This window comes from Cetorhinus maximus, unplaced genomic scaffold (assembly GCF_964194155.1).
Source record: "Cetorhinus maximus unplaced genomic scaffold, sCetMax3.hap1.1 HAP1_SCAFFOLD_254, whole genome shotgun sequence".
In the NCBI taxonomy this organism is placed as follows: Eukaryota; Metazoa; Chordata; class Chondrichthyes; order Lamniformes; family Cetorhinidae; genus Cetorhinus; species Cetorhinus maximus.
In genome coordinates, this window is record NW_027596215.1 from 201,035 (window position 1) to 345,213 (window position 144,179).

The window sequence follows — 144,179 nt, forward strand, 5'->3', positions numbered from 1 at the left end:
AGGAATTATTGATATTAATGGTTCATGAACAGCAAATATCCTGCAGGGAATTATCCCAATTTGACGAGCTAAAGGGGCAAATGTCATCTTTAAAGGGTCTCAGTCCTTGGCCACAGTCTGGGACATTTTGGTCAGCTTCTGATTGCAGTGAAATGTGAAAAGTCCCGCAGTGACATAATGTTCCAGAGATACAGATACAGTAACAATCCTAATATTGAACAATAATGGCTGACGCTGTATCCATTTTACCCCTAATGTCTCTGATATAACTACATGATATTAGGCAGACTGACAGGCTGTTATCAGATGAACACTAAGTACTTGAACATCCCGAACATCGGCCAACCCCGACCCTGCCTCAGCTCATCCGCTGCTGAAACCCTCATCCATGTCTTTGTTCACTCTCTGCTTGACTATTCCAGTGTTCACCTGGCTGGCCTCCCATCTTCCACCCCACACACACCAGTGCTCATCCAAAATTCTGCGGCCTGGAACTTCACCTGAAAACATGGGAAAAGTCCGCTACCCCGGAAGACGATGGAAACAAAATCCGCGCCAGGGCGGGAACCCGACTGAAGATTGTTAATGATCAGTTTGATGGTCACCCGTTTTTGCAGTTTGTTCAGTTGCTGGCAAATTAACATTTGTGTTCCTGAGCAAATCAAGATGGCAAATTCTCCCAACAGATCAGCACAGAGACCGCTGTTGTGGTTACTGTAGCAGTTTTCACAGTGACATACTTTGCTTTAAAATTCTGGCCATGACACTGACAATTGAAGATTGGAAATGGAGCTAAATTGCGAATGAGAAGTCAGGCGGCCACTTCAGTGCCAACTTATGACGGGTGTTTCAGCGCGAAATGACGGAGTGCCAGTTCAATTTAAAGTTTGGTGCTGCCATAACAATGACAGTGTTGGAGAGGAATTAATGTGTAAAGACTTTGCTGAAAGTTTGATATTCTAATATATGAAGAACATGATCAGTAGATATGCTGTTTCCAGACACCATTTAGCCAGATAAATTTGAAAAGGCCGCAGTTTCTTCTGGCGAGAATCATGATTGTCAATAGGTTCGCCGTAAGAAAGAGGGAAACGAGATTGGTGATAGCGAGAGCCAGATACATATCACAGTAAGTAGAGGGAATGTTCAGATGTGTTTCGACTGAGTGTTATGCGCCTTGATTCTTTCCTGTCATACATGCAGACACTTTTTCAAAGCATGAAAACAATATACGCTCAATATCCTTCCTGTACACTTCTTTGAGACAGTATCAAGGCTGCAGGGGGGCGGGGGTCACTCGGATTCTGTATCTGAAATGGTACCGAAGAACGACCCAAGGACCATCGACACTCAGTCCTTGCTGACTGACCGCGCACCAGCTGGACCATTGGAACTATCGTCTTTGTAAATTGAAAGCTTCAGGTTACCAGCGATCTGGAAGGGAATGAGTTTTCCCCAGAGATGCCTCATTGTTCCGATGTTCACAAAGCTGATCAGCAACATCAACGCTCCCCTTCTGGATGTTCAAAATACTCCGCCGAAAGCAAACCTCAAGCTGAAAACCTTCTCGCCCTCAACAGGCTGATATATTATCCAACCTCTCTTTTTCTATTTATTACATGAGATATGGATATGCCTCCACGACCAGTATAAGTTGCTCATCCGAAATTGCCTTGGGAAGGATTGCTAACTTTACAAAGTGAAAACACTTCAAACATTGAAGTAAACTTAGTTTTGAGATGTTGCCCTGTCCTCAGGATGATGCAAGTGAAGCTTGGAATTGGAACTGAATTGCGAATGAGAAGTAAAACGAGCACAGTTTTTACGAATTATGAGCGGTTCTTTAGCGAGAAATGACCGAGTGCCTGTTGGATTTTAAATTTGGTAGTAAAAGCCGGGGAAGTTGCAAGTGCAGGAAACTAAAAGATATTTCCATCTGGCTCTCAATCAGGGCTTTAGGCGATTGGAGCAAGTTGCGGAACCAGTAAATGGGAGAACAAATAACAGGCCGACTGCCCTCGGTGATTTACAAACCTATCCCAGTAACAGTCATACAGCAAAGCTACTAAACCGTGGGGAGAGCTCACAGTAATTTTGGGTTGGGTTTGCCCTCTGCTGGGTGTCTTCGTCACTAGAATGTCTGAGAGAGATTGGAATTACGACAAGTTAGACGGGAAAACATTGGCTTCTCAGGGACCTAGTTTATCCGTCGGTTACAAGTCGCTCAGCAATGAAGTAGACTTTGCGCGGTTCAGTATTTTACTTCGTTCCGGGCATGTTTGAGCATAATTAACAACACATTAGGAGTATATTGTGCTGCTTTTTTAAAAGATATCTCGAAGCAGCAAATGTTTTTTTGGCCTCGCCAGCAGCTGACTGACTGTTGAGAAATTTGATAATGGATAGACTTTGCTGACAGATGCAATATTTGCGTGAAATTGTTGTGAAGCGAGTTATTGTTGTCGTGTAGAGAGCTGTTGATAGCTTCAATGCAATCACTTTATGGTAGGCTAGTATGATTGGTTGCACTGACACTTGCAAATTGTCTCTAAGTAATTTGCCTGCAGCATTGCAGCGAACGGCAGGCATGGGCACAGTTAACAGCGATGTCACTGCTCGTCTGCAAGTGTTTCTCTGTACAGGAGAAAATATTTGTTGCCATGATGCTGACCGGTTTATTGCACAGAAGTGTGAAAAAGGACAGATTTGTCAGGACAAGAGGCAGAAATTTTCCAAAGGCAAGAAGTGTGGAAGAGAAAAAGGCTCAACCTGCGATGCGACAGGAGAACACGGTCCTATTCGAAATCCCATTCCGATGTGACAGTATAGGAATTACAACTGAACCTCGAACCATGGAACAGCAGAAGGACTGCAACTGAACTGGAATAGGGACAGAATTACCACACATCTCCCATGTCCCATTGTTCAATGGGGATCGAACCCGTGAGCTTTAACGCTATTAGCATCATCCTCTAACCATTGGAGCTAACCGATAAAAAACAGAGAGTGCTGGAAAAACTGAGCAGGTCTGACAACATCTGTGGAGGGAAAGACAGAGTTAACATTTCGAGTCCGTATTACTCTGAAGAGATTTTTCCAGCATTTTTTGTTTCTGTTTCAGATTTCCAGCATCCGCAGCATTTTGCCTTTATCTCGGAGCTAACTGGTCGCCAAGCAGCACGTTTCCTAGTTTGATCAAATGCTTTTCAAATCCAGTCTAGCAGTGAGTGGAGAATTCAGCATTCTTCCTTACCTGACTGATCCCGCACAGGCTGGAACTCTCGTATTTGCCCAGTCAAAGCTTCAGGTTGCCAGGGAGCTGTATGGATATATTTGCCCCAGAGATGCTGAGCAGACCGTCGTTTGCAAGTGTTCCGTTGTGCAGTAGCAAAGCTTTGTTGTCTTGTCGCCAACAAATTTGTAGCACAGAATTGTTAAAAGGACGGATTTGTCAGAACTAGAGGCAGAAATGTTCCAGAAGGAAGAAGCATGGATGGAAAAAAACCACAGCCTGCAACGCTGCAGAAGAACTTTTCGAAACGTTCTTTCCATGTGACAGCGGAGGAATAACAACTGAACCGGGTCCGGGCTTTAATTCCTTCTAACTCGAATAAAATACGTTGGCCCGTACGGGGATCGAACCCGCGACCTTGGCGTTATTAGCACCACGCTCTAACCACCTGAGCTAACCGGCCACCTGGTGAACTCTCCCTAGTATCTGGTTTTCAAACTCAACGGGCAGTGAGTGGAGGATTCCGCAATCTTCCTCGCTGATTGATCGCGCACAGGCTGGAAATCCCGGATTTGCCCAGTTGAAAGTTCAGGTTAACAGCGAGCTGTGAGTGTATGTTTCTCCCAGAGCTGCTGAATGATCCGATCTTCACAAAGCTGTTCAGCTACAGATACCTTATCCTTCTTGTCAATGATGAAAATAATCTGCTCAAAGCAAGCCTTAAACTGCAAAATCTTCCATCAATAGGCTGGTATCTATGCAATCTCTATTCTATTTATTTCATGGGGTGTGGGCATGTCGCGCATGACCAGTGCAAGTTGCTCATTCACAATTGTCTTCGGAACGATGCTAAATTATATAAAATATATAAGCACTTCAAACACTGAAGTAAAAATAGTGTGGAAATGTTGCAGTATCTCTAGGATGTAGGAATTGAAGCGTGTGGATTTCATGGCGAATTGGAAGGAAGTTGCTCACAATCGGGCAAACTCACGGCGGGGGCTTCAACGAGAAATTACCGAGTGCCTGTTGAAATTTACATTTGATGCTATCATTCGCGGGAGTTGCAATGTCAGGGAACAGAAATATATTTCCGCCTGGCTCTCAATCGATGACTTGAGGCGATCAGAGCAAGTTGGGAAAGCGGTAAGTAACAGGCCAACTGCCGCTGTGATTGATGTATTTATCTGATTAACAGTCATACAGCAGCGCCGCTTCACAATCCGCAGAACAACAGTGTGGGGGGAGCTCAATCTTGTTTTGCCTCGGGTTTACCCTCTTCTGGCTGTCTTCATAAGGAATCGTTCGGGATTGGTTGGAATTAGACGGGGGCGGCATTGATTTCTGAGCCCAGGAGGTTATGTGTCACTAATCAACGGCGTGTAGTTATAATGCAAAGGTTTCAAATCCGTTGCACTGTTTTGCTGCAAAGATCATTGGTATTTGTTTATCGGGCTGCATGGCAGAGCCAATGGAGAACTTACATTTAAAACAGCGCCCGAGCACCGACGTGAATCCTGAAAACATCAGCGTTAAGGGTGTTGGAGAGATGGATTTGTACCAACCAGATTTCTCTCCTGAAAAAAAAGCCACATGTATATTTAGCCGCGCTTTTCATGGCACATATTAACTAAATGGAAATATATAGGGGGAATCTTCATGAAGTTTTTAGGCAACGAGAAAACTGGCTGTGTTTGATAGTGTGGAGGTTTGATAGCAGGGAGTTATCAATTGACTGGTTAGATGGTCAGAAAAATGCCAAATGGAATTCAAACCAGGGGAGAGCGATGTAATGCAGCTGGGGAACTCAAACAGGTCGCAGGGAATACACAATTAATGAAGAGAGTATTGGGAGGTTTAGAGGAAGTGATGGACATTGGAGCGAATCTCCACAGATTCCCGAATGTTACATGAAAGGCCGATGAGGTGTTTAAGATGTCAAGTAGAATCATTTCGTTTATTAGACGAGGTTTAAATATACTTGCAGGGAGGTTATGGTGGAGCTGTATGAATCATTAGTTAGGCCACAATTTGAGAACTGTGTGCAGTCCTGCTCACCTCATGGAAATTACCAAATTACAAATCGATGGTGGAGTTCCGGCATGTTGAACGTGGATAGCCGGTGGTATCTGCTGCTAAAAATGGGAGCCAACGTTAGATAAAACTCGCCATCCCAGATTCAGCAGTGACCCTCATCAATATTCCATAACCCGAGCTCTGACCGGAGGGATATATAAACTTTGAACGCATCCACACAATTTAATTTTGAAGCCCGCTCAACTGAACAACACAGCAGAATCTTCTATGTATCTATTGCATTTCACAAACTCCCCACCCCTCTCCTTGCCAATGTGCTTGAAAGGAGCGTTATATATCAACATTTAAAACGAAGTTTCACAAGGAGGTATTTAGGAAAATGACGAACTATCTGGCCAAATGGGTAGATTTGAACGAGTGTTTGAAAGAAGAGAGAGGTAAAGGGGGTCAGAGCTTAAGGGAGGGAATTCCAGATGTCACGAACGCACAATAATTCTCGTAACATTATTGTGATTTATTGTAAAGGTAGGTAATAGTGGGATTTGATTAGTTTCTCTGAGTGTGTGTGCGATGTAATTGAATTGGAAACAGCTGGTCTGGAGTCTTTGACTCATCAACTGAATCTAGGTTTGAAATGCTAAATGGGAAAACATGGCTGAAGTCTTAGAATGTGAGGTGAGCAGAATTTGCAGTTTTAGGTATATCACAGTAGTTTTAATTTCAAAGAGATGGTTGGATGATACACCTAGCCGGAGAAGGCAAGCAATCAGCATGTTTATTTTCCCAAATGTTCCTGATAATATTAGCACTATGATTAGCAATATGATTCATATTATGAGAAAGGTAAGTTTCAAAGACATATGGGAACAATGAGGTTTACATTAAAAAAGACAAACATTTATAAAGGTGAATGATGGCAGGGAAGGCATTCTAAGGTCGACGGGAAGTGCAAAAAGCCTTCAGCATTTGTGCATTAAGCCTGCTGTCTACACAGACCGAAGCTTGGAATAGCCACTTTGAATACTTCTGCCCAGGGTATTGTGTCGACTTGCTGGGGTCTGTTTAAATATATTTGTTTTTACTGTTTCCTTAACGGGAGTGTAAGTGGAAGCGAGGTTAATTAGGGGTTTTAGGAGTTAATATAGTAGTAATTTATAGACTTGTGCTGTGCTTGAAATCCTCTTACATGTATTACATGTTCGGCACACAACATCAGACAATTACCTGTAACCATTCGGTCATCACCTTCACGTCTTCAGCCATTTTCTAATCTCCCGGTCAACGCAGAAATTAAAGACGTGATTCATCAAATCCTGCAGCTCAGAAGGAGGCCTGTCGGCCCATCTACTCTGTGCCCGTTCTTGAAAAGAACTGTCAATTTTGTTCCACAATCAAGCTTCCCACGTCACTCTGTAAATTAGTTCCCTTTAAATTCAGATTGAATCTGATTCCACCAACCTTTCAGACAGTAAAACAATGCAGCGTGATTGCTGGGAATATTAAAAAATAATCCTGGGAATACTCAACCCGTCAGGGAGCACCTGTGGATGCAACAGAGTGAACTGTTCAGGTCGATGACTTTTCATCAGAAGTGAAGAAAGATAAAAATATATTAAATGTGAATCCTGTGGAGAGGAAGAAGGGGCGGGATGTACAAAGTGAATGTCTGTGAGGGTGGAGGGAAGGAGGGAAAAGGTTTCTTGATGTAAAATCCATAGAGAGTTGTAATGGGCATGGAAATGAAACAAAGGATATGTCCAAGTGGGGCTGTGAATGGCTGCATTGCAACCGTCCGAAAGTAACATGAAGGAATAAAGATAGAAACGCGACAAAACTAAATCAGTAAAACCCAGCAAGACTTCAACTGGTGGCAGACGTTATGAAGTTTACATCAACGTAACAAAGCCCGAAAAAAGCATTTGGGTTTACGTGCCAATATTAAGAAGCCCGAATGGACCAATATTACCTTTGGAGGTGTTTACTTAAGGAAGCACTTTGATTTATTCCGGGTTTAGCAGAGCAAGGGAAGATGTTGACTGATCTATGTTACCGCACGTTATGCAGGAAAGAGTGAGGAGGGGTGCATGGTGAATCTTTTTAATCAATGCTCTCGGGCTTGCAGATAGATTTAGACACCTACACTTAGTGCTTCACACTATTTAAACGTTACTCCGAATGAGCTGTCTTGATTTCAAGGGGATGGTATTACACTTTCCCACATCAAACACCATTAAAAATCATTTACCCACTCGTGAAATCCATCCCTGTGACTTTAGAGCTTCCCCCTTCAATTTCTGCAACTTAATAGCTTCCTGAAATGAATACACTCTTCAAACCTTTGAAGGTCTAATGCACAGACCAGGATAACAACAATCATCACATCTCACGCCACTGGTTAGGAGCGAATAGTTGATGCAAGTTGGAAGGTTTGTGAAATGAAGCCAAAGTGACGCTGCCGGTCTGTCTGTGAGGGAAACGCGTTGTAGGGGTGAAATACAAAGAAGGGAATGGAAAAAAATAGACGATGTAATAACTCTAGTTAGACAGTGAAGGCTGTTGTGGGAAACATGCTCAATGGAGGCCGGATAGCCGAGTCGGTACAGCATCAGACATTTAATCTGAAGGTCCATGGCTCCAGTCCTTATCCAATTGCATCCTTTTGGAACAAAGGGTACAGTCCCATTGAAATGTTGGGAAAAAAGAGCAAAGTATGCTGAATTATTCAAGAGAACAGAAGAGAGGTATAAGTTTCTTCGATTTGCAACAAAAAAAAACTTTCTTCTCGAAATTGTGGCGTTCTCGATGATTTTTAGGAATTATTTGCAGATTTCCAGCTACTCTAAGTGTGAAAGGTTCTTCCAGGCTTTTCCCTTGGCTGGCCGAGACATTATCCCTGTGAATCAGTGTCAACAATATGTTCTGATTCAACCCCATTCTTAACGCCGGTGGAAGCAGCTTCTCCCCATTTAATCTCACACTAGATTCTAACAAGTTAGAAACCTCGATCAAACCACCCTTCACTCTTCTTTTCTCAAGAGATTAGAAACAGGTAGAAGCCCTGCAAACGAAAGAAAGTTGCAGGAAACGTCGAGGGATTGACACTAGGTGATCGTCTCTTTCAGAGAAGCAGCACAGAACGGACAGGCACCTTCTGTGCTTTACCCATCCTATAATTATACAAATCTAGAATTATCAAAACTGAACTTCTAAAGTGACCTACTAAACTCCGCAATCAGCACTGCTTCCACTCCAGGGTCAATGTAATCCTGCTGCTTCCTCTGAGTAGCGTCTGGAGGAACAGGTGTATTATGTATTTCACAACTTCTCAATAATTCACGAACTTTTTGCCTGATCTCCTGCTTCAATTGCACCATCCTGAGAATCCTCAATTCGCACCTTCATGCAGCACCATCACAGATAAAGAATTCCTAATGCGTTTGCGGCCCCAGAATCATGTTCACAGCAAAATATTGGGATGCAATTCACAATATTGCATTACAAAACTCGCTTGTAGCTTTTATGCCACTCCGTCTGTTACATAGATCTGCGTAGCTGTAGATTTAAGACAGTTGTCTAACTATCTATTGGAATGAGTGGCACCTCGGATATGACAGCCTGGAAGTCCAGATCTTAAAATGATTGTTTGTGCATGTGCACTGGCGATTAGTGAGCCCTGTACCTGTAGAACGAAATCCTTTTGCTTCTCTACGGTCCCCTGTTTCTCACCACCTAGAAAATACGCCCATTGCTCACTGGATAAGCTCTTTGTGTACTCTCCACATGGTTAATGTCTGTCTCTACATCGACTGTTCAGCTGGAGGCACTAAAATCATTTGCTTCTATGTGCTTTACAAGCGTCGTACAACAGGGTAATAATTTATTGCGAATTACTTTAAACCACGTCCGAATGAAACAAAACACCGATATTGCAAAATGTACGTCATAGCTCAGATATTTGTCGGCGACACATAATTCACTAACTGAGAAACCAACGCTTTCGCCGTATAACGTTTTTGAATTAAATTTAACTCGGTTTCACTTCTTATGAAGGACACTCAGCGCAGCGCAAATACTAGCGGAAAGCAGTGAGAACTCTCCACAGTGTTGTCTTCTCTTCTGTCAAGCGGTGCTGCCACAAGCTGGCACTGAGATCAACGCATAAATGACAACTGCAGTTGGATTATTTTTCTTTCTGGTTAGTTGTTACCATATTTGCTATAAACACAACAAATCTCTGAATGAAAGCCAGGTAGAAAGATCTTCCAGTTCCCTCTCCTTGCAACTCCGCCGAATGCTGGGAGTGAATTGAAAATTCACCGCACAGTGACCCACTTGATTTTGCGCTGAATCGCCGGTCAGTAATTTAAATAATTTCCCGACATGCGCTGCCAACTTCAAGACATTTCTCCAGCCTCCTCGGCTCCTGCATCTCATTTAGCATTGACTAGTGTACCTTATATCGCCATTCCTCGCTCTCCCTGAAAAAATGTAAAACTTCACTCTTCTCCGCGTTAAATTTCACTTCATGCCATCTGTTCCATCAGCCTGCCGCTGTCCTCTGGAAGTTTATCATTATCCTCCCCTGAATTTTACAACACTTCTGAGTTTTGTGTCATCCACAAGTTTTGAAATGGTGCCCTACACGTCGACGCCTCGGTCCTATGTTGAAGAAAAACAGCATTGATGACTCTGCTGATGGCTGGAGAATCCCATTATATAGCAATTCACCACGGCTCTTTGTTTCCTATCATTCAGCTGACTTGGTGCCCATGCTCCACTGACAGTCTTCATCCCAAAACAATCAAGTTAACTGAACGCTAACTGCTTTTAACACATCCAGACATGTTTTCCTGAATGAATCCGCACTTATCCATGTGGTAATACATTTTGTCTCTGGATATCGTTTCCAAAAGCTCTTCCACCACTTGAGGTTAAACTGGTGCGTGTGTGGTTTACAAATAATTAGCTACATTTTGTGAACAATGGTATACCATTTGCAATTCTACAATCCTCTGGCATCGTCCGTTAAAACTAAGCAGGATTGGAAATTTGTGGCCCGCTGCCCTCCGCAATTTCCAAACTTACGTTCCTCAACACCCTGCCCCTGAACCAATCCTGGTGAATTATCAACATTTAATTAAAACCAGGTTTATAATGCCTCCTCTATCTACAATTGTCGTCCACCCAATTTCACAACCATCTCGTGTTTCACTCTGCCTTTGCCAGTGTTTTTCTTTCTTGGAAAACACAATATAAGTCCTCTGGCTCCAGGCGCGAAATTGCGTTTTAGTCCCTATTCGGCCCGTTCCTGTTTTCGCAACCTTTAATATTTATATCCATAGGGCAAAAAAAAAAGCTGCCAGTTTATTCTCCCAGTCTCCCTTTTCTACCTGTATTTATTCTTCACTTCCCAATGAATTTTCTATTATTTTCCATGGTTCTCACTTGCGGTGTAGTGTCCTCAGGTTCGTGTCCTCGGCCGAACCATCATCAGCTGCTTCATCAATGATCTTCCGTCCAAGATATGGTCAGAAGTGGAGATGTTCGCTGATTATTGCAAACTGTTCAGCACCATTCACAACTCCTCGGATACTGAAGCAGTCCATGGCCAAATGCAACAAGACCTGGACAATATCCAGGCTTGGGCTGACAAGTGGCAAGTAACATTTACAGTACACAAGTGAAAGGCAATGATAATCTCCATCAAGAGATAATCTAACCATCGCCCCTTGACGTCCGACTGCACTTCACTGAATCCCCACAATCAACATTCTGGGGGTTAACATTGACCAGAAACTGAACTGGACTAGCTATATAAATTCTGTGGCTACAACAGCAGGTCAGAGGCTATGGATCCCGCGACGAGTAACTCACTCCCTGACTCCTGAGAGCCTGTCTGTAATCTACAAGGCACAAGTCAGGAGTGTGATGGGATACTCCCCACTTGCCTGGATGAATGCATGTCCCAAAACACTCAAGTAATTTGATACGGTCCAGTTCCACGCAGCCCGCTTGAGTGGCACCCCACGCACAATCATTCACTCCCTCCACCACTGACGGACGGTAGAAGCAGTGTCTACCATCTACAGGATGCACTGCGGGGATTCACCAAGGCTCCTTAGGCAGCACCTTCCAAACCCACGACCACTACCATCTAGAAGGACAAGGGCAACAGATAAATGGGAACACCACCACTTGGAAGTTCCCGTCCAAGTCACTCACCATCCTGACTTGGAAATATATCGCCGTTCCTTGACTGTCACATGGTCAAACCCTGGAACCCCCTCCCTAACAGAACTGTGGGTCTACCTACACCACAGGAAGTGCGGCGGTTCAAGAAGGCAGCTCACCATCAACTTCGCAAGGACAATTAGGATGGGCAATATAGGCTGACCCAGCCAGCAAGCCCTCATCAGGTGAAGGAATAAAATAAAACAATCTGACAGCCTTTACTTCTTTCATTTTGCTCGATACATATTTCCTCATCGAAAACCTTTGCTTTTGTCTGGCCATTCTTTCCTAATCGTGGCAAGGAACCACGACTGCACCCAAACAATCTCTTTAAAGGCTGTCACTGTGGCTTTCCTGAAAATATTTCGTTTCAATTCCCTTGGGCCAGAATAGGAAGAAAGTGTGTTAGCATCAGTGTGCGTTTGTGTTTGCGTGTGTGCGCGTGTGTGCGCGTGTACGTGTGTGTTTGTGTGTGCGCGTGTGCGTGTACGTGTGTGTGCACGTGTACGTGTGTGCGCGTGTGTGTGTACGTGTGTGCGCGTGTGCGCGCGTGTACGTGTGTGTGCGTGTGCGTGTGTGTGCGTGTGTGCGCGTGTACGTGTGTGCGCGTGTGTACGCGTGTACGTGTGTGTGCGTGTACGTGTGTGCGCGTGTACGTGTGTGTGCGTGTACGTGTGTGAGAGAGAGAGAGGGAGACGGGTTGAAGGGGGGCGGGGATTTGGTGGGTTGAGAGGGAGAGATGTATAGAGAGCTAGAGGGAGAAAAATGGAAAACGAGAGATAGAGGGATATCGAGGGAGAGAGAGCTGGAGAAGAGACAGAGAGGTTGATGCAGAGATGTTTGCTTTTCATTTTATCCATTCGCCCCGTGACACTGGAAGTGGCTGGGCCTTGTGGAGTGGGAAGCGAATAACCCAGAGAATATTGGTTGATGCCTGTGACTCATTCAGTTCAACATCAAACTGTGCTCCTTCATAAAATGAAAACAGATAAAATTCTGGGGTCACGTCAGTAAAAATCACTTTGGCAGATGAATAAACATAGAGCTGGTGGAGCAAGAATAAGATGATGGCCGGAGATGAAGTGTCGCCGTATCTTTGTGAAAAGTTAGAAACTTAAATCGTGCCCCCACCTTCCACACCAGAGCTGTAATAAGGATAGTGTGTGAGGTTATTGTCATCTCTGCCCGGTGCTGAATAATTTACATTTACAGCGTTATCACGGGACGATATCACATCGATCCAGAACTCAGGCGAGTCTGAAGCACCCCTGTCGACACCTTATGCTACTGTGACTCTGTGATCTGCCAGTAAATTCTTAATCAAGAGCGATCTGATGCTAAGTATGTTACCAGCAGTTGAGGTAGTGGAAGCTGGAATAGTCTTTGTTAAAGCTGCTGCAGTTATATAGTTGGCAGATGGATCTTGGATGGAGCTACTGGTCAGCACTGAGATGGTGGAGCTCAGGTCGCAGCTCCTGACTCTGGTGTTTCCCGTGGTTCTCTAAGCTGGAGTGTTCTGAGATTCAAATCTTACTGGAAATAAAGTTTTCAAAGCAGGCCGGTCACCTGAGTACAGGACTAGCTTAATCAATCCCTCCTCACACACAATCATCTCCTCCCATGAACGAGTCCAATGAAGATACATTGTCCTTTCTGTGAGGGAAAGCTGCCCTTCCTTTGGTAAGGAGACCGAAACCCTGGCAGGTTGGATCTCTATGTTATTCTGCCAGTCAGGGATCAGAAGGAAGTTCAGGACCGAGAATGCACTGTTCTGCCTACAGTAAGAGGTACTGCACCAAGAACCTGCTCCAGTTAAACAGAAGTGACAAGGTTTGGACCAGGCACCTTGAAAGAGCGGGCATCATAGATGACGAGGTGATGATCAAGCAAGATCATACCTGTTATATACTCCAGAAGGTACAATCCGCCGGAACATGATTCTCCTCCTCATCTATTGAGAAGAACCTCCTATCATACTTTTAAGTTAATCAGGTAGACACAGTCAAGTGGGTGTACCTACATCACATCCATTGCAGCGGTTCAGTAAAGCAGCTCAGCACCACCTTATCAAGGGAAATTGGTGATGGGTAATAAACACCGGCCTAGCCAGCCGCCTGCCAAATCCCATGAATGATTAAAAAAATGCGCCAGAAAGAAAGGATATTCTGATTTTTCAACTCCAAACCAATAAAGCTGGCCCAAAACAACTGGGCCTACACCCCTCCAGATGTGACCAGAACGAGATCTGGTAGAATTGTCAGGCCTCCAGACTGTCTGAATTTATAAAGTCATAGGCTTGAAGAAGGAGAAAGGGTAGCTGTAAAAAATATTGTATGCAATTATGTTGGATTAAGACTGGAGGGAACGGTACTGCGAGTACGTTCGGCATAGCAAAAGTTAATGTGAGACTGGAGAACAGCACTGCCCACAGCGTGATAGAAAGAGTGACATGACAGTATACCTAAGATAGACAGGTTAGCGCATGGGACAGGCATGATCAGGAGACTTGAATAGATGTCAGCATGGAGATAGCTCTTAGTCTGGCCTATAGTTTGTACACAACCACACAAAAACACACACACTCGCACGTAAGCACACATACGCGCGCGCGCACACACACACACACACACATACACATACAGTTATGTGTTGCCAACAAACGGTTATTGTTCAACATTACAAGCCTCTGAACACCTACTGAAAATAACTCTTACAACACAAAGTATCCAAGTTTACTGACGATGAAAAGTGACGGGAAAGTGTGTGTTGGAGATAACGCAGAAACTTTGCAGAGGGAAATGGATGGGCTGAGTGTGTGGGAAAGAACAGGGCAGGTGGAATACAATATGCCGAAATGTAAACAGTTTCAGCTTGGTAACAGAAACTAGGAGAATTAAGTTCTACTAAGATTATGCGGGACATTGCACAGCTCCTGCCTGTTGCACTGAGGCAAGTTGGATCTCAATGTTCAAAGCGTCTATGGGACGTATTTTCTATATCTCAGAAGAGGGTTTAATGGTGGGCCGCCTCTTTCCCCCTCACCATTTGATTGTGGAAAATTTGGGGAGCAGTTAAGTTGCTGAAATCCGTAATGGATGGTGAATTGAGTGAAGCCTTCACTAGCGAATTGCGGGCCGTTATCGGACACCACCAGGTCCAGGATGCCAATGGGTTCTCCAGGTTGTTGGACTTGTTGTTGAACTTTCCTCGCACTAAAATTGTATTCCTTCTTAAATCAAAATAGGAATCGAAAGATTTCAGAACAGCTTCAAATTTACCCGGAAATTCATTTATTCCTTGGCTCACAATGACGTCATCGGTTATCGGACCTTCTGTTTACAAAAGTGTTTTCAGTTCTTCAACCTGTGTCTCTTTATCTAACCCTAAAGCTATGGTATATCTTTTAAAAATGCCCGCCAACGCCACCAATTCTGTGCCTGAATTGCCCCTTGGATCAGCAAAGATCGACCTGTTAGCTCTGATTTATTATCCAAGGCTGTTTTTCTTTCAGCAGAGGGGAGTTCAGATTTAATTGCTGTTGCACTTTTAAAGATAGATCTGCAGAAACCGTTTAGTTCACTTCACCCCGCGCTTTTTGGGGTTTGGCGGGCTCCAGCGGCGATGTCGGACCCGACCTCAAAGTGATCTATTTTCTTAGCAGCATGTCTTTGAATCGAACGTTTTCGTCTTCTGGCGAATTTCCCAGAGTAGAGTCTTCAATTCATCAAAGGGGATTTCCGGCTTTTACTGAGGCGTCAAATGTTTTTATTTCAACGGTTCTAGGCCGCCGACTCTGGACTCGGGCTGGGGGCGGTGACTGAAGAAATGGACTGTTCTGCCTGATTAATTCCCTCAATACTTTTAAAGACCCGTTCAGCCTCTGTACCTATTTTTAAATATTATTTAGCTAACTCACCCTTGCGATCTGGCTCGGTTATTTGACTCTGTATTGGATGGAGATTCACAATGCCCGGGGCGGGCTCTGCTGGAGTCCTTCAGCTACACAGTGGATTTCTCTTCTGCCCTTGAGCCTCCAGTTCTGCAATGGGGTTTCTTCGTAGGCAATCTTCATCTGTTCTCTTCAGTTTTGGTGAATTCGTCAGGTCAAGATGTGGTTCCTTTAGTTTTTCAGATTTTGGGGTCTTTCCCCAGCTTGTCTTGAGTTCTGGGTTCGGTCATTAGTTGCTACCAAGTTGTAAGAGTTCTGTCCATTGGTCTTACGAAGAAAGTTCAACTGTTGAACAGTCACTGTTTATTGGTAACACACAGCTGTATACATAACCACCAGTATAGCCCAGGCTAAGAGCTATCTCCATGCAGTTTTCTACACGAGCGTCTCTAGTTCACGTCTTTCCGATGTCCGAACCTGTCTATCCCAGGTTTACTGTTATGTGACTCTTTACATCACACTGTGGCGGTGCTGTTTTCCAGTCTCACATGAACTCTTGCTGTGGGAAACAACTTTATCCTACACTTCGAACTCAGTTCCGTCATCTCAGCCATTAATATCGAATGTACATAGCTGAGACCGAAGTATTCATCCATCCAGCACCCCACTAATTACAACCTGCCAAGGTGAAAATGTCACTTTTCTTCCTACTCTCTGTTGTCTGTCCATTAGCCAATTCATTTTCCATGCTAGTATTGACGCCAAATCACATAATTACTAAGTTTGTATAAGAACCTTTAAGGATTCTTTAATGGATGCTTTCTGAAAATCCAAATTTAGTGCATTCACTTGTGTTCCCTTCATCCCCCTCATAATTACATCCTCAGAAACGCTGATAAGATCGCCGTACTCAATTTCCCCTTCACAATATTGTGTGGAGTTTATTGAATAACATTATGATTTTCCAAGTGTTCTATTAGCACATCCCGAAAAGAAAGGAAAATATCATTTTGCCTGGCAGTGATGTGAAGCTAATAGTTCCCCATTTTCTTTCTTGTCCTCTTCCAAAATATCGGGGTTTGTTACTTTCCAATCCTTGGGAAGTGTTCTGGATTCTAAGTAATTCTGAAAGATCGAATCCAATACATCTGCTGTCTTTGCAGCTACCTCTTCTGTCAAACTCCATGTTGCAAGTGGAAAGGTCTAGGAGATTGCTTGAAAATTACCTCCATGAATGTCTCCAGAAATCTTTCTTTCCTGGTACAGATTTACACAAGTTCAATATATTCACTTGATATTTGGTTTCAGGTTTATTCTGAATCGTTTTTGAGCCAACTCCCGATTCCCCATTATAATTCCACCTTTCTCTGAGTCCAAAGGGTCAATGTTTACTCTCACAATTATTTTTCATTTCATCTGCATAATTTATAGAAATGTTTACAAACTTTTTTTAAAGTTAGCAGTTGGTGTAATATCATATTCTCTTTACTGTATCCTTGTAAATTGCAGATCCTCTTTGGCTGAAATCTAAAAGCTTTCGATTTCCGCGGTTTATTACTATGGTATCTTTAAGCACTCTTGTTCGTAACGGTTGCGCTGTTCTTCTTTTGTCTTGGGGCTGATACAACTTAAATGGATGTATACGTGTTTAAAATAGTACAGTAAGTATTTTAATGAGAACCATTGTTTGTCAAAAATCATATCTTTAAATGTGGTGACCTAATTTATATTTGACAGCTCGAATTCAAAAGCTATTTGTTTGCTATTTTGAGACTCATCATCCGAGATTCAGCGTAAACCAAATCATTTACAAAAACAAAATCTAATCTTCTGCCTTATTATTTTCAGTCTCCCTTAGAAATCGTTTTCTATAAGATTATTAATTAAACCGTCCTCATTGCACACTACTAGATCTAAAAGGGATCTAAACTAGATCCAGAACCTTTTTTGGGTCGTTGAAATGCTGATCCACAAAATTATCATGTAGATATTGAGGCACATCTCCCCTGGGATTTCATTCTGATGATGAATTTCAATGGCAGGCGTTTTGTGGACTGACCTGTCCAACTTTGCCGTTGCCGTTCTGAAGTCACTGAAGCGGAAGCGCTGTTTATTTGTTAAGTGACTGGAACTAACGCCAGATGTTATGCAAGCTGCTTTTCTCAGATGGGCACAGATTGTACTATAAAGGGGATCACTAAAACATCTCAGATACATTCCAATGGGAACTGCAAAACAGGGCAGGAGGCGAAGATTCTTCTAAAGAATGGAACGGCCAATAATCCTACAGATCAAGGATATTTACTATCCCATGCTGGTAGCCATTGGTACTCCTGGTAAGTCAGTATTTCCTGCTGTCTGATAGCTGTTGAATATCTCACTCATCAACCGTCTCTGATTATGTTAATGATTATGTAACAGAATGAGAATTTCCTCCTTGCTTTGACACTTGTCCAGCGGGATCATTTGATGAACATAAGCGGGAAATTTAGGTGTCCACCTCGCCGGCGAGAGGCTCTGCTGGTCGGCAAATTGGGAGAATCGATTTGCTCTCTATGATTTTCGCTACTCCATTTTTTTATCAGAGCATAAAATCCAGTGACTTTATTTATTCACTCCTGGGATGTGGGCGCCGGTGGGTCTGTCTGCAGATGGCGTTGACCAAGACATTCCCCTCCATTGTTTTACATTGTCGTGTAGTGAACTGGGACCGCACTCTCTTGGTTCAATTAGCATGGATCGATTCTTTAATGGAAAATCTTGTTCCACGATATTGCTGTAGATTTTTTAAAGAGCTAACAGAGACGGTTGATAAGGGCACCACATTTGATATGGTGTTCATGGTCTTCCAAACACCATTTGACACAATATAACGCAACAGACTTGTGAGCAAGTTTGCAGCTCGTGCAATAAAAGGGACAGTAACAAGGTGGAGATGGAACTCGCTGAGCGAAAGGAAACGGGAAGTTTTGGTGAATGGATTTCTTTGTGTGCTGGATGAAGGTTTGAACTGGATTTCCCCAGGGGTCAGTGTTGGGACACGTGCTTTCCCTGATATGCATTAATGACCTAGACCCACGTGTATAGGACAAAATGTTAATCCTTGCAGATATAGAAACCCTTCAGGTATTCCGAAATGTGTCGAGGATAGTATAGAACATCAAAGGGACGTCGACAATTTGGTGGAATGGCCGGACAAGAGGCAGATGAAGTTTAATGCAAAGTGATGTGAAGTGATTAATTTTGGAGAAAATGGAAGTTCATTATAAAATAAAGTGTACAACTCTGAAGGATGTGGAGGGACAGACAGACTTGGTTGTATGTGTTCATAAATTGGTTAATGCTGAAAAAAGGCATTTTGTCAAAGATTGTTGCCTTGCAATGAGAATGATAATGACAATCGCAAGACTACCAAAGTCAGGGAAGTAACAACTTTATACTGTCTGACAAGAGAGTGCTGAGTGACTGGCAAGTGGACTCTGATTGGTAGAGGTGTTGCTGTGGAGAAAGCACTGGTCGATTTCTACTGAATTGTTTCAAATTTTAAACCACGTGGCTTGGAATTCACCAAGGCATTGCACCGAGGAAAGAAGGAACGAATGGCTATCAGTTATTTTGTTTCGCTGAAACAGGCGCATTGTGTGTACATGTTCTTTCTGGCTGCAAAGAACACTGCTCTGGGTATTGATATATGTAGCTCTTTCTACACACAGAGCCCAACTCACAGTCTTAAATTGGTTTTCAGCATAATTTTTTCTCGCTGAGGAATATTTAGCAAATGTTGTCCAATCGCAGAATCACATCTAATTTGGACAGTGTGTGTTGAGGTTTGCGAGCACGGGCTGGTTGGGTACGGTCTGTGCCTTGCCCGTTGTGCACAGGAGAAGGGAGATGCTGTTTGATAGGAGACCTATCAAATCGTATCAAACAGCACGTCACTTCTGCTGTCGGAACGGGCAAGGTACAGACCGTGGTTGCAGACCTCAAAATACAGTGTCCGACATTAGATGTGATTCTGTGATCGGTCAGCATTTGCTAAAAATTGCCCTGACATTGTTATTCATGTGATTGTCCACATGAGGGCAAGACGAAAAGCATCGACAAAATGTCTTTTTTCAACAGTACTCAAGTTCTGTATTACTAAGCGACCGATTGTTCATGAATTTTGAAGGGAACTGGGCATGTTGACAGTGCTCTGTCGTATCCTGGGGTTTATCAATAGAGTACAATAGCAAGAACTTAAAGTTGCATTTGTACAAGGCCTCAGTTCGGCCTCAGCTACAGTATTGTGTCCAGTTCTGGGCGCCACGCTTCAGGAATAATGAGAAGGCATTAGAGAGGTTGCAGAACAGATTGACTGGAATGGTTCCAGGGATGAGGAAATTTGGTTATGAAGATAGATTGGATAAGTTAGGACTGTTTACCTTAGAGAAAGGAAATTAAGAGCAGGTTTGATGGAGGTGTTCGAAATCATGAGGCGTTTGGACAGAGTAGATAATTGTACCCTTCGTGAAAAGGATCGAGAAGGAGAGGGAAAACGTTTGGAGTAATTACTAAAAGAAGGAGAAGTGATATGAGGAGAAATATTTTGGTGCAGCGAGTGTTCGGGATTGGAGTGCACTGCCCGAGGCTGTAGAGGAGACCGATGCAATTGAAACGCTCACAGTTAATTAGACTGTTATCTGAAAACGAAGAATGTGCAGGGTAACGGGAAGTAGGGGTGGGGGTGGAGGGGTGGAGGGGGGGAAAGTGGGATGCGGGCAATAATGTTAGATGGGTTGCTCATTCGGAGAGCTGGTGCAGACACGAGGGGCCGAATGGTCCCCTTCTGCATCATAACAATTCTGTGTTTCTGTGCGATTCCTTTTCATTTAATCACAGCCCGAGCATCGATTGCAAGGGCTTCTCTTCCCTCTTCTGCGCCATTACCTCTGATATCGAAACCGCCGCGAGGACCTATTCCTGTCCGCTTCCTATTTCCCATCAACATGCTGCCACTCGCCGACATTACGCTCAAACAGAGCAATTGTTTTCACATGAACAGGGACTCAATCAGGAACTCACCCAGACTCCTTCGGCCGCAGCTTCAAAATCCACGACCATTTGGAAGCACATGGACAACAGAATCGAGGGAACAGCACGACGTCGAAGTTCCCCTCCAAGCCACTGATCATTCTGACTTGGAGATCTATCGTCATTCCCTCATTGCCGCTCGGTCAAAATCCTGGAACTCCCTCTGTAACAGCACTGCGGGTACACCTGCACCACATGGACTGCAGCCGTGCAAGAAGGCGGTTCACCACCACCTTCGCAAGCACAACAAGGGATGGGCAACAAATGCTGGCTTAGCCCGGGAATGAATAAAACAAATGTCCGCTGTTGACACCCAGATCTGCCTCGCAATCAAACCTGTAGATTGCTCCACCTCGACCGATTCATCAGGCTGCTTATCACAGATCCAGTAGCGAATGATCCTAAATCTCCACCCATTAAAGATCAGGAAGACAGAAGCCATTGTTACTGGTCTCTTCAAAACTCTATTGCCTAACTTTGACTCATTTCTCCTGCTGAGAAATTGTATTGGACTAAGGCAGTTTGTTTTCAAACTTGGTGTCAGAATTTCACCATGAGGTGGCTTTCTGACCACAGTTCCAATGTATTTCGTGACCAGTCTTTGATCATCTCCCTAACATTGTCCGACTTTGCCTTGTCTCAGTTGATCTGCTGTTGAAATCCTCATTCCAGCCTTTGTCACCTGCAGACTTTGCTATTCCAATGCACACCCGCCCGGGCTCCTACATTCTGCCTTCCATTAGCTTGTGGTCATAAAATCTCTGCTCCCGAACCCTTATCCAAAACGAGTCGTGTTGACATATCATGCCTGTGCTCGCTGGTGTAAATCATCTCCCGGTCAAACAATCCCTCGATCTTAAAACCTCATCCTTGTTTGCAAATCGCCACCTCCCCCACGCCCCCACCACCCGACCGGCTCCCCCCCACCCCCTCCACACCCCGGCCCCCCACCCCCGCCGCTCCCCACACCCCAACACCCATTACTCCCTGGTCTTTGCCATTGTAAACCTGAAATCCCCTGCAACCCCACAGACCGCCGTGAAATTTGCAATCTTCTAAATTTGGCATCTTGGACATCCCCAGTTTTAGTTGTTCCACGATTCGTTCCCGTATCTTTGGTGCTTAGGTCCAACTCTCTGAATTTCCCGCCAAATCGCCCCTTCCCCCGCCTCTCCACGTCTCGTCGGCCTTTCAAGATACTTGTTAAAATTTCACTCTTTGACCAAGCTTTTCGCCACCGTCCTAAAAGCTCCCCACGTGTTCCCTGTCTAGTTTGCTTTTACGGCACTTCCTTGAAAGCGCTAGATAAATATTTATTGTTTAGCTGTTGCTGTTCACACCCCATCTTTCCTTAATCGCACAGCAATGGAAGATATGTGGACTTTTTTGCAGTTTAATTGTGTTAAGCATGGAAAACAAATCATTGTAGAAAAATGACAGATAATAGACTGATCCCTCATGTTTTACTATATCGTCCCATAACCTCCGCCACCACCCCACAGTGAACCATCCCCCTCCCCCCGCTGCACACCACGGCCCCAGCCCCCCGACCCCTGCCATGTGTTATCAGCGTCTGGGCCTCAATGTTGTGGACCGTTCTCTTTGACCATTCCCCTTCCTGAATCCGAACGAACCTGTTACCTCCTAAATGAAATGTGTTTGAAGGTAATTGAGTCTTCAATGATTTACTTGATTCAAAAGAAATGTCATCAATGCTGGCCGAATATTCTAAAAGGAAACCGTGTTCCCAATTGAAAGTAGCGACAAATCTGTACGTTGCCCCACAAATTGTGACCGGAGGTTTCTGAGTGCCGCCCCCACTCGCCATCCTTATTTAACTCTTCTTCCTCTTTCTTACAGTGAATCTTTTGACATTAGTGACCCTCTGCAGAGGAATGTGCCACCTTTCCATAAGTATCTCCATTCACATGGTGGCCATGGCGGCTGTGCATCTACTGGCCACGCTCGTCTATAGAGTTGATCATCAAATTCTCAGGGAACGTCTTCCATATTCATTCCTCTCCTACACTGTCATTTGCAAACTTATGGTGTACATGACTTGTACCAACGTCGGCTTGTCCGTGTGGTTTACTGTCTGCTTCACATTTGACCATTTTGTAGCTTTATGCTGTGAGAAACTGAAAACCAGGTATTGTACAGTGAGAACTGCGTCCATCGTCATAATAATTGTTTCTGTGATAATGTGTTTAGAGAACATCCCTTTCTGGTTTGCATTTGAACATAAAATAATAATGAACAATATTCAGTGGGGTTTCAGCCCCAATGTGGCCTTTTTCAGATCGCCTGCAGGCGGAGCCTACTTCAGATTACAAAGTTTTCTATTTTCATTGGTTCCTTTTGCATTGATATTGCTGTGTAATTGTTTAACGGTCAGACGCATTGTAGTAACCAATATTGCCCGCAGGAGACTCCGGACTCCCAGGACTGGGAATCAGCGCGATCCACAGATGGAGAACCGAAGGAAATCCATTATTTTTCTGTTCGCCGTGTCGGCCAATTTTATATTGTTGACAAAACAAAAACAGAATTACCTGGAAAAACTCAGCAGGTCTGGCAGCATCGGTGAAGAAAAGAGTCGACGTTTCGGGTCCACACGACCCTTCAACAGAACTGAATATATTGTTATACTGAATATATATATTATATTGTTGAGTCTGATATCAGTGGTGAGTCAGTGGACTGGTGCCCTGGTCGTACGTATCCAACCAGTATATACAGATCCTGAATATATTGCCAATGAGACCGGATATATGCTCACCCAGTTGAAGTCTTCTATAAACACGTGCATTATGGAGCGACACAAGCGAAGTTCGTGGAAGAGCTCATTAATGTTTGTGAAATCGCCTTGGATATTTATTTTGTCCGTGGTTAATAATATAAAAAAACAAAGCCAAATGACCTGCCCAAGTTAGAGCAGAATTACAGCCCGTGATTCCGTACAGAATGGCCACCTTCCGTTTGGATCAAAGGGATTTGTTGTCATTGAAAATGAACAGGCATCAGAAAACATTTCCTGACCTTAGAGCCGTGTGTTTCATGTCTACTCTCCGAAACTGTGCAGCTCAATTTCCTGCTGAAACCTTCCACCTTTTACCCCACATCCAAAGGGAACAGTCATAAATGAGGTTCAGATATGGAGTCGAACACGTGGGAGTTAGCGCATAGTGCCTTCCACTCCAGCTACAGGAATAGTACTCTCTGTTATATTAAGTGATAGATTCCTTTAGAATAGAAGCAACGAAGTGGGTGTTGAAATCGTGGTTGTTTATAGTTTACCTGTAATATTGATGTGAATGTTACAAACCCTGGACCTCAGTCAGGTTTCACTCTCCATTGTTTCCAGAAGTAATAGACGAGCGTCCTGTCTCCTGATCAGTATCTAATTATAACGGTAGCAAGAACTTGGCTTATCGTATTAACTTCAACTCTCAATTGGTCGTGAACATGTCGGTATTTTGTAACAAGGAAACAGATCATTCCAACCAGCCAAACCTTTTGGGCCTTTACCCTCCAGCCAAGAAAATAGTCCCAATAAATTTTACCCGCCTTGTAAGAACATCACCTGCTTATTTTTAGTCACCAGTTTATTTATTTTCCTCTTTATTTTGGAATAACTTCTGAATCTGCGAATTCCACCATCTCCCAGTTCTCCAGTAAAGACCTTTCTTCACCATAATTTCTAAATCGTTCTGTCATTTAATATTTTATAGCTGGCGTTTAGTTCTTGATCCCTCAGCTGACGCGCGCTATCTGCATCTATTTATCCAGTCCTCCTGAATATAATCCAGATGGTCACGACTCGGCAAATAAAATCAACCAGATATCAATAACCAAACTAGTGAGTGTCTGGGAAGTGGAGTTAAGAGAGTTCATTCATAGCTCTGTCTTGCAGTTGGTTGTGATATTGGTTATACTGATTAACGTGAATATTAGCTTTCATAACTTCAACAGTACACTAAACATCTGGGGAATGGAGGGCAAGATTCCAAACAAATGACTCCAGGCCACCCCCAACACCCCACCCCCACCGCTACATTCTCCTAGACAGCCAGAAAGGAGAGCATTTTCTGTATTGAATATAATGATGTCCATAATCTTGAGGCTATCTATGGACACGCAAAAGTGAAACTATGATCACGAAGCGCCAAGGATGATTGAAATGTTCAAAAGAGCAGTTCCAATGTAAGACCATAACTACTAAATAAAATGCTTAACCTGGTTCTGAAGAGCGGAATTCACCAAACGAGCGGATGGAGGGCACAGACATAATATAGGTCGTAGTAAGTATATGATCTTGAGGAGATCTAATTTAGTGTTGAATTTAAATACTTTAACCTCAATAACAGGCACTTAAACAAAACGGTTGATCAGACTATTCTCCGGTGCGTTCAAGCTATAGTAGTTTTCCTTTATTTTTCAGCTATGTTAACCTTAATCTTTGCCGGTTAAACGGGGAAGTAACAGTCTATAGAAAGTACTTTTGGAATGGCCTGAGCCGACCCTGCAATAATAGTGAGTTCTCGGATGAAACAATAAGGTATTTAATTTGATCCACCCATTGCCTATGATGTCAACATTTTAAAAGGACGGAATGACATCGCGATATTTTCACTAAATTAGTATTCAGAGACCTGGGGCAATGTTCTGGTGACCGGGGTTCGAATCTCGCTAAGGCAAATGGTGAAAAATAAATTCCTAAAAATAATCTGTAAGCAAAAGTTTGATGATGACCATGAAACCATTGCCGATCGTCATAACAACCCACCTGCTTCACTGATGTGCTTCAGGGAAGGAATCTTCCAGACATTAGCTGGTGTGGCCTACGTGTGACTCCAGACCCACAGCATTGTGGTTGACAATTAAACGCTCCCTGAACAATAAATGGGCAATAAATGCTGACCGAGACCCCCACACCGCATGAACGAATGAAAAAGTCAGACTTGAGAACCGTCTTGTGTGGTTCTCCTGAGGAAACACCTGAACGGGCACCGTTTTATGTAATATGATAGATACAAAAATAAGGACAGACTTGCTGTTAAAATGTTTTATTCTTGGATATTTATCACGAGTGAAATTAGCAATAAATAAATATTTCAGCTTCAATGCAATCAAACAATGCATGTTAGAGGCATTGTGTATTACGCGGAAACAAACGCCCACTGACTCAAAGCTTTACTGTCTATTCGGCTTCAGATGCTGAACTCAGCGCTCTGCTATGTTTGGGTCGCCCACCAACAGTACCTCGGAGTGATTGCAATTTAAAATTCCCCGTTGTGCATTATTGCATCCTTAATAAACCTATGGCAGATCACCTCAATGTTCAAGAATGTTATTGTAAACCTTACATGTACAATGGATTTTGAACTTCAATTGTGAAAGAGCTACATTTGTTGAGTTCGGTGACCTAACCCTTTACCCGTCACACTTTAATGTTCCGCATAATCGTGAGGCTCTCCGAAAGCCAAAGTCTAGATTGATGGCGGATCCCGTGGCGGCCAGACTCTGCCAATCCCACTGGCAGCCAGATTTGGGGAACTGTTGATGATCTTCTTTAATTTCTGCGCAATAACGACATTTTCCTTTAAGATAAAAGCAAAATACTGCGGATGCTGGAAATCTGAAGAAAAAACAAAAATTGCTGGAAAAACTCAGCAGGCCTAACAGCCTCTGTGGAGAGAAAGACAGAGTTAACGTTTCGAGCCCGTCTTCTTTCGAACTAAAGAGGTGAAAATGTGGTGAAGTGTAAACTGTTTAAGGCGGTGGGATAGTTGAAGCTGGGTAGAAGGCCAGTGGTAGGTGGCGGTAAAGGAGAGATTGCAAAAGATGTAATAAGCATAAATCGGAAGTGGTGATATTGGCTAAAGGTGGTGCTAAAGGTGGTGCTAAATGTGACATTAAGAGTAGAAAGCAGAATAAAACAACGAATACATTTTTTAAAAAAGTAATTGAAATAGGTGGGGAGAAATTATATATATATAAATTAATAAAAACATATTTGAAAAAAAGGATCAAAAAGGCGCGAGGTTGCAGGAGAGTGTTCATCATATGAAGTTGTTGAACTCAATATTCAGCCCAGAAGGCTGTAAAGTGCCTAGTCAGAAGATGAGGTGCTGTTCCTCCAGTTTGCGTTGGGCTTCACTGGAACATTGCAGCAGGCCACGGACGGACATGTGGGCATGAGAGAAGGGTGGAGTGTTGAAGTGGCAAGCGGCAGGAAGGTCTGTGTCATGCTCGTGTCAAGGCCGTATTTGTTCCACAAAGCAGCCACCCGGTCTGCGTTTGTTCTCTCCAATGTAGAGAAGACCGCATTAGGAGCAACGAATGCAGTAGACTAAGTTGAAGAAACTGAAGCGCTGCTTCACTGGGAAGGAGTGTTTGGGCCTTTGGACGTTGAGGAGGGGGGAAGTAAAAGGGCAGGTGTTGCACCTGCTGCGATTGCATGGGATGGTGCCGTGGGAGGGGTTTGAGGTGTAGGGGGTGATGTAGGAGTGGACCAGGGTGCCCCGGAGGGAATAGTCCATAACAAATGCCAACAGGGTGGGTGAAGGGATGATATGTTTGATGGTGGCATCATGCTGGAGTTGGCGGAATTTGTCGAGGATGATCCTTTGAATTCGGAGGCTGGTGGGTTGAAAAGTGAGTACATGACCTATCAAGGTTCTGGGAGAGGGAGGAAAGTGTTAGGGCAGAGGCGTGGGAGATGGGTTGGACACACTTGAGGGACCTGTCAACCACCATAGGTGGGAAACCGCGGTTCAGGAAGAAGGAAGAAATGTCAGAAGAATTGTTTAGGAAAGTGGCATCATTGGAACAGATGCGACGGACTTGAAGTAACTGAGAGAATGTGATGGAGTCCTTATATGAAGCAGGGTGTGAGGAGCTGTAATTGAGGTAGCTGTGCGAGTTGGTTGGATTCTAATGAATATTGGTGGACAGTCTATCACCAGAACTTGAGACAGAGAGGTGAAGGGAGGGAAGAGAAGTGTCGGAGATGGACCACGTGAAAGTGATGGAGGGTGGAAATTGGAAGCAAAATTGATAAATTTTTCCAGGCCCAGACGAGAGCATGAAGTGGCACTGAAACAGTCATCGATGTACCGGAGAAAGAGTTGTGGGATGGGTCCTGAGTAAGACTGGAACAAGGAATGCTCCACATATCCCATAAAGAGACAGGCATAACTGGGGCCCATGTGGATACTCATAGCCACACCTTATATTTGCGGAAGTGAGGTGAGTTTAAGGAGAAATTGTACAGTGAGAGAACAAGTTCAGCCAGATGGAGGAGAGAGGTGGTGGATGGGGATTGTTCGGGTCTCTGTTCAAGAAGAAGCGGGGAGCACTCAGAACAACCTGGTGGGGGATGGAGGTGTAGAGGTATTGTACGTCCATGGAGAAGAGGAGGTGGTTGGGGCCAGGGAACTGGAAATTGTTGATATGATGTCGGGATCAGGGGAATCGTGGATGTCGGTGGGACGAGACTGGAGAAAGTGAGAGATAATGGGGTCAAGATAGGAAGAAATGATTTCCATGAGGCAGGAACAGGTTGACACGATCGGTCTACTGGGACAGGCCTGTTTGTGGATTTTGGGGAGGAGGTAGTAGCGTGCTGTCCGAGGTTGGGAAATTATGAGGTTGGGAGACTATGGGGTTGGAAGCTGTGTAGAGAAGATCCCCAGAGGTGTTCAGGCCAGGCACCGCCTTGGAAACAATGTCCTGACGTTTGGTGGAGGGGTCATGGTCCATGTGGAGGTAGGAGGAAGTGCCTTTGAGTTGGCACACAGCCTCTGTGAGGTAGAAATCAGTGCACCAGACAACAACAGCGCTACCCTTGTCAGCAGATTTGATAACATAGTTAGAGTTGGGCCTGTGAGAATGGGGTGCGGCAACTTCAGAAGAAGACAGGTTAGAGTGAGATAGAGGAGCAGAGAAATTGAGACGGCCAATGTCACTCTGAAAGCTCTCAATGAAAAGATCAAGAGCAGTTAAGAGGCCGGAGGGAGGGGTCCAGGTGGAGGGAGAATACTCAAGGCGGGTTTAAAGATTCTTTGAAGGTGGTGGGGGAGAGCGGGGGGGGGGTGCGGGGGTTGTTGTGGGGGTGGTGTACTCCTGCTCAAAGAAGTGAGCATGGAGACGAAGGCACCGGAAGAAGAGTTCAGCATTATGCCGAGCCCAGAATTCATTGAGGCAAGGGCGTAAGGGTACGAACCTGAGTCCTTTACTGGGCACTGAACGTTCAGCATCAGAGAGGGGAAGGTCAGAGGGCATGGTGAATACACGGCCAGGGCTGGGATTGGAAGACCGGATGGGGCCAAAGGGGTGGGGAGGTGTGGAGGGTCCTGGCTGGGCTTTCATATCAATGATTTGTTGGAGCTTGCGCCGCTTAGCACCTGAAATAGAGAGACAAGGTTTATTTTTAAGGCCTCGGATGAGGGGAAGAATACAATGAAACTGGGGACAAGGACAGCTTTGAGATAGGGTAAGTCGGTGGTGCTGGATGGAAAGGTCGTGTGTGATCATATAACAGCGCACGGCACTGAGTGTGGATCTCAGGATGCAGCGAGAACAGCAGCCCAAGGAGGGTTGTATGTCCCGGGGATACCTGTAACCCTGGGCGGTTTCAAAACATGAGGGACGGAGCTTCAGTTGGAACCACGAGGGGTAAATTGGAGGCGGGGACAGTCACTGAGGATGGAAGAATGGCTGTGAAAGCGAGTTTTACTGAACACCTTGTAAAACACCAGAAGGGAAATGGAAAGCAATGAAGGTGAAAAGGGGAAAAGAGACACGCTGAAATCCTGTCGGAGTGAAGAACAGTACTTCTGCAAGGTAGGCATTCCTGGAAGAGACGGCAGTCAATTAAACACTAAGTTAAAACCTAAATACTGCGGATGCTGGAAATCTGAAACAAAAACAACAATTACTGGAAAATCTCAGCAGGTCTGACAGCATCTGTGGAGAGAAAGACAGAGTTAACGATTCGAGACCGTTTGACTCTTCTTCAGAACTAATGAGAAGTGGAAACTTGTTTTTTCCTCTCCACAGATGCTGTTAGACTAGATAAGTTTTTGCAGCATTTTCTGTTTTTGTTATGTATAATTAGACGTGGAGTAATTGAGACAAAGGGAGAGGGGACCAGACGGAAACGTGCCACTAATTTGCTGAATTTATGGCAGAAATTTCGTAATTATATGCAGATGAACAATAATGGGAGGGAATATCTCCTGTTGTTCCTCGGTGCGGTAGCATTCCACGTCATGCATAATACATCACAAATTAACTCCGTCAAATATTGAAATTGATGGAGCAAATGAAACCGCGTAACCAGCCGGATTTGAACCTACGCAGGGAAACTCTGATGGACTTTGTAGTCCATCGCCTTAACCACTCGGCCATGACTACGCTATGGGGAAGCGCAAATTACCCTGATATCGGCTCAAAACAATTCTCAGCGCGAGACTCGCGATGTGATTTTGACTTGATCTGCTGGATCGAAATGCGTTTCAACACTCTGCTGCTTGCATGGATCTGTATTTTTCCTCATTTCGGCTGAATGTGGTCAGATCTGGGAAGATTTTTATAGTTCATTATTCTCGAAAACTGCATGTGTACCTGTGGGTTATTTTTCAATGTATTTGAAATGTAAAGGAGAATTAAATAGGTAGAAAAAAGCCCTTCCAGATTCAGAAATGCTTTGTCTTCACTTATACCCCCTCTATGATATCCAGAGCAAATGAAGCTTCACACGGTGCGATGACATATTCTGGTTCTATATATGTAGACATGGGCAATTTCCATTAATTACTTTGTACCCCATAACTCTAATGGCTTTGACGTAGATGCATGGTACACCTGTTCCTTTTTCCGGTTTAATTGAAATTAATGCATCCAACAGATTGATGGGATGTGTCCAATGTGTGGGTGAAGAGAGTGAGCATGCTTTCTGCTTTTGTGCGCTGAATGCCATCTCATTTTCAGCCCAAACTGCTGGCTTACAACAATGAGAAATGTGTAAATCTCCCTCTGTCGGTGCAGGGCCTCTCCATGAGCAAGTTCTCAACTGTGCATGTTCCCAGTGACCATGGAAACGGGTTCCTCACAGCCCCAGGCTGAAGTTTCAGAGAAACACAGAGCGGGTTAGCCCCATACATGCCGTGTCCAGGCCCACTGCCATGTGGACTCAGGAACCGAACTCGCAGCTGTGGGACAATAGCTCCACTGCGATATGGATGCCTCGGAAGAGCTAAAGAATATGTGAATAACCCCTGTCCAAATATCTGGACTGGAGCCCAAATGCAGATTGATGTCTGAATATGGCACATTCCTGGCTACCTTTGCAACCAAGCTGGTGCCAATCGCAGTCTTCTGCATTGATGCAGATTCAACCGGGGAGGTCTAGAGTCGCACCCTGCCGTTTGCGCAGCCCAGATCTACATACATTTTGCCAAACCTGGAGCCCTGGAGAGAGGGCACACCATTTTCATTGCAGAATGTTAACACAACACGGGAAACAGTAGCTATGAGTGATAACTCCAATTTGATTGCCATAATGAACGAGAGCTACAGGCAGCCTCTGGCGGTGGGATGGACAATCGTATCTCTCTGGTCATTCGCCAACCACCTCACATCGGGCAGTGCCCGACTACTAAGGTGCTGACCCACCACAGCTCAGCTGCTTCAATGGGTTCTTCTAGATTAGAGTCTCTCCACAACAAGTTAATAGAATCCATTGCACCAGGCAAATAAATGAAACAAACTAAAATATAGGAGATGTCAACTCGTCGATTCGCAAGCGGGAACGTCAGGACTATGCGCACGAATCAGACTGACAATTTGAAGTTGGTCGATAACAGATGCAAGATAGCTCTGATCGACATGCAACTTAATAGGCTGAACAATAACACAGCATCCCACCAAGAGAGAGGCTCGCGGAGAGTGGATTAGTGAAAGGAAAACATGGCACGTTGACCTGGTGGCGGAAGTGCTCTGTAGAAACGTGTATTGAGAAACTAGACCTTGCTGCAAGGAACTTGCTACTCTCGATAATAGAACACACCACAAATGCGGCAGAAGGTATTCTCTCGATTAGTTCCTGTGGTGGAATCTCTCCATCAAAGCTTATTTTACACAAACTGAATTCAGGGAAGAACTGAAGAAGGCAGTTAAATCTGTTTGGGCCGTTATTCAGGTATTCGCTAGTAAAGTGAAAAACCGAACCCATGTTTCCTGTCCTAACTCGAGTTCAATTAACGCCCCTGTTCAATTTATATTAACTGTATTTTTACTACGGCGAAAATAAATTGTTCTTGCGAAATTGAAAACATTTCCTCAACTTCCTGCCGTGCGGTGTCTGCTGCTTTCCCGCGGTGAACATCGTGTTTTCCTGTTAAAACAACACAATAACAAACAAGATTCATAGAAAACAGTCAGAATTCAGCTTCAGGGGTGGATGAGGACTCGGGGGCAAAGCGCGCTACTTACAGTGTGAGTCAGGATCTTGAATGTATCGGTAACATTTATTCACAATTGTTTGCTGGAGGTTTGGCTTGTCTCATGGCCGAATAGATACAGTTTTTAAGCCCCGTTTATCATGCAACGTTATGAGGAGAATGTGGATTCGAGCCCTATTGCGGTCGCTTTACACAGATAAAACTGAATGAAATCAAATCCCATTAACTTACATGAGCTGAAGGCGCTGCTTTTCCTCCCAACCTGGTTCTCTATTAAAATACATTTCAACCTATTTCTGACCATGTTGTTCGCCGGCTTTAGAAGTTTATTCAGTATCTAACAAATCAACATTATTCAACTGATCTGGATAACTTATTTTTATTTCCAAGATTTGTGCCAATGGATTAAATGAAATGCATTCTCGAGTTAAGAAGCTGGTAGAAGAAGATAATCATTTCAATCATGGAGGCTGCTGGCAGTGTTTGAGCATTCACATCGAACCCCATGGACAACTCTCATGTACAACAACTTAGACCCTCGGTCACCACAGCTGGACATGTGTGACCTTGTTACATGCCGGTACAAAACATCAGGCACAATAGTCGGACAAAGCATGGGGGAACTGCCCGGAATCACTCATTACCTTCGCGTCTTGAGCCGTTTTCTAATCTCCCAGTCCGTGTAGAAATGAGACTCGTGAATCATAAAACCCTGGTGTTCCAGGAGGAGGCCTGTCGGACACTGTCTGATGGTCAGGACTAATGTAGTGCCGAATTGTGAGGGGTCAGGAATACGGGGGCGCTGCTCTGTCAGAGATGAGGACTGCAATTCCGCTGCATTGTCAAAGGATCAGGATTGAGGCAGCGCTGCAATGTCAGAGAATCAGGACGGCAGTACCGCTGCACTGTCAGAGAGTCAGGAATGAGGGAGCGCCGCACAGTCAGTGGGTCAGGAATGAGGGAGCGCCGCACTGTCAGAGGTTCAGGAATGAGGGAGCGCCTCAATGTCAGAGGTTCAGGAATGAGGGAGCGCCGCACAGTCAGTGGGTCAGGAATGAGGGAGCGCCACACTGTCAGAGGTTCAGGAATGAGGGAGCGCCTCACCGTCAGAGGGTCAGGAACGAGGGAGCGCCGCTCAGTCAGTGGGTGAGAACTGAGAGAGTTCTGCAAAGTCAGTGGGTGGGGATGGAGGGCCTGCTGCATACTCAGTGGGTAATGACTGGAGGAGCGCTGCACTGTCGGAGGGTCAGCTCTGAGGGAGGGCTGCATTGTCAGCGGGTCAGGCCTGAAGGAGCACTGCATTTTCAGAGGGACAGGCTGAGGGAGCGCTATCTTGTCTGAGGACCAGGACTGAGGGATTGCTGCACTGTCAGAGGATTTCGACTAAGGGAGCCCTGCACTGTGTGTGAGGATGGAGGGAGCACTGCGTTGCTAGATGGTCAGGACTGAGAGAGCGCTGCACTGTCAGGTGTTCAGGACTGAGGGAACGCTGCACTTTCAGGGGGTTAGGATTGAGGGAGTGCTGCACAGTCAGAGGCCAGGCCTGAGGTGGCACCGCAGTGTCATGGGGTCAGGCCTGATGGAGCAATGCACTGTGAGGGGGTCGGGAATGGGGGAGCGCTGCACTGTCAGAGGTCCTGGAATGATAGAGTGCTACACTGTCAGAAGTTTACACATGAGGGAGGGCTGCGTTGTCAGGTAGTCAGGAATCAGGGAGTGCTGCAGTATCAGAGGGTAAGGACGAGCGCTGCATTGTCAGAGGGTTAAGCATGATGGAGGGCTACATTGTCAGAGGGTCAGGAATCAGGGTGTGCTGCACAGTCAGTGGGTCGGGACTGAGCGAGCTCTGCACTGTCAGATGTCAGGACTGAGCGAGCTCTGCAATGTGAGTGGGTCAGGGCTGAGTTAGTGCTGCAGTCTTAGGGAGTTACGACTGGAGGTGCGCTGCACTGTCAGAGGGTCAGGTCTATTGTAGGGCTGCATTGTCAAAGCTGAAGGAGCACTGCACTGCCAGAGGGACAGGGCTGAGGGAGCGCTACATTGTCTGAGGACCATGAATCAGGGAGTGCTTCACTGTCAGAGGGTTTGGACTGAGGGAGCGCTACACTGTCAGTGCATGAGGATTGAGGGATCGCTGTGTTGCCATGTGGTCAGGATTGACAGTGAGCTGCACTATCAGTGGGTGAGGCGTAAGAGAGTCGTTCAATGTCAGATGGTTAGGACTGAAAGAGCACTGCACTGTCAGATGCTCAGGACTGAGGGAGCGCTACACTGTCAGATGCTCAGGACTGAGGGAGCGCTGCACTGTCAGATGTTAAGGGCTGAGGGAGCGCTGCACTGTCAGATGGTGAGGACTGAACGAGCACCGCAATGTCAGATGTTAAGGGCTGAGGGAGCGCTACATTTTCAGGGGGTTAGCATTGAGGGGCACCACACGGTCAGAGGCTAAGCCTGAGGTGACACTACAGCATCATATGGTCAGGGCTGATGGAGCGATGCACTGTCAGGGGGTCATGAATGGGGGAGCGCTGCACTGTCAGAGGGTGGACTGATCGAGCGCTGCACTGTGACAGGTTTGGACATGAGGGAGCTCTGCTTTGTCAGAGGGACAGGAAACAGGGGGTGCTGCATTGTCAAGGGGTACTGACTGAGGCAACACTGCACTGTCAAAAAGTCAGTGTTGAGGGAGCTCTGCACTGACACGGGTCAAGGCTGGCCGAGCACTGCACTGTCAGAAGGTCAGGACTGAAGGAGCACTTCATTGCCAGAGGATGTGGATCGTGGGAGCGTTAAACCGACAGATGGCAGGGATTGGCATAGCTCTGCAGTGTAGAAGTGACAGGGCTAAGGAACGCTGCACTGTCGAGCGTCAAGAATGCAGCAGCGTTTCACTGTCAAAGCTTCAGGGCTGAGTGTGTGCTGCACTGTCAGAGAGTTTGGACTGAGGGAGCACTGCACAGATAGATGGTCAGTATTGAGAGAGTGCTGCACTGTCAGACTGTCAGGACTGAGGGAGCGCTGCACTGTCGGAGGGTCAGGACTAAAGCAGCAATTCACTGTAAAAGCTTTTGGGCTAAGTGTGTGCTGTACTGTCAGAGTGTCAGGACTGAGGGAGCGCTGCACTGTCGGAAGGTCAGGGCTGAGGCAGTGTTGCACTGTGAGATTCTCACGACTGAAGGAGCCCTGTGCTGTCAGTGGGTGAGGACTCGGGGAGCGCAGCACTGTCAGAGGGTCAGGAATGATCGAGCGCTGCGCTGTCAGAGGGTTACGCATGAGGGAACTCTGCAGTTTCAGAGGGTCAGGAATAAGGGAGCAGTATGCTGTCAGAGGGTCAAAACCGATGGAATGCTGTGCTGTCAGTGGGTGAGGACTCGGAGAGCACGACACTGAGAGTGGGTAAGGGCTGATCGAGTGCTGCACTGTCAGAGGGTTAGGCATGAGAGGACGCTGCACCCTCAGAGGCTCAGGAATGAGGTAGTGCTGAATTGTCAGGGGATCAGGAAAATCAGAACGCTGCAATGTCAGAGAGTCACGGCTGCAGCACTGCTGCACTGTCAAAGGCTCAGGATTGAGGGAGCGCTGCACAGTCGGAGGGTCAGGAATGAGCGAGCGTTTCATTGTCAGAGGCTCTGGAATGAGGGAGCACCGCACAGTCAGTGAGTCAGGACGGAGGGAGTGCGGCACTCTTAGAGTCACGACTGGATGAGTGCTGCACTGTCGGAGGGTCAGGACTGATCAAGCATTGCAGTGTCAGATGGTTAGGCATGAGTGAACGCTGCACTGTCAGAGGGTCAGGAATATGGCAGCGCTATGCTGTCAGATAGTCAAAACAGAGAGAGAGCTGCACTCACAGTAGGCCACAAATGAGGGACCGCTGCACTTTCAAAGCGTCAGGAAAACAGGAGCGCTGCACAGTCAGTGGGTCAGGAATGAGGGATGACTTCACTGTCAGAGTTTTGGGAATGAGGGATCGCCGCACAGTCAGTGGGTCAGCGCTGTAAGAGGGGAACTGAGCCCTGGACCGAGCTCATAAACTGACCCTATTCTGCTCCTTAATAATCCCATTCTGAGCTGGAACACTGCCGGCAATTTACACAAATTCTGGAATAGAAACTAGTCTCAGTGATGGTGACTATGAAACCAATGTCAATTGATGTAAAGACCCATCTTGTGCACGAATGTCCTTTAGGGAAGGAAATCTCTCATCCGTCATCCTTACCTGGTCTCGTCTACATGTGGATCCAAACTCCTACATTAGTCCAGAGTAATGTGGTTGACTCTTAAATGCCTTCGGAAGTGGCGTAGTCAGTTACTCTGTTCAGGGGCATTTACAGATGGGCAATAAATTCTTTCTTTCCTGGGACACCCACACCCCATGAACGAATAAAGAAAAACTTTGCCCCCACCCCTTAAGCCCGGTAGCTGCAAGTCCGCCCCCCACCCGGCCTGAGGCCCCCGGAAATTACCTGTTGCTGGAATTTTGGGATTGAGTCTCTGGGAGCTACTTCCAGTCCCTGTCCTTTCCACTCCTGGAGCCTCAGGGACCAGAGAGCTCTCGACCAATCAGAATAGCCAGCAGCTCTCTGAGGCGGGACTTCCTCCCAGTGAAGGGCGGAACTTCCACCTGTAGCCAATTGACGCTCATCCCAGAGTGAAATGGCTGCGGGGCAGTGGGAGTTGGCAGGAATGTGTTCACTACCAACTCTTCGGATGGCGGGAAGGGAATCCTGGCCCTGACCATATGAAATAGCGGAGCGGGCTGGAGGGGCCGTGTGGTTTACTCCTGCTCCTATTTACTCTGTTCTTGTGTAAAAACAAAAAGCTAAAAGCTACAGCGGATGCTGGAAATCCAAAACATAAACAGAATTACCTGGAAAAACTCAGCAAGTCTGGCAGCATCGGCGGAGAAGAAATCAGTTAACGTTTCGAGCCTTCATGGCCCTTCGGCAGAACAGTTCTGCCGAAGGGCCATGAAGGCTCGAAACGCTAACTGATTTCTTCTCCGCCGATGCTGCCAGACTTGCTGAGTTTTTCCAGGTAATTCTGTTTTTACTCTGTTCTTGTGTCAAATTTGTCTGTAACCCTCCTGCAACTTGTGACATTTTACTTTGTTAAAGGCGCCCTGTAAATGGAAGTTATTGTTGTAGTTCTGTATCTTTTATTTTTATTTATAGTCGTTAATGATGAAGTGAGGAGAGTGTCTGAACCGCCCTTGTGGATAACCATTAGGAAACGGCTGTTACTGGTCAGGGTCACTGATTCCTTCCTAACCTGGTTAATAATCTTAGAGACCATGGGAAAGAGAGCAACAGTTCAGACCTTGTGAGTGTGACAATAAAACAGGATTAACAGGAAGAGTCCCAATCAGAAAGCTCAAAGGCAAGAAAGAAGCAGAGAGTTCCTATTTACTGTCTAGTGTCATCCCCAAGACACCGGGGAAGAACAACCCAGGATGTGGAATCAGGAAAAGCCTGTCCAGCTCCCTTGGCCCATTGAATAAGCAAAGTCCCCGAGTCAGGACTTCCGCAAGATCCTAACACACATCTTCTCACAAACACCCCATTTCTGACCATCCGGAGACAGGATGATTTGGGCCCATGGAATTTACAAAAGAATATTTCAATACCAAATAAGCAACTCTGAAATCAAAATAAAACATTATTAAAATAAAGAAGGCGAATGTTCAAATCTCTTTGTGGAGAAGCTGGATTATCTTTTCAGGTCTAGAGAAGGTTCAGGGCCCTGAACTGTTAACCCGAACTTCTCCACAGATGTTTCAGGATCAGCCTGTCCAGCATTTTCAGATTTATTTCATTTTATTCTGTTTGTATTTCACCTCCATTTCTTTTGCTTTTATTTCCTGTGAAGCCATCAGCTTAGTTTTTATTCTATTTGTGTTTGTTTTTTTCAGTCATGTAAACCTGAGAAATCAGACAGAAATGGTGCTTAATGTCTAGTAAAGAATAAAATGGTAAATTCACAATAATCCAAGGAGTGAAGCAATATCGTTATTATTTCTCGATTCTATTCATTTCTCACTATAAAATGTGGAACAGTACAACATATTTAAAAGACAGAAACTATTTCCTCACATTGCACAGTGTGGCTGTCTTTGTAACACTGACAGTAAATGTGAATCTGAGCCGCTCTGTTATAGTTCTCAGTTCCGGCCAGTAGATGTTCCCACACTCCGGAACAATGAAGTTTACAGATTAGAGAAGAACACAACACAATAATTGTTCACATTGTATTGGACAGGGGAAATTTGGGAATAATAGGGAAGAAGATTAGCTCTAGGTCCATTACACAGGAGACGCAACACACAATAATTGTTCAGATCTGACAAAGAGAAAGCGCGGGTGTAGCACATATTTCTTACTGATCTCTATTGAGAAGGAGCTGGGCCGCAAGTGCCATTTTCTTGTGGTCTCAGCTCTTTTAAGAGAGATGTGGTGATGCTGAGAAGAACCTCCAAGCTCAGAATTCAACAACTTATATATTTTTATTTGCATCTTTTTGAGCATTGCTTTCTTTGCCTTTGCCAATTTCGTCGTGGCCTTGACCCTCCATGGGGGTTGGGGGGAGGTGGTTGGTCTGGCAACAACTCATCCAAGACTCATGTCTGCAGCCGCAGAAAGGCCAGCGGTCTCCCTGAACTACAGAATCCCCAATTATTGCACCTCCTCACCCCCGGTCAGCTGAACAATCCGTGGCACCATGGGTTTGGCTCTGGCTGCACTCCCCAGTTGACCCGTCATTCTCACCAGTATTCAGGGCTGAATAAATGTTGTAGAGCGAGATGCACTGAGGGGTTTATTGCACTACTGGCCTTGTCCTCCTTGACAGCCTGGCACTCACCCATTTCCTATGAGGAAAGACTGGATCGGCTGGGGTTGTGTTTTTTGGAACTGAGGAGACTAAGTGACCATTTATTTGAGGTGTTTACAATTATGAGGGTAGCGCTGGAGTGGATCGGGAGGACCTATTCTGTATAGTTGCAGACAGGGTCACCCAGGAACATTAATTACACAATTAATAGGCAGGTAAGTAGCACAATGAATGAGAGGCTGCTAACTCAGTCTATCACCATCAAAAAGTATTCACTAGATCACTGATTATAAAATTATAGTTTAGATCAGATTGGGGAGATTCATTTATGAACCATTCAGGAATCTAATTCATCCATTCTGTAGTCTGTCGATCTAATACTGTTGATTGGAGAAGAGGTTTGTCTTGGGATTTTGCCCATAATGGGGTATATAGTAAATCGTCCGGGTATTTTGGAATCGGCCCGGTTCTCTTTTCCATTGTTTGTGCTTTCCCCGATGAGGTGTTAATCCCTGGCGCTCTCTGTCTGTTCCAGTGGAGACAACACACCCCAGCCGCTCTAGTACAAGAAGATATGGGGAACACCCCGGTGTCTGCATGAACATTTATCCCCCAACTTGCTCCTCTGGTGAGAAACTGGCATTAGAAATCAGCGGCCTCACAGAAACCTTTCAATTTCCATTTCAAGGATCTGAAACACCAGTTTTACACCCGAGTGACAAGTTCCACCCACTTCCCAGCTGTGGCTGTTGCTGGTGAAGTCACTGTAATTGTCGACTCAAATTACCCTGAGATGTCGCTGTTGGGGCATCCCCTAGAATGATCGATGTGACTGTTTGATACAACTAAGCGGAATACTCGGGCACTTCAGAGGCCGCGAACATGACAGCCAATCACATTGGAGAGTCTGGAGTCAGAGACAGAACAGGCCAGATAAGGACAGCACGTTTCCTTCACAAACACTCGGGCAGATAAATGATCAATGACAACAGTTTTTATTTAAAATCCAGCTTCTTTTAAACTGAATTAAAATTCTCAAACTTTCATCTGAACTCATATTCTCTGGGTTATCAGCAAACCAAAGGATTGTTAGTCCAGCAACATAACCCAATACACAATCCTCCCCTGATAGTTGAAATCGACTCCATTAAATGGGACACTTATCTCATTGCAATTTGTGGGCTATCAGCGTTAATTGGGTGTCAGTGACAACACCATAAAAGCGTGTAAAAACCTTTACAAAGTGTGTTTTTTTGTCCCTGTTACCTGTTCTTTCCACTGTATCAGTATTAATTTCTCATTACTGTATGGTGATTATGTTGACATTTCTGAGTTGATTCCTTACATTAAACCATAGAGTCTTATCTCTCTGTCCCTTGATCTGTCAGTCTTTGGCCCCAGGAGATATCTAATACCAGATCATCTTTCTTGTGTGAGCCTGTTGTTCGCATCTGGTTATTACTGAGTTCAAATTATTGGTTCCCTTCCTTGAATTTTTGAAGCCTGATGAACACAGTAAAACTTCACCATTTATTGTACCAGAGTGAGGGGAGAATAAACAAACTCTATATGATGGGGAATGTAAACTAAATCAGGAAATAATGTAATGTACAACAGGCCCATCAGTATCTGGAAAATAATATCAATCCAACAAAGTTACATCTTAAGGAACCTGACCCAGAACATCAAACTATCTTCTCTCTGTTTAAATGCTGGTGATCCTGCTCTGTGTTCAGACCACAACCCATGCATTAGGCACGCAGAGTTTCAGGCTGTGGGTCCCTACATGGATCCTGTCCATTTATTGCAGTGTAGTTTCCACTGGGTCACTTAACTTCCACAACTTGTTACTCTTTGAGCGGGTGGGTGAATTTACCAGGTCACCATCTTTATTTGACACACTCCAGTCCTCTTTGTCATTCCAGCTGTTTAGAAACTCACCCTTCAGTGTGTAAATTACAGCAATATCAATAGGGCAGAGTCTCAATTCAACACATTGTTTCAACAACTGATGATTTATTTCTTAGGGACGACAGAAAAGCATTGATACTTTCAGTCCAATCCCTCGGTTACAGAATCCGCTGGAACCTCCCCAATAGGATACTCTCTCTGGGACACCCCATGCAGTGGGTGTTTGTCTCTATTGGACAGTGGGATCTATCCCAGCTGAACAGACCCTGTACCCACCCTGAATCCACACAGGTTCACTTCCCAGCAGGGTCACTGGGCAGTGATACTGAGCGGGAGCCCTAGGGGCTTTACCCCCAATCCCAGGAATACTGAGTGTAATTGTCAATGTCCCACTGCAGCCCAGACTGATCCCCACCCTGGGCCCTCCCTGTCTGTACATTTCCCCAGTGACCCATTGGGGAACATTCAGCCCCGGATATCCTGCAGAAGCAGCGCCTGTGGGGCCGGGCGGCGGAGTCTCGTGACCCTGTGGCTGGGCCTCTGACGTCACAATGGAAGAAGACGCTCACTCAGCTCGAGCTGGAAACTGGGAAAGAGCCAACAGGATTTAAACCTGGAGCGCGGCCAGTTAAAGGGGAGGGAGAGAAACTCGGTTAAAAATGTTCCTATAATGAGAACAGGAATGTTTATCAATCTTAAGGTTCGCATCTCACTCTCAGTCCAGATCTGGTTCCCTGCAGCAACTTCAGCTGATTTTCTCCACTTTGACTGAACTGATTGTACTCCAGCCTGAAAGAGATTAAAGATTAAACAGGAATAAACAGATTGAACAACAGTGTCAATAACAGGGAGACTGGAGTTAATGGGCCAAATCTCCTGCTCACTGGGTCATCAGAGACCGGACATATGGCTGAAGATGGGCAGCGGGTCCCTGGGATGTCCTGACCCGCGGGCCTACGTGGGAATTGCCTCAGAGGTTTAAATTTCCACTGGGCAATACCCCTGCTGCCCGGGAACCTGTGTGAATGTCTCTGACTCTGGGTAAGAATCGGAGACTTGGGACAAATCCACAGGACTTACCCGGGTAGTTACCCAGGAAATGTTAGACTGTAAAACCTGGTCTAATACACGGGTAACTCCACAACTGAGTCCCCCAATCACCCACCCCCCACCCCCCCACTGACCATCATACTACACCCACACTACCCGATTAACCCCTCCAACCACCTCCACACCCCCACTGACCATCATACTACGCCCACACTACCCGATTAACCCCTCCAACCACCTCCACCCCCCACTGACCATCATACTACACCCACACTACCCGATTAACCCCTCCAACCACCCCCACTCCCCACTGACCATCATACTACACCCACACTACCCGATTAACCCCTCCAACCACCCCCACCCCCCACTGACCATCATACTACACCCACACTACCCGATTAACCCCCCAACCACCCCCACACCACCACTCTCCCCTGACCCGACTAGACTCTGCTCGGGTGGAGCTCCCCGGGGAGGGGGGGTCACTGCTGAAGGTCCCGGGAGGAAAATGAAGCAGTTTCAGTTTGGGAGAATCTTGTCGAGCAGAGGCAATCCGCTTTTCATTGCTGCTGTTTGATAGATTCAGGACCATTTATATTTTAAATCCCATTTATATTTTAATTATTACACTAACAATTAACACAAACACTCACTTGATCAGATTTGGAGTCCTACAGGTCAGGATGATATATTACATTTAGTTCCCTCATCTAAATCATTATTATACATTGCGAATAGTTGTGGTCCCAGCACCGATCCCTGCGGTACCCCACTGCCATTCGGAAAAATACATGTTTATTCCTACTCTTTGTTTCCTGTCTGTCAACCTGTTTTCTATCCATCTCAATACACTACCCCCAATCCCATGTGCTTTCATTTCACATGCTAATCTCTTAGGCTGGACTTTATCGAAAGTCTTCTGAACATCCAAATAAACCACATCCACTGGCTCCCCCTCATCAACTCTACCAGTTACATCCTCAAAAAATTCCAGTACACTTGTCAAATTTGATTTCCCTTTCGTATATCCATGCTCACTCTGTCCGATTCTGCCACTGTTTTCCAGGTGCTCAGCTATTAAATCTTTTATAATGGACTCTAGAATTTTCCCCACTACCGACGTCAGGCTGACTGGTCTATAATTCCTTGTTTTCTCTCTACCTCCCTTTTTAAATAGTGGGGTTACATTAGCTACCCTCCAATCTGTAGGAACTGTTCCAGAGTCTATCGAGAATCTCGGAAGATGACCACCAATGTATCCACTATTCTGGGGCCACTTCCTTAAGTACTCTAGGATGTAGATTATCAGGCCCTAGGGATTTATCGGCCTTCAATCCCATCAATTTCCCCAACCCATTTCCCTACCAATACCGATTTCTTTCAGTTCCTCCCTCTCACTAAACCCTGAGTTCCTCAACATTTCTGGTATGTTATTTGTGTCCTCCTTTGTGAAGACATAACCAAAGTATGTATTTAATTGGCGGCCACTTCTTTGTTCCCCATTATAAATTGCCCTGTTTTTGACTGTAAGGGACCTACATTTGTCCTCACCAATTTTTTTCTCTTCACATACCTACAGAAACTTTTACAGTCAGTTTTTACGTTCCCCACAAACTTACTCTCATGCTCTATTTTCCTCTTCTTAAACAATTATTTGGCCCTTCTTTACTGGGTTCTAAACTGCTCCCAATCCTCAGGTCTGTTGTTTTCTCTGGCCAATTTGTATGCCTTATCCTTTTATTTAATGTGTCTCTAAATTCCCATGTAAGCCATGGTTTGTCCACCCTTCCTGTTTTACTTCTGCGCATGCCAGGAATAAACAATTGTTGCAGTTGACCCATGTGCTCTTTGAATGTTTGCCATTGCCTATCCAACGTCACCCCTTTAAATAACGTTTTCCCAATACATCACAGCCAACTTGCGCCTCATACCATTGTAGTTTCCTTTTTTAAGATTCAGGACCCTAGACTCAGAATCAACTTCATCACTCTACATCTTGATGAAGAAGTCTATCATATTAAAGTCTGAGCTGTTATTAGAACTGGGAAATAGCAGTGAATTGACAGGTTATAAGCTACGGCGTTTGGGGGATCTGCGGGCAAGGAGAGATCAGAATGGAATCTGCGATGTGATTAACTGACAGAAGGGATGATGGTTCAAGACAGCAGCACAGTATTTCCATGTCACTCGGGGGTGGGGGGGACATGGGATGGTCCGTGACTAAGGAATGAAGTTTGTGGTCGGGTTGTGGATAATGGCTGTGTTCTTGCTGGAAGCTATGAAGGCAACATCCCTGGTTTACTGATGTCTCCCTGGAGCCGCTTCCCCAGACTGCTCGGGCTCGGAGGGAGATCTTGTTCCCTCAGGACAGGAGGAGGAGATCGGCCCAGTGAATCCAAGCAAGCCTGGGTAGAGATTGCCGAGGGGGTGAGCAGGTGTGGGGCACGTGGTTGCAGTGACACAAAAGGATCAAAGTCCTGATGTGTTCTGGCAAGGTGAGTGCAGCACCAATGTTAAACGTACAGCCTTATACGTGACTAAGGATGCCCAGGTAGCAGAATTGACTGTCAGAGACATGTCAGCCTCTCTGTGGAAGGCCCTGGCCAGTGAGAGTTGACTACTGCACTGCCAAGACTGAGTGTCCACATGCAGGAGGCATCTCTGTGGTGACATGATGGACAGCCAGGCTGACATCAGCATAGACTAATGTGTACCTTTGATGGGTGAGTAACCATAGAAATGTATGTGCTTGTAGAAGAGAGCACATGATGTCAGGGAAGGAGCCACTAAGAGTGCTGGCGTCCAGATCTTGCCATCCTTACACCAATGGAAGATGAAGTGCTGCAGCTGGGAGGCCTGGAGGCAGGGCGGATGGTTGGTGGAGCTGAGAGATCGAGTGGCCTAATGAACGGGCACAGGAGAGCCTCTGGGGTCGACAAAACATAATGCTTCTCCATCCATCACTGGTCACAGATTGTAGTCTGAAGAACGTGTTGGAATAAGAACAGAATTAGTAGGAGCAGGAGTAGGCCATTCAGCCCCGAAGCCTTCTCCATCATTTGATAAGATGATGGCTGATCTGATTCTGGCTGATCTGATTCTGGCCTGAACTCAGCTTTCCTGTTGGTCTGCGTAACCCTCAAATCTCTTGTCAATCAAAAATCTACCTTAACTCAGCCTTGAATAAATTTAATGACCCAGCTTCCACTCGCCTCTTGGGAAGAGAATTCCACAGACTAACTAAATTTCTTCTCATCTGAGTCTTAAATGGGAGACCGCTGTTTTTAAAAACAGTGTCCCTAAGTTCTCCTCCCACAAGAGGAAAAATCCTCTCAGCACAAACCCTATCAAGTCCCCTCAGGATCTTCTGTGTTCAGTAAGATCACCTCTCAGCCTCCTGAACACCAACGGGTATAGGCCCAATCTGCTTAACTTTTCATCATAAAATAAACCCCTTCATCCCAGCAATCAGTCGAGTGAACCTTCTCTGAACTGGTTCTAATGCAATTATACCCTTTCTTAACTAAATAGACCAAAACTGTATAGTTTACTCCAGATGCTGTCTGACTAAGGCCCTGTCTAGCTGCAGCAAAACTTCTTTTACAATGCATTCCCCTTGCAATAAAAACATATGAAATAGGGGCAGGAGCCAACTATTCAGCCCTTAGAGCCCACTCCGCCATTCACTGAGATCATGGTTCATCTTCCACTTCAACAACATTTCCTTTTATTAAACCCATGTTCCATGATGCTTTCAATGTGTAGAAATCGATAAATCCCAGTCTTGAACATACTAAATGACTGAGCCTTCTCTGGGGCAGTGAATTCCAAATATTCACCACCCTCTGAGTGAAGAGATTCCTGCACATCTCAGTCCTAAATGGCCTGCCCCTTATTCTGAGACTGCGTCCCCTGGTTCTAGACACCCCCAGTCTGGGGCAACCTCCTACCTGCATCTACACTGTCAATCCCTGTTAGAAGTTTGTATGCCTGAATGAGATCATCTCTCATTCTTCTAAACTCAAGAGAATAGAGGTCCAGTCTATTTAATTTTTCCTCAGCACGCATTGCTCCAGGAATTATTTTAGTGGAACCTTCATTGCACTCAGTCTAAGACAAGTATATCTTTCCTTAGGTAAGAAGACAAAAACTGCATAGAATGCTCCTGTTGCCGTCTCACCAAGGCAGTGAGACATCTTTACTCCTAAACTCAAATACACTTGTAATAAAAGCCAACATAACATTTACCTTTTTAACTGTTTGCTGTACCTGCATGTTAGCCTTAAGTGAGACATGAACAAGGACATTGAAATATCTTGGAAGAACAACGCTTCCCAGTCTCTCACCATTTAACAGATGACTGTATTTGTTATTTCCCGCCAATGTGGATAACCTCACATTTCTCCATATTGTATTCCATCTGACAAATTTTGGCCAATCTCTTATCTTCTCCAGATCCCATCGAAACATCTTTGCATCCTCCTCACAACTCACACTTCCACTTAATTTCCAGTCACCCGCAAACATCTAAATATTACATTTAATCCCCACGTCCAAATCATTCATATAGATTGTGTATAGCTGCGGCTGTGATCCTTGCGCTACCTCACTGTACCACATCCACGGGTCTCCCCTTATCTATTCTGCTGACTGCATCCTCAAAAACCCCAACAAGTATGTTAAACATGATTTCCCTTTCATAAATCCATGTTGAATCTGCCCAATGCTACCAATATTTTCTAACTGTTCTATTATCACATCCTTTATTGCAGAATCTAGCATTTTCCCTACTACTTATGTCAGGCTAACAGATCTCTAGTTCCCAGTTTACTCTCTACCTCCTTTCTTAAACAACGGGGTTATATTTCCCACCTTCCAATCTGCAGAAACCATTCCAGAGGCTACAGAATTTTGAAATATGATCAACAACGCATCTACTATCTCTGCAGCCACTTCCTTCAACACTCTGGGATGTAGAACATCAGGTTCAGGGGGTTTATCTACTTTAGGTCCCAGTAATTTTTCGAATACTTTTTTTAAAACAAATATTAATATCTTGCAGTTCCTCGTTTACACTAGTCCCTTGATTCTCCTTTATTTCTGAGCGATTTTTTAGTATTTTTCTCTGTGAAGACAGACACAAAGTATTTGTTTAATTTCTCTGCCATTTCCTTATTCCGCATTGTAAATTTTCCTGACTTTGCTTGAAATGGAACCACATTTATTTTTACTAATATTTTCCTTTTTACATACCTACATAAGCATTTAAAATCAGTTTTTGTGTTTCTTGCTAGTTTACTCTCATATTCTATCTTTTCTTTCTTATTCCATTTCTATGTCCTCCTCGGCAGATTTCTAAAATGTTCCCAATTCTCAGGCTTTCCTTTTTCTGGCAACTTTATACATCTCTTCCCTTGATCTAATACAATTCTTGATTTCTTCCGTTGGAACACTTTGGTTGCTGGGTTTTTGTGCATCAAAGTATTTTTGTTGTAAACACATCACATTTCAAAGCCTTGAATGGAAAATGGGGTAAAGGCACCACTGAGATTCACACTCAGGATCTTCGGTTTACTAGACAGTCGTTGGAACTGCTTCAGCCACAGCATCCACAGAAACGCCAGCAGACCAATTGTCTCCCTAATCACTTGCTCCACTGTATGACTAGCGATTCATGGACTGGGGCTCCCAGATCCCTCAGTACCGTACAGTCTGCAGTCTTTCTCCATTCAGGTAGGACACTGCTTTTTTATTCTTACAGCCAAAGAGGACAAATTCACATTGTCCCACATTAAACTCCATCTGCCAATTTTTTGCCCATTCAGTTCACCTCTAAATCCCTTAATAGACTCTTTATGTCCACTTGACAAGTTACTTTCCTACCTTTGCGCCATCAGCAAATTTAGCTACCATGCATTCAGTTCATTCACCCAAGTAATTTACACAGATATTTGAGGCCCCAGCACTGACCTTTGTGTCACTCCACTAGTAGCAGTTTGCCAAACCGAAAATGACCCTTTACCCCAACTCTCTGTTTGTTGTTAGCTAATCAATCATCTATACATACTAATATGCTACTACCTATATTACGAAATCTTATCTTGTTATCTTTTATATCTTTAATGTCACACCTTATCAAATTGCTTTTGGAAATCCAAGTGCACCAAATCTACAGATTCTCCTTTATCAATTTTCATGTTACTTCCTCAAAGAAATCTAATACATTCTCCCCATGTGACTTCCAATCTGCTGGAACTTCCATGAATCTAGGGAATTTTGCAAGATCACAATCAATGCATCTACTCTGTATGCAGCCACTTCCTTTAAGACCCTATGATGAAAGCCATCAAGTCAAGGGACTTGTCAACCTTTGGTTCTAACAGTTTCCTTAATACCTTTTCCCTCGGAACCCTGAATGTTTTAAGTTCCTCCTTTCTTTTTACATCTTGAACTCCAAGTATTCTTGGGATGTTTCTTGTGTATTCTACAGTGAAGAGGGACACAAATTGCCTGTTCAACACTTCTGCCATTTCCTCCTTTCCCAATATTAATTTCCCAGCCTCATTCTCGAAGAAACCTGTGCACACTTTAGTTCTCATTTCCTATATAAATATTTGGAGAACCTTTATCAGGTTTTATACTTCTGACTTGCTCTCATACTATGCTAATTATAGGCATCTTTACTAAAGTGTCATTAATTAATCCAGTCTCATTGAACATTCCCAGGTCTAAAATAGCCGTTCTGTGGTGGGTACTAGGATATACTGACTAAGAAGTTGTCTTGAATATACTCTACGAGCTCATCTTCCAGGAAAGCTTTGCCATTCTGCTTCATCCAACATGTATGAAGATTAAAATAACCCGCGGTTATTGCAGCACCATTCTTACAGGCGCACATGTTTTTTTCTGTATATTCTGTCCGAAAGTGTGAAGGTATTAGGGGCCTATAAGCTACTCCCACATGGACTGCTGTAGTTCAAGAAGGCAGCTCACCACAACTTTTCCAAGGACAATTAAGGATGGGCAATTAATGTTGGCCTAGCCAGTGATGCCTGGATCCCATGATTGAATAAAAAAGTGATATGTTACCTTTGCTAATTCTTATTTCTACTCAAACTAATTCTACATCTTGATCTTTTGAACTAAAGTCATCTCTGACTACTGTGCTAATGTCATCAATTATTAACAGAGCGACCCCAGGACCTTTTCCTCACTTTTGCCATCTCATCACTTTTTTCTTTTTCGCAAATTAATGGCCACAGTGACCGGGGACAGACACCCAACTCTGAGGAGGAGGGGAGACCTTGCAATATTCCTCTACACCCGAGACACAAAGATCTTTGGGACTGGCATCCCATAGCCTAGGGTTCAGAGAGAGAAATAACATGAATCAAACTAAATGTTTCCTTTTATTCATAGCTAACACTAATAATAATGGACAGTGTTTTTTAATACTAGTAACAGTGCACAAATATATTGTTAAATATTCAGTTATTCTAAACACAATCTCACACTGTCTAGCACTTACTCCAGTTTCTGTATTTTACAGTCCGGTCTCCTCAGAGCTACAGACAATCGTTTCATTCCTGAATCTCCCAGTTCGTTAGCAGTCAGGTCCAGATCTGTCAGTGAGCGATTAAAAACAGAGGCAAGATCCTCAGCACAAGAATCTGTCAGATTGTTGCCCCATAGACTGGGGGGTGGGGGGAGGGTTCGAGAGAGAAAAAATAACAGGAATCAGAATAAATTTCCAGTTTTTTTCAAAGAATGTAACTAATTAAAATAATAATATACAGTGTGAAACATTCAAGAAACACAACTTCAAACCATAAAAACAATCTATAATTGATGCTGTGGATGTGAAATATAAAGGAAAGTTCTGTAAATAGTCAGCCTGGGAGACAGTATCTGTGAAGGGAGAAACAGAGCCCAGAGTCCCGCAGGCGGGCGCGTGCCTGACCCAAGCAGGCGGGGAATCGGGCGAGATGATGTCGAACGAGCGTCCTGACGTCATCGCGCACTCGTGCGATATTTCGCTTGGCGGGCACGCGCAAATGTTGAAGAGCTCCCGCGGACAATGAAGCGGGAAATTAAACCCATTAACGTCCCAATTGTTCTATTGGGTGTTGATCCACGTCATACTCGCTGTAATTCTAGGGTCACGACCTCAAAGGGATAATTTCCCTGCTTGCAAGACACATCCACAGTATCCCCAAGTCCTTGCCCGGGGTCGCTAGAGGACACGGGACATCAGTGATCAGGGGATGGAGTTTGTGGTGGGGATGAGGATAATGGCCGTGAGTGCTGCATACATGGTGAAGCTTACAACTTCACTTATGGCTTATGATGAAAGTGAAATTGGTAGAAAGGTCATTCACTCCCAGCCACTGGCAATGCCCAGGCAGCAGCATTGGCTGTTAGAGACATGTCAGCCTCTCTGGAGGGCCCAGTCAGAGTTGATTTGTGATGACCAAATGGCTCCATGCAGGACCCATCCCTGTGGTGTCATGATGTACAGTCAGGCTGCACCAGCTTAGGCTCATTCCGGACTTTGATGGAAGGTGAAGCGCTGGAGCTGGGAAGCCTAGAGGCTGGGCGGCAATTACTGATGGTGAGATGGGTTAGGGAGCTGGGAGAGAGAGTGTTTAAATAGATGGACAGAGGAGAGCCTCTGGTGACCACAAAACATTGTGTTCATGTGTGCATCACTGTTCACACACAATAATCTGAAGGGTGTGTTGTAATGTGCATTGCCCTCGAATCACTCTTCTCGCTCTCACAAATCAAGGATTCCTGTGACCGGGGGATAGCCCACCTCTGAGGAGGAGGAGGGGTCCTCAGAGGGTGCACCATCACTTTATTTCCCTGCACCCTCAGCACAAACATCTGTGGGACTGACATCCCATAGATGGGATTAGAGACAGAAATTACATGAATCAGAGTAAATGGAGATTTTTTAAATTATTAACTTTATCACCGGCACTAGTAAAATTGGACAGCGTTTATTTATTATACCAGTAACAGGGCTGACATTGTTTTGTTTTCTATCCTATTATAAACACAATATCACACAGTTTGTACTTACCCCAGTTTCTGTATTTTACAGTCCGGATCCCTCAGAGCCTCGGACAATAGTTTCACCCCTGAATCTCCCAGTTTATTAAGATCAAGGTTCAGATCCGTCAGTGACCGCTTTGTACTGAGAGCAGAGGCGAGATCCTCGACAGCAGAACTTGTGAGATCGTTACAACACAGGCTGAAGATCAGAGGAAGAAAGATAACAGGGATCAGTGTAAAGTCAGTGTTTTAAAAACCATGAATGGCACTAATAATATATAGTGTGAGAAATTCAAGAAACAACTTCCATTGATCTAGTAGGTAAAACGTTGGTGTAAATCTGAAATCTAAATACAATATGCTGGAAATACTCAGCAGGTCAGGCATTATCTGTTCAGAGAGAAAAAGAGTTTAATGTTCCTGTCAATGCACTTTCATTAGAAATGAAAAAAAAAAATCAGCGAATCAACAGGTTTTAAACAACAGGGAAATGGGGATGGGAGGGTGGCAAGGAAAGGACAATATGAAAAAGGATGATGATACAAAACAAAAGCACAGGGTTCCCTTGTCCTTATCCGGGTTGCTAGGGAGGGGCTTGGGATGGTCAATGGCTCGGCAACGGAGTTTGTAATGGGGCTGAAGATAATGACTGGAATTTTACCGGAGGCGGTGAAGGCCTGATCAGATTGTAAGTGGGTGTTTGGACGGAGGGTCAGGGTAGTCAGAGTTACGAATGCGATTTTATCAGAGCTGACAAGTGGGAGGAGCCGTCCACTTCGGTGGTGCAGACGGGGGACGTCCTGATTCAGACAATGCTGGCGCCATCTGTAAAGGCAGCCAGCAGTACTTTCAAACACAGCAACTCTGGAGGGACCGGCGAGGGAGCCCTGGTTACTGAATGAAGAGCTGAAATGGCAGATGACAGATCAAGGGTTGCACGCTGATGAGCGCTGCATGCAGGAGACATGCATGTGGTGCCATGCGGGTCAGTCAGGCTGCCACCAGTATAGGCTAGTGTGTGTCTTTGATGGGCGAGTTACATGAAGATTTCTATGCTTGCAGATGAAACAGCTGACGAGCGGGCCTGAGCCAAGATGGGTCGCTGTGTCCCAGATCTCCTCAACCTTACACCCATGGAAATTCAGACACATGAACTGGGAGAACTGGAGGCAGGGCGGTCAATCACTGATGTTGAGGTGGGTTGTGGAGTTGAGAGAATAAGTGCCCTAATGGATGGACACAGGAGAGCCTCTGCTGACCACAATACATCTTGTTCATTTGTCCATCACTGGTCACAAACAATAATCTGAAGGATGTGTTTTAATATACATTTCCCTCCATTCACGATTCTCGCTCTCGCATATCAAGGACCTTCTGTGACCTGGGGCCAGCCGTCCACCTCTGGGGAGGAGGAGGGGTCCTCAGAGGGTGCACCATCACTTTATTACCCCGCACTCTCAGCACATCTATCTGTGGGACTGACATCCCATGGACTGGATTAGAGACAGAAATAACATGAATCTGAGTAAATGTAGATTTACTCAAAAATTAATAACTTTATCACTGGCACTAATAAAATTGGACAGCATTTACTTATTATACCAGTAACAGTGCTGACATTGTTTTGTTTACTATTCTGCTATTGAAAACACAATATCACACAGTCTGTACTTGCACAGTTTCTGTATTTTACAGTCCGGATCCCTCAGAGCCTCAGACAATAGTTTCACCCCTGAATCTCCCAGTTTATTATTATCAAGTTTCAGATCTGTCAGTGATCGGTTTGTACTGAGAGCAGAGGCGAGATCCTCGGCACAAGAAGCTGTGAGATTGTTATAACGCAGGCTGAAGATCAGAGGGAGAAAGATAACAGGGATCAGTGTAAAGTCAGTGTTTTAAAGACCATTAATGACAATAATAATATATATTGTGAGAAATTCAAGAAACAACTTCCATTAATCTAGAAGGTAAAATACTATCGTTGGTGTAAATCTGAAATCTAAATAGAATATGCTGGAAATACTCAGCAGATCAGGCAATATCTGTTCAGAGAGAAAAAGAGTTTAATGTTTCTGTCAATGCACTTTCATTAGAATTGAACAAAAAAATCAGCGAATCAGCAGGTTTTAAACAACAGGGAAATGGGGATGGGAGGGTGGCAAGGAAAGGACAATATGAAAAAGGATGATGATACAAAACAAAAGCACAGGATTCCCATGTCCTTATCCGGGTTGCTAGGGAGGGGCTTGGGATGGTCAATGGCTTGGGAATGGAGTTTGTGATGGGGCTGAAGATAATGACTGGAATTTTACCGAAGGCGGTGAAGGCCTGATCAGATTGTAAGTGGGTGTTTGGACGGAGGGTCAGGGTAGTCAGAATTACGAATGCGATTTAATCGGAGCTGACAGGTGGGAGGAGCCGTCCACTTCGGGGGTGCAGACAGGGGACGTCCCGGTTCAGACAATGCTGGCGCCATCTGTAAAGGCAGCCAGCAGTACTTTCAAACACAGCAACTCTGGAGGGACCGGCGAGGGAGCCCTGGTTACTGAATGAAGAGCTGAAATGGCAGATGACAGATCAAGGGTTGCACGCTGATGAGTGCTGCATGCAGGAGACATGCATGTGGTGCCATGTGGGACAGTCAGGCTGCCACCAGTATAGGCTAGTGTGTCTCTTTGATGGGCGAGTTACATGAAGATTTCTATGCTTGCAGATGAAAACAGCTGACGAGAGGGACTGAGCCAAGATGGGTCACTGTACCCCAGATCTCCTCATCCTTCCACCCATGGAAATTCAGACACATGAACTGGGAGATCTGGAGGCAGGTTGGGCAATCATTGACGTTGAGGTGGGTTGTGCAGCTGAGAGAATGAGTGCCCTAATGGATGGACACAGGAGACCCTCTGGCGAGCACAAAACAAACATTTCCCTAGAAACACTATTTTTTCTTTCACAGATCGAGTGCTGTGACCGGGTGACAGCCATCCACCTCTGAGGACGAGAAGGGGACCTCAGAGCGTGCACCGTCACATTATTCCCCTCGCACCCTCCACCACTATCACGTCGGGAGATAGTCACATTCCATTAGTAAAGGAGTCACAATCTGGTGAACAGTACAGACACGCCCGAGCAGCTGATGGAGACAGTAATAGCCAAGGTCACTCACACTCGGAGGTCTCTGTGAGGGAAAGGCAATGTCAAGCTTCAGGCTGATGACATGTCACATGCGTGTTCAACAAGGTAGCAGATGTTGGAACTGCAGCATGAGGTATGTTAACATAAAGAAGCTGTGTGTAACCAGACACAAAGGCTGTAGGAGTTAATCCAAGCGATGAGTATTGCTTTGTCCTGGGCATGAGTGCTCTAGGCATCCTGTACTGAGAGATTGGTGACCTTGATGGACAGTCAATCCAGCAGACCAACGATTGGAGATACACACTGACCTGCATCTCATCACCACCTCCATGAGCAATGGTTGGGTGAGATGGGGTGAGGTGACTGGATCACCACCAAGTCCTCGGACTCCTCAGGTGAGCAGGGAGGGTCCAATGTGCCCTGAAAGTGTATAGGAGAGACTGCCTGCAGCATCTGGGGGCTCCTCTCACAGTGCTCCTGGATTTGGCAGCGGGTCCTCCACTGCTCTGACCGGAACACCAGCACCTCACAAACCCACGATAACAGAGCCTATTCCAGTATCTGTGCAGGAGGTCCTCAGTATGCTGGGGCCCTCCAGACCTCAGGGAACCAGAGGACAACCACCATGGTCATTGAAATCCTCGGAGGAGAAAGGTCAGCACCCTGCCTCCACCTCAGCTGACAGCGCAGGGGGAGCACAACGTAGGAGCCTACATCATCACTTTAAAAGGTTCATCTCATTGCACTTGGGTTTCACAGGGTTATATTTTATTGTGACATATCACCTTGCTGTGTATGTGTCTTCAATGAATTTTAAGATGGTGCATCACAAAATTAATCTTTCACTATTATTTTAAGGACATTACTGGGCCTTTAACAGTTCACTGCCTCCTGCAAAGGGTGACAATGGAAGGACAACACAGAATAAGTTCAATTCATTCCCAGCATTTTTGCCTCATGTGCTAACGGTTCAAGGGAAATGTTAAAGACATTCAAAGAAACAGCAACAGAGCTGCACAAGGTGGAAGATTAATTATATTAAATGGGTGTCTAAGTAAAGATTCACATGGAACACGTCTGTATGTTGAATCTCAAGCTTCACTTGCACGTTTTGACCAGGTGACAGTGCAGGGACGGGGATATAGTTCCAACTCATGATGGTGTGTGACTTCGAGGGGCACTTGCAGTTTCTGATGCATCAACTGACCTTGTCCTTCCAGGTGGTAGAGGCCACGGTTTTGGAATTTGCTGTTGAAGGAGTCTTGGTGTGATGCTGCCCCCAATGTGGGTCGGTGGTGGAGGGAATGGATGTTAAGATGGTCAATGGGATTCTGTACAAGCATGCTCATTTGCCCTGGATTGTGTCGAGATTCTTGATTGTTGTTAGAGCTGCACTGATCCAGGCAAGTGGAGAGCATTCCTTCATATTCCTGACTTGTGGCCTTCTAGATAGTTAAGAGATTTTGGGGTGTCAGGAGGTGAGTAACTCACTGCAGAATTCCCAGCCTCTATGGGCTGGGAGGTGGGTGGAGGTGGTGGTCGAGCGGTGGAAAGGTTAGATTCTCTGTTGTTGGAGATGGTAACTGCCTGGCTCTTGTGTGGTGCATTTGTTATGTGCCACTTATCAGGCCAAGCCTACAAATTCTCTAGGTCTTGCTGCACAAGAACAGCGAAATAGGAGCCGGAATAGCCTGCTCAGACAATATGATCATGGATGACCGAGGGTTTCAACTCCACTTTCCCACCCACACCCCATGTTGCTCAATCCCATGAGGGACCAAAAACCTGTCCATCTCAGCCTTAGAATTATTTATTCAACGATTGGCATCCACAACCCTCTGGGATAGAGAATTCGAAAGATTCATAACCCCTTAAGTGAAGCATCAGTCTTTAAAGTTCAGTAGCATATACTGAGACTGTTTCCCTGCAGACAGAAGTTAGGGAGCTAGGTAAGAAATTAGCAAGCGCAGCCTGAAAAGCATTAATCTCTGGATAACTCCTTGTATCCCGCACAAGTGAACACAGAAATAGGAGGGTAAGCAGATGAATTAGTGGCTGGAAAGATGGTGCAGGGGAAAGGGATTTAGAATTGCTGGGACTTTGTAAGCAGCTCTGAGGGAGGTGGGACCTCTACAGGTCAGATGGATTGCACCGGAACAGAGCTGGAGCTGAGTTCCTGGTGATTTGCTCCTGGTATTGGGGAGGCTTTAAACTAACTTGGCAGGAGTGTGGGAAACAGCAGGTAATAACAGAGAGGAATACCAAGGAATACTGCGAGAAATATATAGCACTAGAGTAGGAAATAATAAGTTATTAAGTCTGTACAGAGTAAGGGAGAAGACACTAAAGTCTAAATCAGCGTTACAGAGCATGTTTGTGAATGCATGGAGTGTGGTAAATAAGATTGGTCTGAATATATGGTATTCAGGAAAGATAGGAAAGTGAGAAAATGGAATGGTTTGGTTGGAATGATTAAGCAGAATATTTCAGTGCTGGAGAAAGGGGATGATCCAAAGAGGACAAGGGCAGAATTTATATGGCTCGATCTATGGAACAAAAAAGGTGCAATTACATTGCTAGTCTCTAGGCTACCAACTAGGGGAAAGTTGGAGAAGAACAAATTTGCAAGGAAATTCCAGAGAGGTGCAAGAATTATAGAGTAGTTATAATGGGGAACTTTAATTTTCCAAATATAGACTGGGATAGTATTAATGTGACAGGCAGAGAGGGGCCAGAATTCCTAGAGTGACCAGGAAATTGTTCTACAGCAGCGTGTTTCCAGTGTGAGAGAGGATGCACAGCTTGACATGATACTTTGGAATGACATGGGCCAAGTGGATCAAGTCTAAAGGAGTGATCACTGCATCATAAGGTTAAAGCTGACTATGGGATAAAACAAAGAACAGTTCAGAGTAAGAATAATTAATATGGGGAAAGCCAACTTTAATGTTCTAAGAATGGGTCTGACCCAGTTAAATTGGACTGTTTGAGCCAATAATCGTCAGACGTGTCTGGCCTCCCCCATTGAGGATGGGAATATTGGTGGAGCCTTTTCCTCCAGTGAGCTGTTTAATCGCCCATCACCATTCACAACTGGATGTGACAGGTGTACAAAACTTTGATCTTATCGGTTGGTTGTGGGATCATGTTCTTCTCCCATTAGTTAGCATGCAAGTTGTCCTGGGTTGTAGCTTCACCAGTTTGGTGCCTCATTTTTAGGTGCACCCAAGTCTAAGTCATTAGCATATATCAAGAAATGTAATACTGCTCGTCCTGAAGCAACCGGTGGAGAGCTCCACTGTCTGCTTCCTCGAACTGAAAAACAACCATTAACAACTATTTTCTGTTTCCTGTCACTCAGACAACTTTATATCCATGCTGTCACAGTCCCTTTTATTACTTGGGCTTTAACTTCGCTGCCAAGCTAATTATGTGCTATTAATAAGTTTTATTTTAAATAACACTATTCCCAATACTAATAATAACAACGTGTTTATGTTTCAGATTATTAAATATGGAAATTATTGTCATTGGCAGCTGCGCCTTGAGCTCTTCAGCCCCAAGCTTTGGATTTCCCTTCCTAATTCCTTCCACCTCTCTACCCCTCTCTTCTCCTTTAACACTCTCGTTAAAACCTTCCTCCCTGACTTGGCTTTTAGTTGCCTGTCCTAATATCTCATTTTCCACGCTGCCCAAGTCTGTTCGATAACACTCTTGTGAAGTGTCTTGGGACAATTTACTATATTAAAGCTGCTATATGAATGAAAGTTGATGTTGTTGTTGATGACACCATGACTGATACTAATGATACTGTACAGTGTTCAACATCCTGTTATCAGAAACAACATCTCACACAGTTTCTGAATTTTACTGTTGGGTTATTGGGAGCCACAGACTGTGATAGCTGATTCATTTTGATAGTTTATTATCTGCCTTACCAATATATTTGTGAATGTTTTACACTTTTATTACAAACTGAGAAGCTTTCTAGTTTAAAGATCTATAATGTGAATGTCTAATTAAGCTAAGCTAAAAATGTAAGAATACAATATGGGGGGGAATTTTACTGCACGGGAGGGGCTGTAAAATAGGATGGGCCGTTCAAAATCCATTGACTTCGGCGGGGTCTGGAAAATCCCGCTGGCGAGAGGCACCATAAAATTCCACCATGGGAATTGTAGAAGCAATAATCGTTTTGTCCAGTTTTTAATTCTGATTCATGTCTTTGAGAATGACTTTAAATGAGTTTTGAAGGTATTATTCTTGAATCTTGCAGTTTGTCGTAACTCAGGTCCAGGCTCATCAGTGCCCAATTTGTGCTGAGAGGGGAGCTATGAATATATGAGGCTGTTACTATCCGGCTGGAGATCATGGAGAGAAACATTTCATGAATCAGAGTAAATCCGTGGTGTTTATTAATAACACTAATACTTGTAGTAATGATAATGTGCAGTGTTTATTAGTGACACTATTACTGATAATCATAATACTTTACAGCATCAGACATGCAGTTATTATAAACATAATTCCACAGTCTGGTACCTTGCTGGGAGACAGAGCAGAGCTGCAGGAGGCAGTTAGGTTCTGAGAAGCGCCTGTAAATAAAGACCAAGGATTGCAGAGTGGCCGACCTTGCTGGGAGTAGGAGCGGAGCTGCAGGGGGCATTCGGGAGCTGAGGAATGCCTACAAATAAAGACCAGGGATTGCAGAGCGGCCGACCTTGCTGGGAGTGGGAGCGGAGCTGCAGGGGGCAGTCGGGAGCTGAGGAATGCACCGTTTCAGCTGCTGTCAGGCAACAGTGGGGGGGGTAAAGGCGATTGTGACGTCACAGGAAGCCAGTGCGTTGATTGGCCGGTAAGTGCCCAGTGGGAGGGACAGTGTGCAGGCTTAGGCTGGTGTGGGAGTTAAGGTAGATCTATAAATAAAAATAACTAAGACTTTGAAATTAAATAAACCGAAACATTAAAACCTTGAGCGAGGCACAAAATAGGAAACTATAGGTATTTGTGGTGGGGAAGTTGTTAAAATTGATCATTAAGGGGGTGATAGCTAAACACTGAGAAAAACTCGGGTAATCAGGTAGAGTCAGCATGGTTTTGTGAAAGGAAAATCATGGGCAGAAAGGGATGGGGGTTGGGTGGGGTCGGGCGCGATCCCGATGGGCGCCCCAGATCGAGGCTGTGCCGCCATTTTACGTGGGCGGGACAATTAAAGCCCACCCAGCGTGACGCACGCCCCCGAAGCGCTGAACACTCCCTGTGGGGGCAACGGGAGTGGGGAGGGGGGATTCCCTGAGTCGGGGCGTGCGATCTTTCACACATGCGCGGGTGACAGAGACAGAAATCTCCCTGAGGCACAGAGCGGCCTCACCGAGATTAATTGTGGAATGAAAGTTTTTATTAAAGACACAAAATATTATTTCAACATGTCCCCTCATGAGACAGTGTTTATCAAATGTTTTAAAATGTTTGATTTAATTAATAAACCCTTCATGAAACCTAATCCCGCCCATGGATGAGGTTTTATGAAAAATGTGAAGGCCACCTGGACTCTTTGCCTGCCCCCCAACCTTAAGGTTGGACAGGCAGCATTCTGAACTACTTTCATTACTTTCTTAAAGGCCTCAATAGGCCTTTGACAGTTTGGCTGCACACCCGCCAAACTGAAAATCTAATTAGCGCGCGGTGACGCTGAGACTCCCGTCCGATGTCACCGTGCGTCATTTTATGTGTCGGTGAGCAGGCCCCACCCACGCTCGCCAACCCGAAAATTCTGCCCATATTTAACCAGTTTATTGGGAATTATTTGAAGGAGTAATATGCACTGTGGATAAAGGGAGATTGTAGACAGACTGTACTTGAATATCCAGAAGGCATTTGATAAGGTGCCATGCCAAAGGTTACTGTGGACAAGAAATGCTGGTGGTGTAGGGGGTAACATATTAGCATGGATAGGAGATTGGTTGGCTGGCAGAAAGCAGAGGATGTATAAATGGGTCTTTTTTCTGAAAAGCAGGATGTGTCGAGTGGAGTCCCGCAGGGATCTGTGCTGGGGTCTCAGCTTTTTACAATTTACATCAATGATTTACCTGAAGGGAGTGATGGCACGGTCACTAAATTTTCAGATGATACAAAGAATAGGTTGGAAAGTATGTTGTCAAGAGGATAGAAGGAGGTTGCAGATGGCTATAGATAAGTTGAGTGAGCAAAAATCTGGCACATGGATTATAAAGTGGGAAAATGTGAAGTTGTTCAAATTGGCAGGAATAATAAAAAAGTAAAGTATTATTTAAAGAGAGAACGACAGCAGAATTCCGAGGTGTAGATGGATCTGGGTGTTCTAGTACATGAGTCATAAAAAGTTAGTTTGCAGGTACAGCAAGTAATTCAGAAGGCTAATGGAATGCTGTCCTTTATTAAAGGGGAATTGAACAGAGAAGTAAGAATGTTATGCTTCAGTTATACGGGGCATTGGTAAGACCATATCTTGAATAGTGTGTAGTTTTGGTCTCCTTATTTAAGGAAGGATGTAAATGCGTTGGAGGAAGTTCACAGGTGGTTTCCTGGATTGATACCTGGAATGAGTGGGTTGTCTTGTGAGGAAAGGTTGGACAGACTGTGCTTGTTTCAACTGGAGTTTAAAAGCATGAGGGGTGATTTGATTTCAGTATAATAAGATACTGAATGGTCTTGATGAGGTGGACATGGAAAAGATTTTTCCTCCTGTGGGTGAGTCCAGAACTCGGGGTCATTGTTTTTAAAATTAGGGTTTTTCATTTAAGGACAGATATGAGACTTTGTTTTCTCTCAGACAGTTGTGAGACTGTGGAACTCTCTGCCTCAGAAGGTGGAGGAGGCGGGGTTATTGAATATTTTTAAGGTAGAACTGGATAGATTCTTGTTAGGCAAGGGAATCAAAGATTATCAGCAGTAGATAGGATTGTGAAATTCAAAACACAAGCAGATCAGCCATGATCTTATTGAATAGCAGAGCAGAATTGAGGGTCCAAATGACCAACTCCTAATCCTATTTCTTATGTTCTTATGTACTAAACTCAGTTTCTGAATTTTACTACCTATATTCCTCAGAGCTGCAGACAGAAGTTTCACTCCAGAATCTTTCAGTTTATTATTACTTAGATCCAGGTTCGTCAGTGACCGGTTTGTACTAAGAGCGGAGGCAAGATCCTTAGCACAAGAAACTGTGAGAGTGTTGTTACACAGTCTGGAGATCAGAGGGAGAGAAAACAGTGGAAATCTGGACAAAATACAGGTGGGGGTGAAATTGGACATGAATGGAGCTGCAGAATAGTCAGCACTGCATCGGACATCTGCGATATGGGTCTACTTCAATAGTCCTCAATATCAGGTGTTCCTATAGACACCAGAAAATGTGATTTTACCTGTTTTACATCCCTGCCATTTCATGTCCATTTTCACCCCACTGATAATATGAATCCTATTACTAATACTCATAATAACGTACATAGTGCTATTAATAACCAAAATCCTGAAACCAATAATAAAATACAGTGTCAGACATCCGGTTATTATAAACACAAACTCACATAGTCCGGTACTTACTCCGGTTCCTGAATTTTACAGCCTGGATTCCTCAGGACCGCGACAGTAGTTTCACTTCTGAATCTCCCAGATTATTATGACTTAGTCTAAACAGAGAAATGAGAAACACATTAAAACAGGCTGAATTTTCACAATGGAGGCAAGGAACAAGATTATTTTGGGTCCAAAACCCACAACCGGTGGGAAAGTGATTAAAGTTATGATTTTTAAATGGGGTCATCATTATTTGTCATGGAGCCAGATTTCCTGTTCACTTGGCAGCCATCACTGAGGCTGCTGGTTGTCCTGAGGGAGAGATCAGGAGATTGTACCAAAGCCTCCCACAGCACCAGAGGGAGGTGAGATGTCACAAGGAAGCCCGAGGCTTGGTACCCAGGGCAGAGAATCCCCTCACTTTATCGCTGCCAAACTGGAGGCCATGAGGGAGGGGCCGGGGGCGAGTTCCTCTTCCCCGAGGGGGGCAGGAGGAAGCCACCTCATCATGCAGCAGGGGCTTCACTTTGTTCAGCGTCCTCTCCCTTCACCTCCTCTCTCACAGCCTGCTGTTCCTTCGATGAGCTGTATCATCCCAGTGCCTCATTCTCCTCAAGGTCCACACCTCTCTGGAGAGCCATGTTATGGAGAATGCAGCAGATTTCCACACTGACAGAGACACTTGCAAGAGGGGATTGGAGGTCACCACCTGCCTGGTCCAGGCACTGGAATCACATCTTCAGAAGCCTGATGTCCTGTTCGATGGTTGTCCAACCATTGCGCCTCTTTCTGGGACTCCCACAGAGAGCTCAGGAACATTTCTTCGAGGAATATCCGTTATCCTCTAGGACACAGACTTTGGAGGATGAAGTATCATGGCAGCTGCCAGGAAAGTGAGTGCACACATGGAGGAAGTTTTTGTTGTGGTCACAGACGAGTCATTGAGGGAGTGGAAGCCCTTCCTGTATGGATCTCCCTGGCCAGTCACTGGGTGCCTTGATGGCCAATGGGTTCAATCAGTGATACTCTGCCCCTGGGGGAATCCCCGTGTCCCTGCAAGGCCTCCCTGTTATTAAATGAATGCGCTGTCCAGCTCTAGCTAAAAGTGAATCCATGACCTGTGAGATGGCCTGGTGAGCAGCCACATGTGACATGTCTCTAAGGTCCACACCCGATCCTTGGAAGGAGCCAGAAGTGAAGCAGTTCAATGCCACAATAACTGTGACCAGCGCCGTGAGGTATTCAGCATTGAGGACACAGATGTATGTGGGCACTGCCTGAAGAGTCACAATATCCACCATCACTGGGCCTTGATAGCTCCGTCTTCAGCAACAGTTCCTGTATTGAATTTTCGGCCTCTGTTACCTTCCTGCCCCTCTTTCCTCTCCCGTGCCCTTCTGATGCCTGGGATTCTGCCCTCCCTGCGGAGGAGTTGCCCCTCATCCAACATCTGACAGCTGGAGCCTTCCTTCTGGGAAGGTGGCCTCTCAATTGTTCTTGGCAGCCTTTCTCCCTCTTTTACCCCCACACTGCTGGGAGTGCCAACCCCATTCAAATCCTGAGTTTCTCTCCGCACTGCTGAGAGTGCCAACCCTATTCATATCCTGAGTTTCCCTCCACACTGCTGGGAGTGTCAACCCCATTCAAATCCTGAGTTTCCCTCCGCACTGCTGGGAGTGCCAACCCCATTCAAATCCTGAGTTTCTCTCCGCACTGCTGGGAGTGCCAACCCCATTCAAATCCTGAGTTTCCCTCCGCACTGCTGGGAGTGCCAATCCCATTCAAATCCTGAGTTTCCCTCCGCACTGCTGGGAGTGCCAACCCCATTCAAATCCTGAGTTTCCTTCGCACTGCTGGGAGTGCCAACCCCATTCAAATCCTGAGTTTCCACCCTCCCTGCCACCTCCACAGCACCAAGGCACCTCCTTACTAAATGCCTATCCCACTGACCTTCTTATCGGGCTGTGGCAGCCATGTGTGGCTCCCACTTTGTGCCCACGTTCCTTCAGATGAACAGGTAAACTGTCCACCCCTTTAGAACTTTAAATCTCAAACCTTATTATCTGCTGAACAAAGTTCTCAACTGTCTTACTTGACATTCCTGTCCCAACCCGCCTACTCTTGGTGATTCACGATGAGACGAGCATCAGCATCTTGAAATTGACACACTGCCGGTGCCAGTATTCTTGGCAATTTCGCCTCCTCCCTCCGCTGCCTCTGTTTCCCTCCTTCGGGGAGCCCGAAATGTAGTTACATTGAATAAAAACTCAGATCAGATTCAATTGTTTTTCCCAATATCACAGGAAACATGGAAGCAACATCAGAAATCAATGCAGAGATTTTACTGTTACTGTAAATTAAATCTATTGGGGGTAATTTGATCTTTTGTTGATAGTGTATGATGGGTGATATTGGATCACCCGCCCATACTACAGCTCACCCGATTTTCCTTTCAATTGAAGGGAAAAGGAAACAGTGAGCAGTGTAAACGGGGGAACAATTCACTATCATTAATTTAACTACTGGTGAATACCACTTTCACCCCTCTCAATATTTATTAGACAGAGAGTTGTCTGTGTGAAGCATCTAAATGTCCCCCTGTTTGGCCTCAATCCCTGATGATCAGAATTACTCTCCTGAAGCTCAGTGACTGGCCGGCCAAGTTTGAGGAAACTTGTCTCATTTCTGTTCTTCGTTAATACTGGGGCTTTTATAAGAACGGTCCAATTTTCCAAGAATTAAAGCAGTGATTCCATGTCCTTCATAACTCTTTGCATGACATTACTCTGTATAACACCTCGGAGTGAATTATATTGTGAAACTCTGCTAGCTGTTGCTTTAAAATCCATCCCCCTGGATTTTATACAACAAGGAAATTTTATTCTCTCCCCTTAACAAAGTTGAAGTGTCCCTGTTCTCCTCGTTGACAGGGAAGGGCTGTCCCCCAATTTATTTAGCATTAAACAGGCTCTACCTTTACCGCAGGTGAGACTATTGCTATAGTTCAGAGAAATTTCCGCAGTTTTCCTAATCCCATCGATTTTATGCAATAACCTTTGATGTGGCACTTTAACAAATGCCTCTGGAAATCCAAGCACAGTATGCCTACAGGCTTCCCTCTATCCACTGCACATGTCGCTCCTTCAAAGAACTTCATTAAATTGGTTATACATGATTGCCCTTTCACAAAACCATGTTTACTCTTCCCGATTACTTGAGTTTCTCTAGATGCCCAGCTATAACCCCCTTAATGATCGATTCTAACACCTTCCCCACTTCAGACGTCAAGCTAACTGATTTATAGTTTCCTGCTTTCTGCCTCCCTCCCTTCTTGAATAGAGGGGTTATATTTGCTACTTTCCAATCTGATGGAACCTTTCCAGAATCTAGCGAATATTGGAAAATTAACACCAGCGCATCCAATACCTCATTAGTCACCTCTTTTAAGACCCTAAGATGAAGCCCATCAGGATGCGGAGTCTTGTCAGCCTGCAGCTCCATCAGTTCACTCAGCACTGCTTCCTAAGTGATTCTAAATTCACCAGGTTCCTCTCTCCCTTCCACATCTTGATTTCCAGCTATTACTGGATATTGTCAAAGTGTGCTAATTGCTGCTGTAAAATCTATCCGCTGGATTTTATGCAACAAGGAAAGTTTATTCTGTCCTGTTACAAAGTTGACATGTCCCTGTTCCCGTAGTTGATCTGGGAGGGATGTTTCCCACATTATTCCCCATTAAATAACCTCTACATTTACTGCAGGTGCAGCTTTTATGATATTTCCGGGAATTTCCGGGAGTTCCCAGCTTGCAGCAGTTTCACAGATGTGGGGTGGATTATCAGAAAATCCTGTTGTAACTGTCCAACTGTCAGTTCTACCAGAGACTGTCCACTCTGTGTAAGAACCAGCCAATGGTACAGATTCCTGAAAATACCTCCCAGTTGTCTAGCATGTCTGCCTGCCTTCTGGGTATGAACATGCAATGGGGGAATTCGAACTTTTAGGTCAGCAGCAGGTTTCCTCATTAAATGAACAGAATTGAGAGTAAATTTAAATAATTTGAATTTGAAAGGTCTTTTTTCGTAATTATCTAAATTTAAGATATTTCACCCTCCCGCCAGAAACAATTTGATTAATTATGATGATATATAGGACTTATTTTCCTTGTGATGAGTACAGCTTACAGTTGATATGGTTTATAATTATTATTATTTAAGTTATTTTTATCTCCCTTGCTGTTTATTATCCTTAGACTAACTATATTATTTTCCCTTTGTATATAATTAGCCCTATTTCTTATCATCAAAATCCCACGCTTAAATTATTTGATTCACCATTAAGTATCCCAACAATTTGTTCTCAAAAGTATTATTCTTATTTTCTAATTTGGAATTTCACACTCATCTTATTTTGTAAAGTTTTTTCTGACTCTGCCTCTTTTTTCTTGAACTGGAAGTTATTTATTTTTTCATTTATAAGATAGTAAATTTTACTTCAATAATCAAAATACGAGCTCCAGGACCAAACAAGCAATTACCTCAAACTCTGATATTTGTACAGAACGTTTTCCAGCCGCTGGAGGCCTTCACACTGAATGTAGCACCTCTGTAGATTGAGGTGTTTTATTGTATCACAGAGTCCAAGGACATGAGACAGGACCGCACAGTCAATCGGGTCATTCGCAATCCACTAAATACAAGTGTTCCAACAGATCCCTCTGTGGCCTGAGCCAGTGCTTTATTCTGAGACTCAAACAGGTAGTGGAACGTATTCAGAAGGTTCCTTTTAACAATTTTAGTCCCTCCATTTTGAAGCTGACCGTGAACATTCTCCTTCACCCAGTCAATCACTCGACAGGTTGTTTGATGAAGAAATGGACTCAGAAACTCCTCCAGGGGCCGAGCTGACTGTGGGGAGGAGAGACCAGCAACAAAACGGAGAAATATCTCAAATCTCCCATCTTCCTCACTGTACACTTCACTGAGGACTTTCTGGATGTCCTTGGGATCGGGAGTCAGGAATTGAGCGAGTGCAGCTACAAACTCTTGGATGGTGAGGTGTGGGAACGTGTAAACCACACTCTGGACAGAATCATCTCTCTCCAAAAGTTCCATCAGGAACCCAGGCAGGAACTGGGAAGGTTGGAGATTGTACTTGATCAAATCTCCATTTCTATACACAATCTTCTTCTCAGAGACTCCTGTGAAGGCCATCTCACCAAGCTTCAGGAACACATCACGGGGGCTTTCAATCTCTCGGCCATGGTTTTTCAGAATGTTGTAAATATAATAGGAATATAGCTGGGTGATGGTCTTGGGAACTTGCTGCTGTTTCCTGTCTCTTTGTGTAAAGAAGGGGCCCAGTGACAGACCGAGGATCCAGCAGTAGGAAGGGTTGTAGCACATGGTGTACAGGATCTCGTTCTCCTCCACGTGTTTGAAAACAGCTGCTGCCACTGCCTGATCTTCAAAAAGCTTGTTGAAATATTCCTTCCGTTCAACACCAACAAATCCCAGGATTTCAGCCCAGACACTAATCTCAGCCTTTTCCAATAAATGCAATGCAGAGGGGTGGCTGGTCACTAGCACTGAACATCCTGGGAGCAGCTTGTGCTGTATTAAACTGTACAGAATGTCGGACACTTTACACCTGCATTCAGGATCTGTACACATGAACTGAGGTTCTGTATTTCTCCGATTGTCAGCAAAATCAATCCTGTCCTTGAATTCATCCAAACCATCGAATATAAACAGCAATCCCTCTGGGTTCTTCCAGAGCTCTCCCAGAACATTCCCAAAGTAAGGATAGAAAAACAGTAACAGATTCCTCAGGTTTATTCTGCAGTTAATGGTGTTCAAATCCCGGAGTTTAAAACTGAAAACAAATTGAAAGTCTGGGTATATTTTCCCAGTGGACCAATGATAAAGCATCTTTTGTACCATTGTTGTTTTTCCGATCCCTGGGACTCCACTCACTGCTGCTGAACTCCCAGATTTGGATTTTCTCAGGGAAAAACTGCTCTGGAACAATTGATCAGTTCGGATTTTTTCCAGTTCTCTCCGGAGATCTTTCTTTCTCCACCCTTCATGGTCCCGGCCTCTTGCCAACAGTTCATGTTCTACAAGTGTCCGATCTCGAACATTAGAAATGATCGTTAGCTCAGCGTATCGATCAATCAGCTGGAAAATCTTAACCTTCTCCTTTATTAGGATAATGTTCACTCTCAATGTTTCAGTTTGTACCCGGAGGATCTCCTTGTGTTTCTGTTCAACACCTTCAATTAAAGTAGACAGTAAATGTTAGTTGTAATAACATAAAAGGCTTCTCAATATGATTTTGCTGAATAGCTTGATTCATTTTACGGTTTCAATCAAAGTTTCTGCTGGAATTAAAGCTCAATTATTGGAAACCTCGCTTGAAAGTGAGCAATGACCAAGAAAAATTTAAAGTCGTCACTTGATTCTAATATTTACTGAACATGGAGATTTTATAAAGATGATATTTTCTCTCTGATGGTTAACACTCTCTGACCTGCCTTTACTCTGGACACCTCATTACAAATCCACAAAGGCCCTGGTTATATGGTGGTAGATGTTCTTGTCAATCAGTTTATGAAATCCTCAGCGAAGCCAATCTTCTGCAGCAATGGTAAATAGAACATTGGATAGGAGTGGGAGAGGGAGTGACTGTAATTGTTCAGGAGTCCCACTGTTATTATAACCTTCCTTCAGTAAGTTATCTTTGATATCACTGTGCACTTGGAGAGCAAGATTCCTTCTGGTATTCTGTCAGGCTGTGGGCAGGTTATCTGAGATATTAGGGCCGATTGGCTCAGTTTTCTGGGCGGCCAGCATGGATCAGGTTGGTGCCAACAGCATGGGGTTCGATTCCATTCCAGCTGGGGTGGATCTTGGACCTGCCTCCTTGCCCTACCATGGTTTAGCTGTGAGTCGGACCTGCCTTCGGACAGAGAACTCAAAAAGAATAATCCTTTTCCTGTTGTCCTGCGTTTCAGAAATCGCTAACAATTTTTCAGGAGTTTTACACATGCATACATTGATTGTGTTTTTATAATAGTCCTGTCATCTTAATGATCAGAACTTGAAATAGAACAACTACCTACTTCACTCCATGTAACATTACAGCAGGAACATTCACAGTTCATTTGAACTGTTTACAAATAATTAGTTTTCCTTCTAGTTTCCCACAATGTAGTTTTGGGAAATTGAAAATATATTTATTGTAATTATTACATTGTGTTAAAAACACAACCCGTGATTTGTAGGATTATTCTCTGAGTAGAATAGTGTGCTCTCTTTCACCGCCATGAGGAAATGGGTCAGTAGATTCCCAGTCACCCTGAATATTCCCTTTTCCTCACATTTCTCCACATTAATGTTCTGTTGTGTGAATATCTGTAGATATTCTCATTTCGCATCAAAGACTTTCTGACCTCTCATCCTGTTCCATGAAATAATAAAAATATAATGTTTCAAATTTCATTAACATTATCCATACCATTTAAAAAGGGACAAATAGTGGAAGGGATAATAAGGAATGTTCTTTTTGATCACTGGGAAAGGGAAGAGACCATTAGAAATTCACAACACAACTTCAAAAAAATTAGCTTGTGTCCAACAAATTTGGAGGAGTTTATTGAGGAAGTCACTAGGATGGGGCATGGGAGAAATCTGGTGAACGTTGTCTCTCTAGACTTTCATAAAGCCTTCGATAAACATCCTCACACTAGGTTACTTCATTTGATGGAGTGTGAGTTGAAATTTGAAGCTCTGGATTAGGAAATCTCTTCAATCCCGAACCTCAAATTTAATTGGAAAATATGTGACAAGTGATCTCTCCCGAGGGTTGGTCCTACACCCATGACTTTGACAATCTGTATTCATGAGCTGGACAAGGGTGAAATATGAATCAGGAGCACAAGTAGTAGGGTGCTAGGCGTGCAATATATACGTTTTCAGATGACAAAAACATCGATTTGAAGATTAAGATAGTAGAGGGCGATCAAATCCAATACAACGATTAGATGTGCTACAACTGTGGACACACATTGGCAAACAGTGTTCCATTCAGATAACTGTACCTCATACATATTGATTGGGCCAATATTGAATACAACATCACTTGCAGGGAACAATACTGAGACAGGGTGAGATAAAAAAGATCTTGGTGCTACTGTGTACAGATCACTGAAGTTTCATGATCAGTGCAGAAAAACTGTAGTTAAAGCTAACAATGTATTGAGTTTATATTGAAGGAACCAATCAGTGTTAAACAAGGGCTATCACATTGCCTGTACAGGTTCCTGGTCAGACCACATCTCAATAGTATGCACAGTTTTGTTTACCCCTACGTGTTAGATAATATAGTGTCATTGGAAAAGTTCCAAAGGAGAGCTGCAGGAATGATTCCTAGCTTAGAGAAGCTCAGCTACTCAGACAGGCTGAAGGATATTAATTTGTTTAATTTCAAGCAGCTAATTTACAGAGGCCTTGTAAATACATGAATGCCTGGATAGAGTCCCTATTGATAGATGATGCTAGTTTATCAAATTGGGGAGGACTAGTTTAAACTATGTAAGTGTAGGAATAAACAGCATGTTCAGTGTTTCTTTTCTCTGCCCGGAGAACAGAGAACCTTTGGAAAGAGTTTCCAGTTGCTATGGTGGGTGCTGACTCTGAAGAGAGAGCTGGACCAGTTCATGACTTGGACAGAGATCGCATGATGTAGAAAGTAACTGGCTTATAGCTAACAACTGGACAACGCGATTTCCTGAATTGGATTCGATGAACTGAGGAGGTCAGAGAAGAATACGAGCAGAATTGTACTCAAACACAATCTGTAACCTCATGGCCCAGCGTCTCCCCCACTCTACAAATACCATCAAGCCAGGGGTTCAATGAAGAGTGCAGGAGGGCATGGCTAACAAGTAGCAAGTAACATTCACGCCGCACAAGTGTCAGGCAATCACCAGCTCCTACTGGAGAGAATCCAACCATCGGCCCTTGATGTTCAATGGTGTTACCGTCATTGAATCCCCCCACTACCAACATCCTCGGGGGTTACCATTGACCAGGAACTGAACTGGACTAGCCACAAAAATACTGTGGCTACAAGAGCAGGTCAGAGGCTAAGAATCGTGCAATAAGTAACTCACCTCCTGACTCCCCAAAGCTGTCCACCATCTGCAAGGCACAAGTCAGGAGTGTGATGGAATACTCCCCACTTGCCTGGATGAGTGCAGCTCCCACAACACTCAAGAAGCTGGACACCGTCCAGGACAAAGCAGTCTGCTTGATTGGCACCACATCCACAAACATTCACTCCCTCCACCACTGACGCACAGTAGCAGCGGTGTGTACCATCTACAAGGTGCACTGCGAAACTCACCAAGTCTCCTTAGACAGCATCTTCCAAACCCACGACCACTACCTCCTATGAGGACCAAGGCAACAGATAGATGGGAACACCACCACCCAAGTCGCTCAACACCCTGACTTGGAAATATATCGCCATACCTTCACTGTCGCTGGGTCAAAATCCTAGAACTCCCTTCAAACAGCACTGTGGGCGTACCTACACCACATGGACTGCAGTGGCTCAAGAAGGCAGGTCACCACCACCATCTCAAGGGCAACTAGGGATGGACAATAAATGCTGGCCCTGGCAGCGAAACCCACATCCCGTGAATGAATAAAAAAAAGTGAAATGATTTTAAATGTCCATTTTATCTCTTACCTTTCAGGTGACTGGGTACTTCAGATAAGCCTCTTCCAATGTTCATGTAATCAAATGGATCAGAACCTGTTTAAAGCAATTAACTGTCATGAAATCAGATCTGTGTAAAGTTATTGCAAAATCTGCAATGCTTGAATCTGAAATTGAATTCACTGTGTGATTTTACCGTACCAAGTTCCTGTATTTCTTTTATTATTTTATCCAACTTTGGGACCCCATGATGCACTATCAACAAAGGATTCCCACATCACCCTTCGGGCCCGAGAGCCTTTCTCCATCACCAGACTTAGGAGAAGATTGGAACTCTCCGCCCGGTTTCCCTTATCCGTGAGCTCGGAGACTTTCTGCAAAGAATAATAATGAATATATTGAGGATCAGAGTGAAAGATAAACACTGAGAATGAGAAGGAAAGGATCTGCTCAGTGATGGCATTTCCAATTGTTTTGAGCCCAATAAACAGTCACTGGGCTGAGAACTGATACATAATGAACATTCACTAAAAATCATCTTCATCTCAATTCAGTCATTAACAGCAAATAAATGTGAATAAACTAAGCCAGAAGTCTGAAATACATTTTGGGGGGAGGGAGGAATCATTGACAATCTGCAGTATTTTAATGTGATCAGTGTGATGAGTTTTCTTTGTCAAATTATTGATTGACAATATGATCCACTTGTTTCCTCACACTGACTTCTTACTGCTACAGTTTCTCATTTACTCAGCAAGAACATAGCAGCAAATCAGATCTCTGGTGGAGGGGAAGAGACAATTCTGGTCATTAAGTTATTTTCACAGAAGAATGGGAATCTTAAAATGAAAACTGGCAGAGAAATCACCATTGACTGAACCGAACCAGTACTGCTGATTTATCTGTCAGGAGAATCGACCAATAATAATGGTGCAAAATCCAATCAATCCGATCAATTTCCCCCTCAGTAACTGAAAGTTCAGAAGCTTGATATTTTTGTAAATTTGCTTCGAGTATGAAAACTTGGTAAGGAGTGAGAAGTGGATAGGTTTTGAGAGGGAGTGGGACCCAAGATAACTGAACACTTTGGTGGTGTGAAGGAGAGGCTGCTCATAAAGCCAGAGTCACAGCAATGGAGAATTCCAATGGCAGGTTTCAGGACTCGAGCAGCCTACAAGGATCGAAAGGGTCAAGGTCATTAAGTTATTTAAACAGAAGAATGGGAATTTTAAATTGAAGGCATCTGAGTACTGGGAGATATGATAGGTTTGTGAGCACACAAGTGATATCTGGGACCTGGAGTGGTTCAGGGTAAAGGCAGCAGAATCTGAGTAGCTTAACATTCCAGAGGTTGCAAGGTTACCTTGGTTACCTCCACACTCAACTGTTCCAAATCCATGGATGAAGGTTGAGGAGAAGTGTTGAGATAGGGGTAGAGACTTGCAGTGTTATGTGGAGAGAAATAGGACATTTTTGTGCTGGCAAGTTTGCAGCAAATTGAGCTCAGCTTGAAGCTGGACACTGAAATCCCAGATAGCCTGGCTAAGCTTTAGTCAGTGACCAGGGGGAGAAATCCAATCAAGTGGTGAGAAGATGGAGTTTGTGGCTGGGAAAGCAGACAATGGGGTCAATTTTTCCAATGTCTAACAGTAGGAAAAGGGAGTTACGTTCCACACCAAGGGCATAGAGGCAGGAAATTACACAGTGAATGAACTCAATTACCTGATGTTCACCCATGAAGGGTGACTGTCAGAGCGAGAAAAAGGGACTGGAGTTTTAAAATATTCTTTGACGAGATGTGGGCATCACTGGCTAAGTCAGCATTTGTTACTAATTCTTAATGACCCTAGAGAAGGGGATGGTGAAGGCTTTCCCACTATACCCTCCCTGTTCTCTCCTTTTCCCAGCCTCATCAAACTCTTTCTTTTTATTCATAGAGATAAACCTGAATCAGTCCCCTATCCTTTTACAGATAATGATGGATCTGCTGGGTGTTTTCAGTTTCATATCATTGTGTCAGATTCACAATATTTGCAGTTCTATCCATCTTTCCATTTCTATTCTGTAAGATTTGGTGATTCCGTTATCTAATATGGGAACAATTCTCAGTGGCAGCATGGAAAGCAAATTAGGCGTTGGGGTTTATTAAGAGGGCAATATTGAGCCAAAAGTGTGAGGTAATTTGCAACTTCCTAAAAACATTGGTGTGACCATACTTAGAATACTGTGTATAGTCCTGACTGCCTCAGTACAACAAGGTTATGAGAGCTACTGAAGAGAACAACTAGAACGTTTGAGAGGATGGAGGGGTTGGGCGAGGATCTATTGTGTAAACTGGGCGTGTCCTCACTGGAAAAAGAGATTGAGAAGTAATATGATTGCTGTTTCCCATTGACTTCAATTTGTGAGGACACCATGATGCCACATTAGCTCAAGTGCTGCCTGGATGTGAAGGGAAAGCACCATCACCTTTCCTCTGGAATTCTTTTGGCCATGTTTGAGCCAAAGCTGCGATGAGGTCTGGAACAGAGTGGTCCTGGCAGAACCCAAACTGAGTATTGGTGAGCAGGTTATTGCTGAGTAAGGGCCAGTTCAAATCACGGTCGATGATACCTTCCATTGTTTTGCTAATGACTGAGAGAAGGCTGATGGAATTGCAATTGCTGGCTCAGATTTGTCCTGCTTTTCATGGATAGGATATTCCCGTGAAATGTTACACATTGTCAGGGAGATGCCAGTGTTGCACTGAGACAACTTGACTAGAATTGCGGCAAGTCCGGGAGCACTAATCTCCAGTATTACAGCCGGGATATTATTGGGGACCTTGTATCCAGTGAGCTCGGTTGCTCCTTATCATCATGTGGAGGGGTTTAAATTGGCTGAAGACTTGTTTCAGTGCTGATAGGAACCAGAACCTAGTCGATGAATCATCCAGTAAACACTTCGGACTGAAGATAGTTGCAAAAGCTTCAGTTTTATCTTTTGCATTCGTGCTGGGCTCCCCTTCATTGATTATGTGAATGTTTGTGGAATCTTCTCCACCAGTTAGTTGTTTAGCTGTTCACCACAATATTACTGGTCTGGCAGGAATGCAAAGCTATATGCACTGATGGTTGTGGGATCACTTGCTTCTGAATATCACAGGATCACAGAGTGCAGAAAAGGCCCTTCAGCCCATCGAGTCAAAAACGAAACGTGAGAAACACCTGCCTACCTACCTAATCCCATTTACCAGCCCATAACTTTGAATTTATGATGTGCCAAGTGCTCATCCAGGTACATTTTAAAGGATGTGAGGCAACCCACCTCCACCACCCTCCCAGGCAGCGCATTCCAGACCTTCACCACCCTCTGGGTAAAAACGTTTTTCCTCACATCCCCTTAAACCTCCTGCCCCTCACCTTGAACTTATGTCCCCTCGTAACTGACCCTTCAACTAAGGGGAACAGTTGCTCCCTATCTATTCTGTCCATGCCCCTCATAATCTTGTACACCTCAATCAGGTCACCCCTCAGGTCTTCTATGCTCCAACGAAAACCACCCAAGTATATCCAACCTCTCTTCATAACTTAAATTTTTCATCCCAGGCAACATCCTGGTGAATCTCCTCTGCACCCCCTCCAGTGTAATCACATCCTTCCTATAATGTGGCGACCAGAACTGCACATAGTACTCCAGCTGTGGCCTCACCAAGGTTCTATACAACTCCAACAGGACCTCCCTACTTTTGTAATCTATGCCTTGATTGATAAAGGCAAGTGTCCCATATGCCTTCATCACCACCCCACTAACATGCTCATCCTCCTTCAGAGATCTATGGACACACATGCCAAGGTCCCTTTGTTCATCAGAACTTCCTAGTGTCATGCCGTTCATTGAATACTTCCTTGTCAAATTACTCCTTCCAAAGTATATCACCTCACACTTTACAGGGTTAAATTCCATCTGCCACTTATCTGTGGATTTGACCATCCCGTCTATATCTTCCTGAAGCCCAAGACACTCAACATCACTGTTAACCACCCGGCCAATCTTTGTATCATCCGCAAAGTCACTAGTCCTACCCACATTGTCATCTATGTCATTTTTTATAAATGATGAATAATAGGGGACCCAGCACAGATCCCTGTGGTACACCACTGGACACAGGCTTCCAGTCACTAAAACATCCTTCTGTCATCACACTCTGTCTCCTACAACTAAGCCAATTTTGAATCCACCTCGTCAAATTACCCTGTCTCCCATGTGCATTTACCTTCTTTATAAGTCTCCCATGTGGGACCTTGTCAAAGGCTTTGCTGAAATCCATATAAACTACATCAACTACACTACCCTCATCTACACACCTGGTCACCTCCTCAAAAAATTAAATTAAATTTGTTAGGCATGACCTCCCTCTGACAAAGCCATGCTGATTATCCCTGATTAAACCTTGCCTCTCCAAGTGGAGATAGATTCTCTCCTTCAGAATTTTCTCCAATAGTTTCCCTACCACTGACGTGAGACTCACTGGCCCGTAGTTCCCTGGCTTCTCTCTATAACACTTCTTAAATAGCAGAACCATATTAGCTGTTCTGCAGTCCTCTGGAACCTCCCCCGTGGCCAGAGAGGAATTAAAAATTTGAGTCAGAGCCCCTGCGATCTCCTCCCTTGCCTCCCTCAGCAGTCTGGGACACACATCATCCGGACCTGGAGATTTGTCCACCCTTAAGCCTGCCAACACCTCCAATACCTTGTCACTCCCGATATCAATTTGCTCAAGAACCTTGCAGTCTCTATCCCCGAGTTCGATACCTTCATCCTCATTCTCTTGGGTGAAGACAGATGTGAAGTATATATGTTATGGTGATGTGTTGTGGCCTCATCAGGTTGGCATCTCATGTTTATATACCCCTGATGCTGATCCTGCAATGCTCTCCTACACATTAATTGAACCAGGGTTGAGCCCCTGGTTTGATTGAAATGGTGGAGTGATGGATATACCTTACCACAATTCTGCAGCTGATGGCCCACAGCGCTTTGTGGATAGTGAGTTTAGAGACAGTAGATCTATTGTGTATCCATCACATTTAGCACGGTGATACTATCGCACAACACAATGAGAGGTGTCTTCAATTTGAAGACAGTACTTCATTTCCTACGAGAACAGTGCGGTGGTCACTCCTGTCGTGTCATAGACAGATGCATCTGCAATAGGTAGATGGGTGAGGACAAATAAGGTTTCACCTCCTGTTGGTCCTCTGGCCAACTGCTGCAAGCCCAGTCTGGCAGATATGTCTTTCAGGACTCAGAAAGCACTGTCATTAGTGTTGCTACCGAGCCATTCTTGATGGGAGAAATTAAGTCCCCACCTATAGTGAATTCTCTGCCCCTGCTTTTTCTAATTAACCTGGAGGAGTCCATATTCATCAACTGAAGGAGGGCAATAATCAGCAGGTGGTTTTGTTGTCTATCTTTGGCCCCATGCCAAGAGATTTCCTGGGGTTCTGAGTCTATATTGAGGACTCTCCCTGGTTACTGTATACCCCTAGGCTGCCATCTCTGGTGGATCCATCTAGTGGGAAAGGGCATACCCAGGATTGGTAGCAGAAGAGTCTGGGATGTTGTTTGATGGTCATATTGACAGGATTATTCTTATGTCAGGCTGTTGTTTTATTAGTCACATTTGTTACAAGTCCTTCAATGTTAGTGGGGACTTTGCATGGTCGACTGAGCTGTGACTGAATCCAATGCTGAGAGCTCTTATTACACCTTTTCATAGCTGTGTTGCATGTTGATCTAGACCATTTCAGAGGGCAGTGAAGAGTCAGCCATGTTGCTGGGTGTCTGGAGTCATATACAGGTCAGGATGAGTAAGGACAGCAGGTTTCCTTCCCTAAAGGACATGAGCCACCCAGATGGCTTTTGACGACAATTCAATATTATCTAATTACCTTAGATCAAATTCACAAACTGTCACAGTGAGATCTAAGTTCAGGTCTCTGCAGTATGAGTCCAGGCTACAAGTTTGTTAATTCAGTAACATAACCACAATGCTGCTGTATCTGTATGTGGTAAGTGTTGTATGCTTGGAAGAAACAGATCACTTTGGGTCTACGGTTCCCAAAGCTCTGAGGCTTTCCTCACCTCATGCTTGGTTCTGTTGTAGGCTAATTATTGGAGGTTGATTTATCACCATTATCAGCATGTGACTGCCCGGGTGTTAGAAGATGATCTAGATAGATCTTGGTCTTCTATCATCCTTACATTCTGCAAGTTCTGTAATGTTTAAATAACCCAAACTCATTGCAACCCTCCCACTTACCCGATGTTCTTTTCCATTGAAAATCTTCTCGTATGTTAACAATGAGCTGACTCCATCCACCCCTTCTTCAATCGCCTGTTCTAGTCTGTCCCAGTAAAACTTTGTCAACTGGAACAGCTGGAAATCATCCCACTTTGTCAAGAACTCAGTGATTCTGGGGTTTGGATCTGTGAACACAAAATGGAGAAAAAAAAACATCATTGAATTTCTAGCCACGTTGTTCTACTTCCTTTACAGGAAGCGACTGAATACTCCTGTGAGCCACATTATCAAACAAAGTGTGAAAATCCAGAAACATTAAGTGATAGCATAGCTGATTTGTGACCTAATTCCTAACCTTGCCCCAAATCCCTTCATACCCATGGTTAACAAAAAGCTATCAATCTCAAATTTAAACCCAGCAATTGTCTTTATTGTTTGCTGGATGTGGGAGTCGTTGGCAAGGCCAGCGTTTGTTGTCTATCCCAAATTGCCCCAGAGAAGGAGGTGGTGAGACACCTTCTTGAATCACTGCAATATATCTGGTGCCTGTATGCCCACAGCGCTTCTGGGAAGGGAGTACCAGCATTTTGACACAGTGACAGTAAAGGAACAGTGATTTTGTTCAAGATCAGGATAGTGTGTAGCCTGGAGAGGAACTTGCAGGTTCTGGTGTTCCCATGCATCTGTTGCATTTGTTCTTCTTGGTGGCAAAGGTCATGGATTTGGAAGGTAGAGTCAAAGGAGCCTTGGTAAGATGCTACGGTGCATCTTGTAGACACTACACACTGCTGCCACTGTGCATAAGTGATGGAAGGAGCTAATGGCTTCACATTGAGGATACCCTCCATCATCGTGCTAATTGGGATAGATTTCAAACAGATCTAGAAACTCAAGGCAGGGCAACCATGAGGTGCTGTGAGCGATCAGCAGCAGCAGAACTGTACTCAGCCACAATCTATAACCTCGTGGCCCGGTATTTCCCACACTCCACCATTACCACCAAGCCAGGGGATTAATCCTGGTTCAATGAAAAGTGCAGGAGGGCACACCTGGAGCAGCATCTGGCATACCTAAAAATGAGGTGTCAACCTGGTGAAGCTATAACACAGGACTACCTGTGTGCCAAACAGCATAAGCAGCAAGTAACAGACAGAGCTAAGAGATTCCGCAACCATTGCATCACATCTAATCTCTGCAATCCTACCATGTCCAGTCATGAATGATGGCGGACAATTAAACTACTCACTGGAGGAGGCGGCTCCACAAATATCCCCATCCTCAATGATGGGGGAGTCCAGTACATCAGTGCAAAAGATAAGGCTGAAGCATTTGCTACAATCTTCAGCCAGAAGTGCCCAGTGGATGATCCATCTCGGCCTCCTCCAGATGCCCCCAACATCACAGATGCCAGACTTCAGCCAATTCAATTCACTCCACGTGATAAAGAAGCAGATGCAGGCACCAGATACTGCAAAGGCTATGGGCCCTGACAATATTCCAGCAACAGTATTGAAGACTTGTGCTCCAGAACTTGCCGTGCCCCTAGCCAAGCTGTTTCAGTGCAGCTACAATACTGGCATCTGCCCCTACAATGTGAAAAATTGCCCAGTTATGTCCTGTACACAAAAAGCAGGACAAATCCAACCCGGCCAATTACCCATCAGTCTACTCGCGACCATCAGTAAAGTGAAGGAAGGAGTCAGCAACAGTGCTTTCAAGCGGCAATTGCTCAGCAATAACCTGCTCACTGACACTCATTTGGGTTCCGCCAGGGTCACTCAGCTCCTTACCTCATTACAGCCTTGTTTCAAACATGGACAAAAGAGCTGATCTCCAGAGGTGGGACGAAAGTGACTGCCCTTGACATCAATGCAGCATTTGACTGGGTGTGGCATCAGGGAACCTTAGCAAAACTGTAGTCAATGGGAATCAGTAGGAAAACTCTCCAGTGGTTGGAGTCAGACCAAGCACAAATATAGATGGATGTGGTTGTTGGAGGTCAATCATCTCAGTTCCAGGACATCACTGCAGGAGTTCCTCAGGGTAGTGTCCTAGGCCCAACCATCTCCAGCTGCTTCAGCAATGACATTCATTCCATCATAAGGTCTGAAGTGGAGATGTTCACTGATGATTGCACAATGTTCAGCATCATTCACAACTCCTCAGATACTGAAGCAGTCCATGTCCACATGCAGCAAGGCCTGGGTGATATCCAGGCTTGGGCTGACAAGTGGCAATTAATATTTGTGCCACACAACTATCAGACAATGAGCATCTCCAACAAGAGAGAATCTAACCATCGCCCCTTGACATTCAATGCCATTGCTATTGCTGAATTCTCCACCATCAATATCCTGGGGGTTACAATTGACCAGAAAGTGAACTGAACTAGCCACATAAATACTGTGGCTAGAAGAGCAGGTCAGAGGCTAGGAATGCTGCAGTGAGTAACTCAACTCCTGACTCCCCAAAGCCTGTCCACCATCTACAAGGCACAAGTCAGCAGTGTGATAGAATACTCTCCACTTGCCTGGATGAGTGCAGCTCCATGAATACTCATGAAGTTTGACAGCATCCGGAACAAAGCAACCCAGTTGATTGGCACCCCATCCACAAACATTCACTCCCTCCACCACCGACACAGTGGCAATAGTGTGTACGATCTACCAAGATGCACTGCAGGAACTCACCAAGGCTGCTTAGACAGCACCTTTCCACCCACAGACGCTACCATCTCAGAAGGCAAGGGCAGCAATAGATGGGAACTCCACCATCTGGAAGTTCTCCTCTAAGCCACTCAGTATCTTGGCTTGAAAATATGTCACCATTCCTTCACTGTTGCTGGAACTCCCTCCATAACAGCACTGTGGATATACCTGCGCCATACAGACTGCAGCAGTTCAAGGCGGGAGCTAACCACCATCATCTCAAGGGCAATTTAGAACTCAGGATGGGCAATAAATGCTGGCCTATCCAGTGAAGCCCACAACCCATGAATTAATTTTTAAAAATGTTTTAAGTGGTGGATGGGATGCCGATCAAGTGGGCTCTTTGTTCTGGATGGTGTAGATTTTTGAGTGTTGTTAGAGCTGTAGACATCTAGGCAAGGGGAGAATATTCCATTGCACTCCTAAGTTGTGCTTTGCAGATGGTGGGCAGACTTTGAGGAGTCAGGAGTGAGTTACTCTCCTCATAATTCCCAGCTTCTGACATGCTCTTGTAGCTACAGTATTTATATGGCGAATCCAGTTCAGTTACTGGCCAATGGTAACCCCCAGGATGTTGAGAGCGGGCGATTCAATGATGGTGATGCCATTAAATGTCAAGTGGAGATGGTTATATTCTATCTTGTTGTAGATCATCATTGCTTGGCACTTGTATGGCATGAATGCTACTTGGTACGAGGTAGCCTTCGGAGGTGGGACATCCTTTCTGATAGCAGCTTAAGTCTTGTTCTGAGCCAATTAATGGCCCTATGGCTGTTAATTTGGCTCGGACACTCCCAGTCACATGGAGCTTGGTGCAGCTTAATTTTAATCCAGGGAGGTGGTGCGGGTCACTGCACTGCCTTGGTGTAGAATTCTCCCCATGTCTCTATGACTAGGGAGTTTAGTAAAAAAGATTGGAGCCAGACCTTTCAGGAGTGAGACTGTAATAAAAACTTCAATACAAGGGAACCCTCTTCTGTAAGCAGCCTATTGATTCTAGATCTGAGATGAGGTGACTGTCCCTGCCATCATGGCAGCATTTGACCACACATGGCACCAATGCCAGGTATCTACTCAACAGTTCCAGAACTCAGGGGCTCCCTCAACCTGTGACTGTGATGTCCCTTTAGAGGGTCACTCATTTAAGTCCTTCTACTCGGTTTCTGTCCTGTTCCCTCTTCCTGTCTGAGCCGCAGGTCTTGCACAAGATATGGTCAATCTGTTAACACAGAAATTTTATTCTGAAGTATTTTATGAACATACCTGTGCCCATTCTCATTCTTTTTGTAGTTGTTGGATATTCTGTCTCGTTTGGACCTTCAGCCATGGTGCTGACAGATGTTCCCAGATTAGGATGTTCTGTAATAAATGTTAGACGAATACAAGGATTAGATGGATATATTAAAATCAGAAGAACATTGGCAGCTTCAAACAGTGAGGCGACGCACAACATTTATTTGCAGGATACCGTTAGAGATTTTACAATCTCACAAATGTCACGGTGATACAGATGGTAGATTTTTTGGCTGCTAGACAATGTGCGACCTGCTCTCATCCTTCTCCTCAAAAAACCCATGCTTGACCCCTTTGTCCTTGCAAACAACTGTCCTCCAGTCTCCTTTTCCCTCTCAAAGTCCTTGAACATGTTATTATCTCCAAACTACATGCCAATCTTTCATGGAATTCCATGTTTGAATCCCTCCAATCAAGGTGCAACCATTCCACAGGATCAAAACGGCTCTTATTGAAGTCACAAATAACACCCTTCCTGGCTCTGACAGTAAGAAATGAAGCATTTTCATCCTTCCCGACCTGTCTACAGCCTTTGACATGGTTGACCACATCATCCTTCTCCAACTCCTCTCTGCTGTCACCCAGCTGGGTGAAAATGCGGCAAAAGTTCCCAGATCAAATCTTATCTATTAAATTGCAGCCAAAGAATCTCTTCCCACTCCCACACCATTATCTCTGGAGTCTCCCAGTGATGTCTCGTTAGCCCTCTTCTATTTCTCATCAATACGCTGTCCCTTGGCAACCTGGTTCCACATGTAAGCTGAGGACACCCAGCTCTACTTCATCACTGCTTCCTGTATCCTGACTCTAAACAAGTCTCTTTTACTCATCATCTGTGCCTACTGGTCCACGCTGGCTCCTAGTCTCACAACATCTCATTTTAAAATCCCCAACCTAGCATTTCAAATTTCTCCATGGCCCCTCTCGTCCTATCTATGTAACCTCGAACAGCTCTGGAAGCTATCGACATCTCTGCCCTCCATCTCTCCAAGTCTGACATGTTTCACATGCGGATGATAATCGTCCAAAACTGGCGCCAAGTTCTGAGCTCTGGAATTCCCTTCCTTAGCCTCTCAGCCTCTGTTACTTTTCTCTCCTCCTTTCAAATTCTCCTTAAAAACACTAACTCTCTGACCAAATTTTTTGGTCACCTGCTCTGGTACTCCTTCAGTATCTCGGTAGCATTTTCAAAAAGAACTGCACTGCTTTTGTTAAACAGCAAGGGATGTTTTGTTAATGAAAGTTGCTATACAAATGCAATTTGTTGCATTTTCTCCACTTGTATGTCTCACTGAATGTCTGCCCATACCCTTGTGCCCAATCAAAATATCAGCCAGTGTCCTATCATTTCTCCACTGTCGAAGAATAAAAATGATTCAGTCTCGGATCAGTCTTTTCTCCAAATTACAATTTAAATTATTCTCCACGTTAATTTGTAAAGAAGTTTGAGACAATGTAAAATTTAGTTGTCAGCTGTTTAACCCACATTACACCCACTCCCCACTGAACCAACCCTGAAACCCCCACTGACCCAGCCCCGCACCCCCCAATGACCCAGCCGCACACCCCCGACTGACCCAGCCCCGCAACCCCCACTGACTCAGCCCCGCACCCCCCACTGACCCAGCCCCGCACCCCCCACTGACCCAGCCCCGCACCCCCCACTGACCCAGACCCGCACCCCCTACTGACCAAGACCCGCACCCCCCCAGTGACCCAGCCCGGCACCCCCAACTGACCCAGCCCCGCACCCCCCACTGACCCAGCCCCGCACCCCCCACTGACGCAGTCCCGCACCCCCCAGACCCAGCCCCGCTCGCCCCACTGACCCAGCCCCGCACCACCCACTGACCCAGCCCCGCACCACCCACTGACCCAGCACCGCACACCCCACTGACCCAGCCCCGCACCCCCCCACTGACCCAGACCCGCACCCGCCTCCCACTGACCCAGCCCCGCACCCCCCACTGACCCAGCCCCGCACCCCCCACTGACTCAGCCCCTCACCCCCCACTGACCCAGCCCCGCAACCCACAATGACCCAGCCCCGCACCCCCCACTGACACAGACCAGCACGCCCCACTGACCCAGCACCGCACCCCCCAATGACCCAGCCCCGCGCCCCCCACTGACCAGCCCCGCACCCCCCATTGACCCAGCCCCGCACCCTCCACTGACCCAGCCCTGCACCCACCACTGAACCAGCCCCGCACCCCCCACTGACGCAGCCCCGCACCACCCACTGACCCAGCCCCGCACCCCGCACTGACCCAGCCCCGCACCACCCACTGACCCAGCCCCGCACCCCCCACTGACCCAGCCCCGCACCTCCCACTGACCCAGCACCGCAGCCCCCCACTGACCCAGCCCCGCACCCCCCACTGACACAGCCCCGCACCCCCCACTGACCAAGCCCTGCACCCCCCCAGTGACCCAGCCCAGCACCCCCCACTGACCCAGCCCCGCACCCCCCACTGACCAAGCCCCGCACCCCCCAGACCCAGCCCCGCACCCCCCAGACCCAGCCCCGCTCCCCCCACTGACCCAGACCCGTACCCCCCACTGACCCAGCCCCACACACCGCACTGACACAGCCCCGCATACCCCCACTGTCCCAGCCCCGCAACCCCCACTGAGCCAGCCCCGCACCCCCCACTGATCCAGCCCCGCACCCCCCACTGACTCAGCCCCTCACCCCCCACTGTCCCAGCCCCGCACCCCCCATTGACCCAGCCCCGCACCCCCCACTGACCCAGCCCTGCACCCCCCACTGAACCAGCCCCGCACCCCCTACTGAACCAGCCCCGCACCCGCCTCCCACTGACCCAGCCCCCACCCGCCTCCCATTGACCCAGCCCCGCACCCCCCACTGACCCAGCCCCGCACCCCCCACTGACCCAGCCCCGCACCACCCACTGACCCAGCCCCGCACCCCCCACTGACCCAGCCCCGCACCTCCCACTGACCCAGCCCCGCACCCCCCCACTGAACCAGCCCCGCACCCCTCACTGACCCAGCCCCGCACCCCCCACTGACCCTGCCCCGCAACCCCCTACTGACCCAGCTTTGTCCTATCTTCATTCCATTTGCCTTTCTAATCACTGGCTGAACTAACATGCTAATCTTTAGTGATTCATCTCCCAGTGCACTCAAATCCCTCTGTACACAGAGCTCTGCAATCTCTCTTAATTTAAATAATATGCTGCTTTTCTATTCTTCCTGCCAAAATGGACAAGTTCATTTTTTTTCTATATTGTACGCCATCTGCCAAATTTTTGCCCATTCACTTAACCTATCTAAACCCCTTCGTAAACTCTGATGTTCTCTTAACAACTTATTTTCCTACCTATTTTTGTGTCATCAGCAAACTTAAGCTACCATGCATTCGGTTCCTTCATCCAAGTTATTGATATAAACTGGATATAGTTAAGGCCCCAGCACTGATCCCTGTGGCACTCCACTAGTTGCAACTTGCCAGCCAAAAATTGAACCACTTATTCTGACTCCCTGCATCTTGTTAACGAACCAATCCTCTACCATGTTATTGTGTTACCCCCTCCATCATGAGCTCCTATTTGGTGCTGTAACCTTTAATGTGGCACCTTATCAAATGCCTTTTGGAAATCCAGTGCACCACATCTACAGATTCCCCCTTATCATCCTTGCTAGCAACATAGAAAGATTACAGCACAAGAGAACAAAAACAAAAATACCTGGAAAAACTCAGCTGGTCTGGCAGCATCTGCGGAGAGGAACACAGTTAACTTTTCGAGTCCGATTGACTCTTCATCAGAACTAAGGAAAATAGAAAAGAGGTGAAATATAAGCTGCTTTAAGGGGGAGGAGTGTGGGGGGTGGGACAGGTAGAGCTGGATAGAGGGCCAGTGATTGGTGGAGATTGCCAAAAGATGTCACAGACAAAAGGACCAAAGACGTGTTGACGGTGGTGACATTAGCTAAGGAATGTGCAAATGGTGACATTAAGGGTAGAAAGCAGGACGAGCGAGGTACAGGTAGCCCTAGTGGGGGTGGGGTGGGGGGAAGGGATCGAAATAGGCTAAAATATAGAGATAAAACAATGGATGGAAATACATTTAAAAATAATGGAAATAGGTGGGAAAAGAAAAATATATGTAAATTATTGGAAAAGGGGGGATCGGAAACGGGGTGGGGATGGAGGAGAGAGTTCATCATCTAAAATTGTTCAACTCAATATTCAGTTCAGAAGGCTGTAAAGTGCCGAGTCGGAAGATGAGTTGCTGTTCCTCCAGTTTGCGTTGGGCTTCACTGGAACAATGCAACAGGCCAAGCACAGACATGTGGGCATGAGAGCAGGGTGGAGTGTTGAAATCGCAAGCTACATGGTGGTCTGGGTCATGTTTGCGGATAGACCGAAGATGTTCTGCAAAGCGGTCACCCTGTCTGCGTTTGGTCTCTCCAATATAGAGGAAACTGCATTTGGAGCAACGAATGCAGTAGACTAAATTGAGGGAAGTGCAAGTGAAATGCTGCTTCACTTGAAAGGAGTGTTTGGGCCCTTGGACAATGAGGAGAGGGGAAGTAAAGGGGCAGGTGTTGCACCTTCTGCGTTGCATGGGAAGGTGCCGTGGGAGGGGGTTGAGGTGTAGGGGGTGATGGAGGAGTGGACCAGGGTGTCCCGGAGGGAACGATCCCTGCGGAATACCGTCAGGGGGGGTGAAGGGAAGATGTGTTTGGTGGTGCCATCATGCTGGAGTTGGTGGAAATGGCGGAGGATGATCCTTTGAATGCACAGGCTGGTGCGGTGATAAGTGAGTACAAAGGGGACAATATCATGTTTCTGGGAGGGAGGAGAAGGTGTGAGGGCGGATGCGAGGGAGATGGGCCAGACACTGTTGAGGGCCCTGTCAACCACCGTGGGTGGAAAACCTCAGTTAAGGAAGGAGGAGGACATGTCAGAGGAACTGTTTGCCATATTTCTGTCTTCACCCCTTCCCCTGTCTCCCAGAACCCTGATAGGGTCCCACGTGTCCTCACTTTTCACCCCACCAGGATCCATATTCAAAGGATCATCCCCCACTATTTTTGTTATCTCCAACATGAGGCCACCACAAAACAAATCTTTTCCTCACCCCCTGTCAGCATTCCATAGGGAATATTCCCTCTGAGACACTCTGGTCCACTCCTCCATCACCCCCCAAATCCTCATCGCCTTTCAATGGCACCTTCCCATGCAATTGCAGATGGTGCAACACCTCGTCATTTACTGCTTCCGTTCTGATGATCCAAGGCCCCAAACACTCCTTTCAGGAGAAAGGGCGCTTCACTTTCACCTCCTTCAATTTTGCCGACTGTATTCGCTGATCCCAAAGCAGTCTCCTCTATATTGGTGAGACTAAACGCAGACTGGGGGATCCATTTGCAGAACACCTTCACTCAGTCTGCAAGCATGACCCAGACCTTCCTGTTGCTTGCCAATTCAACACATCACCTTGCTCCCATGCCCACATGTCCGTCCATGGCTCCTGCAATGCTCCAGTGAAGCCCAAGGCAAAGCGGAGGAACGGCACCTCATCTTTTGATTGGGTAATTTACGGCCTTTTGAAGGAACATTAAGCACAACAACTTCAGACCATGAACTTTGTGCTAGTGAGTATAGGAATAGGAGACAGAAAGGATGAATGCGTGGCTGAAGAGATGGTACAGGAGGGAGAGCTTTAGTTTCCGGAATTATTGGGTCTGTTTCTGGCGAAGTTGGGGCCTGTACAAGTTGGAGAGTTGCTCATGAACTGGAACAGGACAAACATCCCAGGGTGTAAAAGAGGAGGTGCCACTGCCCTATTGATCAAGGGTCAATTGCTGCAGTAAAGTTGGATGATATCATAGAAGACTCCTCAACTGAAGCCATATGGGTAGAACTTAAAAAACAAAAAGGGGGGGCAATCTCTTTGCTGGGAGTGTACTTTCGGCCTCCAAACATTCAGGGGGAGAGAGAGGAGCAGATATGTAGGGAAATCTCAGTGAAGTGTAAAAGTAATAGGTTAATAATAGTAGGGGATTTCAAATTCCCCAGTACTAACTGGGCTGGTCATGATGTGAATGGTGGAATTCTTAAAGTGCATCCAGGAGAGCTTTTTGAGCCAGCATGTAGAAAGTCCTACAAGAGAAGGGGTAGTCCTGGCCCTAATCTCAGGGAATGAAGCCGGGCAAGTGGGAGAAGTGTCAGTGGGGGAGTATTTCAGCGACAGTGACCACAACTCTGAAAATTTAAGGTAGTTATGGAAAAGGACAAAGATGGGCTGGAAAGAAAGTTACTGAACTGGGTGAAGGCCAGTTTCAATACAATAAGTCAGGATCCGGCCAAAGTGGAGTGGGAGCAGCTACTTGTATGAAAATCCACATCAGAGCATTGGGAGTCATTCAAAAAGGCAATAGTGAGAGTTCAGGGCCAACATGTTCCCCTGAAGGTGAAGGGTAGGACCAACAAGTCCAAGAAACCTGCATGTCAAAGGGATATAGCACATTGAATAAGTTTACAAAGGTGGCTTTTGTCAGATACAGAGGGCTGAAAACAACAGAAGCCCTCGAGGAGTAAAGAAAGTGTGGGTGGGTGTGGGGTGGGGCGCAGGAGTAATTAAGTACTTAGGAGAGCAAAACAGGGACATGATAAAACACGGGCAGACAAGATAAAGGAAAATCCGAAGGCATTTTATAAATATATTAAGGGCAAGAGGATAACCAGGGGAAGAATAGAGCCCACTTGGGGCCAAAGTGGCAATCTGCGTGGAGCCAGAGAGTGAGGTTTTGAACGATTACTTTTCAGCCTTGTTCACTATGGAGAAGGACATTGTAGGTGTAGAAATCAGGGAAGGGCACTGTGATATGCTTGAAGAAATTAACTTTGAAGAAAAAGGTATTAGTGGTTTTAGCAAGCTTAAAAGTAGATACATTCCCAGGCCCAGGTGAGATGTACCCATGGCTGCTTTGTGAGGCAAGGCAGGAGATTGCAGGGGCTCTGGCACTAATTTTCAAATCCTCTCTGGCTACAAGAGAGGCTCCAGGGGACTAGAGGACAGCGAATTTGGCACCATTATTCAAGAAGCCTAGTATGGATAAACCAGGTGATGACAGGGCAGTGAGTCTAACATCAGTGGTAGGGAAACTATTGGGAAAAAAATATGAGGTACAGGATTAATTTCCACTCGCAGGGGCAGGGATTAATTTGGGATAGTCAGTATGGCTTTGTCAGGGGGAGATCATGTCTAACAAATTTGTTTGAATTTTTCGAGGAGGTGACTAGTTTTGTAGATGAGGGTAGTGAAGTTGATGTAGTCAACGTGGACTTAAGTAAGGTTTTTGACAAGGCTCCAGATGGGAGAATGGGCAAGAAAGTAAGAGTCCATTGGATCCAGGGCAATTTGGCAAATTGGATCCGAAATTGGTTAGTGCCAGGAGGCAGAGTGTCAGGGTCAAAGGCTGTTTTTGCAATTGGAATCCTGTAACGAGTGATGTACTGCAGGGATCAGTTATGGGACCCTTGCTGTCTGTTCTGTACATTAATGATTTAGACATGAATATAGGAAGTATGATCAGTAAGTTTGAAGATGACGCGAAAATTGGTGGTGTTGTACATAGTGAGGAGGAAAGTCCTGTAATAGTGAGATATAGGTGGGCTGGTAAGACGGGCAGAGCAGTGGCAAATGGAATTTAATCCTCAGAAGTGTGAGGTGATGCATTTTGGGAGCACTAACATGGCAAAGGAATACACAATGAATGGTAGGAGCCTGGGAAGTACAGAGGATCAGAGGGACCTTGGTGTACATGTCCAAAGATCCCTGAAGGTAGCAGCACAGGTAGATAAGGGGGATTAGAAGGCATATGGAATACTTGCCTTTATTAGCCGAGCCATAGAATATAAGAAGAGGGCGGTAATGTTGGAGCTGTGTAAAACGCTAGTTAGACCACAGCTGGATTACTGTGTGCACTTCTGGTTGCCATAGGAAGGATGTGATTGCACTAGAGAGGGTGCAGACAAGATTCACCAGGGTGTTGCCTGGGCTGCAGCATTTCAGCTTTGGAGAGAGACTGGATAAGCTAGCGTTGTTTTCCTTAGAGCAGAGAAGGTTGAGGGGGGTCCTGATAGAGGTATACAAAATTATGAGGGGTGTAGATAGGGTAGATAGGAAGAAACTTTTCCCCTTAGCAGAGTTGTCAATAACGAGGGGGCATCAATTTAACGTGTGGTGCAGGAGGTTTAGAGGGGATTTGAGGAATTTTTTTTTCACCCAGAGGGTGGTTGGAATCTGGAACACACTCCCTGAGGGGGTGGTAGAGACAGGAACCCTCACACCATTTAAGTAGTGTTTAGATAAGCACTTGAAACACCAAAGCAGACAGGGCTACAGGACAAGTGCTGGAAAATGGGATTAGAATAGATAGGTGCTTGATGGCTGGCACGGACATGAAAGGCCTGTTTCTATGTAACTCTGTCTCTCTCTCTCTCTCCTCCATCTTTACCCCCATTTTTACTCATTTAAAAAAAATACTTCTTTACTTTTATTTATTTTTAACCTATATATTCTTTTTTTATCCTTTTTCCACCACCATCCCTCCCCCCCACCACAGGGACCATCTGTCACTGTTTTCTGTATATGTTGTGCTTTCACACAGCGCTATGCCTTGTTCTTCTATTACCTTTCTGCCATGATCAGCACCTTCTTTAGCTCTTACCACCACCATTAACACTCCCTTTGTTTTCTGTCCATGACATCCTCGTCCACCTCTCCTGAGCTCCCACCTAACCCTAACCTTCTATTTTGCTTCACCTGCTCCGCCCCCTCTTAAATAGTATAAAATCCATCACATTTCCACTTCTCTTTAGCTCTGAAAATGTCTTATGGACTGGAAATGTTAACTCTGTTTCTCGCTCCACAGTTAATGACAGACCTGCTGAGTTTTTCCAGCATTTTCTGTTTTTACCTCCAACCTGGTTCGGAGAGTTAATCTATGCAGATGTTATCTGCGGTGTCCTACAGATTCATACCCCGAAGCTCGAATATTCATTTAACTATGGTGCAACAAAGCTGGGTGACAACCACAAGATATGGTGCCTACAACCGAGCACCAGTAAAACAGCTTCTAGCATATTCCACCTGCAATGCCAACACAACGGCATAGTGAGATTCCCGCTATAATTGTAATACAGAGACCCAGGAGGCAAATATTGTAGTTTGAATCCAATAAAAATCTGGAATTAAAAGTTTATTGAGCACGGAACCATTGACGAATGTTGTGAAAGCCCATTTGGTTCACTAATAACCTTTAGGGCAGGAAATCTGCCGTCCTTACCTGGTCTGGCCTACATGTGACTCCAGACCCACAGCAATGTGGTTGACTCTTAAATGCCCTCTAGCAAGCCATTCAGCTGAACAAAACTGCACCAAATCCCCAAAAAAGGATCGAAACTGGACCGTCCACCTGGAATCGATCTAGGCAACGGAAATGACAACGGCAAACTCAGCCCTCACAATCCTGCAAAGTCCTCCTTACCAGCAGACTGCGGCTAGTGCCAAAATTGGGAGAGCTGTCTCACAGGCTGGTCAAGCAACAGCCCTGACACAGTCATCCTCACGGAATCATATCTTACAGATAATGTCCCAGACACCATCAACATCCCTGGGTATGCCCTGCCCAGCCCTATTGGAAGGACAGGCCCAGCAGAGGTGGTAGTACGGTGGTATACACAGTCAACAGGGAGTTGCCCTGGGATTCCTCAACATCACCTCCAGACACCATGAAGTCTCCTGGTCAAACATGGGCAAGGAAACCTCCTGCTGAATTCCACGTACCGCCCTCCCTCAGCTGATGAATCAGTGCTTCCTTCCTGCCTAAGTAGGGATGAGATAACTCCCTGCAAACCTGCATTGTTTCAGTATATTTTTATATAAACTAACACACAGGGCATAATGTGTTACTCAGTAGGGACACAGTGCTTGAACACCACTTGGAGGAACCACTGAGGGTGGAAAGGGTGCAAAATGTATTCTTGGAGGGAGACTTCAACTTCCATCACCAAGAGTTGCTCGGTTGCTCCCGACCGAGCTGGCCGAATACAAAAGGAAGTGAAGGGCAGCAGACAGTTAAAAAATTCACTGGAGGCTGCACAAATATCCCCATCCTCAAATGATGGGGAAGCCAAGCACATCAGTGCATAAGATAAGGCTGCAGCGGTTGCTACAATCTTCAGCAAGAAGTGCCGTGTGGATGATCCATCTTGGCCTCCTCCGGAGCTCCCCAGCATCACAGATGCCAGTCTACAGCCAATTTAATTCACTCCACGTGATATCAAGAAACGACTGAAGGCACTGGATACAGAAAAGAATATGTACCCCGGCAATAATACTGGAGACTTATGCTCCAGAACTTGCCCTGCCCCTAGCCAAGCTATTCCAATACAACTACAACGTTAGCATCAACCCAGCTACGTGGAAAATTGCCCAGGCACATCCTGTACACAAAAATCAGGACAAATCCAACTCGGCCAATTACCTCCCCATCATTCTACTCTCGATCAATAGTCAAGGAATGGAAGGGGTCAGCAACAGTGGTATCAAGCAGCACTTGCTTAGCAGTAACCTGCACAGTAATGCCCAGTTTGAGTTCCGCCAGGGCCACTCAACTCCTGACCTCATTACAGCCTTGATTCAAACATGGACAAAAGAGCTGAACTCGAGGTAAGGTGAAAGTGATTTCCCTTGACATCAAGGCCACATTTGACAGTGTGTGACACCAAGGAGCCCTAGCAAAACAGGAGTCAATGGGAATCGGGGGAAAATCTCCACTGGTTGGAGTCATGCCTAGCACAAAGGAAGATGGTTGTGGTTGCTCGAGATCAGTCATCTCAGCTCCAGGACATCACTGCAGGAGTTCCTCAGGATAGTGTCCCCGGCCCAACCACCTTCAGCTGCTTCATCAATGACCTTCTTTCCATGATAAGGCCAGAAGTGGGGATGTTCGCTGATGATTGCACAATGTTCAGCACCATTCACGATAATGGAGCAGTCCACGTCCAAATGCAGGAAGAGCAGGACAATATCCAGACTTGGGCTGACAAGTGGCAAGTAACACTCACACCACACAAGTGCCAGGAAATGACCATCTCCAACAAGAGAGAATCTAACCACTTGACGTTCAATGGCATTACAATCACGTAACCCCCACTATCAACGTCCTTGGGGGGCGGGGGAGGGGGGGCGGGGTTACCATTGACCAGAAACTGAACTGGACTAGCCATATAAATGCAATGGCTACAAGAGCAGGTCAGAGGCTTGGAATCCTGTGATGAGTAACTCATCTTCTGATGCCTCAATGCCTGTCCACCATCTACAAGGCACAAGTCAGGAGTGTGATGGGATACTCCCCACTTGCCTGGATGAGTGCAGCTCCCAGGACACCCAAGAAACTTGACACTATACAGGACAAAGCAGCCCACTTGATTGGCACCACATCCAAAAAATATCCTCTCCCTCCACCACTGACACAGAGTGGCAGCTGTGTGTACCATCTACAAGGTGCACTGCAGGAATTCACCAAGGCTCCTTCAACAGCACCTTCCAAACACACAGTCATTGCCATCTAGATGGATAATGGCAGCAGATAGATGGGAACATCACCAGCTGGAAGTTCCCCTCCAAGTCACTCACCATCCTGACTTGGAAATATGCCACCGTTCCTTCACTGTCACTGGGTCAAAATCCTGGAACTCCCTTCCTAACAGCACTGTGGGTGCACATATACCACATGGATTACAGCAGTTCAAGAAGGCAGCTCATCAGCACCTTCTCAAGGGAAATTAGGGATGGGTAATAAATACTGGCCCAGCCAGCGAAGCCCACCTCCCATGAATGAATGTTTAAAAATGCCAGCACTAACAGGAAACTGAACATCGCCCTGGATGGCCAGAGTCTGAACAATCCCTACCTTTTCTATCTCGGCGTCGTCCTTGACAGAAGTCTTACATACAAGCAGCACGTCATCAAGACAGCAGAAAAATAACCTGCAACAGACTCACAGTAAACTGACAAGTTCCTCATGGGGATCACAGGCCAACATCCTGAGGATCTCTCCTCTTGCCATCATGTACTCAAGTGCAGAATACTGCAGCCCAGTAAGATACCAATCTGACCACAACAAACGTACCAACGTACATCATGCAGGACTCTTTGACCAAATCACCTCCCTGGGTTCCCTGCTCTGAAGAGCAGCACCCCCGCCCCCACACCATCCCCAACACCAGAAGGATAATTGCAACTAGCAAGCAATTGGCAAGTATAGTCTAACCTAGAATGCTCTAAGTCAACAACTTCCTCAACCAACCAGCAGTATACCTTCCATCACGCCGTCACATGTGGTTCAACACACGACAGCGAGAAGTAACATCTGTGGACCCATGGCAGGAGGATTAGCAGGAGAAAATATCCATCAGAAACCACTCTTGTTGTAGAGCCCACTGCTCATCCACCCAGCTTTGAGCTCCTAGAGTGGGTCTCTAAAACCATTTCTAGACTGACCAATGCTCTGTGCAGCACTCAACATTAGTGAGGTGATCTCATTGAAACATAGAAGAATCTGAAGGGGCATGACCGTGTAGACACAGAAAAGCTGTTTCCCATGGCTGGGAATCTAGAAGATGGGATTACAGATTATTCAGAATTGAGATAAGGAGGAACTGATTCACTCGGAGTTGTGAATCTTTGGAATTCTCTACCCCAGAGATTGTGGATGCTTGTTTGATCTTGCATGGACAGCACTGGTTCAAGAAGGGACCTCACCACCACCTTCTCAATTGGGGATGGGCAATAAAAATGCTGCCTAGACAGTGACACCCACATTCAATGAAATAAAAAAGGAAGGATATAAGGAGCAGGCAGGAAAGCAGAGTTGAGGCAGATGAGTCATTATGATCAGGCATAGTGCAGCAGGCTCAAGAGGCCAAAGGGTCCACAGCTTATGTCCACAGCTACTTATGTTCCTATGTTAAAATCACGGCATTGCCAGATCAGGAGGCAATGCAGTAACACACTAACAGAGACTTACAGTTCACTGCCCGGCAGACAGGAAGAAAAGACACTGATGTCTGTAGAGGAGCAGTCAGGGTCACAGCAGCAGTCGAGTTCACAGACTCTGCCAATCAGGCCACAGGTACAAATGGGAACAGCTGGAACAAGACAGAGAGAGAAATGTCTTACCACAGAGCACAGAAAGTATGAAAAACCATCTCCCTCCCATGTTTGAATCCACAATAATTTTCTTCTCCATTTCCCCATATCAATCTGCAAACTTATACTCCCATTGCTTTCTACTTATTCAATTACTGGTGCCAGATATGCTCTCAAACCTTTGAATTAAAAATAACACGGTGAATTTGTGGTCCAATTTTAATCGTGATGCAGGACCGAAGAGACTTCAAAGAAAACACACAGATATTGAGACATTTTTTTTCTACGTTATAAACAGACTTATAGATTACAAAAATGAGGAAGTTATGTTCAATTTTTATCAATCACAGGTTGGGCCTGAGCGAGAGTTTCCGTGTCCCCCACTTAAAGAGCTGGAGCAGAATTAACAGAATGGTAGCAAGAATGAGAAACTTTACAAGTAAAAGCAGTGGTTAAAGAAGGTGACTAACCACCAGTTTGTCAACGGCATTTAGGAACATGCAACAGATGCTGGCCTTGTCAGTGACACCCAAATCCCATGAAATAATTTTTTAAATAACGTCAGTTATGTGAAGTCCTGGCAAAACTGGTGCTGTTTCCCTTAGAGCAGAGAAGGCTAAAGGGAGATTGAACTGAGGAGTTCAAAATGAGGAAGGTTTTGATAGTGAGGGAGGAAGTTTTTCCATTGGCAGAGGGGTCGGAAGCAGAGGAGGACAGATTTATGGAATCTGTAATTGGCAAAGGAACCAGAAGGGAGATGAGTTTTTATTTTAAATAGTGAGTTATGATGATCTGGAAGGAGCGATATGAAAGAGCGGGCGCAGAAGTAACTCCCCATCCTGCACCGCCCATTCTCCCCACACCACCCTCCCCCGCCCCCTGCCAACTACCTGCTCTGATTGAGGATCGTAGGAATGTGAAAAGAATTGCTCAGTTGACATAAACTTTAATGACTGGTGTGGGAGGCCAGGGCAAGGGGACAACTTTCCTATTATCAGAGTCACGATATTCAGGAGAGCAAGTTAGGAAACATTTCCTGACACAAAGGGTGGGGGAAGTGGAGAACTCTGTCCCAGAAAATTTGTGCATTCCGCACCATATCCAAGCTGTTCCAGTAAAGCTACAACAGCTACAGCTACCTGGCTATGTGGAAAATTGTCCAGTTATGTGCTGTACACAAAGAGCAAGACAAGTCCAAACCAACTAATTACTGCCCCATCAGTCTACTCTCCATCATCAGTAAAGTAGCAGAAGGAGTCATCAACTGTGCTATAATGCAGCACTTGTTTAGCAATAACCTGCTCACTGACACCCAGTTTGGGTTCAGCCAGGGCCACTCAGCTCCTAAACTTATGACAGTGAGATGAGAGTGACTGCCCTTGAGATCAATTCTCCATTTGACTGAGTGTAGCATGAAGGAGCCCGAGCAAAACTGGAGTCAACGGGAATCAGGGGGAAAACTCTCTGCTAGTTGGAGTCATGCCAAGCACAAAGGAAGATGGTTGTTGGAAGTCAGTCATCTCAGCTCCAGGAGTTCCTCAGGGTGGTGTCCTCAGCCCAACCATCCTTAGCTGCTTCAATGACCTTCCTTCCACAAGATCAGAAGTGGGGATGTTTGCTGATGATTGCACAATGTTCAGCACCATTAGTGACTCCTCAGGTACCGATGCAGTCCATGTCCAAATGCAGCAAGACCTGGACAATATCCAGGCTTGAGCTGACAAGTGGAAGTAACATTCACACCACACAGGTGTCAGGCAATGACCACCCCCAACAAGAGGGAATCCAACCATCGCCTCTTGATGTCCAATGGCATTCCCATCACTGAATCTCCCACTATCAACATCCTGGGGTTTACCATTGACCAGAAACTGAGCTGCAACGGCCAAATAAAAACTATGGCTACAAGAGCAGGTCAGAAGCTGGGAATCCTGCAGCGGGTAACTCGCCTCCCGACCCCCCCAAAGCCTGTCTATTGGGCGGGGATTTGATGATGGGGGAAGGGGTGTTTGTGAATGACGGTGAGAAGGTCAGTGTTTCTGCGGAATTTACAGTATTTCTAGAGAGTGAAAGCTTGGTATTGAAGTCAGATTGTTGAATAGAGGGGCGGCCCGGGATTAACCTGCAGCTTTGGAGAGAAAAGGGCGCATTTGCGCCTCTCCTGAGGAAAATGGAGCAATGAGAGGCGGGGAGAATGGAGAAAGGCGAAAGGCTGCTTTTCCCTCCTAGACCCAGCTTCACTCTCGCTCTGAAGATCGTGTCCCCCAGCCCAGGGTGAAGAATGGGAACAAATCCAAACAACATCACCAGGGCTGAGTGAGGAAATCGCTGCTTTGTCGGCAATGCCGCCTTTCCAAGGTCCCAGGAAGATGAGGGGATCCTCCCAGTCCCGGGACTCACATTGAAAACCCGAAAACTATTTACAGGCGATTTAAACTCTTCCCGCCTTTTCTCCCAGGCTCCGCTTTATTGCAATATCTGCCAGGCCCCGCCCTCAACCCGGCCCAGAACCGCCCCCCAACCCGGCCCAGCCTCGCCCAGACTCCCCCAGCAACCCCCACCGCCCCCCTCCGAACCCCCCACGTTAAACCAGCTTATATTTCACCCCTCTCCAAACTTTACTCAGTTCTGTTGAAGGGTCATGAGGACTCGAAACGTGAACTCTTTTCTTCTCCGCCGATGCTGCCAGACCTGCTGAGTTTTTTCAGGTAATTCTGTTTTTGTTTTGGATTTCCTGCATCCGCAGTAGTTTTTTCTTTTTATCTCCTTGTTTCTCTGTCTCCCCAATTCGCCTCGCTGTCCGTCTACCTCATCAGTCTCTCTCACTGTCTCCCATATCCATGTCTGTCTTACCTCAGCCATGTCTATCTCCCCCATCTGTCTCTATCACCGTCTCATCTTTTGTCTATGTCCCATGTCTGTGCCTTACCCTCCCCACATCTGCCTCCCTATTTCTCTGTCTCTCCCTGTACCTCTGCATCTCGCTCTGCCCTTTGCTCATCTGTACATCCCTCTTTCACTCCCATGCACCTCTCTCTCTATCCTTTCCTTGTCTGTCTCTCCATCTTTCAACCAGCTTCCCTGGTTCTGTATATCCTCCATCTGTCTCCCCATCATATGGCCCTCAAATACTTAGCTCTCCACTCATGCTTCTCGTTCTCTTTGACTCCACCCATCCCTCTCACTCACTCTGCCCCCATACCCCCAGTATATCTCACATCTCTCTCTCCATGTCCCCCCATCCAGCTCCTCCATCTGCTTTCGCTTCCAGTCTGCCTCTCCCCAGTTGACTCCCAGTCTGCTTCTCTCTTTCTCCCCCATCTATCCTCCCACAATCTGTATCCACAGGTCTCTCGTTCTAACCCTCTGGCTGTTTCTTATGTATGTCTAGCCAGGTTGTCTTCACGTTTCTGTCTCTCTTTCCCAACTGTCTGATTAAATCTTATTTAATAGTTACTGCTTGACTAATCAAATTGATTCTTTTTGATGGCATAGCAGAGAAGGTTGACAAAGGGAATGCAGTGGATGTTGCCTATATGGATTTTAAAAAAGCCTTTGACAATGTACCATAAAAAAGGCTGGTTAAAAATTGAGGCTCATGGAGTAGGAGGGTCATTGTAAGCTTGGATAAAAAATTGGTTTAAGGATAGTATAAAAAAAGGTCATGGTAAATGGTTGTTTTTCAGAATGGAGGAGGGTAGTGTTGTTCCCCAATGATTAGTGCGAGGACTACTGCTTTTTAGATATAGAATATATATATATATATATATATATATATATATATATATAAATAACTTGGGTATTGGAATATAGGGTAAAATTTCAAAAATTTTCAAATGTTACCAAACTTTGAGCATGTGGCAAACAGTGAGGATGATACCAATTGACTGCAACAGGATATAGAAAGGTTAGTAGAATGGGCAGGCAAGAGGCATTTGGAATTTAATACAGAGAAGTGTGAGGTGATTCATTTTTCAAGAAGGGAAAGGGAGAGGAATTATAGACTAAATGTCACAGTTCAAAAGAGTGTTCAGGGACAGAGGGACCTAGGGGTTCACCAGCAGAGATCTTCAAAGCTGGAAGGATATATTGGGAGAGCAGTTAGAAAAGCATATGGGATATTTGCCTTCATCATCAAGGTATTGAGTAAAAAATCAGGGATGTATTGCTGAACTGGTTAGGTCACAATGAGTGTATTGTGTTCCAGTTCTGGTCACCACACTTTAGGAAGGATGTAAAGGTCCTTGAGAGGATGCGGTGGAGATTTACCAGAATGGTTCCAGGGATTTAGGTTAGGTTTGAGAATCTGGGGTTTCTTCCTTGGACCAAAGGAGGCTGAGGGGAGATCTGGTAGAGGTGTGCAAGATTGTGACAGACTTAAATAAGGTAGACAAAGAAAAGCTGTTGCCCTTAACTGATGGCACAAGGACATCGAGACACAGGTTTAAGGTTTTGGGCAAGAGATGCAAGGGAATGTGAGGAAAAAGATAATTTATGCAGCCTATGGTAATAACCAAATTTGGCCAAAATTAGATGACTGAGCAAGTGAGTCTGGAAGGCATAGAAATTGTAGGCCAGTTAAGGCACAAGGGAGTTTGGCAAGGTTGGATGGTGTTTATTTTAATGCAAGGAGTCTGACGAATAAGGCTGATGAGTTGAGGGCACAAATTAACACATGGAAGTATGATGTCATTGCTGTCACAGAAACATGGTTGAGAGAGGGGCAGGATTGGCAGCTCAATATTCTAGGATATAGGGTCTTCAGGCAAGACAGGGAAGGAGATAAAGAGGAAAGGTATGACAATATTCATTAAGGAATCAATTACAGCAGTAAGGAGGAATGACATTTTAGAAGGCTCCTCAAATGGAGCCATATGGGTAGAACGGAAAATCAAAAAATTGCAATCACATTGCTGGGAGTGTACTATAGGCCCCCAAACAGTCAGAGAGAAATAGAACAGCAGATATGTAGGCAAATTTCAGAGAAATGTAAAAATAATAGAGTAGTAATAGTGTGGGATATCAACTTCCCAACATGAACTGGTTAGTCAGACTGTGATAGGTTTAGAGTATGTGAAATTTTTTAAATGCATCCAGGAGAGCTTTTAATCCAGTACGTAGAAGTTCCGAAAGACAGGGTGTAGTCCTGGACTTAATTTTAGGGAATGAAGCCGGGCAAGTGGTAGAGGTATCAGTGGGTGAGCATTTTGCAGATACTGATCAAAACTCCATTAGATTCAAGGTTGTTATGGAAAAGGACAAAGATGGGCCAGAAATCAGAGTTCTAAATTGGGGGAAGGCCGATTTTAATAAGATCAGATTTAATTTGGCCAGAGTGGACTGGGAGCAGCTACTTTTAGGTAAATCTGCGTCAGAGCAGTGGGACTCATTCAAGAAGGAAATGGGGAGAGTACAGGGCCAACATATTCCAATAAAGATAAAGGGTGGGACCAACAAATTCAGGGAACCCTGGATGTCAAGGGATATACAGGATTGGATAAAGAGAAAAAGAAAGGCTTATGGCAGATACCAAGGGTGCAAAACTGCGGAAGCCCTTGAGGAGTATAGAATGTGTAGAGGGGAACTTGAAAAGGAAACTAGGAGAGCAAAAAGGGGGCATGAAAAAACATTGGCAGGTAAAATAAAGGAAAATCCAAAGTTATTTTACAAGTACATTAAGAATAAGAGGATAACTGGGGAAAGAGTAGGGCCAATTAAGGACCATAATGGTAATTTGTGTGTGGAACCGGAAGACATAGGTAGGGTTCTAACTGAATACTTTGTGTCGGTGTTCACAAGTGAGAGGGTCGACGTAGGTATGGAAATCAGGCAGAAGGACTGCGATATAATTAAAGAAATTAGCATAGAAAGGGAGGAGGTTCTAAGTGGTCTGGCAGGCTTAAAAGTAGATAAGTCTCTAAGCCTGGATGAAATGTATCCCAGGCTGTTGAATGAGGCAAGGAAGGAAATAGCAGGGATGCTGGCAATTATTTTCAATACCTGTCTGGCCACAGGAGAGGTGCCAGAGGACTGCAGGACAGCTAATGTGGTACCGTTATTCAAGAAGGGAGGAAGGGTTGAAACAGGGAACTACACGCCAGTCAGTCTAACCTCAGTGGTGCGGAAACTATTGGAAGCAATCCTGAGGGACAGAATTAATCTACACTTGGAGAGGCAGGGATTAATGAAGGACAGTCAGCAAGGTTTTGTTAAGGGGAGGTCATGTCTGACCAATTTGACTGAATTTTTCGAAGAGGTGACCAGATGTGTAGATGAGGGCAATGCATTTGACATAGTCTACTTGGACTTCAACAAGGCTTTTGATAAGCTCCCATATGGGAGACTGATAACGAAGGTAAGAGCCTATGTGATCCAAGGAAATTTGGCAAATTGGATCTAGAATTGGCTGAGTGGCAGGAAGCAGAAGGTGATGGTCGAGGGGTGTTTTTGTGACTAGATGCCTGTGTCCAGTGGGGTTCTACAGGGATCAGTGTTGGGTCCCTTGCTGTTTGTGTTATATATCAACAAGTTAGACTTGAATGTAGGAGGGTTGATCAGCAAGTTCGCGGATGACGTGAAAATTGTTGGGGTGGTAAATAGTGAGGAGGATAGCCTTAGATTACAGAAGGATATAGATGGGCTGGTCAGATGGGCTGATCAGTGGCAAATGGAATTTAATCCTGAATATCTTTATACAATCCCGTAAGTGTGTGGTGATGCACTTGGGCAGCACAAACAAGGCACGGGAATACACGATGAATAGTAGGACCCTGGGAAGTACCGAGGATCAGAGGGACCTTGGCGTGCAGGTCCACCAGTCCCTTAAGGTAGCATGACAGGTAGATAAGGTGATTGAGAAGGCATATGGGATACTTGCCTTTATTAGCCGAGGCATAGAATATAAGAGCAGGGAGATTATGCTGGAACTGTACAAAACGCTGGTTTGGCCGCAGCTAGAGCATTGCGCGCAGTTCCAGAATCTGCATTATAGGAAGGATGTGATTGCACTAGAGAGAGTGCAGAGGAGATTTACCAGGATATTGCTTGGGCTGGAGAATTTTAGTTATGAGGAGAGATTGGATATACTGGGGTTATTTTCCCAGGAGCAGAGGAAATTGAGGGGAGACATGATTGAGATTTAAAAAATTATGAGGGGCAGAGAGAGGGTAGACAGGAAGGAACATTTCCCCTTGGTGGAGGGATCAATAACCAGGGGGCATAGATTTAAGGTAAGGGGCAGGAGATTTAGAGGGGACGTGAGGAAGAATTTCTTCACCAAGAGGGTGGTGGGAATCAGGAACTCACTGCCTGAAAGGGTGGTAGAGGCAGAAACCCTCAAAACATTTAAGAAGCGTTTGGATGTGCACTTGCGATGCCATGGCATACAAGGCAATGGGCCTGATGCTGGAAAATGGGATTAGAATAGTTAGGAACTTGTTTGACCAGCACAGACTCGATGCCGAAGGGCCTTTTTCTGTGCTGTCGACCTCTATGCCTGCCTCTCATCTCTCCCACACCCACCTCCCATCCCGGATGGCTCCCCCCATTGGTCTCTTTCTGTGTCCCTTGCTTGACTCCCTCACTGTCTCTCTCTCTCTCTCTCTCTCTCTATTTCCTCTTCTCTGATTCACCCCATCAGTTTTCCCCTGACCTGTCACTTTGTGCCTCCCACATCCGTCTGCCTCTGTCTGTCTCGACAAGTCTGCCTGTCCCCTTCCCTCAGGATTTCCCTCCACCAGTTGATGTCCCCACCATCTGCCTCTTGTACTGAATGTGTCAGATTGTTACTCTGGAAATAGAGGAAATGGCTCAGCAAAAATAACTGAAAATGGAAATAACAAAAGCACCATCACGTGTGCAGAGCTCAGTAAGAGGGAGGTTAACCCTGAACATCCAGACAGGTGTTTTCATTTAACAATGAAGTTGTGATTCCAGTAATGGGATCCCTCCACAGACACAGCTGGACGAGCTTTGTTTTTCCAGGAGTTTCTATGTTTATTATAAACAAACCGCTCACTGGAATTCCCCCAATTGATGGCTGGAAGCAGCAACGTGCATGCGCGGGAGACAGCTACACGCCTTACGCATGCGCATCAATGTTTCGATCCCGCCCCCTTTCCAGTGAATATTGATTGGCTACCAGCGCCGGGCATGCGCAATCGGTTCTGTTTTTCCTCCCTCAGCTGCACGTTGAATATCACAGTCACCAAAACAGCAGAGAGAGAAACAGAGTGAATCCCACATTGACACAGATTAGAGAGTCTGACAGTAACAGAGATGGACAGACATTGAAATGTTCCAGCTCACAGGCAGTACCAGACACTGAAAGATTCAATCATATAAAAGCAAAATATTACAGGTGCTGGAAATGTGAAATTGTAACAGAAAATCCTGAAAGACTCAGCAGGTCTGGCAGCTTCTCTGGAGAGAGAAACAGTTAACGTTTCGAGTCCATGTGCCTCAGAATGAATTTCACACTTGGACATAGTGCAGAGATTGACAATTCCTTTAAGAAGGGAGTGAGGCAAAAGACAGGAAATTACAGGGCGATTAGCCTGACCTCGGTTGTTGTTAAGATTTTAGAGTCCATTATTAAGGATGAGATTTCAGAATACTCGGAAATGCATGGTAAAATTGGGCAAAGTCAGCATGGTTTCATCAAGGGGAGGTCATGCCTGACAAATTTGTTAGAATTCTTTGAGGAGGTAACGAGTAGGTTAGACAAAGGAGAGCCAATGGATGTTATCCATTTGGACTTCCAGAAGGCTTTTGACAAGGTGCCGCACAGGAGGCTGCTCACAGATAAGAGCCCATGGTGTTAGAGGCAAGGTACTAGCATGGATAGAAGATTGGCTGTCTGACAGAAGGCAGAGAGTGGGCATAAGGGGATCCTTCTCAGGATGGCGGCCGGTGACTAGTGGAGTTCCGCAGGGGTCAGTGTTGGGACCACAACTTTTCACTTTATACATGAATGATCTAGAGGAGGGCATCCTGGCTAAGTTTGCAGATGATACATAGATAAGTGGAGGGACAGGTAGCATTGAGGAGGCTGCAGAAGGATTTGGACAGGTTACGAGAATGGGCAAAGAAGTGGCAGATGGAATACAACTTGGGGAAGTGTGAGGTCATGCACTTTGGTAGGAAGAATAGAGGCACAGACTATTTTTTAAATGGGGAGAGAATTCAGAAATCTGGAGTGCAAAGGGACTTGGGAGACCTAGTCCAGGATTCTCTTAAGGTTAACTTGCAGATTGAGTCGGTAGTTAGGAAGGCAAATGCAATGTTGGCATTTAATTCGAGAGGACTAGAATATAAAAGCAGGTAAAAGCAAAAAACTGCGGATGCTGGAAATCCAAAACAAAAATAAAAATACCTGGAAAAACACAGCAGGTCTGGCATCATCTGCGGAGACGAACACAGTTAACGTTTCAAGTCCATATGACTCTTCAACAGAACTAAGTAAAAATAGAAGAGAGGTGAAATATAAGCTGGTGTAAGGGGGGTGGGTGGTGGTTGGACAGGTAGAGCTGGATAAAGGGCCAGTGATAGGTGGAGGTAAGCAAAAGATGTCACAGACAAAAGGACAAAGAAGTGTTGAAGGTGGTGATATTATCTAAGGAATGTGATAATTAAGGGTAAAAGGACCAGCAAGGTACAGATAGCCCTAGTGGAGGTGGGGTGAAGGAATCAAAATAGGCTAAAAGGCAGAGATAAAAGAATGGATGGAAGTATATTTTAAAATAATGGAAATAGGTGGGAAGAGAAAAATCTATATAAATTATTCGAAAAAAAAAGGGATTGGAAAGGGGGTGAGGATGGAGGAGAGAGTTCATGATCTAAAATTGTTGAACTCAATATTCAGTTCAGAAGGCTGTAAAGTGCCTATTCGGAAGATGATGTGCTATTCCACCAGTTTGTGTTGAGCTTCACTGGAACAATGCAGCAAGCCAAGGATGGACATGTGGGCATGAGAGCAGGGTGGAGTGTTGAAATGGCAAACGACAGGGAAGTCTGGGTCATGCCTGTGGACAGACCGAAGGTGTTCTGAAAAGCGGTCACCCAGTCTGCGTTTGGTCTCTCCAATGTAGAGGAAACCACTTGGGAGCAGCGAATGCAGCTGACTAAATTGAGGGAAGTGCAAGTGAAATGCTGCTTCGCATGAAAGGAGTGTTTGGGCCCTTGGACGGTGAGGAGAGGGGAAGTTAAGGGGCAGGTGTTGCACCTTCTGCAGTTGCATGGGAATGTGCCGTGGGAGGGGGTTGAGGTGTAGGGGGTGATGGAGGAGTGGACCAGGGTGTCCCGGAGGGAACGATCCATGTGGAATGCCGGCAGGGGGGTGAAGGGAAGATGTGTTTGGTGGTGGCATCATGCTGGAGTTGGCGGAAATGGCGGAGGATGATCCTTTCAATGCGGAGGCTGGTGGGGTGATAAGTGAGGACAAGGGGGACCCTATCATGTTTCTGGGAGGGAGAGGAAGGTGTGAGGGCAGATGCGCGGGAGATGGGCCGGATATGGTTGAGGGCCCTGTCAACCACCGTGGGTGGAAAACCGCGGTTAAGGAAGAAGGAAGACATGTCAGAGGAACTGTTTTTGAAAGTGGCATCATCAGAACAGAATCGACGGAGGAAAAGGAACTGAGGGAATGGGATGGAGTCCTTACAGGAAGCGGGGTGTGAGGAGCTGTAGTCGAGGTAGCTGTGGGAGTCGGTTGGCTTGTAATGGATATTGCTGGACAGTCTATCACCAGAAATTGAGACAGAGAGGTCAAGGAAGGGAAGGGAAGTGTCAGAGATGGACCATGTGAAAATGGGGTGGAAATTGGAAGCAAAATTAATACATTTTTTCAGGTCCAGACGAGAGAATGGAGCAGCACTGAAGTAATCATCGATGTACCGGAGAAAGAGTTGTGGGAGGGGGCCGGAGTAGGACTGGAACAAGGAATGTTTCACATACCCCATAAAGAGACAGGCATAACTGGGGCCCATGCGGGTACCCATAGCCACACCTTTTATTTGGAGGAAGTGAGAGGAGTTTAAGGAGAAATTGTTCAGTGTGAGAACAAGTTCAGCCAGACGGAGGAGAGTAGTGGTGGATGGGGATTGTTTGGGCCTCTTTTCGAGGAAGAAGCGGAGAGTCATCAGACCATCCCAGTGGGGGATGGAAGTGTAGAGAGATTGGAGGTCCATGGTGAAGAAGAGGCGGTTGGGGCCAGGGAACTCGAAATTGTTGATATGATGTAGGGTGTCAGAGGAATCACGGATGTAGGTGGGAAGGGACTGGACAAGGGGAGAGAGAATGGATTCAAGATAGCAAGATATGAGTTCCGTGGGGCAGGAACAGGCTGACACGATCGGTCTGCCAGGACAGTCCTGTTTGTGGATTTTGGGTAGGTGGTAGAAGTGGGCCGTCCGAGGTTGGGAGGCTATTAGGTTGGAAGCTGTGGAAGGAAGATCTCCAGAGGAGTTGAGGTCAGTAACAGTCCTGGAAACAATGACTTGATAGCATGGTTCAGGTCTAGACCGTCCCAACGGTACAGATCCTACTTTCCCCAATACTGGTGCTAGTGCCTCACGAACCAGGACCAGTCTTTGAGCCACATATTGATTTTTCTAATCTTATTTGCCCTATGCCAATTTTCATGTGGTGCAGGTTATAATCTAGAGATTATTACCTTTGAGATTCTGTTTCTTAATTTGGTATATAGGTGCCATGCTCAGTCAGGGCATCAACCCTGCAGCCCCCACTCTCATCCAAACAAGCTGAGGGAACCTCAATGCTGCTGGACAATTGCAAAGGCTGAGCCGCTGCGTTCAGGGTTCCCTTACCTTCCTCATTCGCAGTCACACTCTCCTGTCCCTGACCACTGCCCAAATCAGAAGACCCTGTCCTAAGAGATGTGACTGCCTCCAGGTACAAAGTATCCAGGTAACTCTCCCCCACCCTAATGTGTTACACTGTCTGCAGTGCGGCCTGCAGCTCAATGACTCTGAGCTAAAGTTGTTCGAGCCGCAAACATTTACTGCAGATGTGATTGCCATGGAGTTACGCGATTAGGAGGATGAGAATTGTCGGGCTGGAAGAGGTTACAGGGATAGGGAAAAGAGGGGCTTTGTAGGAATGTCAACAGGATGATGAGAGGGTTGTCCTATGATGGCAGGTTGAGTAAGTTGTGCCTATTCTGAGTTGACAACAATGAGAGGTGATCTCATTGAAAGATACAAGAGTCTGAAGGGGCTTGACAGTGTAGACACTGAGAGGTTCTTTCCCCTAGTTTGGGAATCTAGAACATGGGGGCACAGTGTCAAAACAAGGAGTGGATCTTTTAAGACTGAGATAAGGAGACACAAATATTGTGAATCCTTGGAATTCTCTACCCGAGAGGTGGTGGATGCTGCATTGTTGAGTATTTTCAAGACTGAGATTGAAATGTTTGATCTCTCATGAAATCAAGCAAAATGAGGATCGGGCAGGAAAGTGGAGTTGAGAAAAAGGAGCAGCCCTGATCATATTGAATGGCAGAGCAGACTCAAGGGGCCATACAGTCGACTTCTGCTCCTATTTTTTACATTCTTAAGTTAAAATCCAGGCATCTCCGGATTCAGAGCCAATATAGTGAAACTCCAATAGACACTTACAATTCACTGCCTGGCAAACAGAAAGGGAAGGCATTGATGTCTGTGGAGGAGCAGTCAGTGTCACAACAGTAATTGAGTTCGCAGGCTGGGTCAGTCAGCTTACAGGTGCAAATGGGAACAGCTGGAACAAGACAGAGAGAGAAAGAGAGAACGATCTTATAATGGAGCGCGAACAGTCTCAAAAACCACCTCCCTCCCTTGTCTGAATTTACAAACACCACCTTCTCCATTTCCCAAAATCAATCTGCAAACTTATCCTGCCACTGCTTTCTACTTATTCAATTAGAGATTCCAGATATGCAACTGAGCCATTGAAATTAAAAATAATGTTAATTTGAGGTACAATGTTAATGGTATTGCAGGAACAGCGACACCTGGGGGATAACAAACACAGATGTTTAAAGATAACACGACAAGTTGAGACAAGTGTTTTAAAAGCTGGGAATCTTCAGCTTCATAAACAAATCTATAAATTACAAACACGAGGAAGTTATGTTAAAAGTTATGTTATCAGTCATCGGTTCCGCCTCAGCTGCGTCCAATTCTGGGTCCCTGAACCGGATTCCCACAACAGTACCAGGAATCAAGAACATTACCAAATGAACTGCAGCGGTACAAGAAGCTGGTTCAGCACCACCTTCTCAAGGGTAATTAGGGATGGGCAACAAATGCTGACCTTGCCAGTCACATCTCATAAAAGAGAAAAAACTTCAGTTATGTGAAGACCCTGGGGAAACTAGTGCTGTTCTCCTTAGAGCATAGAAGGGAGATTGAACAGAGAAGTTTAAAATGAACAATGTTTTGATAATGAGGGCGAAAGGATTTCCACTGACATAAGTGTTTCGAATGACAGAGGGTGGGAGGCAGAGGACGACAGGTTTATGGTATTCTGTAATTGTGGTAAAAGAAGCAGAGGGAGGTGAGTTTTTATTTTAAACATTGAGTTATGATGATCTGGAAGGAATTATCTGAAGGAGTGAGGGCAGAAGTAATTACGCATCCTGTCCCCTCTCCAACAGCCAGCTCTGACAGAGGATTTTAGTGTGTTTAAAGGGAATGGTCAGGAGACAGAAACTTTACTCACTGGTGGGGGAGCCCAGGACATGGGGACAAATATCTTAATATCAGAGTCAGGATATTGAGGAGAGAAAGTTAGGAAACGCTTCCTCACACAAACGCTGGTGGAAGTGGATAAGTCTCTCCCACATAAAGCAGCAGACATTAGCTGAGTGAATAATGTTCAGCCTGAGATGGGAATATTGTTGCTGCCCGAGGCTGTGGATATGAAGCCCAGGCGGCCGGATGGAGTTTGTCTCCCGGATCAGTCATGATCTGAGTGAATGGGCGGCTCAGGCTGGAGGGGCTGAATGGCTCCTATTGTTCCCGCTGCCAGAACCCAGAGCCCGCTTTACCTCCGGGGCCGTGCCGGGCCGGCGGGCGGGGGGTCATTGCCGTATCCTGGAGCTGGGGGTGGCCATTCGGCCGCTTTGATCCGGGACAGCCCACCTTTCAGATACTTTACCCCTTGTCTGATGTCGGTTACCTTTGTGTCTGTTATTTTTATTTTAGGGTCAGGAACAATGCCCAGGTTCACAGAGACTCAGCCCCGGACCGTGTTGCTGGTTCCCCCTCCCCCGAGCGCGGACACCCTCAGTAACGGGGCTCCCGGCTCCCCCGACACTGAAAACAAGGCGGCTCATCAGCCGGGCCCGGCCCGTTGCTAAGGGAACGCGGCTCAGTGGCGGCAGGGCGCAGGCGCGGCGGCTCAGCTCGGAAAGGGGGTGTGACGCTGCGGCGGGTCACGTGGGAGAGAGAGAGAGCGAGAGAGAGAGAGAGAGAGAGAGAGAGAGCTGTCAATCAAAGGAGCTGCTGTGGGTCCCCAGTGAGCTTTCAACACAAAATCTGCAACTCTGAAATCAAATGAGAAATTTACAAAAATAAAGGAGGAAAATGCAAATATGTCAGTGGACAGGAAGATCAGATGAAACTTTCAGCTCCAAGGAAGCTGAAAGCTGCTGTGGTGATAGACTGTCCACCAATATTCATTCCAAGCCCACTGACTCCCACTGCTACATCGACTACAGCTCCTCACACCCCGCTTCCTGTAAGGACTCTATCCCATTCTCTCAGTTCCTTCACCTCCGTCGCATCTGTTCTGGTGATTCCACCTTACAAAATGGGGTTCCTGACAAGTCTCTCTTCTTGCTTAACTGAGGTTTTCCCCTCACTGTGTTGACAGGGCACTCAACCGTGTCCGACCCATCTCCCGCGCTTCTGCCTTCTCACCTTCCCCTCTCTCCCAGAACCATAATAGGGCACCCCTTGTCCTTGCCTTTCTCCCTACCAGCCTCCGGATTCAAATGATCATCCTCCACCATTTCCGCCACTGACTCCCACAGCTACCTCGACTACAGCTCCTCAAACCCCGCTTCCTGTAAGGACTCCATCCCATTCTCTCAGTTCCTGGACCTCCGTCGCATCTGTTCTGATGATGCCACCTTCCAAAATGGGGCTCCTGACATGTCTCCCTTCTTGTTTAACTGAGGTTTACCACTCAATTTGTTGACCGGGCCCTCAACCTTGTCCGACCCATCTCCCACGCCTCTGCCTTCACACCTTCCCCTCTCTCCCAGAACCTGGATAGGGCCCCCTTGTCCTCGCTTTTCTTCCCACCAGCCTCTGCATTCAAATGATCATCCTCCACCTTTTCCACCAATTGCAGCATGATGCCAACACCTAAAACATTTTACCCTCACCCTCCCTGTGAGCATTCTGTATGGACCATTCCCTCCATGAGACCCTGGTCCACTCTTCCATCACGCCTAACACCTCACCCCCTTCCCACAACACCTTCCCATGCAATCGCAGAAGGTGCAACACCTGCCCCTTTAGCTCCTCCTTCCTCACCATCCAAGGGCCTAAATAATCCTTTCAGGTGAAGCAATGCTTCACTTGCACCTTCTTCAATTTGCTCTACTGTATTTGCTGCTCCCAATGCAGTCTCCTCTACACTGGCGAAACCAAACGCAGACTGGGTGACTGCTTTGCAGAACACCTTCAGTCTCTCCGCAGAATGATCCTGACTTTCCTGTCACTTGACATTTCAACATGCCATCCTGCTCTCATGCTCACATGTCCATCCTTGGCCTGCCACAATTTTCCAGTGAAGCCCAACGCAAACTGGAAGAACAGCATTGGATCTTCCAATCAGGTACTTCACAGCCTCTGGACTTAACATTGTCTCCCACAACTTCTGACCATGAACCCTCTCCTCTATCTTCACCCCTTTGTAAATCCCTTTTTTAAAAAAAATCTTTTATTTACTTATTTTCATTTTCATTCTTGTTTTAACCTTTTTTAACCCCCTTTTTAAAATCCTTTTCCCCCTCCCCTCACACCTCATTTCCTGCCAGTACATGGCCCCACACTTCGGAACAATGAAGTTGACAGGTTAGATGTCTGGGAATGGTGTGATTTTGGATATCAGCACTCTTAGTAAAAGATTAACAATTCTGATATGAGTTTATTGAGTATTAAACAGCAGCTGGTAGCTGGAAAGTAACATCTATATACTCCATATCAATAACTGCTAATTTTGAAGTCCCAAACATTTTGCAGAGACATCGCTATTCACAATTCATTTAGGATGGGTTTTTTTCTGCTTAGTGTCTCTGTGCAGCTTCAAAAAAAACAAGCAACCTACAAACTGTGACTGAAGAATTGATCCAACAAGGACACAACATACAATAATTGTTCACATTTAATAGGACTGGGGAAAATTGAGAATTATGGGGATGGAGATGAGATCTAAGTGCATTTTGTTAGATTAAACAGTTATAATATTATTTAAACTTTTCCATCTATTTTACAGTGTTTTCCTCTCATATTTTACCGGTTTTGTACAACAAAAACTGACTGTCTCAGACATTAATATTTCAATGGTCATGGAATGATGTTTGTAGAGATTGTCTTGTATATGGTACATGACTCTGATTTAGTGTAAATTGTCAATCTCTGCACTCTGTCCAAGTGTGAAATTCATTCTGTGTCTTCTTTGTCATACGGACTCGAAACGTTAACTGTTTCTCTCTCCACAGATGCTGCCAGACCTGCTGAGACTTTCAGTATTTTCTGTTTCAATTTCACATTTCCAGCACCCGTAATAATTATAATAAAATGTTTGTAATAAAATAAAAGCAAAATACTGCAGATGCTGGAAATTTGAAACAAAAACAAAAATACCTGGAAAAACTCAGCAGGTCTGACAGCATCTGCGGAGAGGAACACAGTTAATGTTTTCAGTCCGAATGACTCTTCATCAGAACTGAGTGAATATTGAAATGAGGTGAAATATAAGCTGGTTTAAGGTGGGGCGGAGGGGAGAGGGGTAGGTAGAGCTGGATAGAGGGCCAGTGATAGGTGGAGATATCCAAAAGATGTCATAGACAAAAAGGCAAAAAGGTGTTGACGGTGGTGATATTATCTAAGGAATGTGCTAATGCTGACATTAAGGGTAGAAAGCAGGACGAGCAAAGTACAGATAGCCCTAGTGGGGGTGGGGTGGGGGGAAGGGATCAAAATAGGCTAAAAGGAGGAGATTAAACAAGGGATGGAAATACATTTAAAAATAACGGAAATAGGTGGGAAAAGAAAAATATATTTAAACTATTTGAAAAAGGGGGATTGGAAAGGGAGTGGGGATGGATGAGAGAGTTCATGATCTGAAGTTGTTGAACTCAATGTTAAGTCCGGAAGACTAAAAAGTGCCTAGTCGGAAGATGAGGTGCTGTTCCTCCAGTTTGTGTTGAGCTTCAATGGAACATTGCAGCAGGCCAAGGACGGACATGTGGGCATGAGAGCAGGGTGGAGTGTTGAAATGGCAAGTGACAGGAAGGTCTTGGTCATGCTTGCAGACAGACGGAAGGTGTTCTGCAAAGCAGTAACCCAGTCTGCGCTTTGTCTCTCCAATGTAGAGACAACCTCATTCGAAGCAGCGAATGCAGTAGACTAAATTGAGGGAAGTGCTGCTTCACTTGAAAGGAGTGTTTGGGCCCTTGGACAGTGAGGAGTGGGGAAGTAAAGGGGCAGGTGTTGAACCTTCTGTGATTCCATGGGAAGGTGCCGTGGGAGGGGGTTGAGGTGTAGGGTGTGGTAGAGGAGTGGATCAGAGTGAACCGAAGGGAATGATCACTGCGGAATGCCGCCGGCAGGGTGGAGGGAAGATGTGATTGGTGGTTGCATCATGCTGGAGTTGGCGGAAATGGCGGAGGATGATCCTTTGATTGCGGAGGCTGGTAGGGTGATAAGCGAGGACAAGGGGAACCCAACCATGGTTCTGGGAGGGAGAGGAAGGTGTGAGGGCAGATGCGCAGGAGACGGGCTGGACATGCTTGAGGGCCCTGTCAACCACAGTGGATGGAAAATCTTGGTTAGGGAAGAAGGAAGACATGTCAGAGGAACTGTTTTTGAAAGTGGCATCATCAGAACACATGCAACAGAGGCGAAGGAACTGAGAGAATGGGATGGAGTTCTTACGTTAATCAGGGTGTGAGGAGCTGTAGTTGAGGTAGATGTCAGAGTCGGAAGGCTTATAAGACTCAGATAAGGAGACTCAAATATAGTGAATCCTTGGAATTCTCTACCCGAGAGATGGTGGACGCTCCATTATTGAGTATATTCAAGACTGAGATTGAAATGTTTGATCTCTCAGGAAAAAAAGCGAAATGAGGATCGGGCAGGAAAGTGGAGTTGAGACAAAGGAGCAGCCCTGATCATATTGAATGGCAGAGCAGACTCAAGGGGCCATACAGTCGACTCCTGCTCATAGTTTTTAATTTCTTAAGTTAAAATCCAGGCATCTCCTGATTCAGAGCCAATATAGTAACACTCTAATAGACACTTACAATTCTCTGCCTGGCAAACAGAAAGGGAAGGCATTGATGTCTGTGGAGGAGCAGTCAGTGTCACAGCAGCAATTGAGTTCGCACACTGGGTCAATCAGATTACAGGTGCAAATGGGAACAGCTGGAACAAGACAGAGAGAGAGAGAGAGAAAGATCTTATAATGGAGCATGAACAATGTCAAAAACCACCTCCCTCCCTTGTCTGAATTTACAATCACCACCTTCTCCATTTCCCAAAATCAATCTGCAAACTTATCCTGCCACTGCTTTCTACTTATTCAATTAGAGATTCCAGATATGCAACTGAACCCTTCAAATTAAAAATAATGTTAATTTGAGGTACAATGTTAATGGTATTGCAGGAACAGCGACACCTTGGGGATAACAAACACAGATGTTTAAAGATAACACGACAAGTTGAGACAATTGTTTTAAAAGCTAAGAAGCTTCAGCTTCATAAACAAATCTATAAATTACAAACACGAGGAAGTTATGTTAAAAGTTATGTTATCAGTCATCGGTTCCGCCTCAGCCGCGTCCAATTCTGGGTCCGTGGACCGGATTCCCACAACAGTACCAGGAATGAGGAACATTACCAAATGAACTGCAGCGGTACAAGAAGCTGGTTCAGCACCACCTTCTCAAGGGTAATTAGGGATGGGCAACAAATGCTGACCTTGCCAGTCACATCTCATAAAAGAGAAAAAACTTCAGTTATGTGAAGACCCTGGGGAAACTAGTGCTGTTCTCCTTAGAGCATAGAAGGGAGAATGAACAGAGAAGTTTAAAATGAACAACGTTTTGATAATGAGGGCGAAAGGATTTCCACTGACATAAGTGTTCCGAATGACAGAGGGTGGGAGGCAGAGGACGACAGGTTTATGGTATTCTGTAATTGTGGTAAAAGAAGCAGAGGGAGGTGAGTTTTTATTTTAAACATTGAGTTATGATGATCTGGAAGGAATTATCTGAAGGAGTGAGGGCAGAAGTAACTACGCATCCTGTCCCCTCTCCAACTGCCAGCTCTGACACAGGATTTTAGTGTGTTTAAAGGGATTGGTCAGGAGACATAAACTTTACTCACTGGTAGGGGAGCCCAGGACAAGGGGACCAATATCTTAATATCTGAGTCAGGATATTGAGGAGAGAAAGTTAGGAAACGCTTCCTCACACAAACGCTGGTGGAAGTGGGGAAGTCTCTCCCAATTAAAGCAGCAGACATTAGCTGAGTGAATAATGTTCAGCCTGTGATGGGGATATTGTTGCTGCCCGAGGCTGTGGATATGAAGCCCAGGCGGTCGGATGGAGTTTGTCTCCCGGATCAGTCATGATCTGAGTGAATGGGCGGCTCAGGCTGGAGGTGCTGAATGGCTCCTCCTCTTCCCGCTGCCAGAGCTCAGAGCCCGCTTTACCTCCGGGGCCGTGCCGGGCCGGCGGGCGGGGGGGACATTGCCGGGCCCTGGAGCTGGGGGTGGCCATTCGGCCGCTTTGATCCGGGACAGCCCACCTTTCAGATACTTTACCCCTTGTCTGATGTCGGTTACCTTTGTGTCTGTTATTTTTATTTTAGGGTCAGGAACAATGCCTAGGTTCACAGAGACTCAGCCCCTGACCGTGTTGCTGGTTCCCCCTCCCCCGAGCGCGGACACTCTCAGTAACGGGGCTCCCGGCTCCCCCGAAACTGAAAACAAGGCGGCTCATTTGCCGGGCCCGGCCCGTTTCTAAGGGAACGCGGCTCAGTGGCGGCAGGGCGCAGGCGCGGCGTCTCAGCTCGGAAAGGGGGTGTGATGCTGCGTCGGGTCACGTGGGGGAGAGAGAGAGAGAGAGAGAGAGAGAGAGAGAGAGAGCTGTCAATCAAAGGAGCTGCTTGAGTCCCCAGTGAGCTTTCAACACAAAATCTGCAACTCTGAAATCCAATGAGAAATTTACAAAAATAAAGGGGGAAAATGCAAATATGTCAGTGGAGAGGAAGATCAGATGAAACTTTCAGCTCCAAGGAAGCTGAAAGCTGCTGTGGTGATAGACTGTCCACCAATATCCATTCCAAGCCCACTGACCCCCACAGCTACATCGACTACAGCTCCTCACACCCCGCTTCCTGTAAGGACTCCATCCCATTCTCTCAGTTCCTTCACCTCCGTCGCATCTGTTCTGATGATGCCACCTTCCAAAATGGGGCTTCTGACATGTATTTCTTCTTGCTTATCTGAGGTTTACCCCTCACTGTTTTGACAGAGTCCTCAACCGTGTCCGACCCATTCCCCACGCTTCTGCCTTCACACCTTCCTCTCTCTCCCAGAACCATGATATATCCCCCTTGTCCTCACTTTTCTCTCCACCAGCCTCCGCATTCAAATGGTCACCTTCCACCATTTCCGCCAATTGCAGCATGATGCTGTTAGGGGAAAGAAAGTAAATAAGAATTTATGGTAAGGGAGAATTCATTATATGGGAATTAATTGCTTAAATTAGAATCTATAGTCAGGACAGCGCATATCAGTAAATCAACAATTAAACAGTTAAACCGATAAACCTTATACAACCTCATACTTTGTACATCCTCAGGGTTTGCACTCACTAGCAAGGTCCTGGGAGTTAGACTGGAGACTTCGGTTGGAAAACAACAAAGATTAAATGTGCTTTTCAACAGATAGGGGAAGGACAGATGGTCTCAGCTTAGATGGGAGGGAAGGTCTCTGCCTGGGTGAAAATAGGAACATGCGTGTCCCAGAGATGTCTGTTTAATGTAAACCTGTATGTTGACGTGATCAGAATCTGGAAACTGTTCTTGTACGTGATAAATAATGTAAGTATGTTGAACACTTGTAATTTAGCAGAGTGCTATCTCAAGCTGCATTGAGATGTCTCTCTCCTTGCAGTTGCTCAAATAAACGATCGTGACCTGTACCCGAGACTCCTGTTGTCCATTTGTCAAAGTGACCACATCAGTTTGGCGTAGTCGGCAAGATACTCGGATCGGACACTCAGGACGGCTCTGCAAAGTAGGTGAGTATATTTCATTTACCACCTGCAGTTAGTGCATTAAGCCTACCCGAGTATAGTCCGGCCGAGTATCAAATAATCAGGGGGAGGACTCGGGACAGGACAGAGATAGGAGGCGCTGAGAGGAGCGGGAGACACGCATGCGGCTAGCGGGGCCAAAGCCGCGCAGGGAGACCAGACCACTACCCAAAATAGAAGGCGGAGCCGTGCTGGCGAGTTACGGTTTGAAATATAACTATAACCGAAGCCGTGCAGGAAGGCCAGACCCCAGTTAAGAGGAGGGGGAGCCCTGCTGGGGGGTTACGGTTTGAAATATAACCATAACCGAAGCCGCGCAGGAAGGCCAGTCCCCAGTGAAATAAGTGAAACCGCACATACCGCAAGTAACTAAGTTGTTAGGGCTGTGTGAACGTACCGCGCAGAGATGGACAGGAATAAGAACAGAGGGTGGTCAGGGAAACAGAATCGTGCTATGGAACTCGCCTGGGGACCCACGGACTCCATTACGAGGTTCATAGCGGAAAAACAGTCAAGACTAATCACAAAAATGCAGAAGGGGTGGAATCCACAGGGAACCCCCGGAGAACTAAAACAGTGGTGGGTAGAACTAAGAACTAAAAGGATACGGAAAAGAAAGGGGTCATGGATATTATTACCTTGTATAATTGATCTAAGTTACAAGAGCTTGAGCTGAGCAGAGAGAGAGAGAAAAGGGAGTTAATAAGCACTGACAGGCAGGAGCAGGGAAATGTGAGCTTTCGTCAGTTTGATGGTCACTATAGGTGGAGCCTTCAAGATCTCTTTATTTCCCGCACTGCTATTTGAAGTTTAGTTTAGAATATGAGAATTTTAAGTCATTAAGTTAAGGATACAGGAATATAAATGCATACCTCTTAATATAAGTTTCTTTGTGTGCAAGGAAGCATTTGTATGTGAGTTTTAATGTGTTTTCTTCCGTAACTTGTTATTTATGTGTGTAGTTCAGCACTTTAGGGTTGAAAGCCCCATGTTAGATTAAAGGAAAAGTATACTGAAACATTCCAAAGTTTTGAGTACAAGGTTTGAGTAGAGATTTCTGGCGTAAAAAAATCGCAATTTGAAGGTATCATGAAGCTAAACAGGGTTAGATGAACCAACCTTTGTACCACCCCCTTGCAGACTAGTATTACCAGCTTCCAACGGACTGGGATTGGTACATACGAGTTACATTAACTCAGACGAGTTAGTTTTCTAAATTTCTGAGGGGAAAAATTACCTGAAGCTCAAGGGATTCTAGGAAAACCAAAAGGCATAAACACACGGCCTAGGTGGTTCCAATGGATAAAAATGGGTTGCTTTTGAAGAGATGAATTAAATATGAAAGGAAATCAGCATCCCAACAGCACTGTTATTTGAATATAAAAACAAAAAACTACTGCAGATGCTGGAAATCCAAAACAAAAACAGAATTACCTGGAAAAACTCAGCAGGTCTGGCAGTATCGGCGGAGAAGAAAAGAGTTGACGTTTCGAGTCCTCATGACCCTTCAACAGCACTGTTATTTGAAGTTGGGACAAGGCTTGAGGTGTAAAGTGCAGTGTAGTTTAGAAGATTACTTTGAATAAGGAGGATGTTATCCAACGATAGAGAATGTGTCGATAAACATATGGGAATTATAACTTGGTTACAAATCAATACACATAAGAAAGAGGTAGTTTTAATTTTGATAGCGTAAATTACATTTCTTTCAAAGTTTACAATTTTGAGGTTTGGTTCGTGATAAAGTTCTCAAAAGGAATTTTACATATTAAACGGTTTTTCACAACAATTGGCATTAATTCAAATGCTACAAGCTTTTGTATTTTTAAGTCTGTTCCCAAAATATGAAGCTAAGCTCAAGACCTTGACAAAGTTTGGCAGAAATCCAATTTTTGGCCGAGTTAATGAATCTGGGATAATTCTAAAAGAAATGGGTCAGACACAATTTAGTGGGTTACCTTTGAGACAATAAAATGTTGTTTGAGAAGAAGATAAGGAGCATGTCAATGCCTGATTTCTGTTTTTAAAACTGTTATGAGAATATTTTATTTAATTTAAAGTCTCTCCAGGCAACCTGAACAATATAAGATGGTAGCTGTTGCATGTGTAAAATCTTATGAGGCAAATAGGAGAAAGAGTTAGGGCAAGGGGACACAATATACAAACTGTTTCAAGGGAAGTGAATTTGATAATCTGGCCATCAACTGACACATTGGAAACGCACAGGGGGAGATAAGCAAGGATCTAGAGACAGAGATCCTCATTGACATAGAATAGTTAATATGGCCTAAAGAGCAAGGAAACATTATAAACGATCAAGGCAATAGAGAAACTGACACCAAGAGAATCTTAGGATGATCATGGTCAGGGGAAAAAAACTTAGAGTTGTAACTATGTGGAATCTGTAGTTCAGGAATTGAAATGTAAGGGGAAATAATACTTAACAACAATTTACCACAAGATAGGTAAAGGGAAAGCTTGAAAAAGGCTAAATAGATGTATCACTGATTGTATTAATGTGCCTGTGAGCTGCAAAAAGTAAGATCACAGGTTTAACACTATGATGACAGGCAGAGTTAAGCGGCTCCCAGAGAGAACCATCACTGGAAGTGAAGATACTGAGCCATTGAAAGATAGGATAAGATTTTGAATTGTAGAGTTGTGTTGGCAGTTAAAGGAATAGAGGTCCAACGTGGGACAGCAGCAAGAGACAGTAGATTGGAAGGAGTGGGGGTGCCTATCCAGATGGGTTCAGATCAGGGAACTCATCTCACAGGAAGAGTCGTTAAAGAAATGTATAAATTTAAATTTAAACAGAAATTCCACATTCCCTACCAGCCACAAAGCTCGTGGATGTTGGAAAGGATGAACCTTACTTAAAAAAAACGTCAAGAGACAGGGAATAGCCCAATATTCTAATGCGCCTTAGGCCTGCCCCAAGCAGGACCACCAGGTTCACCCCATTTGAAATAATGACAAGGAGAGCAATGCAGTTACCCAAGGGAATCATAGTAGGAATGGGAGATGTAGGACCACTAAAAGGAAGGATGCGGGACTATGTGAGGGAAATAAGTAAGCAATTGCATGAGTTAAGGAAGGACGTCAGAGACCGACAGGTGATTAAGGATATGGAAACAGGTAAATCTAAAGAGCAACAATGGACCAAGTGGAGGATAAGCTGATCGTTAAGGTGAGCCCAGAGCGAACAGGCATGGACCATTCGAGGAGATGATGACAGGTGATACATGCGCACTTGTAGATATGAGAATCGGAAGTAAATGAAGGCATTACACACAGTTAAAGATACATGACAATTGACCAAGCGGTAACCCGGAGAACGGGAGCCGATGTTAATGTCTCCAAAGAGCTAAAATCCTGGTCGTGGGCGTATCAGTAATGGCAACAAGGTCGGGGATCACCACTGCTCATCCTGCATCGCAGGAGGAACTTTTGTACAGCACGGACAGTGCCGAATGTGACACGCAATGGGGAATAATAAATGTAACAGTAGGAGAACAAATGCTTTCGAATTGTAGTAAGGGTTTGCTTTAGATCGGGCGTGGGAGGTCCGCCCAAAAGAGCCCCTATCTAGCTACCTCCCTCCTCTACTTCCACAGTCCGAGTAGAGATAATTAAAACTTCTCACACCACACTGACTGATCCACCTTGTCCAACTATGTATCCAGGACCGACGAATGGTTCGGTACTGGTTAATCAGAAGTTTTGTATGGACAATGTACACCTCGAGCTGGTACCTGTGGTCTTGAACATATCTGGAATTGCCACGCCCCAGTGGTGCTCAACTCATATTCGAAAACTATATACTGCTCTGATAGGCCAGCTGATGACTGAAGCATCTCAGTTCAACAGCGGGATGGGATCAGGCTTGGGAGGGAACTGCGTTAAGCACAGCCTGATAAGTGTTGTCGCTACGATATTCAATACAGGGACGTCAGTGGTTAATTCAGAACCTGGCAACTGTTGACCAGAAGGTCCGGACCTTTAGCTTTAAGCTTAAGGAAATTTTAGAGCGGGGACAGAGAATTCATAACACCCAATTAAACACAGACCAGGACATGACATGGTTAATCCAAAACCTGGCTGCCATGCTTGAAAGTCATGCAGGGACTATCAATAAACTGATTAACATAGGGGAAAATATTTCAGACAAAGCAAGCAGAAATGATGTTTGCAACACATGTGGATCCTGGGCACTGCAACAAGCCTGAGAGAATTTAAGACAGATTAAAGAAGGGGTAGTTCCTTTATGGGTTACTAATGTGCATGTATTTAATTTTTCACGACATAAGGATCATGACTTGACCGGTTGCCAGCTCTGAGGTTTAGCACGCATATATAGAATGAATGTTGAATGTATAGTCAATAGTAATATGCTGATAGGCATTGTATTAGTAACACCTGTCATACCTATGTCAACAACCGGCAGGACATTATATACAGTAGAAAATATTGGGGTTATAAGGGGGCATTATTATATTAGGTATCATGACATTCCACCATACGCAGAAGTCATAGAAGGAAATATAGTTCGTACCACATTAGAAGAGTGTAGGATAGAGACCACCGCAGTAGTAGGCGCACCCAATATATGAGACAGAATGAGCTAATTGCCAGTGTAAAGCAGCAACAAGTTGTACAATGGAAAGTATATGGGCTACCAAGAACCGACCCATGTTGCATATACGGGGAATGGGAGATATTGTATTACCACGTGGCAGGAGAAGGTCCAGTACGGGAGCAACCGCATGTGCCCAATCCACAATCATTTTGTGTGCCTACACCCACAGGTGACGGCAAGGGTAGGGAAAGTGGAACTGGTCGAGATATCCAGGACAGGAACGACTACTGTTTAGGTCAAGGATAGTCTTAAGGATAACCTGACCCAGTATTAGAACCAGTTGTCCTATAAAATTCCCTTATTACCTAAGCACCTAACCACGATTCGGAGAAGGGCTCAGCAGATATACTGAACTTACTATACACTGCAGCAACAGGTTAGAGCCTTAAAAGAGGATATTGAGCAAATAATTTCCTCCACATGGTGGTGGTGGAACTGAGGCTCAAATGTACAAATACACCCGTGGATTCGTATGATCTCCTATGCCCAGGTGGTGATTCAGCTGATACTAGTTATATATTTAACATGCTTGATTCATTGTACCCAAAGGTGGCAAAAGAGGTGGTGCTGGGGGAGTTTTAGAAGCCAGAGGACTCAATGGAAGGGCCAGATGATACAGATGGTCTGACGATACCTTTTACAACCCAAAGCTGAATGGCTGGCTACCATCATGGGCGGCGGTGTGTAAAGGGTCAGACAGTACCACTGTCGTTGGCTACCTTGGGCTAGGCCAAGGGCCAAAAGAGGGGACCGTTAAGGGCAAGAGAGTAAATGAGAATTTATGGTAAGGGAGAATTCATTATAAGGGAATGAATTTCTTAAATTCGAATCTATAGGCAGGCCAGCGCAAATCAGTAAATCAACAATTAAACAGTTAAAACATATGAACCTTATGCACCCTCAAACTTTGTGCACCCTCAGGGTATGCAATCACCAGCAAGGTCCCGGGAGTTAGACTGGAGACTTAGGTTGGAAAACAACCAAGATGAAGTGTGCTCTTCAACAGATAGGGGAATGACAGATGGTCCCAGCTTAGATGGGAGGGAAGGTCTCTGCCTGGGTGAAAATATGGACAGACGATGCATGTACCAGAGATGTCTGTTTAATGTAAACCTATATGTTAACTAGATTGGAATCTGGAAACTGTACTTGTACGTCACCAATAATGTATAAATATGTTGAACACTTGTAATTTAGCAGAGTACTGTCTGAAGCTGCATTGAGATGGTTCTCTCCTTGCAATTGCTCGAAAAATGATCATGACCTGTACCTAAGACTCCTGTGGTCCGTTTGTCAAAGTGACCACAACAATGCCAACACCAAAAACATCTTCCTGTCAACCACCTAGTCAGCATTCTGTAGGGACCATTCACTCCATCAGACCCTGCTCCACTCTTCCATCACTATTCCCTAACACATCATCCCCTTCCCACAACACCTTCCCATGCAATCGCAGAAGATGCAACACGTGCTCCTTTACCTCCTCCTTCCTCACCGTCCAAGGGCCTAAATACTCCTTTCAGCTGGAGCAATGCATCACTTGCACCTTCTTCAATTTGGTCTACTGTTTTTGCTGCTCCCAATGCAGTCTCCTCTACACTGAACCAAACGCAGGCTTGGTGTCTGCTTTGCGGAACACCTTTGGTCTGTCCGCAAACATCATCCTGACTTTCCTGTCAATTGCCATTTCAACATGCAATCCTGCTCTCATGCCCACATGTCCATCCTTGGCCTGCTGCAATGTTCCAGTGAAGCCCAACGTAAACTGTAAGAACAGCATCTGATCTTCCGAACAGGCACTTTACAGCCTCTGGACTTAATTTTGACTTCCGCAACATCAGGCCATGAACCCTCTCCTCAAACTTCAAACCTTTTTAAATCTTTTTTTTAAAAAAGAGTATTTTATTTACTTATTTTGATTTTCATTCATTCATTGTTTTAACGTTTTTTAACCCCCTTTTTAAAAATCATTTTCCCCTACCTTTGCACCTCAGTTCCTGCCAGTACATGTCCCCACACTTCAGAACAATGAACTTTATAGGTTAGATTTCGGGGAATGGTGTGATTTTGGATATCGGCACTCTTAGTGAAAGATTAACAATTCTGTTTTGATGACTGTTGGTTTATTGAGTGTTAAACAGCAGCTGGTAGCTGGAAAGTAACATCTATATACTCCATATCAATAACTGTTAATTTTGAAGTTCCAAACATTGTGCAGAGACATCGCTATTCACAATTCATTTAGGATGTTTTTTTTTTCTGTTTAGTGTCTCTATGCAGCTTCAAAAACAACAAGCAACCTACAAACTGTGACTGAAGAACTGATCCAAGAAGGACACAACATACAATAATTATTCACATTTAATAGGACTGGGGAAAATTGGGAATTATGGGGATGTAGATGAAATCTAAGTGCATTTTGTCAGATCAAACAGTTGTAATATCATTTAAACTTTTCTATGTACTTTACAGTATTTTCGGCTTATATTTTACCAGTTTTGTACAACAAAAACTGAGTGTCTCAGACATTACTATTTCAATGGTCGTGGAATGATGTTTGTAGAGATTGTCTCGTATATGGTACATGACTCCGATTTACTGTGAATTGTCATTCTCTGCATTATGTCCAAGTGTGAAATTCATTCTGAGTCACACGGACTCGAAACGTTAACTGTTTCTCTCTCCACAGATGCTCCCAGACCTGCTGAGTCTTTCAGGATTTTCTGTTACAATTTCACATTTCCAGCAACTGTAATATTTTGCTTTTATATGATTGAATGTTTCAGTGTCTGGTACTGCATGTGAGCTGGAACATTTCAATGTCTGTCCATCTCTGTTACTGTCAGACTCACTAATCTGTGTCAATGTGGGATTCACTCTGTTTCTCTCTCTGCTGTTTTGGTGACTGTGATATTCAATGTGCAGCTGAGGAAGGAGCAACAAAACTGACTGCGTATGCCCGGCGCTGGTAGCCAATCAATATTCACTGAAAAGGGGGCGGTGCAGAAACATTGATGCGCATGCGTGGGGCGTGTAACTGTCTCCCGCGCATGCGCGTTGCTGCTTCCTGCCATCAATTGGGGGATTTCCAGTGAGCGGTTTGTTTATAATAAACATAGAAACTCCTGGAAAAACAAAGCTCGTCCAGCTGTGTCTGTGGAGGGATCCCATTACTGGCATCACAACTTCATTGTTAAATAAAAACACCTGTCTGGATGTTCAGGGTTAACCTTCCTCTTACTGAGCTCTGCACACGTGATGGTGCTTTTGTTATTTCCATTTTCAGTTATTTTTGCTGAGCCATTGCCTCTATTTCCAGAGTAACAATCTGACAGATTCAGTACAAGAGGCAGATGTTGGGGACATCAATTGGTGGAGGGAAATCCTGAGGGAAGGGGACAGGCAGACTTGTGGAGACAGACAGAGGCAGACAGATGCCTTATTCAACAGCCTGGGATACATTTCATCAAGGCTTAGAGACTTATCTACTTTTAAGCCTGCCAGACCACTTAGAACCTCCCCGCTTTCTATGCTAATTTCTTTAATTATATCCCAGTCCTTCTGCCTTATTTACATACCTACGTCGACCCTCTCATTTGTGAACACCGGCACGAAGTATTCAGTTAGAACCCTACCTCTGTCTTCCGGTTCCACACACAAATTACCATTATGGTCCTTAATTGGCCCTACTCTTTCCCCAGTTATCCTCTTATTCGTAATGTACTTGTAAAAAAAACTTTGGATTTTCCTTTATTTTACCTGCCAATGTTTTTTTCATGCCCCCTTTTTGCTCTCCTAATTTCCTTTTCAAGTACCCCTCTACACATTCTATACTCCTCTAAGGCTTCCGCAGTTTTGCACCCTCGGTATATGCCATAAGCCTTCCTTTTTCTCTTTATCTGATCCTGTATATCCCTTGTCATCCAGGGTTCCCTGAATTCCTTGGTCCCACCCTTTATCTTTATTGGAATATGTTGGCCCTGTACTCTCCCCATTTCCTTCTTGAATGAGTCCCACTGTTCTGACGCAGATTTACCTAAAAGTTGCTGCTCCCATTCCACTCTGGCCAAATCATATCTGATCTTATTAAAATCGGCCTTCCCCCAATTTAGAACACTGATTTCTGGCCCATCTTTGTCCTTTTCCATAACAACCTTGAATCTATCTGCAATCACTATATTAAAAATGCTCCCCCCACTGATACCTCTACCACTTGCCCGGCTTCATTCCATAAAATTAAGTCCAGGACCACCGCCTCTCTTTAGGACCTTCTACGTACTGGCTTAAATAGCTCTCCTGGATGCATTTTTAAAAATTCACTTCCTCTAAACCTTTCACAGTCTGACTAACCAGTTCATGTTGGGGAAGTTGATATCCCACACTATTACTACTCTACTATTTTTACATTTCTCTGAAATATGCCTACATATCTGCTCTTCTACTTCTCTCTGACTGTTTGGGGGCCTATAGTACACTCCCAACAAAGGTGATTGCAATTTTTTGATTTTCTGTTCTACCCATATTCCTCCATTTGAGGAGCCTTCTAAGATGTCATCCCTCCTTACTGCTGTAATTGATTCCTTAATGAATATTGTCATACCTTTCCTCTTTATCTCCTTCCCTGTCTTGCCTGAAGACCCTATATCCTAGAATATTGAGCTGCCAATCCTGCCCCTCTCTCAACCATGTTTCTGTGACAGCAATGACATCATACTTCCATGTGTTAATTTGTGCCCTCAACTCATCAGCCTTATTCGTCAGACTCCTTGCATTAAAATAAACACCATCCAACCTTGCCAAACTCCCTTGTGCCTTAACTGGCCTACAATTTCTATGCCTTCCAGACTCACTTGCTCAGTCATCTAATTTTGGCTAAATTTGGTTATTACCATAGGCTGCATAAATTATCTTTTTCCTCACATTCCCTTGCATCTCTTGCCCAAAACCTTAAACCTGTATTTCGAAGTCCTTGTGCCATCAGTTAAGGGAAACAGCTTTTCTTTGTCTAACTTATCTATGTATGTCATAATCTTGCACACCTCTACCAGATCTCCCCTCAGCCTCCTTTGGTCCAAGGAAAGAAAAACAGATTCTCTAACCTAACCTAAATCCCTGGAACCATTCTGGTAAATCTCCACCGCATCCTCCCAAGGACCTTTACATCCTTCCTAAAGTGTGGTGACCAGAACTGGAACACAATACACTCATTGTGACCTAACCAGTTCAGCAATACATCCCTGCTTTTTTACTCAATACCTTGATGATGAAGGCAAAGATCCCATGTGCTTTGCAAACTGCACTCCCAATATATCCTTCCAGCTTTGAAGATCTCTGCTGGTGAACCCCTAGGTCCCTCTGTCCCTGAACACTCTTTTGAACTGTGACATTTAGTTTATACTTCCTCTCCTTTTCCCTTCTGGAAAAATGCATCACCTCACACTTCTCTGTATTAAATTCCAAATGCCTCTTGCCTGCCCATTCTGTTAACCTATCAATATCCTGTTGCAGTCAATTGGTATCATCCTCACTGTTTGCCACATCCTCAAAGTTTGGTAATATTTGCACATTTTTGCAATTTTACCCTATATTCCAATACCCAAGTTATTTATATATATACCCAAGTTATATATATATATATATATATATGTATATATATATATATATAATTAAATAGCAGCAGTCCTCGCACCGATCCTTGGGGAACAACACTACCATCCTCCATTCTGAAAAACAACCATTTACCAAGACCTATTTTGTTCACTATCCTTAAACCAATTTTTTAACCAAGCTTACAATGACCCTCGCACTCCATGGGCCTCAATATTTAACCAGCCTTTTATGTGCTACGTTGTCAAAGGCTTTCTTAAAATCCATATAGGCAACATCCACTGCATTCCCTTCATCAATCCTCTCTGCTATGCCATCAAAAAGAATCAATTTGATTAGTCAAGCAGCAACTATTAAATAAGATTTAATCAGATAGGTGGGAAAGAGAGACAGAAATGTGTAGACAAACTGGCTAGAAATACATAGGAGACAGCCAGAGGGATAGAAAGAGAGACCTGTGGATACAGATTGTGGGAAGATAGATGGGGGAGAAAGAGAGAAGCAGACTGGGAGTCAACTGGGGAGAGGCAGACTGGAAGCGAAAGCAGATGGAGGAGCTGAATGGGGGGACATGGAGAGAGAGATGTGAGATGTACTGGGGGTATGGGGGCAGAGTGAGTGAGAGGGATGGGTGGAGTCAAAGAGAAAGAGAAGCATGAGTGGAGAGCTAAGTATGTGGGGGCCATATGATGGGGAGACAGATGGAGGATATACAGAGCCAGGGAAGATGGTTGAAAGATGGAGAGACAGACAAGGAAAAGATAGAGAGAGAGGTGCATGGGAGTGAAAGAGGGATATACAGATGAGCAAAGGGCAGAGAGACGTGCAGAGGTATAGGGAGAGACAGAGAAATAGGGAGCCAGATGTAGGGAGGGTAAGGCACAGACATGGGAGATAGATAAAGGATGAGACGGTGATTGAGACAGATGGGGGAGATAGACATGGCTGAGGTAAGACAGACATGGATATGGGAGACAGAGAGAGAGACAGATGAGGTAGACGGACAGAGAGGCGAATTGGGGAGACAGCGAACCAAGGGGCTGGTTTAGAGAGAGACAGAGAGATGGGGCTCCAGGCGGAAAAAAGACAGCAAGAGAATAAAAGGGTAGATGGAAAGATACAGATGTGAGGAGAGAGATGAGGGGACTGAGCGAAAGTGACGGGCAGTGGAGACAGAAAAAGAGAGAGAGAGGCAGACGTGGGCAGCTGGAGAAAGTGGTTAATGGTGCAAACTGATAGAGTGGGAAAGATGGGACAAAAAAAGATAGTAAATCAGGTCATGGACACACAGGTGTAGACAGATGGGTAATATAGGGTATGAGCTGCAAGTGAGGATAACGTGGGGTGAGATACAGGAAGAGAGAGAGACATGCAGACAGTGTGGGAGGCTGACGAGGAGATGGCACCACATGCACATGTGGGAGACAGAGAGTAAGACAGATCACCACAGACCGATACCACATGGACTGCAGTGATTCAGGAAAGCAGCTCACCACCACATTCTCAAGGGCAATTAGGGATGGGCAATAAATGTTGGCCTAGCCAGCAATGCCCACATCCCGTGAACGAATTTAGACTTTTCTGCCGATTTACTCCTGAGAATTGGACTCTCTGTCCCTTCCTACTTCAGCCTGTTTATTATTTCCCATATTAATAGCTGTCTCTCTTGTCTTGTCTCTACTCTTTAATTGACCACATCTTCTGAAATTTGATCCCTTGCCTCTACTATTCAGTTTTAAATCCTCTCTACTTCCTTAGTTAGGCAGCTCACAAAGACACCTGCCCCAGCACAGTTCTGGTGTAGACATCCCCAACGGTACTGTTCCTACTTTCCCAAATGCTGGTGTCAGTGCCCCACAATACCCAATTCACCCACACCAGTCTTTGAACCACACATTAGTTTCTTTAATCTTATTTGTCCTATGCCAATTTTAGAGAACAGGCCATCCTAGACTGGGTATTGTGTAATGAGAAAGGAATAATTGGCAATCAAGTTGTGCGAGGCCCCTTGGGGACCAGCGACCATAATATGATATAATTCTTCATCAAGATGGAGAGCGACGTAATTGATTCTGAAACTAGGGTCCTGAATCTTAATAAAGGAAACTACGATGGTATGAGACGCGAGTTGGCTATGATGGATTGGGAAACGTTACTTAAAGGGAGGACGTTGGATAGGCAATGGCAAACGTTCAAAAAGCGCATGGGTGAACTTCAACAATTGGCTTTTCCTGTTTGGCGCAAATGTAAAATAGTAAAGTTGGCCAATCCATGGCTTACAAGGGAAATTAGAGATAGTATTAGATCCAAGGAACAAGCATACAAATTGGACAGAAAAAACAACAGACCTCAGGTTTGGGAGCAGTTTAGAATTCAGCAAACGAGGACCAAAGGATTGATTAAGAAGAGAAAAATGGAGTACGAGAGTAAACTTGCGGGGAACATAAAAACTGACTGTACAACTTTCTGTAGGTATGTGAGGAGAAAAAGATTGGTGAAGACAAATGTAGCTCCCCGACAGTCAAAAACACCGGAATGTAGAATAGGGAAAAAAGAAATGGCTGACCAACTAAATACATACTTTGGCTGTCTTCACAAAGGAGGACACAAATAACATACCAGAAATGTTGGGGAACACAGGGTTTAGTGAGAGGGTGGAACTGAAATAAATCAGTGTGAGTAGGGAAATGGTGTTGGAGAAATTGATGCGATTGAAGGCCGATAAATCCCCGGGCCTGATAATCTACATCCCGGAGTACTTAAGGAAGTGGCCCTAGAAATAATGGAATAGAGGACTCATCTCGACCTCAGTACCCACCTCGACCTCAGACCCACCTCAACCTCAGAACCCCCACCCCCCCCCCCACCCACCCCCACCCCCCCCCCCCAACAGCCCCGGACCCAACTCGACCTAAGGACCCACCTCGACCGCAGGACCCACCTCGACTTCAGGACCCCCCCTCCCCCCCACTGCCCCGGAACCACCTTGACCTCAGGACCCACCTCGACATGAGGACCCACCTCGACCTCAGTACCCACACACCGCCCCGGACCCACCTCGAACTCAGGACCCACCTCCACCTGAGGACCCACCTCGTCCTCAGGACCCACAACGACCTCAGGACCCACCACGACCTTTGGACCCCCCATCCTGCCCCGAACCTCGGACTTCACCCCCACTATCTCTGCATGCCACAAATGCCAATCCCCACCCCCTGAACTTCAGACAAACCCTCCCATCCCAACCTACGGAACACCGTACCCACTCCCCCACTCCCTTTCCCGCTCCTCCCCCACCCCACTCCGTATCACAACTCCGACCGACCAACACCCGTAAACCCCTCCAACCACCAAAACCCTCCCTGACCTCCCAGGATCAAGAACCAGACTTCGGACGCCATCCAACCTCCACGACTCTGGCCCCTCCCCCAAAACTAAGACCGCTGAGACGTCCAGAACCCCCCGAGCCACACCCCCCACGACGTCGGACACCCCGAACCCCAAAGCTCCCCACCCCACCAACACCGGAAACCTCCACCCACCGCACACCCCCCCACACGCACCCCCACCCCCGGCATCCTGAAGCCTCACCACCACTCCCCGACCTCTGAATACCCCCGGTTCCCACCCCCTGGACAACCCCAAACCCTACTGCACCCGGGCACTGCCGACCTGCACCCCCCTCAGACACACTCAAACCCCCCTCAGACACCACCAAAACCTACACCCGGCACCCCCATGACTCAACCCCTACACCCGACCTCCAGACGACCTCAACCCCAACCACCCCCAGATACCCTGAAACCCCAACCACAGACATGGCTGAACCCCACCCCCAGAATCCGGACAACCCCAACACCCAGCCTCCCACGGAGACCCCAAATCCCCAACCTCACCTCGGACACAGTAAACCCCGCCCCCTCAACATCCAGACACTCCAATCCCCCGAGTACCCACAGGCACCCACACCTACTCAGACACCCCCAATTCCCCAAATCCCCTCAGGCAACACCCACCCACACAGACACACCCAATCCCCCAAATCCCCACAGGGAACCCCTACCCACCCAGACACCTACAAACCCCCAAATCTCCACAAGCAACTCCCACCCACCCTGTCACCTCCAATCCCCCAAATACCCACAGACAACCCCCACCCACACAGACACCCCCAATCCCCCAAATCCCAACAGATAACCCCCACCCACCCAGGCACCCCCAATCCCCCAAATCCCCTCAGGCAACACCCTCCCACCCAGACACCGCCAATCCCCCAAATCCCCACAGGCTACCCCCACCCACCCAGACACCTCCAATCCCCAAATCCCCACAGGCAACCCCCACCCACACAGACACCCCCAATCCCCCAAATCCCACAGGCAACTCCCACCCACCCAGACACCCCCAACCCCCCAAATCCCCACAGGCAACACCCACCAACACAGACACCCCACACGGTAGAGTTGCGAGCAAAATGAATTTAAAAAAAAACATTATTCGTGTTAAGTTCTCCGTTAAGCTCAGGACTGATGAGGCTCGCAATCTACTATTGCAAATTTAAAAAAATATATATATTTCCTACCCAATGAATTAGGGTTGGATTAATAGTTACTAAACTTAGAAAACTACTAACCATTTATCCAATACTTACAAAACTGAGTAACATTTCCCTCGGATAGAACGTCCTGCGTCCTAGATACAAATGAGTTGATAATCCTGATACAAAGTGACATGGAGCGTAACGAGGTTGAGACTTGAGACCTGATATCTCATTAAATACAAGATGATCCTATGTAAAAAATGTTGGGTATAAGGAAGAGGCTGACAAATATTCATGTTCACGTACATAACATGCATTAATTGCGTGTCTAAGGAAACTTGATTTTAATTTCAGAATCTCCGTAGAAAAATAATCAAATAACTTTCATCGGTTAATTCCCGGGAAGATGTAAGATCTTTTACTCTCCTCATTTTTCAGCGTGCAGCTGATACTTATTATAACCATAATTATACTCTCAAAGCCAATATTGATCTATCTCGATTTAAGTTTACTATTTGCAAAATTTACAGGAATTCCCAGAAGTCCAAAGCTGAAAACACTATTTAAAATCTTTCCGCTCATTACAACTCACATCAGTCACACAGCACTACCGCTGACGAATATAGTTTTGAAAAATGTGCTCGTTATTTCAGTCGGCAGCAACTGCAGGTTTTACTGGGTTTCTACAGTCAGTGAGTGAACTTCCATCCCAGAATGTGATACATGCTATTCTAAGAGTGACGGCGCTCTGCTTCGAGCAGGTTGGCTTTAACAAGATTTGCAATTACACTCTGCTCTGTCTACAAGAGCCGCAGGGGTGAAATTAAACTAACCCTCTCGTTACTTGAGTTGGATTCTGGATGAAATTTAAATTTGATATGAATATTGTCGCGATGTCAAACTTTTTGTTCAGCAGATGCAAGCTGCACAATACACGTCACAATTGTAAATCGATTCGGATAAAATAATTGTTCTGTTAAAAGCCAAATGAACCGAAAATAAAACAGACCATAATATGTCTTCAATGAAATGTCTAGAAATTAAATAAGCCCTTTCAAATTTCGCTCCGCCTGAGACAACCTATTCCAAATTTGAACAGAACAGCTTGTGTAATTTGAACTTGATCTGCGTTGGGTCTGTTAAAGTTCGTCTGGCTAACATCAGTCTCCTTTCTACCCTGTGCAGAAAATTGTCATTAAATTACCGATACAATCAGAGTTTCCGAATTTAGACATTTTTTTTCTCTATCTTTTCTCATTAAAGGAAATAGCCAATGGAAATGATTTCCGGTAAAGAAAATAGTTATCTGATAACAGAGCTGGAACGTATTCCCTGTCAGTGAAACAAAATTGATTTTTGAATCTTCGAACTAGAAAGCAGCAAAAAAAAATTGCACGTCCCGCTGCAAGGAGATCGAAAAAAATCATAATTCCCTTGATCCCCTTAACACCACACGACTCTGTGTAAAAGTTATCGGCAATGTGGAAGGAGGAGGAGAAATCATGATCATTTCCTTGAATCTGTACATGTAAAATCAATGAAGTCAAAGAACCAACTTCATATCAAATTGTCCTAATTATGAAGAAAATTGAAGCTAATCCAAACTCAGAGCAAATAATTAGAAACAAAAATAACTAATTTACCTATGTTATATATTTTGGGATTGCAGTCAGTAATTTTACTGATAATAAATATTATTTCAAACCATATTGATGCTGAGAATGCTTAATATTTTATCATACTATATTCCAAAATTCTAGCCCGCCCTCTAATGCAGAATAAATTATTTAATTGTTTCTTTGGTTCGCTGTATCACCAGGAGGGTTGACAACATTTCCATTGAGACATCTGACTGATAGAAACATCTGCATTGGTTCATTCTGCAGCTCTGACTAATATTCTGTACTCCGTGAGTAAATTATCCCCCAGATCTGATACTCTCCATTATAACAGCGATGGGCTCGGCTCCTTATTTGCTGAATTTAATTAACCAGTTTAGAATGCAATGTTCACCCTTCTGTTCATGGACAAGAGGCGCAGAGGTCAAGATAAAAAAAAACTGCTGGGAGTGTGCTCACTTTCGAGCTTACGTCACCACGTCTCAGTTGCAATTGGAAATAAATTAAACAGCTGTAAAAAATAAATAAACCCCAGCTTACGGACAACGAAATCACTGGAGAAAATTTAGCGGTTTGTACTTGATGAATTTAAAATTAAACAAATGTGCAAAGCATCTGCTAACTCAGAATTCCACACAATTAAATTAACTATTTCAAAACGCACTTCACGCATCCCAATTAGTAGCAAATTTATGGAAAGAAAATTCCAGTTTTCCGCAAAAGCATTTTGTTTACTCCTGGATTTCTAATAATTTGATGAACAATTTACAATATGTGCCTCCAGCAGTTCTTTGATTTACAAGACATTTTCCTTACATCAGCGGCAATACCAGGCGATTACTATGCATTCATTACTTTTTAAAAAGTAAACAGATTGATGGAACCATAAGCACTTTACCTTGTACCTGGCAACGTTGCAGCGAGGATTTTCCAGTCAGTAAACCAACATATGTGATTGCAAATTAGATATTTATACAGCAATGGAAAAACACATGCTGGAAGCAGCAAAAAAGCTGAACCAAGGCATCGACATGAAACTCAGCAAATAATATTGGGCAGCTGCAAGGAAATGCAGGAATACATTTCGATATCTCAATTACCACCTCATTGGAGCGTGAAAGAAGTTAGAATATGGAATAAATTTCAGCCAATTTACTGATGACATGATTCTTCAAAAGCAAATAATTTAGTGCAATATGTACGCAAATTATGGAATAACATTGACAAAGAAAATTCCCCAAAGATTAAATAAATTGCAATACCAATATATTTGGAGAATGCACTTAATCATAACAAAACATTATAATATTAATTGTGTTCTTTATTCTTAATGTTAATGTACACAATTTAACGAACTTGCAAAACACTCAGACAGAGCAAGATGTTATTAATGCTTTCGTGCCTGTCTCTATATTAGATGAAATTCAGACGGAAGTTCGACGAAACTGTGCTTGAGGAAGAGAAGCAGGGTTCTCAATAAATTCATCTGCAGTGGGAATTATGTTCTATTTCGGATTTTAATGTCTCTGATGTAAATATCAAGTGGACATTGAAACTATCATAATAAGATGTAATATGTTCTATATATAATTCAAAATGATCGATTTCGAAAGATATTGAACTGCCTAATAGAGTCATAAAACAAGATTTCAGCTAAGTAAACTTGCCAGTTCAATCTTCAATTCATACGATATGAATAAAGGACGTAACTAAATGTATAACTCCCGTTTTCAATAAATAACGCCCCGACTCCAATACTATCTGGCGGGGAAGCACTCTGAACGTATGTTCAGTTTCCTCAGCTGGGATGACTTTCAACTCCTGTCGAACCAGCCGGCACAGGAATATCAGGTCGCTGCCGATAGAGAATATGGACCTTAGTTCACGGGCGAAGCCATCGCAATTTACAGCACAGAATGAGGGCCTCTGATCAAACGAGCCTGCGAGGGTCGAAAAATAGCTTCCGCCTAATCCCACTTTCCAGTTTTGACTCCTTGCCTTGTGAGCTGCTGCACTTTCAATGCGCAACCGAACATGTTATAAATGTGCTGAGTTCCCGTCCTCTCACTCTATTTTATTATCCATCAATATTCCATGAGACACCAGGTAGAAGAGCGAATATTGAAAACAAGTCCACAACTGCCTTCGATAACATCCCAATATTTTAAGTAGTAAATACCAATCCCTGTCTTGATATGGTTAATTGTTTAAAATTATTGGAAGCCTTAACAGAGAACATAATACTGATAATTGGTAATCGCTCAACGTTCAGAAGCTGCAGTGCACTGAGTCATGGAAGGATCGCAGCAGCCTCCCGGCAGTGCGTTCCGGCGATGGGACTTGAGCATTAACCGAATGCGGTGCACTGATGCTTGGCTCTCCTTCCAACACCTTCCGAAAACTCGGCTGAGGCGGCAGTTAATTTCTTGAAAACAGTTTGTACATAGGTGACTTCTTTCTTCCAATTAACCGATAGATGTTGTCATGTAAGAGCTCTAAAATGCCGCCTGGCAACAGACAGTAATGCAATTGAAACGGCCCATTAATGGATAGAATCTATCCATGTACCATTCCTACGCTTTTTTCCTGTGAGGAAGGAAAGGAAATGAGTCACCAAACTGTACGGGATCATTGAATCATTGACACTTACAGCATAAACTTACAAAAGCAATGGGCTCTTACACCAGCTGCGTCACAACTGTTTTTTTCCTCCATAAGTCTGAATATGAGCCGTCTTGTAGTACGTGCCCAATTGCCCTCCAAAAATCCAAGGAATATGATTACATCGTTGTTTCTAATAGTGCATTCCAGATCTTAAAAAAGTTGCTGTGTGAAGAGCTTTCTGCTCAGCAACCATGTTGACAATTATTTTATGTTCATACCATCTAGCTAATGACACACAGCCAGTTGGAATACTTATTCCTACTCGCCCACCTATGAAGTTCAAGAATATAAACGATTTCCACCAACCTCTTTCTCTGCGTGTGTGTGTTGATGCATGTTTTTCTGTGTTTCGCTCAGCCTGCCTTGCTCCTGGCTTACTCTCTGCGACTCATTGTCTGTATTTCTCTCCGACGTTCTCTCCAACTATTTGCTTGTTTTCAGGACTTTCTCGTGCAGTAGTAGAAAAGAAACAAAAAATGTGAGGCTGGAGATGTGAAATAAAAAAGCCAGAATAACTTGCAATCATTTCATCATCTTTGGCAGGAAGCGAGTCACGTTTCATGTCGACATGACCTTTCACCAAAATCAGTTCTGGGACACATGTCAGGTCACTGCGACCTCAAACGTTAACAAATTGGTTACTGAGGGCTTTCGGATGATAAAGAAAATTCACTTGAAAATTAACAGACATTGGAAGACAAAGAGGATTATCGTATCCAGCTGGAAGTGGGTTTTAAAATGGAGAAGAAAATGCCTGCAGGCAATAATACATGGAAAGAATGAACACCATGAACTAAACGGGGTAAATTTTCCTCATCATTCTAAATATCAGAATCAAGGTGGGAAGCTCATTATTCTCATGATTGATATTCGGTTTTGTTTGATTGTTGTAAGGTTTTATATTTTAAATTTAGTGTGATGTACTCTCTGCAATCTCACTTTAATCTATGTTTGAGCGAGAAGAGCGTGCAGGACCTTGTGCCGTAAGTTCAACAATTTAATAAACACATGAAACAATAAAAAAATATTTGTCACACCGGTACATTTTCTCTAGAGGCCTTGTCACCTGGGGAAAGCGATAGGCACAATCCACTCAAACATATATTTCCAACTTCTCTTTCCAAGGTGCTAGGCAGAAGGACCCAGTTTAAAAGGTTCTCAGGTAATAACTCTGCGTGCATTTTTGGCGCTGTGTGTTTGTACTCTATTTTTTTGTGGCTACATAGTATATGAATTATTGCACTGTCTGTAGTCCCAAAACCAGAATAATTTGTCAACGATGTCGATGGGAATTTGAAGATGACTCTATGTAAGGAAATTTTGGAAACATTTAAGATTCAAACAGCTGAACTGAGGGATAAAGCAAACTATTGATATTGAAATAACCCTAAATCTAAGCATATTGTGAATCTTCATTGGCTAAATTTATTGGGGTTCATTATTGTCACACTTTGTCAAATGCTTAATTTAAGATTCAGTTGCTTGATTACCATTATCACCAATAACAGAGACCACCATTATTACTTGTGCGATTTTCCCCGAACGTGCATCTCGGAAAAAGGCCGCTCAGGAATCATTCCCTAAATACAGCAGAAATGCACTTGCACCTTTTTCAGTAAACATTGCCAATCATTTGAATGGAATAATGTTACCATCATTCAGCCCGATTCTTGGAGAGAAGTCGAGCCCACAGAAATGTTTGTTGTAAAAATATGTGTTTTCTAAAGATGAGCAATTAGTATTGAGGATGGCTGTGTGCAAACCCAAAGCATCTCGCAGCCTGTAGAATCACAGAGCACTCGCTGTTTGTTTTGCTGTTCTGCTGAGCAGACAGGACACACCTGTCGTTCTGGTTATGCCTGCACAAGCATCTTAGTAGCTGCTCGCTTCTAATGTTGACTTAATGCTATTGGGCATTGAACATGTCCAAGCCATTGAATCTGGCCAGTACATCTGGGTAACATCATTAATTCACGCGAAAAAAAACCAACATAACAGAATGTCGCCAGCAAATAATCGTAACCAGTATCATAAATAGTTGGTCAGGGAACAAAATGTCGGTAATCTGTCGAGAGAATCCGACGTGTGAAACACACATCACGTCTACCTTGGTGGGTTTAACAAACTATTGTATTTTCTGAGGATGTGGAAATCTTCAGCCATAACATGGGAAGTTTCCAACTCCACCACCCCCATCACCAAACCCCTCACACCAGCCTCCGCGCCCCACCGCCCTCGAACCACTGACCGTTTCGGATCCTGTTGAAATACAGAAATTTTCCAGTAAAGGCAGACTCCACAGAGCAGTCCTGTGCATCCCTTTACAAAGAATATTTGGATCCGGGCTAAAAACACCTCGGATAATGAGCATGTCTATTTTGTTTTGATGCTGGACATTTTTAATGATTGTGGGTCAGCGTATATGTGTTCTGTCATTTTTAATTCTAATAGATGGCTAGATATGATGACAAGTGAAAAAAACTGGGGTATTTCTGAGATGTTAGGTCATTTTCAGAGCACTAGGTTAGCTTTATCTACATTGTATTCATATATTAGTGAGGGGTGAGTTGATGGGACCTGGTCACTTTGTTAAGTGATGAATTCTAAATCAGTTCCTGGGTGCTCAGAAAATTGAAGATTTGGATACTGAGCTGAATTTTTGTGGCGTGTGAGGTTTTATTAATATTTTATCTGCAGGTTATTGTAGCAGTCGTGTGTGCATCGAGTCATTTTATGGATGTTGATTCAGCAATGATTCATTGTTATTATATGTTATTTGCATATCCCGGTAGGTGTATCTTTCTGTTTGGCACCTATGAATATAGCATCAAAATGTATCACATAGAATACCCCCAAGCAAGATTACATTTGCTATTTTTTGTTTTGCTTGATCAGTGTTCCTACATAATGCTGAAGGATTGAATGATTCACTTGATGACGGCTGTAATTCCGAAATATGAGAAAGTTCCCCAATCACACAGACATTCGGAGTAGTAATGTATTGCTGCTTCCACTAAAAATCAACGACCAATCATTATCACTCCCTGCCTTCTGTACCCCTGGCGGATTTTAGATCAGGTGATATTGCTACTTTGAGGACTATGTGGCGTTTAGAGACCCAATTTATCAATGTTGTTTCATATTCAATGTCGCCAATTGCTACTCATTTAATCCCACTTTAGCAAACATCTGTTCCTCAATACAGACACATGCAAAGTATTAGTTTAGTACAACAATGATGCCCTCTGCCGACAATGGAATGTCTCTTTGTTCGTCCCGAAACATCTTGAACCACACTTCAAAGGCCATTAAATGAATGTGACTAATGTTCAAACCACTTTCTCCTTACTCCTCAATAGTCCCGAACTTTCGGTTGAAGGCACGCAATGACTTTGCCTGATGTGCATACCGTTTTCTAATTGGTCCACAGTTGTCCCCGGCTTTCCTTCGAAGGCTATGCAACAACCTTGCCTTTGCTGACACAGTTTTAGCTTGTTTTTTGAATTGACGGTTGATGATTCAAAATGCTGACGCAGAGCATTCATACGTCCGTCTCATTGGTGTGAGTCAGTCTGTAGAAAATGAGTAAGATTAATGAGAGAGCCTATTCAGTTACTGGGTTCATATCAAACCCATGGATTGATTTATTCTATTACTGATACATAGATCTGAGTGCTATTTGAGTACTCAATGTTACCGGATATTTTAGAGGGTCTTTATTATTTTTTTCAGCTCAATGAGTCATATAATGGACCCTAAGTTTGTACTAAGTGATTATTCGCTATATTGGAATAGTTCAGTTAATTGATCACATCAATCAACAGGGTTTTTTAAATTTCGTTTTTAAATGAGTACAAGATTAAGTACATTGGCAGCGGGTCCGGTTGATATTCTTGAGCCACTTTGTTGTTTTTGGGTCAGTTTGCCATTGTTCATAGGCTTAAGCCGCTAACAAGTTACCTGGAACAGTGTCAGTTTACGGGTGTTCCGTAAAGTCATTGGTACATATTGCAGGTTCACAATATGTGAGTTGGGCCAGTGCAGCTTGATTTTAATAGTATTGCTTAATTTTTTATTTCAACAGATAAGAATGTGCCTTTATGGATTATTTTGTGCTGGAAGAACGAGATTTACACTTTTTAGATTGCTCGAAATTAACGTTGTTTTATTGGTTTAAAGAGGGCTCGTTTGTGGGGAATGTTCCCTGTTTACGGAGTGAGGCAGTTAATTGTCAGCGGGTAAGTTCAATGGCAGTCGGGTAGCTAATGTCTCTGTGTTAGTTTGGAGGTGATCGAAAAGTTTAAATGCAGTCGATTATGTTCTTAAAATGGGGCAGCGCATCAGCAGTCCGACCATTTCTGGCTCTTCAATCATCTTGGGACGTGGATAATCTTTTGGTTTTTGTTTGCTTTGCAAAAACATGGCCAAAACGTTAGTATTGCGCAGGTGTGAAGGTTTTGGATCACTTTGGGGGATGATTACTTATTTGCCAAGTGTCCGGTTACTTTCTAATCACAATGTTACTTTATACATCATGATGCCAGCTTATGGCCGAGTGTTACTGTACAGTCAAACCGTCAGTTAATTGAGTTTTGGCTTTTCTATGAGCTTGGATTATAATCACAAACTAAATCAACTTGTAGTTTTTTATTGTCTTCAGTCATTTACAATAACACATTATCCATAAAATGACAAAGTTGACGCACTCAATATGGCGTACATGTCTGGCATAGGCATCAACCTTGCAGAATCTGAGCATCAACTCTCAGACATTTCTTATACACCCCATCTGGACCATAACCACATCAAGAGGTACAATCAAGTAGTAGTTTCCAGGCCTGCCACCGAACTCAAATCCAAAGAAGACCTTCCCCCTACAGCCTCCAAAGTTATGGTGCCCCCACTCTGTACAGCCCACATTTCGCTTCTTATTATAATCCTCTCAAAAAGGACTGTCCTATTATACCCACTAACTCCACCTTTGCCTCCCCGGCTGAAATTATTTCTTCATATTTGTCTAGATCTTTCTCCCCATGGTCCAGAAGTCTCCTACCCAGCTTCGTGATAACTCTGTCGCCCTCAATCTCGTCATTAATTTCCAGTTGCCTGGCCCTAATTGTCACACTTCACAATGTACATCCTATCTCTCCAGACCTCCATCCGCCACACTGGCGCTTTGAAGGCTCTCAATTTCTTCAATGAACAGAGGGCAGATCAGTCCACATCCACCCACGTCCATCACAGCCTGGCAGAAGTTTATCTCTCATTGAGAAAACAAACGTTAAATTGTTTTTACTTTCCTTTCGTCAAATAAGAATCACAGAGTCACACAGCTGAAACATTGCATTGAAGAACATTCGGCCCATCGTGACTGCTTCGGCACTCTGGGCATTTTAATTTAGCGTAAACCTGCTGTCTATTCCCCTTAAACCTTCACGTTTGAGAAGGTCCCTCATGGAAGACCGGTAGTGAAGGTAACGTCGCACAGGATCAGACTTCAGCTGGCAAGATGGATACAGAATAGGGTCGGTCATAGAAGGCAGACTGTGGCAGTGTAAGGGTGCTTATATGAATGGAGAACGGTGACTAGTGGCGTTCCGAAGGAATTGTTTCTGGGACCTATGCTTTTTGCAGTATCCGTAAATGATTTGAAGGAAACTGTAACTGGGCTAATTAGTAAGGTTGCGACGACACTAAGTTTGGAGGAATTGCAGATAGTGAAGAGGTTTGTCAAAGGATTCTGCAGGATATAGATCGGTTGGAGACATGGGCGGAGAAAAGGCAGATGGAGTTTAGTCCGTGCAATTGTGAGGTGATGCATTTTGGACGGACTGATACAGCTAGGAATTATAAAGCAAATGGCAGACACCGTGAGTGCATCGACGGGCAGAGAGATCTGGTTTTACTGGTCCACAGGTCACTGAAAGAGGCAACGCAGGTCCACAGGTTAGTTAGGAAGGCAAATGCCATTGTTACCTTCATTGGCAGGGCTATTGAGTATTAAGGCTGGAAAGTCATGCTGCCGATGCATAGAACCTTGGTTAGGCCACTCTTGGCATAATGCGTGCAATTCTGGTCGCCACATTACCAGAAATATATGGAGGCGTTGGAGAAGCTGCATAGTAGGTTTGCCAGGATGATGCTGGCCTGGCAATTATTAATTATGAGGTGAGGTTGTAGAAACTCGGATTGTTCTCACTAGAGCGGCGGAGATTGAGGGGCGACTTGATGGAAGTTTATACAACTCTGAGTGGCATGGACAGAGCAGATAGTCAGAAGCTTTTTCCCAGGGTGAAAGATTCAATTAATAGGGCACATGGATTTAGGGGGAGAGGAGGATACTATAGAGGATACGTGCGAGGCAAGCTTCTTTTACGCAGAGGGTAGTGAATGTCTGGAATGCACTGCCAGAGCAGGTGGTGGAAGCAGGTACGCAAGTGGTGTTTAAGAGGAAGCTTGGCAAATACACGAATAGGATGGAAATAGAGGGATACAGAAACCAGAAATGCTAAATGTTTTAGTTTGACAGGCAATATGATGGACGCAAGGTTGGAAGGACGAACGGCCTGTTCTCTGTGGCGCTTTTCTTTGTTTTTTTTGTTCTTTGCGGTTTCAATTGAAATAAACATCCAATAGCGTCTTGAACGCCTCAACGGAAGCTTCCTACACAAAACTTCCAAGCAGTGCATTCAAAACCCTAACTTTTCACTATTTGAAAAAACTTTTTTTCTCACCTCACATTTGCACTCACATAGGTGGGGGTATAGGTGGCAGCATGGACCAGAATTACATCTGAATTTTTCGTGGGGGGGGCGGGGGGTCATGTTAGACGTTTCTAAATAAAGTTCTAATCAGTCCCAATCTCAGGCTTGGTTCTTTTTTCAAGAACATTGATGACCGTTTTGCTGCGACTTCATGCTTTCCCATGGTTAAAATAAAAACAATCAAATGTGCTTCCAATTGCGGAGCTTTCTCACCTTTACATGATCCAACTCCGATTCATCCCTTCCGTGACTTCTCTGTCTCAATTGCTGGCGATCGGCTCTGTACTAATATTATATACAAACCCACCGATTTCCACAGCTACCTCGGCTGCACATCCTCACATCCTGCTTTCCATAAGGACTATATTCAATATCCAACATTCCTGCCTCTAACATATGTCATGATATTAGTTTTCACATTTATAATCCCAAAATAACTTCCTTCTTCCCCAGCCAAGCAAGCTCCCACCTTTTGGCCCCTCGACCGTGTCCGATGCATATCCAGAACTTCTGCATTCATTATTTCCCCTCCCTTCCTGAAGCCAGGATGTGGTTCCCCTCGCCCTCCTTCTCCACGTTAGCAGCCTGCGTCACTTACACGAAATGTAGCTTGAGGTCAGGAGCAAACTTGTCATCCCTTCTCTAATCTGGCATCATTCCAAAGGAACATTTCTCTCTGTGACCACTTGGACCAACCCGCAAACACCGCTAAACCATCATTGCCGTTCAACCGCACTCTCACTTGCAATAGCTGGAGGTGTAATACCTACAACTTTACGTCTTACCTCTTTACCATTAAAGCCTCAAGCAATCCCTCCAGGTGAAACCGTGATTTACTTGTACTTCCTTCAATGTAGTCTACTATATTCACTGCACACAACGCTGTGTCTACATTGGGAAGGCCGAAATCATAGTGAGTGTACTCTTTGCGAAAGTAAATCAATGTTCTATGTCAGACATGAACCTTACCTTCCTGACGCTTGCTATGTCACTTCACCAGCTTTGCTCTCATGCTCAAACTTCCATCCTCAGTTTCTGGGAATGTTTTAATGAAGGCCAATGCAGGCTGGAAGGACAACACCTTCAGTTGCAGTTAGGCAGCTGAAAGCCTGTTGGACTCAGCATTGAATTTAACATCTTCAGGCAATGAATTTTGTTCATTTTCTCTGATTTAATTCTACACACGTGCAAGTCTGTAACTTGTTTTTTTTTTGTTGTTGTTGGTGTTGCTTTCAGACAGAGCTAGCGCGTTTGTTCTGCCATTTCCTGCTAATTCGTTACTCTGGCTCATGTGCTATCGGCACCTGGTCTAGAACTAATTATTAAACTTCAGCATTTCCTTGTCGTTACCTTTGTCTTGTGTTTCAGTACATCTTTCTAATTATATTTCTCCTGCCCTCTCACATGTCCCTGACCTCTCAATTTGCGCTCCTGTCCCTTCTTTGTTTTATTAAAACAACATTAAACTGATCAGATTTCCACATCTCTTCTGTTCCTACGAAATAAGTAATATTGGACTCCTAATTTTATCTATGTTTCCCCCTTCACAGATGCTGATGGACCATCAGGTATCTTTTCACGTATTTTCAGTTTTTATTAAAGTTGCAATATGATATACTCTTCATTATTTTCACAGATGACGAGATATAACTTGACCATAAAACGAAGTAACTTATGTGTTTCAGCTGTGATAACAGTGGTTGGGTCATATTTTGAAGGATGCTTTCTGAAGTTATGTTGATCGCATGATAGCAGGAGTAGATCGAATTTTCGCTCTGATGTAACACTCGCTCGGCAATGGTGAAGTGATGAAAATCTGACATGGACAAGCGAGCAGTATTTGAGGAGTCGAGATATCTCTGCCCATGTTTTTTTTTGTAGCAGTTGGCGGCCAAAATGAAATAAGGCCACATGTAGGAAACAGCTTCATTCAGAGAAAGACCTGTATAGAAGAGAGAGTAGACAGAAGGAGAAGGAGGCAGTGGCATAGATGGCTATTTTTCAGTCTTTCTGATACAGCCTTCCTCCACAGGGAGGACTTCTCCCCACTTCTCCGGCAGCACTCACACAGTTAAACATTACCAACACAGAGATATCTCTCCACACA

The 144,179-nt window shown here is 44.9% G+C and overlaps 2 protein-coding genes and 1 non-coding gene across 4 annotated transcripts; all 3 read right to left on the reverse strand.

The window, feature by feature from the left end:
- Positions 1–3,621: 3,621 nt before the first annotated feature.
- Positions 3,622–3,695, reverse strand: trnai-aau (transfer RNA isoleucine (anticodon AAU)). The gene has a single exon. It is a non-coding gene; the product is annotated as a tRNA-Ile (tRNA).
- Positions 3,696–31,764: 28,069 nt separating this feature from the next.
- LOC144673084 (NACHT, LRR and PYD domains-containing protein 3-like) lies at positions 31,765–68,931 on the reverse strand. The gene is made up of 9 exons (XM_078535082.1): positions 68,925–68,931; positions 66,131–67,745; positions 60,965–61,139; positions 58,745–58,830; positions 52,451–52,624; positions 50,808–50,978; positions 49,251–49,415; positions 41,383–41,458; positions 31,765–31,863 (listed from the first exon to the last, which is right to left on the reverse strand). The coding sequence occupies exons 1-9, from the start codon at positions 68,929–68,931 to the stop codon at positions 31,765–31,767; spliced, it is 2,568 nt and encodes an 855-aa protein (XP_078391208.1).
- Positions 67,408–94,686, reverse strand: LOC144673081 (uncharacterized). Of its 2 annotated transcripts, XM_078535080.1 has the most exons (6): positions 94,559–94,686; positions 81,455–81,550; positions 77,502–77,668; positions 71,399–71,571; positions 71,228–71,293; positions 67,408–67,745 (listed from the first exon to the last, which is right to left on the reverse strand). In XM_078535080.1, exons 2-4 carry the CDS (start codon positions 81,516–81,518, stop codon positions 71,425–71,427), a joined length of 378 nt encoding a protein of 125 aa, XP_078391206.1. In that variant the 5' UTR covers positions 81,519–81,550; positions 94,559–94,686; the 3' UTR covers positions 67,408–67,745; positions 71,228–71,293; positions 71,399–71,424. The 2 variants fall into 2 exon arrangements, with proteins under 2 accessions (XP_078391206.1, XP_078391207.1); XM_078535081.1 differs by lacking the exon at positions 71,399–71,571.
- Between the last annotated feature and the right edge of the window lie 49,493 nt (positions 94,687–144,179).

Excerpts from the sequence above, each read along its gene's own strand:
- LOC144673084 (XM_078535082.1), bottom strand. Across the intron at positions 61,140-66,130 it reads ATGACCCGATTGACTGTGCG|ACTGTGTAACAACACTCTCA; the intron begins GTCCTGTCTCAT and ends TCTGATCTCCAG. Across the intron at positions 49,416-50,807 it reads TGTAAAATACAGAAACTGGG|TCTATGGGGCAACAATCTGA; the intron begins GTAAGTACAAAC and ends CCCACCCCCCAG.
- LOC144673081 (XM_078535080.1), bottom strand. The coding sequence starts at position 81,518 with ATGGCTGAAGGTCCAAACGAGACAGAATATCCAACAACTACAAAAAGA. Across the intron at positions 77,669-81,454 it reads AAGAATGAGAATGGGCACAG|ATCCAAACCCCAGAATCACT; the intron begins GTATGTTCATAA and ends TTGTGTTCACAG. Across the intron at positions 71,572-77,501 it reads TCAATGGAAAAGAACATCGG|AAAGTCTCCGAGCTCACGGA; the intron begins GTAAGTGGGAGG and ends TATTCTTTGCAG.